Source organism: Trachemys scripta, chromosome 12 (genome assembly GCF_013100865.1).
Source record: "Trachemys scripta elegans isolate TJP31775 chromosome 12, CAS_Tse_1.0, whole genome shotgun sequence".
Taxonomy (NCBI): Eukaryota; Metazoa; Chordata; order Testudines; family Emydidae; genus Trachemys; species Trachemys scripta.
The window spans coordinates 1,312,442-1,451,110 of NC_048309.1; the positions used below are offsets into that span (position 1 = coordinate 1,312,442).

The 138,669-nt window shown below is 50.7% G+C and overlaps 3 protein-coding genes and 1 long non-coding RNA gene across 9 annotated transcripts; 3 read left to right on the top strand and 1 right to left on the bottom strand.

Moving 5' to 3' along the window:
• The first annotated feature begins 6,696 nt into the window (after nucleotides 1-6,696).
• VSTM2L (V-set and transmembrane domain containing 2 like) lies at nucleotides 6,697-49,352 on the top strand. Its single transcript, XM_034787688.1, has 4 exons — nucleotides 6,697-6,928; nucleotides 36,964-37,133; nucleotides 39,729-39,779; nucleotides 47,662-49,352. The coding sequence occupies exons 1-4, from the start codon at nucleotides 6,838-6,840 to the stop codon at nucleotides 47,998-48,000; spliced, it is 651 nt and encodes a 216-aa protein (XP_034643579.1). The 5' UTR covers nucleotides 6,697-6,837; the 3' UTR covers nucleotides 48,001-49,352.
• An 8,664-nt stretch (nucleotides 49,353-58,016) lies between these two features.
• TTI1 (TELO2 interacting protein 1) lies at nucleotides 58,017-78,131 on the bottom strand. 4 transcript variants are annotated; one of them, XM_034787683.1, is made up of 8 exons: nucleotides 78,000-78,129; nucleotides 72,712-75,056; nucleotides 70,688-70,876; nucleotides 69,402-69,550; nucleotides 68,794-68,934; nucleotides 67,057-67,261; nucleotides 66,221-66,308; nucleotides 58,017-60,429 (listed from the first exon to the last, which is right to left on the bottom strand). In XM_034787683.1, the coding sequence occupies exons 2-8, from the start codon at nucleotides 75,014-75,016 to the stop codon at nucleotides 60,213-60,215; spliced, it is 3,294 nt and encodes a 1,097-aa protein (XP_034643574.1). In that variant the 5' UTR covers nucleotides 75,017-75,056; nucleotides 78,000-78,129; the 3' UTR covers nucleotides 58,017-60,212. The 4 variants fall into 4 exon arrangements, with proteins under 4 accessions (XP_034643574.1, XP_034643572.1, XP_034643573.1 ...); XM_034787681.1 differs by having other exon boundaries at nucleotides 77,981-78,128; XM_034787682.1 differs by lacking the exon at nucleotides 78,000-78,129 and adding an exon at nucleotides 77,112-77,262.
• On the top strand, nucleotides 69,195-77,314 carry LOC117886053. 2 transcript variants are annotated; one of them, XR_004647880.1, is made up of 3 exons: nucleotides 69,195-69,323; nucleotides 70,827-71,020; nucleotides 77,235-77,314. It is a non-coding gene; the product is annotated as an uncharacterized LOC117886053 (long non-coding RNA). The 2 variants fall into 2 exon arrangements; XR_004647881.1 differs by lacking the exon at nucleotides 77,235-77,314 and adding an exon at nucleotides 72,426-72,732.
• A 78-nt stretch (nucleotides 78,132-78,209) lies between the features above and the next one.
• On the top strand, nucleotides 78,210-116,557 carry RPRD1B (regulation of nuclear pre-mRNA domain containing 1B). 2 transcript variants are annotated; one of them, XM_034787686.1, is made up of 8 exons: nucleotides 78,210-78,627; nucleotides 81,268-81,397; nucleotides 83,190-83,323; nucleotides 94,896-95,008; nucleotides 95,842-95,916; nucleotides 98,806-98,932; nucleotides 100,329-100,504; nucleotides 116,152-116,557. In XM_034787686.1, exons 1-8 carry the CDS (start codon nucleotides 78,477-78,479, stop codon nucleotides 116,299-116,301), a joined length of 1,056 nt encoding a protein of 351 aa, XP_034643577.1. In that variant the 5' UTR covers nucleotides 78,210-78,476; the 3' UTR covers nucleotides 116,302-116,557. The 2 variants fall into 2 exon arrangements, with proteins under 2 accessions (XP_034643577.1, XP_034643578.1); XM_034787687.1 differs by lacking the exon at nucleotides 95,842-95,916 and having other exon boundaries at nucleotides 78,214-78,627.
• Nucleotides 116,558-138,669: the final 22,112 nt, after the last annotated feature.

Here is a 138,669-nt window from a genome sequence, read left to right on the forward strand (position 1 = left end):
AGGATGCTGTCGTGTGTTGCACCAAACAGAATTTCTGTTTCTTGTCCAGTTATAGTTGAGTTCAGTTGCAGGTTAAATGATTCCAAATGTAAACGTTTTCTATTTTCTGTCCAAATATTTAGACTGTTTCAAATTCAGCATCCAATTTTGCATGCTCACTTTTGCAAACACAACTAAATGCGTATTCAGAAGCAGATGCACACCAGTTCTACACATGCAAAGCTTTCAATTTCATATGAAAATTGTGCAGCTGGGAGCTTGGATGTCTAATTTGCATATGCAAATGATTACCGGTATTCATCCATTTTGCAGATGAGCACTTTGCAAGCAGAATCCATTGCACATGCAAAATTGGAAAGCGGGCGGGAAATCTGTCACTGAATGAAATAAAAAATGCTTCAGCCTTGAGAGTAGGTTGCAGTGGGTGTTCCATTATCACTCAGAACAGCCCTGAAAGAGTGCCCAGGGGTTTGAAAAACAAAATACAGACTGCGCAGACAAAGGGACCCTATTTGCACTGTGAATGCCAGTCACCTGGGGTTAAGGGAGAAAATCCTGCTCTCGTTCACAGCTGGGTGACACCTCATTGGCTTCAGCAGGGCTGTACGGGTGCAACAGGGGGCAGGGCCTGGTCCCATTCACTGGTGAGTTACGATCAGGGTGGAAAGTGAAATTTTGCACATGGTGCAAAGATGTCTGGCATTTTCCCTTTCTCTTTCTGCAGGGCTGGTCACCCTGCTGCACCCACGGAAGACTTATTGTCCGTTCATCATCCTACTGTGGAGACAGAAAATCATCTGGAAATGGAACTTAATTCAGGCTCTACATCTGGAGAGGTTCCGAGCTTTAAGAGGAAATTTATGCTCTCATTGCTTCTTCGTGGCATCATTTAAATAGATTTGATTATGCAATGAAAGATCTTCGCAGATTCCAGCCGTTTAACTGTGATTATACAACATCGGTATCCAGATTCCTAAGATAGACCATCAGTACGTATGCTCCCTGCATGTCACTCAGCAGGTACGACCAGCCAGGTAAGAAAGCACACCTGGCAGGACTGGGGACAAGGATTCCTACCGGTATTCAAGAGGGGAACGTTCACCTACTGGGAGGCTTCATCCATTACCGTAATTATATTATAATCATCATATCTAGCTCATGCAAAGCATGTCTCATCTTTTGATCTCAAAGTGCTTTACAAAAGAGGTAAACATAATTATCCAGATTTTACAGATGGGGAAACTGAGGCACCGAGTGATGAAGTGGCTTTTCCAAGGGCACCCAGTAGGACCAGACCACATCTCCTGAGCCCCAGCCCATCGCTTTAGGCCCCACTGCCATGATTTAGTTAACTCTGCCATGTGCTTGTTACACACTGCTGGTTTCTTGTTCCAATTGTACTTGGCTAAAGGCATCCAATGCTCATGTCTCTGGCTGTAAAGGGCTTTTTGCCAGGCTTGGGGAGACGTTTTCCTCCATGTGCCACATTGCTCAGCTGGTTACTTGATTGTGGAGTATTCTCGCTGCCTCCTGAATCTTGGCCCCTGCAGGCCAGGCTTCCGCTTTCGCCAGACCCTGCCCTCCACCGCCGCATTTGGTGATCTGGCCAAGTGCAGCAAATGCTTCACTGAAGTGGGATTCTATTGAAATGATTTAAAAGTAGTGGGATTCCTGCACAAGGAGACTGATGCAAAGGAGATGCCCTCACTTTTCTACAGCCAAGGTCTCCCTTGAAGTGAGGAGGCAAGTGACTCCCAAGGTTTTGCCATAATCTGCTTAAAACTTTAAATCTCCCTAAACTTGCTCAGGCGGCTGCGAGGTTCCAAGAACCATCCACCGGGAACTCCTGCAGCTTTGCCTTTCATGCTGCTGCACTTTTGATGTTACAAAGCAAGAACCTTCTGAACTGCAGGCAGCTGTCTGAGCATCGTAAGAGACAAAACTACAAACTGGCCGGGATGATCAATTATTGCTCTTTATTCCTGCCCCCCACTCCCCAAATCCTAGAGGGAGTAATGAACCTGAGTAGAGATCAATGCCATCTGCTCTGTTCTTAGGGGAGATTTATTCTGACATGTGGAAAACATTGCAGAATGCAGAATTTTTTTAAACCTATTGATTTGTAATGTTGGTATTACGCTGTCAGTAGTTACACGGTCTATAGTCTAGCACTTTTTTTAGCCAGACCTCCAGGGACCCTGCCTTCCAGGGTGGTAATATGAAAAATACTCTTGCCACTTCTGTGGGAGAAATCCCGCTGAGTGAAGGGTGAAGAAATACTGTTGTATTTTCAAGTCCAATTTAAAGAATCTCTTTGAAGAGTGGGGGGAGGTGTCTGTCATCTCTCAGCAATACCTGACATAATCTGATTCTGACTGTTTATCTAGAGAGGAAATGTCATTTGGATTCCTGTGCAGTACACAGATACCATCAGAGGAGTGAAGACAGTAGGTGTGACTTAGAGAAGAAGCTTGGTATTTAGACGGGTGATCTGTGGCCTGCGGGTTCCTATTTGTGTTTTTGTTACCTTTTTAGAGCAGGTCGGCAGAAGTTATAGGGCATGCCCTCCGGGTGGGCCTGATTCTGATCTGTTCCACTGGTGGCATCTGGGAAAACTCCATTGATACCAGTGGAGTTATTCCTAGATGTACATGGATGTCACTGAGATCAGGATCAGGCCCATTGTGTTAAATCATTTCCTGAACATCTTTGAGAGCAAGAAGGTACCACGGTGGAAAGTGTCTCTTCTTACGCACATGGGCCTGGGATGGTACGTGAGCCAAGTCTGGCGGCCATGATTCAGACAGCACGCCCACTGCTACTGACAGGAGCCTTGCCTGAGTGAGGATTTCAGGATCGTGCCCTTGCTGTCCCCAGCACAATGACAATACGTTGCGATCATCGTTCTAAAACAGCCGGGCTGGAGCCAGTGCTGGCTGGGATCACGCGGGATCCCGGTGGCTAAAGAAACGGGTGGGTGAGCTATTGCCTAGTCTCTGTAAGAGTGTAATGCTGCCGACTTCGTTTATTTCACTATAAATAATGCATTTTCCAGTGTGGGGGAGGGAAAGTACATCCAAGGGCCTGTCTTCCTATAAAATACCATAATGAAATAATCAAAATAGGATTTACTTAGATTATGGCTGCTTGGTAATATACTGTAGATCGAGAATACTTCCAGCCTTGTATTCAAGCCTATTAAGCTTTTTGTTATGAAAAGGAACTTGCTGGAGTTGTGATTTGTGACACACTTTCAAACTTCCGTAAGAAATCCATTCTTACAAGACGCTGTGGGTGCTACCTGCAAACAGCTCCAGTAATGCAGTGTTTGAAATCGCACGTCCCCTCTCTCTGTGAGGGTATCGGTTTCTCTGTGTTACTGTATTAACTGTAATAGATTGAGCCATGTCACTTAACCAGAAAATCCGGGAGATAAAATAAGGTCGTCTAATTGGAAGAGTGTTCTCTCCCTCCCCTGCCACTGGAAAATAGAGGATGGGATTTATCTCAAACTTCCCAGAACGATTTCTCCTTCAGGCACAGCCCCACCATGGGAAACGTTAGACTCAGCGGAGGAAGGAGGTTAGCAGCGTGTGCACATGGGGTTTTGATGGAAATTTTGGTAACCTTAGCTCTGGTGGGTTAAGACTTGGTCCTGGCCCTTGCCTCGGTGTTGAGCATGCTGTGCGGGGAGTGGTGGACCATAAGGAGCCTTTTCCCCAGCAGAGTCAGATCTTGCTACAGTGCATTAGAAAGTGGAACGAGGTAGCAGGGCCCAGGTCCACCTGTTCAGGGTTCGAGACCGGAGCTCTTGTTCTCCTCGTGCATTAGTGGCTTGGTTCTCAACCTGTGGTCCGTGGGCTGCCAGAGGTCCGCAGACTACGTCTAAGGGGTCCATGACAGACTTAGTCTGCAAACTGACTGAACAGACTTCAACTATAGCTACAGACGATAGATTTCCAAAGGGAGACGCACCTCCCTGTGAGATTCCAAAGGGGTTTGCAAATGAAAAAAAGGTTGAGACCCAATGCACTAGTGCCTATATTTCCAGCAGCAGCAAATGCTGAGTTTGCAGACGGTGGCAGGGCCAGCAGAAGGCTCCCTAACAGTGGGGCGGGAGGGGCCACTGGTGCCTGAACATACGCCCTCCCCCCAGTCCCTGGCCCTGCCCTTGGACTGCCCCTTCCCCAGAAGCTGTGCTCCTGCACCACCTCTTCCCCCCCCAAGACCCTGCCCCCTGCTCCCCCCCCGGTCGCTCGCCCATATGGCTGGTAAAAAGTGGGAGGGCCATTGCCCCTTGGCCCTCCTGTTCCGGCACCGCTGGGTAGTGGTGCACGCGGAGCAACGTGCTCCCTGAATCCACGGAGTCCTGGCCGCAGGGTCTTGGGGAGAGAGGGACCGGAGCGACTTCTCTGCGTCTCCTGGCTGCAGCAAGCAGGGGAGGGTTTGGCTCCAACCCCCAGCGGCTGTTAGAAGGCCAAGGGAGAGAGTGGAGACAGGGTGAGTGCAGACCCCTGCCTGAGAGGGGACTAAACCCTCTGGCCAAGCTTCCATGGAATGGCTTCCTGAGGCCTATAATGCCGAGAGGGCCTTGGGTACCGTGATGCGAAGCAGCGTACAGAACGAGGCAGGTCTGATGCTCTTCATGGGATCAGCCAAAGCGTTCTCATTAGGACTGTCTGTGTGTTATACTGGGCAAAGACACATTTAACCTGAACACGCAGGGAACTTCCCCTCCCAAGGAGGTTTGTGTGACTCAAATTGGTTCATAGGAGAGCAGCACAAACCCCATTGCTTGGAACATGAAAATACATTAAAATATTCTAAACCCTTGAGTGTAAGTTAACAAGACCTGCTGATTTTAAAATGTAGTAACCGAGGGACGCATCGCACCCATGTACTTATTTGCTACACCAATACTGACTTGGACTCTTAATACAGGCCATGGGTGGCGTACCCGAGCCCACTTATCCACCGACGCTCTAAAAACTCCCGCCTCCCAATCTGGGTCTATGCTGGTTATGTGATATGTATGTATTTTGTGAGCCTTGTAACTGATACCTGTAATCCCTCATAACTCAAGCCTGACCCCAGATGTACCGCACCTTCCCTTTTAACTTGTGTATATTTAATTTTAAACATTAACTTTAATACATTTTTAAATCTGCTGTTTAAGATCCTCCGGAGATACTAGTAGAAGGGAAACAGTGGTGTTCTAGGACTACATCATCTGTTCCCTACACCCCCCAGTACTGAACAGAAATATTTATTGAACACATCTGCCTTTTCTCCATTATTATTGATCATTCTACCATTTGCATCTTGTAATGCACCAATATAATTGCTAGGATTCATTTTGTTCCTAAAATACTTTAATAATTCCTTATTTTCCTTAATGCTGTCCCCCTTTGCTTCCCATATCAATTTTCTACACTCCCTACCTTCTGATTTGTATTCATCTAGGCAAAACAATAAATAGAGGCCTCCAGTCCCTGCCTTGGTTTCTTCAACACTCTTGAGGTTTTTTGGGGATTTGGTCAGGGTCCCCTCAGGTTTCTAGCTCCCCTCTGCGAGACCTCACTCCTCCCGCTCAGGAGAAGCAAATCTCCTCTTTGCCCTGTACAGCCAGGTTCCTCCAGTTTGGACCCATACAGCAGTCAAAGGGTTCCCCCTCAGTCAGGGCTCATCTCTCTTCTTTCACTTCTCCAGTTCTGTTTTTACAGGCCTGCACTAACACCTCTTTCCATTCTTCCCTCTCCCCTAGAGAAGCTGCTACAGCCTCCCTTTGCTTGGGGAGGCCAGGGCCTAGGCGGTTGTTGCTGATCTTTACCACCTGGCCGGGAAGACGCAGACCCCCAGGCGCCAGACCCCGGGGGTGATGCAGGAGGGACACAGCGAAGGCAGCTACCCCATGAATATCACCCCGGCTCCAGAGCTGAACAGAGTTGGGTGACCAGATGTCCCGATTTCACAGGGACAGTCCCAGTATTTGGGGCTTTTTTCTTATATGGGCTCCTATTACCCCCCAACCCCACCCCCTGTCCCGATTGTTCACCCTTGCTGTCTGGTCACCCTGGACAAAGCCAGATTGTCCCAGTCCCTGGTCCTGCCCCGGCGCGATCGGGGCAGAGGCTGCGAGCTGCCCCTGGGCTGGGGTCCCGGGTACAGCCCGAGTGCCAGCGGGGTTAGCGCCCAGGATGTCACGCGTGGCCGGGGCCCTAGGGTGACCCCCGGTGGGGGCCCCGGGCTGTGCCAGGCTGTTGCGCCGCCGGTTCGCTCCCCCCCGGGCCGGCTCCGGGGCTGCCCGGCGCTGAAGTCGGGTCCCGAGAGGGGGCAGGCGGCGAGCCGGTGCCCGGCGCTGTCCATGGTGCTGAGCGCGGGGCAGGTCCGGGGGTGCCCGGGCCGCGCCCCAGGGAGACGCACAAGGGGCCCCATAGCGGGGGCAGCCCCGGGCCGGTGCACGGCGCAGCGCAGGGGCCCCGCACCCCCAGCGCCCCCCCAGGGCCAGCGCGGGGGGGCGATGCAGCCCCTGCCCGAGGGGGGGGTGTAAATCCGGACCCCCCCCCGGCCTTGGAGCCCCCCCCGCTGGGACCCGGCCCGGCCAATGAGACCCTGGGAAAAACTTTGATGCTAAATCAAGCGCTCGGATCCCTCCGCCGGCGGGGGGAGGCTCTGGGTGAGCCGCGGCACCGCCACCGAGCGCGGAGCCGTCCGCGGCAGGGAAGAGTCCCGCAGTCTCCGGCAGCAGCGCGGGAGCAGGCGGCACCGCGCCCCGGCGGCTCTGCGGAGGGGCCCGAGCCCATGTGAGCCGGGCGGGCGGGCGGAGCCCCGAGCACCATGGGGGCCCTGGGCCTGACCCTGGGGATTCTCCACTACCTGGGGCTCTACCTCCAGCTGGGCGCCCCGGCGCGGGCCCCCGCGGCCAACGGTGAGCCGGGGCAGGGACCGGGCAGGGACCGGGCAGGGGCAGGGACCGGGCAGATAATGGGCAGGGACCGGGCAGGGGGAGGGACCGGGCAGGGACCGGGCAGGGGCAGATACCGGGCAGATAATGGGCAGGGACCGGGCCGGGGCTGGGACCGGGCAGGGACCGGGCAGGGGCAGGGACCGGGCAGGGGCAGATACCGGGCAGATAATGGGCAGGGACCGGGCAGGGGGAGGGACCGGGTTCGGACCGGACAGGGGCAGATACCGGGCAGATAATGGGCAGGGACCGGGCAGGGCGGAGGCCAGGCGGGGGCAGCCTCCGGGGAGCAGCGCGGGGCTTTGGAAACTTCTCCCCCCGGGGCGGGGGGCGCTGAGTCCGGCCGGCTGGGCGAGCCGGGGCTCGCGGGGCTACGAAGCGAGCTCGGGGCGCAGCCAGCCGTGTGCGGGGGGCGGCCGGAGGTGCCGCTCCTCGCTGCGTGCCCAGCACCCGGCTCCTGCCGCCCGCCCCGGGCAGAGCCCCCCGCAGCCGGTCCGTGGCGGAGCGAGCGGAGCTGGTCCGCCTGTCCCGGGCTGAGCGCGGAGCTCGCTGGGCAGGGACCGGGGTCGCGGAGGGGGTTGCTGCCCGCGGGGGCAGGCTGAGCTCCTGGGCAGTAAGTTTGGGTGCGCGCCCCCAGCCCCGCTGCGTGGGTCGGGAGCAGCCGAGCGCACCCGGAGCCTGGAGAAACCCGGGTCCGGGGCCCGCGGGCGCAGGAGCTCGCGGGGACCCTGATCTGCCAGGAGTTAGCGAGGAAAAGTTAGTGACCCTTCTCCGGGGCTGGCTGCTGCCGAGGGGTTGGGGTGGGGCGGGGGCCAAAGAGGCCATTTCCGATTGCATCGTCTTATCAATGTAGCCTCGGCCACCCGGCACCGTGTGTGGACCATGGTCTGGAGACACTGCAATCCCCCTGCCCGCTCCCCTTCCTTCCTCGCCCCAGTCCAAAGCCTCGGCCACCCGGCACCGGGTGTGTACCAGGGTCTGGAGCCACTGCAATCCCCCTGCCCGCTCCCCTTCCTCCCTCGCCCCAGTCCAAAGCCGCCTGGGTTGCTTCATCTTGATTCCCGGAAATCCTACCTCCCCTGGCCTGGTGCCAGGCGCTGGATCTGGCTGGAACAGGGGAGAACCCTTCTTGTGACCAGCTTCACACATTTATTGTCTGGTTTCCATGAGAACTTCCCAAGCAGCTCCCCCAGGACCGCATCCCTCACTGGAGGAGGAGGAAAGGACACACTGGCTTCTGGTTTCTCCTGTCCCTGCTGGAGCCAGGGAGCTGGATGTATCTTACATCCCTCACCCCTCACTGGGGAAAGCCACAACTCCGGCCATGTCAGGTGATGGTAGCCTGGTCTATAGTTATGGGAGCCTCCGTCAGAACAGGGACCCCATTGTGCTGGGGGCTCAGCAAACCACAGAGCAAAGCTGGTCCCTGCCCTGAGGCGCTTCCAGTCGATTTAAGAGCCATGTACCGTGACTGCCTGGCGCTCAGAATGCGTCGTGCTGCGCGGTGTAACGTTGCCGTGCCCTGCAGTCTGTAACAGGGATGAACAGCAGGAGTAATCTCTCATTTGTGCTAGGGCCTGGGAAACCAGGAGCATTTCCTGACCTTCCTCGGGTGCTGTGGGAAAGGGGTGCTAGAGACAGAGATCTGCCTCCATTACCTCCCACAGCAATAGACAACTAAGCACTGAAATGGTTGCTGTAAAGAAAAAAGATCTGAGTGGGTGAGTGCTTTTAGGAGCCTCCTTCCAGGGCTTTGTACCATGGGCAGTTCCGCAGCAACTCACTTAATCACAACAGAAACCTTTATTAAGGACCCTGAAAGGCAGTGAATAAGTGGGTCATGTATAATAAGCCATTTGTGTTCAGCAGGTGAATACCAATTTGATAAAAGCTGTGTGTGCTGCAAGCCTGGATAAATTGCTGTTTAGCAGATTGGAGATTGATCATTTCATTAGTCACTGGTACACCTTTCCCCAAGCAGCGGGAGAGGAGGGGAGAACAGAGCCCTGGAAGCCTCCCTGGAGTGAACAAGTGATCCTGCAGGGCAGGGCTGGAACCAGGCATCAAGAAATTCAGGGGGCACGTCAAACTGGTTACTTCAGAAAACGACCCCCCCGGTGTGCTTCGTCCTAATTCCAGGCCCGGTCCTCCACGTGCCTGTTGACTTTGGTGGGTGCAAACCGGGGTCGTGTAACCTCTTGGATTGAGAGGAATGGCTTCCGAGAAGCGCACCCGCCTCTGACCTAAGTGGAAGCACAAGAGGCTTTTGGAGGCGGGACCAGCAGCCTGGGTGCCCCTGTCTGCAGCTGAGAGTTTGAACCAGAACATGTGCTCTAGGGGATGCGATATTTTAATCCTGTCCCCAAAGGCATCAGCTGGGCGTTGGAATGAAAATGCGCCATACGCTCACCAGGCTTCCGAGAGGTTTGTTCTGAATGGTTTGTGACTGCAGCTCCTAGGTGTTACGGTAATACACACAATACGTCTTCCTTTGCGGGGGTATGTGGGGACCTTAGACCCCCCCATCCCTCCTCCTCTGCGTTGCAAGCCTGAGCAATGTGATCCCAGCCCACCTGGCTGAAAGAGGCTGTTCTGACCGAACTCCCTCCCCGCGCGCTCACCACAAAGGGTTTGCGTTGAGCTAGTTGTGTCTGTTTTTGTGCGGAAGCCGCCCTGGCCCCCCCAGCAGGGAGCCGCTACTGCATTGTACGTCCCTGTCACTCCTCCACAAACAGCGCTGCCTCGCTCTTCCTCGGGCTACTTCCTTCAATTATTCATGCCCCCCATTGCAGACAGCGTGCGCACGCTGGGCTGGTGCCATTGGTTTTCAAATGTGGGTTATTCTCAGTCTGTCTGTGTGCACGGAGCCGGGAAGGAAAAGAGCCAGTTGTAAACAGCGTGCATTCCAGAGCAGGAGAATCCAGCCTTCTTCTTTGCATCAGTGTCTTACATCAATGAGCCAGTTAGTTTAATGGCTGAAGGATTAAGGGAGCTGTGCCCTGATTCCCCACGGTGCTGCCCTTCTCCTTTGTCGCACACACCAATGATTATTCTAGCAATTACTTTCAGAAACACTCTGCATTCTTCGGGATTTTTTTTCAAGCTTCCTGGTGGGAATTCTCCATCCGATGTGTTTTTCCTGCTGCTTCTCGTGCAGTCGTTCAAGACAATTACTTCTGACATCCCTTCCTCATCAAATGTCTGTGCTTACCTTTCCCTGGAAGAAGGCTGACATATGATGGGCAAGACAGTGGGAATTATCACTTTAGGACAATGACAGCTAATTGGCATTTAAAAATTCTCCATGAACCAGGCAGCAAATCAACTAGCGCAATGGGCCCCTTTCCCAAGAGTCTGGGAATCACGAGGCAGACAGGGCTGGGACCTTGATTTAACCAGGAGCTGGAAACTCCCTCCTTCCTTCTGCGTTGTCTCGGTCGTGCTCCTCTTTCAGGTTGGTGTGATTTGGGTGGTGACTGGGACAGGCGGCTCGGCTCCCTCGCTCTGGCCTAGTCCAGGTTCTCTCTGTTCACATCCCGGGGGCGGGGGGGGGGGACTTTTGCTGCTGCTGTTTGGTGCAGCCTCTCCCTGAGCCTGGATAATGTGCATCTTTCCAAACCCAGACCACAGCCACCTCCTCTGGCTTGAATTTGGCCTTAACCCGAGTTCTAGTTTTGATCTTCCCCTCCCATTCCCAGCAGCCCTTGGGTAATGCTCTGTGCTGGGCGGAGGTTGTGATAATGCTCCTTGGTCATTGGACTCGCTGGGGCAGAATAGACCAGGCCAGTGGTTTCTGGTCCTTCCGTTCACGCTGACTTAGTCCTGGTCCTTCCTGGACAGGCACATGCCCCCTCAGCCAGCTGGCGTAGGATGGCGCATGTTGTTTCCTTTCCCATCACCCGACTTCTTGGAGCGCCCTAGTGACACTGACCGTGGCCAGCTCCCAGGGGCAGAACCAGAGGAGCCAAGAGCAGCGCTCTCTGAAGTGGCTGTTGATATTTGGTGCCTTGTTTATTTTGGGTGCCCAGCTTGAGATGACGTGGCCCCGGCTTTCTTCCCCCGCCGCTCCCCTGGGAATAATGTGGAGCCGCAGGTGCCCAACCGCCATGAAAACCAGGCCATGGTGTCTCCAGCTGAGTTTCCAAATCAGAGGCAGCTGCTGGTGCTTTGGCTGAAGGAGTCTTGCCAGGGGCCCCTCGAGAGTCACTGGCAGAGTTTTTGGAACAGTCCCAGGAGTCCTGGTGCCCCGTTTTCTACTCTAACTGCTTCTCCTCTGTTCTCTCTGGAAGCGAACGGTGGGAGAGACGGGAGTGTGACCCCGAACTAGTTCACATTCAGGCTGCTGGGTGTCTCTTCCCTTGAAGTGTCACCTCTTGGGAGGGGCCTGAAACGGGGGATAGGGACGATTTCTGCCATGCATTCCTTCCCTTGCAACGGTGAAGCCTCCCATGGGGACAAGAGGCCTTTTCCTCTGTGTGGGTAGCAACCCAGCCAGCAGCCGTGAACTGTTAGAAATACACACCGGATCGGGGTAATTCCAGCTCCCTGGCAAGGTGAGCTCTGGCCCTGGTCAAAATCCCCACGTTCGTTGCATTTTTTTGGTTTTTGTTTTGTATGGTACATATCACAAGCTCCTCTCCTTGCTGTAGTCAGTGGGAGTTTTGCCATTGACTGTGATGGAGCAGGATTTGGCCCTATGTTAGTAAGGCATTTGGGGATCTTTCTGGGTGAAAGGTGTGCTCCACAGCTGAGCTTTTGTGTTTTTCTCTGGGGGCTTAGTGCTGATTTCCAGATTTGCAGTGTGTGTGTGTGTGTTTGTGTAGCCTTGCACATCATGCTATTAATGAAGCGAGTGACTTACAGATCACTGAGCAAGGACTTCTGCGCAGGGACAAAGGAGAAAGATACCTTCTGTTTAAGTGTCTGTATCTGGTTGCTTTCGGAGCTGAATCCCCTTTGCCACTCTCCCCGCTATCGGTGCCCCCTCTGTTCACGCTGTGACATAGGAAGTCATAGTGCTGTGTTCGTGCCTCAGGCTTTGGTGCTGGGATGCATTCTTGATGACCCAGCGTCAGCGTTCCCCGGGAGCAGGCTCATTAAAAACAGATTCATTCCGAGATTCTCAGGCCAGACAGCACCACTGTCATAATCTAGTCTGACCTGCACAAGGCAGGCCAGAGAACCTCGCCCAGACCATTTAGGAGAGAGCATGGCACGGCATGCTGAGTGTATGTGGAGAAACAGCCGTAGTTCAGATACCCTGGGTGCATTCTGGCATCAGAACGGCCCTCAGCCCCGACCCCACTTCCATCCCTTGCTCCATGGAGAGAGGCATGAAGCAGGAGCGAGCAGCGTCTGCCCAGGCTAGAGGGTTAATTGAAATTTACAGCAGAAATGTGCTATACCCGCCTCTGCACACGCACACGCCTGCCTAGGCACCCTGGCTCTTCCCTGTGCTCATTCCTGCCCCAGGTTTGATGACGCCCAGCCCGTGAGGTGTCTGCCCATAGGCAGCGGAGGCCATCTCTACCCAGAGCTAAGGGAGTCCAAGGACTGGTTACCATGGCAGAGCTATAGGACAGAAAGGCCTGTGGCGTGTGGCGCACTGTGTGCTGTATTTACTCCGGGGTTCACAAACACAGCGCTGGGCGTGTTGGCTGTGGAATCCGTCCTGCTCCTAAGGAAGTCAAGGGAGTTTTGCCATCAGCATTAATGGGAGTAGGAGCAGGGGCTGAGTGATGAGTGGCGTCCCCTGCTCCGACCACACTGGGGCTGCAGGTAAGCCCAGCCCGTCAGAGTCAGGGGAGTGGCAGCGACAAACTCACTCGTTGGATTCCCACTGTCAGAGTTTGGTATGTGCCCAGTAGCTCCAGGGGTACTTTGAAGAATATCCAGTGTGGGGGGGGGGGGGGGGGGGGGGGGGTGTGGGGGGGGGGTGCTGAACCTGAGCCGTGTAATAATGAATTTATCCTGCACCTTTGAGCACCTGGCCTCGGCTTGCTGATGCTCCCCCGAGCTGCCGGCTAATGGCTCCAGCCCAGGAGAAGCTGCAAATCACCAGTTTAAAAAAAAATAAATCCAGCTGCCAGACAGATGTTTCCTCCTCCCTCCAAACATGGCGATTCTCCCCCAGAATTACCCAGGTTATGGGGCAAGATACAGGCCTGGGCCCCTGGGCATGAGATTGTCCCAGCTTTAGATTGAGAAGCTCATGCATTATCGGGAGCGTAGGGCTGGGGGCTGGGATTGTGGTGCATCATGGGTAATGGGAGCTCCCTCTATCTCCTTCCGTCAGTGGAGACGCACTATACAGCTGGCCTCATGGCAAGGGAGGTGCCAGGTGGAGGGCTGTAAAAGAATCCCCGTGGGAGATGTTTGTGTAAGAGGCTTTCTGCAATGGAGGGTGCCGCCGCCGGGGGGGTGGGGGGTGGCTTTCTGGGCACTCATGCAGTGAGTGCAGAGCTCTCGGCTGTGCCACTGGCCAGTGATGCTGCCACCCCAAACTCGCTGCGAACCCTTTGTCCCAGCCCTCGCCGGCAGGCTGGCGGGGGGGGGGCGGGATTTGCATGTGTGTGATAGGTGAATATCTATAATACACAGAGTACACTCTTCTCTATCCCCAGGCATTTCAGTGTCTGTGTGTTTGGGGGGATAGGGGTTGCTTGAGGGGGATTTGGGGTGGTTCATTTACAATACAAGCGCTACAATGGGAGGCATGTCGAGAGCTGGTGCGTGACTGCCTGTAAATCACCATCTATGAAATATCCCATCAGGCTGTCAGGAGGTGAGTGGGAGAAGAAAGCTCCACTGGGTCTGCAGAACTAGCTGTTCGCTTGCGGTGGTTTAAACCCCAGCCCCCCCCTACGATGGCACAAACCTCACGAGCCGGGTGGGTGCCAGGCGTCGGCTCCAGGTCTCTGGTGAGAAGCGTGGCACGTCGTGAGTGACACAGCTGTGCGGCCCAGGCAGGAGTGCAGCTGCTGCGAGGTAGGGTTGTGTCTCGCGCGATGGAGTGTGCGGTGAATCAGGATTGGGTCAGGTGTTTCCAGCGCAGCAGCAGCTGATTGGGCCAGGCAGAGCTGACGGCCGAGGGGAAGAGCAATGAGTTTTCTACACGGGGTAAGGGCTTGTCTACGGACTGAGCAGTGTGGGGAGAAATCCCCCGTTGGGAGCTTGGGGATGGCCCTGGAGGGAGCTCATGGCTCCGTGCCAGGGAGAGCAGACCCCAGGAGCAGGTTCTCCGGTGAGACACCCACGGCTCTCCATGGCGCAGTCTGGCCCCAGCAACCTCCCTCCCCAACTCGCGTTCTGTCTCCTTCCCAGCACGCCGGGCTGAGAGCGGCAAAGGCTGGGGAGCTCAGTGGCACAGGTTGGAAGTGATCTGCACTGGGGTGGGGGAGAGGAGAAATGTGACCAGCCAGGACGTGGAACAGATGGTGAAGTCAGAGGAGCTAGTGGCTGTGGTTAGGTTTAATTAGACGGGCCTTGGCAGTTCCCGCAGGCTGCTCATGTGGTGGTACTGGGTGTTTGTGCGAGTAATGTGTAAACGCGCACACATGTGCGTGCACACACTGCTGCGGAAGCCAGAGGCAAAGCCCCTGACCCCTCTCTGCAGAGGAGCCACTAGAGGGAAGCTCTGGCGCTCCTGCGTGTGAGGGACGCGAGCTTCTCCCCAGGCCCGGGCATGGCCCAGAGGGGCGAAGGGGCTGAATTTCGAGGTGATGGCATCACGCCTTGGCTGGCCATGAGGCAGGGCCGGGGGGGGTTTCCCAGGACTAACGGGAAGGTGTAAATTAAACCAGGTGCCTTCCACGTGTAGATCCCAGGCAGACATTTCCCAAAGGGCTGAAGGGGCGGAGCAGCCTAAACCCCACTGATTTCCGGGAGACCCAGCCCCCCGAGTGCCCAAGTCACTTTCCAAACCGGGACGCAGGCTCCCGACTCTCTAGGCCGGGTGGGCGATTTTACCCTATGCGCTTGCTCAGCCACAGCCGCGTGAACTGCCTCCCGAGCACGCCCGGCGTGGGCTGGCTCTCACGGAGCATTGCGGTGGGACCTGGCCCTAACTCTGCCCTCGTTTACCCCTCTGCCACCCCAGCAGCCGCAGAGCATGGCCACTCTGGGACGCAGGCCCCAGGGAAGTTGGGGCCGGGTGGGAGCAGTGGTCACTGAGCTATTGATGGGCCAGCACCTGGTCAATGGTACCTCCAAGCCACGGCAGGCTTCCTGGGTCCGTGCGCATGGCCCTTGGCGGTGTTGGCTGGGAGGTATAATTAAATCGCGGCATCCCCGCTGTCGCTAAGGAGCTTTGCTTCCTAACCCCGGCCGGGAGGAGGGTCAGCCATTGTGGGACCGAGCTCTTTGCTCCTGGCTAGTGTGACATGGCCGCGGAGCCCGGGGGGGCGGGGGGGAATAGCTCAGTGTACGAGTGAGACTGAGCTGGCAATTAGTTCTATGAGCACCTTGACTCACTGAACCATAATAAACCATGAATTATGACAAGGAGTTCTGTGAAAGGAAAGAATAAGCCGCACTCAATCACAGCCCAGCACATAATGACAGAGATCAGCGGTACAGAATGTACCGAGAAATTAGAGAACTACTGATACAAAGTCCTGCTCCACCTTTCTTTGTGTCTCCCCGCTCTTCCTCTCCCTTCCTGGGATTAGCCTGCCTCCCTCGCTCCCTCCCCTTCCTTTTCAGATACCTTTCCTGCCTCTGCACCTCCAGCGCTGTCCACACGTGATTCCTTCCTGGTCCCTGCTAGTGAAACGCTCAAGGATGTCAGCCTTGAACCTTCTCTCTGAGTGGCCCAGGTCCCTGCCTGGTGCTTTTCCCTACAGACCCATCAGTGGCACGGCCTGTGCTGCTGGAGTCCAAGGCCTGTTCCTTTCATTCGAGCCCCCTGTTGTTAGGGCGGGTGGCAGGTGCTCTGGGCCGCATGTTGCCATCAGCCGCCGGAGCAGCTTTGATCATCCCAGCAATTCCCCAGCTCCGTGGCTGGTTGTAAGTTCTCAGTGCAAGTGGAAGCGGACGGCGCTCAGAGGGTTTAGTGTCAGACGCCGCGTTGTCGTTATTTAGCTTGCAAGGAGCCCGTCTCGGGAGTCTTTTTCTTCTCCAAATTCCCATTGACTCCAGGAGGGGCAGGATTTCACCCCGGATGTTCACAAGCGCTGAGCACCTGCAGCTCCATGTCCACCTGTACGACTTGCAGGGACTCAGCACCTCTGGGCAGTGACCCTGAGCCTGGCGGCTTGGGGCGTTTCAGAAAACAGCGCACTGAAAACCACCCGGATCTGTGTAAAAAACCCAGTTCCCTCTACAACCATCACGCTTCCTCGGGGTGGAGCCAAGTCACCATGATGCTGGTCTGTCCAGGAGACGGTTTCCATTGCAAACTGGATCAGCTCCAGAGGAGACGCTTTTGGCCCATGTAGATGTAGCAAGATGCCTGTGATTGACTGGAGTTAATAATGGTTCATCGGGGTAAATAATTCACAGGCAAGCTGGAGTTTTAACTAAGTCATTAATATGCCTTTTGCAAATGTCCAATACATCTTTAGCTGCCCTTCAATACGTGTGTCCACAAATATTAACCTGTGTCTGTGCCAGTTGGTCTGAGCTACAGCGTTCAGAACATATCTTCAGAGGAGACACTGCCGAGCATCAGCTGTGCATGCATCCCCAGCCGGGGCCCAGACTTGAGAGGGGGCCAGATCCACTGTTGTCTTTTCCCCTACCAAACAACATGATTTCGTTGAACCCAAAACAGGGTCGGGTTCGACGTCTCTCCCGACTCGAAACATTACTGGGGGGAAAACTTTGGAACTGTTGAATTGTTGTTTTTTGAGTCAAAACAGTTTTTGGTTTTGAAATTTTAGTAAATTTAGACAAATGTTAACAAAAGAGAAGGTCCAAATCAAAACTCATCACTTCAAATGGCCCAAAGGGAATTTCGATTCATTCATTTATTTATTGGAATTCTTGCTTTGTGAAAATGTTCAAGATTTTAACTTTTCATCCCAATTCGGACCAGGACAATGTTTCACTATCTTGAAAACGTTTGTGGAATGGGAAACCCGTTTTCCACCCGCGCTGTGGGTGGGGTGGACACAGAGCTGCTGCCAAGCAACTCCCAGGCACATTGGGGCCGGAGCTGACCCTGAGAACTGCGAAGCCTCTAGCAGCTTCCTGATGCCCTCACTCCCACGCTGAGCAAAGCTGGGCCCAGAGACAATCCAGCCTTTGTCTCCGGAGTCCGCTCAGTCCTGGGCTCTCTGGGAAGGCTGCTGCTAAGGACACCAGTTGTGTGGAAGGATTTTGTGCTGTAAAACCGGAGAAGCGCTCAGCTACCATCGGGATGGGCACAGGCTAAGCGATGGGCACACACTGGACTCATGGTGCGCAGGCCAGCATGCTGCTGTCTGATGTCGCAGGTTGAAGCCGAGCCCTGAGAATGGAAAGATCTCCAGCGGGAGGCCCCTGCTCTCCCATGGCAGGGTCTGAGGAGCTCAGGCTAATGTGGAGGGGATTCCAGTGAAGGGCACAGGTGGGGCAGGGCCGTGGGTGGCTTCTGAGGACAGTACCACTCCCCACAAAGCTTGTTCTCAGGACTACAGACAAAGCCAGTCGATTGCTCCGGGCACTAGTGAGCCTGTGTGTGTCGCTGAGCACTGGGTCCTCTGCTCTCCCCCCATTAGAAACAAACAGATTGCGCCGGCCGCGTGCTTCTCTGTCCGAGCCGCACTGGCCACCGGCTGCCTGGGGCTGGGAGTTGATCTCGGCAACAAGGATGGCTGCTCCTGCCCCAGGCTCCGGGGAGGGAAGGGGCAGAGGAGACAGTGAACTGGATTTGTTTTCAGCTCAGCACACTGAATCTCTGCCCCCAATTGATCTGTTGCAAATGCCCAGTGGACAGTAAGCAGAGGGGAACCTGTGGCTGCTCCGAGCCGGTTCCAGCCAGGCGGGAACACCTTGATCGAGAGAGTTTTTCTCTAGACCTGGGCCTGGCTGTGGGGTTTATTGTTAGGGTGAAAAGAGGCCAGAGCAGCAGAGCGGTGTCTGCACAGTGGTGAGGTTGGTGATTTCAGGCATTGCCGGGGCTCACCCGTCTCTTGGATCATCCCCTCTCCGCAGACGCTGGTGGACTCCAGTTATCGCTGGTTAAACCCACCTGTGTTGGATGAAATCAGTCGCCCGGATGCGCAGCAGCTCTGCCTGTCTGCTGCTGACGTCCTGCACAGTTCTACCTGAATTCCCTCCCGTGCCCCTCTCCTGCACGCGCCGCTCCCTCCGCCCTGCTGCTGTGCTTGGCTTTTCTTCGGCACCATCCTCCCTCTGCTCTGGAGTTGTGAGCCTCTCGCTTCCTGGGTTCACGCCCCGGCTTCCCTGCTCCCTTTGCTTGGAGTGCTGCAGACTTGGCCCCTGGATGGGTTAGTATTAGGGCCGGGTCGATAGATTCCCCCCCTCCCTGGGCCTGCTTGCAGGACCCCTGTGAGTAGGAGGTCCCCCAATAAGAATCTCCTCCCCCCTCCCCCCGAGCCTGTCCAGTTGTAGGGTATGAAATCCCACCGGGGAAGATGCTCAATGGGCACAATCCTGCAAGTGCCAGAGTGGTTCCCCCCCTTACGTCTCCCGAGGTTTGTAATTCGCCTGCTGTCTCCCTCGATATCCCTGCAGCAGCTGAGAATGCGTCCCAGACACTGCCTTGCCGCTCCTTGCACGAGGAAGGGGGGGGGGGGGGGGGCTGGGAGTCCCTGGCTCTTACCCACTCGCCCCCAGGCAGGGGGGTTTGTATCTTTCTGGTTGGGTCCATTAGCGATAAAAGTCCATCTGTGAGGCTTGTTTACAAGTCTGTGGAACAAACCTCCCACCCTTGCCCTCTCCAAGTATCGCTCCGTCCCCCTTTCGTCTCTGAGCTCGCTGACGCTGCTGTTCACTGGCGCTGTCTGGAGTTACCCTCCGGCCTGGTTTCCGCCCCTCGCACTGCACTGGGGCTGCTCTCCTCAGAGTCCTTTTTCTAGCCAAATGGCAGAGCCAGGGCTCGACCCGTAGCCCCGCCGGTCAGCTGCCTTCGATGCCGTTGGCCAGGCTCTTCTTGCAATCTGGTGTTCTTCTGGCTTCCCTGGCTCTGTCCTCTCTCTAATCACTCCTTCAGCAGATCCTCCTCTTCCCTCTCCAGCTGTCTGTGGGGCTCCACAGGGCTCGGTCTTCGGACCTCTCCTCGTCTCCCTCTGCACCTTCTCTCTGGGGATCTCATCCACAAACACAAATTCAGCGACCACCTCTCCGCGGATGCTCCATAGACCTACCTCTGTACTCCAGCCCTGTCACCTTCTGACCCTCTAAACCAGAGCTCCCAATCTTCCCCCGCAAAGCCCTGCCTGCTACCTCCTTTCTCCACTGTCCTGCCTGTCACTCAGACCTCTCGCTAGGGCGACAGGCTATGTCTAAGCCTTGCCAGCTCTTCCTGCGTACCGGCTCCATCCCGCCACACAGTTACATGCTCTCCTCATCTTGCGTCGCAATTACTGGGCTATGTTTCTCTCTGGCCTTGACACGTGGTCTTGCCCTGCTCGTCTCCTTTCAGAATACGGCTGCAAAGATCACATTCCTCAACCCTCACCCCTCTCTCTGCATCCCTCCACTGGTCCCCTCTCTACTGCATCAAACATAAGCTGCCTGACTTCGCTTTCAAGGCCCTTCACAGTCAGTCCCCCTTCTCCCTGTCATCTCTCACTTGCTCCCGTGGCATCAGTGCCCATTTGGGATTGGCCCGGGGCACCAGCCTCCATTGCTGGTTACATTTTGAAACAAGCAGGCTCCTGTTTTCTGCCTTGCTGCCCCTCCCGCCTGGGGAGAGCTCCCTAAACATCTGCAAAGCTAACGCTTTCGCCTCCCGAAAATTCTCCTTTGCCGTGATGCCACTGCTGGGCGGGGCCTGCTGCCTGTCACTCTGAGCCCTGTTGTCTCATGGCTGCAGCCAGGCCAAAGGAGGAGCCCGAGGAAGCAATCTGGTGTCTCCTGACAGACTGAGATTGGCATCTCTCTGGGGCAGGGACTGCCCTTTTGGGCTGTCTGTTCGGCACGTGGCACAGTCAGCTCCTGGTCCAGCAAACGAGTAACTAATAATACAGATGCTGTGTGATGGGCTACGCTCGCTGCTGACTTTACAGCATTTCCATTAGCCAGGTGTGTTGAAAGCACCTCGGGGCCTTTCACAGCCGATTTTCAGCTCTTTCGAGTGAATCTCTGTTGAAGGGAACGTGAACCCTAAAACTGAGCAATGGCCCACAACTCCCCCCCCCCCCACGCTCATTCTGAAAGCGTGAGACTTGCTTTCGTGTCCCAGCCAACAGAAGAGAATTCCACATCTACCCCACCAGACAACGGTGCTCCCCCTTTTCAATACTGTCCTCCTCCCGTCCAACGGGGATCCAGCCAGGGCCCCCCTCGCTGGTAGCAATGTGAGAAGGCAGCCGGCTCAGAACCCCTGCCATCATAGTCCTCACCCAGCAGGGTCTCTAGGAATCTGCTGGAGATGGAGGAACTGTATCTTCTGAGGTGCCACCTCTGCAAAATGGTATCCAGGGAAGGAGGCTACACCTTGCTGTATTTTTCTGAGTAGCTAGGGCGTCTAGGCACCAGATGGGAGGTTAATTTGTGAAATGTGAAGCTTCCAGGCGGGTTGTTAATGATGAGAAGGAATGTTATTTAATGCATGAAAAACTTCTAGGCCCAGATTGTTAGGAAAGGACACACGCGGCTGTGGCAAATGCAGGCACCGTGAGCTGCTGGGTGTTCATTTGCACAAGCACTTACTGCAGTTGCGACTAGAGCTGTACGACTTTTGTTCTGTGAATAGTAAATTCACTGAAAAATGTGCTTTCAGGGCACTGAAACTTGGTGCATTCAGGCAGAATTGGGTGAATACTTTTGGTTGAAAAAAACCTGAAGACCAGAGGTTGGAATTGTGGCTTTGATTTGCCGTTCCTGGCATTTTATTCCCCTGAGAATTTTTTTTTTCATGTTATGGTGGCGGGAAATTCAGCGTTGGTTTGAACCGAACAAATCTTTGGGTTTTCAGTTTGTCACCCAGCTGAAACCAACCTGGCTCCGCAATAATTGTACCAACCGCATCCACCCTGCCAGGGCTACGTGGCTGTTGGGGGAGGGGTTCCCGCTGGCCTCTTGTGGCTGATAATGGCCACTTGGAAAAGTCCTTTGCCGTCTAGGTAGCTCCCGTCGTAGCCTGGCTTCTGTTAGTTCCTCTGCCGCCCGCCCCGGAGCAGTTTGCGTTCTGTTTCAGTTTCTCCTGCCTTTCGCGTCGAGCATGGCTCCAGGGTGCAGGGGACTGACATGAATTCGAGCGTAGGCTGCACGCGACTTACAGGCTTGAACCTGCAAATTAGGGCCTCAAACTTGGTGGCAAGATCGTCCCTCGCCCAGCTGGGAGCTGCGTGTGAGCGCTGGTTTGGTCTGCGCGCGTGGGGCTGTCAATGGCGGCAGGCCAATGTCACACGCTTATTGCCTCCTGCAATGACCGAGAGGCTCCTTTGTAGAGCTTAGCATTGTCTTCACCGCCTGGACTAAAAACCGAGACCAACAAACTCCTCTCTGACCGACCGACCGGGCAGGGGAAGTGCCTGGAACAACAATTGGGTGACGGTACTTTCAGGAGAATTTCGCTCTGCCGTTTCTCCAGGGTATCCCACCGGTGGGAGGGGACAAGAGGTGAAATGCAGGTACGGCACTTCAGGAAGCTGCAAACCTGCCCTTTCCCCGGGCTGCAGTTATGCTGTGTGAGGAAAAGGAGTGAGCCGAAAACCAGTGCTGAGAGAGAATGTGCCGGAGAGCGGCCCTTGGCATTGCTGGCCTTAACGAGCTCTGCTAATGAACCTTGAGATATTTTAGCCTCTTGGGGTGATTAGAGCCCTTGGAATCTGTGTGTGTTGGCATATAGCGAGGAGCCGCTGCCACGGGCCGGAGTGCCAGGCCACGAGAGGCCCCGTTTGGTTCCTGCAGGAGAGACAATTACCGGGCACCAGCGCACGTTCGTGATTCACTTTCCGTCCGCTCCTGGCCGGGAGAGCAGCTATGTGACGATGGCAAAGCTCTTTCGTTATGAAACTGTCCTGCCCTGGGCTGCTTCACCCTGCGCTTTGTCAGCTTGGCACAGGCTGGGCGCAAGCGTCGCCCGAGCCATTGCGACAAGCCGGGGAGCCCGTGGCTGGTGCCCCAGCTGGTCCCGCGGGGATCTCATTATCTCCAGAGGATGCTCTGTTATGCTGCCTGCCGTGGGCGCGGGGCATAGCTGTCACATAGGAGGCGGCGTGGGCACTGGAAGCTGTCTGTGCTCCGGTAACCCCGTAATCAAAATATTGGGTCCCAGGTCTGCACACGTCTGGCAGCCCCAGGGGCTGCTTCTGCTGATTGTTTAGGTGGAATAGGGAGGAGAAGAGCTCTGCCCACTCCCACGTGTGCCCGGCGCGTCGCGGAGCACAGGGCAGGCTCTGAGCTGTCACCCGCCTGCATCCCGGGAGCAGCTCCATGTTTACTCCTGTGCAGCTAAGAGCAGAATGGGGCCCACTGCTGCTGTGAGCTGGGTCCCTGGCCCAGGTCTGGTCCCGTTAAGGAACATGGCAAATCTCCTGCTGATGTCAGAGGGAGCAAGAACCAGCCCTAAGGGAGAGGGACGGGGAGGAGCAGGCAGTGTCGCTGTCCAGCGAGGTCCCACTCCCCCCACACAATGGATTCAGGGCCGTTTCTGGAAGGCCGAGAGGCTGGCCTGGTCTCTGTGTCCCTCCCGCTCCCCCTTGAGCCCTCAACAAGGGAGAGCTGGTGTCAGGTCCTTGTGCTCACCTGGAGTCCCATCTAGCTGAGAGGCGAACCTGGCCTGGATTTCGGATCGCCCCAGGAGCAGACTGGGGGGCAACCCCAGCAGGGAGAAGTGTGGCTGAACACCTCCCAGGAAAGTGCTGGGCGGTCGGGCGCTCCTTCCCTGTCTCCCCGGGGTGTCTCATTCTGCGTTCGCTGCCAGGAGCGCCCGGCTGCGCTGAGCGACCCCGGTGGGTTGGTCTGTGCTGCCCTCCCCTGCCGGGACTTGGGCTCCGCGGCGGGGGGGGAGAGAGCGAGGCGACCGGTATATCTCAGGTTATGACAGCACCAGGCTGTCCCAGCAGGCGTTTTCAATTCCGTTTATCTGTGTTTCCCCATTGAGTTCATTTTATTTCCCCTGATTTTTGTTTCCTGGGAGATTTATCGATCCTGGTTTCCGCGGTTTATGACAGCCAGTGGCTATAAACCATCGGAGCACCGAGCCCGTTAAAGTCACTCTCTCCTTTGCCTGCTGGCTAAGAGAAGGCAGCACCAATGCCAGTGCGGGGGAGCAGAGCAAGGTGCAAAGGGGCTTCGGAGCCAACAGGGTGGGGCAGGTGCAGCGTGCTGGGCACTTCCAGGTGTTGTCAGGGAAGGGTGTACGGCTCAGCATTTCTGAAGTGCTTTGCAATGTCCGTGCGCCATCCTTCCCCAACTGGCCCTCTGAGCTCGCCAGGGAGAGCAGCCGTCCCCTCTCTGCCCCGTGGAGAGCAGGGATAAGGACCTGCTCCTGCCTGTGACCCGCCCTGTGAATGGGGCTACTCACCAGAGGAAGAGTGTTGCCCCAGGCTGCAGTGGGAGCTGGGCTTAGAGCACTGAGGTTCTGGCTCCCACCACAAGCCAAGCCTGCGGACGCACAACCCCACGTGTCGAACATACAAACCTTGGCCAGTAACACCATCGGCCGTAAGGAACGGCACAAGCACGGCCAGAGAGGGTCAGACCAAAGGTCCATCGAGCCCAGGATCCTCTGTTCCGACAGTGGCCAATGCCAGGTGCCCCAGAGGGAAGGAACCGAACAGGGAATCATCCAGTGATCCATCCTCTGTCGCCCACTCCCAGCTTCTCGCAGTCAGGGCACCCGGAGCGTAACAGCCGGTTCTGCTTGTTGGTGACCGGCCCCTAGCGGGAGACAGTCGCACAGACGAAGCCACACTCCACAGACTCATCCGGGAGGGGAGCATTGGCCTGCCTGGGTATCCCACTGAACGTTTCCTTTTCTGCTCTGCCCTGGGCACAGGAGCCGGAGTCTGAGAAGGCAGGACCCTGCCATGTCTGTCCTCGGAAACCCTGCTCAGGCCGCGGTGAGAGCTCTGAGCAGCCACGGAGAATACGTGGGAGGAAACCAGGGAACTGTCGGTCTCAAACTATCAGTAGTTTTTAGGCCGGGGTGTCCAGCCCTTGTCTCCGCCTCTGGCCTGTCACTAGTGGCAGCACGGTTTGGAGAGTACATCAGCACCTGCCATTTGTTACACTGCAGATGTTGTAGCTCCAGTTTCTTAATGAATTTGCTTTCCCCATGTTCTCTCTCTGGGAACACTTGTGTGATCAGTTTTCACCAGGCCAAATAATCCTGGAAAGTGAATTTCATGCACAGGCTTTTGTGGAAACTGACTTTTAGATTCACATGCACAAGTATTTGCACCAGGATTGCAGCACAAACAACAATGCCAAGTGCTTGAACATTTATCTAGCCAAGGACCTGCCTCCGAGCGTGACTAGCCAGCATGGCCTGAGCAGGGAATATCACAGGTACACAGGACCTGCCTGGGAAAGACCAAAGTTCCCAGCCAGTTTTAATTGATGAATTGGTGAATTTCTGACCTGAGCAGATCGAGAAGCGTCTTCCCCTTGCTGGACACCGCGATCTGCAGCTTTGAGAATGTGGCGGCTTCCCCCAGTCCTCCTGTAGGAATGGCACAGGGAGGTCCCTGCTGAGTAGCACTGGGGTGAGCTGTTGATCCCAGGGGCAGGAAGCAAAGGCCTCAGGGGCTTTTCTATGAAGTGCTCCCGCTTTTCTCTCTCCTGCACCTTGCACTGTGTTTTTGGAGTGCTGGTCGGCACAGCGGGTTCAGCGCAGCCTGAAAGGGTTGTCGGAGAAAGAGTCCGCGCTGCATTGCTGTAAAAGGCCCTCGTAGTCGTCTCCTCCTAAGGCTGCGCCACTATCAATCTTTCCTTGGATTTCCCCCCAGGGGGACCCCAAACTGTTTATCACCTTCCTGGACCATTCTCCAGCGCATTGCCAGGGGCCAACTTCGCTGAAACCGACACCGATAACATCATAACCCTCATTAAAGCAATTCTTTATTTTACCTCTGATAGCAGCTGCGTGATGTGATGTTCCTGCCCTTTGCTTCCTCATCTGCCACCTCGTGTAACTGGAACACTCCATGTGGTTCTTTTGGGTTAGTTTGTGTGTGTGTGTGTGTGTGTGTGTGTGTGTGTGTGTGTGTGTGTGTGTGTGTGTGTGTGTGTGTGTGTGTGAAGAGTGCTGCAAATCCATATTCACAAAGGTTTGACTTTAAGGCATTTGCGCTTGTGCCCTGTTCTGTTTCATGTTCCATGAACGTTGGAGCATCCAGCTTTTCATCTGGGGACCAGCTGGGCCGTTCAGTGCCGATCCCTCCGCTCCCATGCAAACTAGGGCCTTTGCACATGAATACAGGGAGTCACGAGCCTCACTTTGGGTTGGAAGTGCTTGCACAATCAGTAGCAATGCCATGTAATTTAAGTGACCAATCACCCTGCAGATATCAGTCAGTTTACGACAGTCCGTGGGCAGAAATACGTCTGAAGAAATTGCTGGAAGAATTCCGTGTAACAACTGAACTGGCCAGGAGACGCCTGCTCCCTAACCGGAGAGAGGCCTGAGTTCCTTCCTGGGAATAGTCAACCCTAATCCAGTGTCCTTGTGGTGTTCTGTATTTCCCACTGCGTTTCCGAGACACCCGTCCCCTCCATCCAATACCAGACCCACCGATACAGAGGCAAGACGTGTGTGTCCCAGCATCTCTCTGTGCGGTGACCTACGTGCTCCATCTCCATAGACCTGGGCCTGTGGGTGAAGCTCGTGTGCACTCTGAATTAGAAGAGCAGAATCCTCCCTTGCCTGCATTGGCTCGTATATCTGTGGGCGGCTCATCCACTGCTGGCAGGGTGATTTATTGGGGGGCAGCATGGGACCCTTGAATAGATGGAGCCTTTGGACCCAGTCTATTTTTATTTCTTTTGTTCCCCCCAAGAACTGCCCCCCAAATACCCAGCTAACCAAGGGGGGCTTTAACCTACTGAGAATGCGGGCAGGGGACTGGACTCGATGACCTCTCGAGGTCCCTTCCAGTCCTATAATCTATGAATCTATGAACCATCTCCATTTGATACCACCGTCAGGGCCGGCTCTGGCTTTTTGGCCGCCCCAATTAAAAAAAAAAAAAAAAACTGCGGCACGGGTGCAGAGGGACCGGCTGGAGGTGGGGAGGGGGAGGGAGCGGGCGGGAAGGGGGCGGCCAGGGCTACAGCAGGGTGCTGCCACGCGGCCCCTCCCGCTGCACTGCCGCCTGCCGCAAGGGCTCCGCTCCGGTCAGCGGGGAGGGAAGGAAGAGGACTGCCCTGCAGGGCGCTCTGGTTCTCCACGCCACCGCCCCATACAGGGCGGCTGGAGCGGAACAAGAGAAAAAAAAAAGGCGGCCATGCCGCCCTAGGATTGGGCGGAACGCCGTCTCCAACAATCTGCCGCCCAAGCACCAGCTCGCTCAGCTGGTACCTGGAGCCGGCCCTGACCACCGTCAGCAGAAGCCCTTACAGAACATGGTATCTGCATCCCAACTGCTTGCATTTGGTCTTGCAACACCACTGCAGTTTTTGACGTGCTACTCTCTGCTGTTGTACCTCCTGGGGATTGCAATGCCGCACGCTCTGCCCACACCGGTTCCCAGCGAGGGTGGCTAGATAAAATATCCCCTACAGCATCTCTCTGTTTCCTCTGTCACTGAGCCTTCGTCCCGAATTCCTCTCTCTGTCCATCACCTTATCACTCATCTAACATCCGCGCTATTGTGCAGCCTTTCTTTCACTCACAGACAGTGTCTCACTGTCCATCTATCAGCCAGGCTAGCGCGCTCCATCAATCTCAAACGGAAAAGTCTTGATGTGCTGGGCGCTGGGTGGAGCGTCACTCCCCAGCAGAGAAGCCCCGTGAGGAACGACTGCATCCAGCCCATGCCGTTGGTGCCCGTTTCTTTGCAGTGGGTTTGTGTCGTTGGGACGGGATACACGGTGCTCTGGATGGGTCTGCGTGAACGATGAATATCTCTAGCTGTTAGTAGCCTTTACGCTCAGACTTTGCTTTTAAATGTAATTTGACAAACGGCCTTTTTCAAATGGAAAGCATTAAAAATGTGAATATTTCATTTCTGGAGTCCCCTTTGTGCCGGGCCTGGGCTCCTGCTCTTCTGAACTAGCGCCAGTTCTAGCAAAAACCAATTCCAGAACGAAGGCAACATGATTTCCAACCCGGCCGGTCTCTTGCGGAGTTTGTAATGAAATGGGAGAATTCGTGCAGTTCGTCAAGGCTTATGAGCAGTTTGGATCCCTCTGGCTATGGAGCTGTTAGCCATTTCCCTGAGCCGTCTGAGCAACAACCCTGAGTTTAAAGGGCCCTACAGTTACTCTTGATTTGCGTCCTTTGTTTATGCACCAGTGACATCCCTGATGCCAGCAGAGGTCTGAGGCGGGCGTTCGGTGAATTACGCCGATGCGGGGAGGGCACGTTACTCGGCATGCCCAGGAAAGATGGCAGCTATTTGATATTTTTCTAAAAGGACGGCTAGTGAGCTAGTCCATGCTTTGCGAGTACTGCACGCGCAGACAACGCACGCACAGCTTTGCACACGCCGCGACTGCGACTGGGCACGTACACTTGATAATTGTGGGAGCAAATGGCTCAGTGCCGTTGTTCATGTATTTACTGTACTTACCACGTTAGCGGCCCCTGGAAAGGAGCTGGCAGTGGGAGATGCGCATTTGCATGCACACAAGTCAGAGTGTACCGTCAGCAACCGCACGGGGGTCTGGGTGTGAACAGCAGCTGCGAGCTGGCCAGGGTGCCCTCTGCTAGGAGGTGAGCCTCTGCCATCCACTGCGGGGACGCTGCCTGCTGCGCCGTTCGGCCCGGTGACCCGGGACACGGTGCGCTTTCCCCAGACATTAGGCCACATCCTGCTCGTGTGACAATCGTCATTTTCATGGCAATGGGTTATGATCTAATGAGCAGAGACACACGTCTGGGTTCTGGCTATGGAGACGTGCTGCCAGGTCGCTGGTTGCTGGCAGGGGGTGACTGGCCCCTGCCCGATGCGGGGGGGGGGGCGGCATTTAGGAGCTGGGGGGCTCTCAGGTGTATGGCGGAGAAGAGCAGCAGAGGCCAAACAGTTTGACACCCTCCCCCACCCCCCGCATAGGCATGGAACGCCCCATAGCCCCACTCCCTGTTCTCCGCTCTCCCCCTTCCTCCCTTTCTCACTCCTGCATCTCCTCTCTCTCTCTCTCTCTCACACACACACACACACACACACACACACACACACACACACACACACACACTCTCTCTCTCTCTCTCTCTCTCTCTCTCTCTTGTTCTGGGGCCTACAAGGAGCTGCCTCCCCTGCGCTGTTCTCCGGGGCTGCTGGCCGATGGCGCTTTGCAGCCCGGGAGCGTGCGGGGGAGGGGGGGGGACCGTGCCCAGGGCCGGATGGTGCCCGTGGAACCAGATCAACAGTGAACTGGACGGGCCAGCCCTGCAGCTGAGAGAGGAGACGGGGGCACAAGATAAAACCCCCCAGTGCGGGGTTGGGGATGTGGATGGAGGAGAGGAGCACGGAGGAGAGCCAGACGGGGCGGAAAGGTGGGAGGCTGAGAGACATGGGGGTGAGACAGGGAGACTGGACTAGCCAGGTGTGGGTGGGAGGAAGCCGGGGGGGGGGGAAGGAGCTGAGAATGAAGTGCTGGGGCAAGCAGGGCTGCAGTGGGGGCGGGGGAGGAACTCCCCTATTCTTTCCCTGTCAGCGATTATTTACTGCCCATTTCACTCTTCGGTGCCTTTTGATGGACGAGCTCTTAGGAGTTTCCAGCTGGCTGGTCACTCCCGTTTAGCCTCCCCTCCCTGGCCCTGTGGCTCGGGGCCCAGCTGCAGCCGGCAATGTGGGGGTGAGGTGGGGGAGATGGTAGCCCGCGGCCGGGATTCTCTCCTGGGGGGAGGTGCGTTCTGCTGCGGGCATCAGGGCCGACCAGCTGGGAAGGTTTCCAAGGAGCCTTCGCAGCTGTTCAGAGCAGCGGTGCTGCGAGCGTGTCCCGTAGCTGGGAGGGACGGTCGGGGAGCTGCTGGGCTGAGCGCAGAGGGCCAGTCCATACTGGACGTTGGACTAGCGAGGCTGGAGTGTGGGTAGTAGACGAGCGCACTCTTGGCTGCAGCCACATCGGGCGTCGCACGGCGTTCAGCAGCCCCGTGAGAACAGCCTGCGTGTCACAAACGCTCAGCTGGTGTCCGTCTGCTACCCGCCCCCAACAAGCAGGGGCCCCAGGCTCTGGCGGTGGGTGGGTGTCAAAGGGCTCACTCGCTCCTGCAGCGCCCCCTCATGGCTGTGTCTGGGGAATCAGCGCTACTCTGGCCCAGCGCCCCCTTCCATCGTTCGCTTGCCCCGGACCCTTTGTCTGCAACTCGGGCATATCTCAGCCCTCCCGCTACGTCACTGTATAGTGCCCCCTTCCGGGCTATCCCAGTCCCTCCGGACCAGCTGTCCAGTTGGCATCTCCCACAATCCTGTGCCACTTCTGAGTGGCTGGCAGGGGAACCCGGGCCTGCCTGCTACTCTAGTTTCAGCCCAGAGACCCTCATCAGCAGCCAGGTTCTGTGCAATCTCCACTCTCACTGCTGTTTCCCTGGGCTGCTTCCTACTCTGCCCCCCACAGGCTTTCTTCTCCCCCTTCTGGGTAAACCCTTGTGCCAGGGCCAGGATCCCAGCGCTTCTCTCGCTGCCGGGGTTCCTCCTTTTCCCGCTCTAAGCCCAGAGGGTGACTGCCGGCTTCCACGCTGCAGCCCCCTTCTGCTGCAGACTTCCTGGCTTTATCCTTTAGCCAGCTGGGCTTTATCAGCCACTAGTCATTGTCAGTCAAGCCAGATACTCCACCAGATCTGGTTAATTGGCCCTGCCTGCACCACCGTGACCCCTTCAGGGCTGGGATGGGGTGTAGGGCTCCCTGCTGAGCAGAACGTTCACGGCCTTGTTGCCCAGCTTGGAGGAGCCACTGCGGCCTGGTGAGGAAACTGAGCCATGTTGGATTTGGAAGCCGTCGAGGGGCCAGCGTGGCCCAGCCGCACCCTTCCTGCCCTCTGTGCACTGCAAGGCATCCATCGTCGGGGGCTGCGGGGGTGGGAGAGTGGTGTCTGTGCACGGCAAGGCATCCATCATCATTGGGAGAGTGGTGTCTCCACGGCCACCCTCCACCGGGGTTACGCCGGGTCATTTCACTGGTGCCTTCACACGGACCCAGAAGGTGCCGGGTGCTGAACCAGTGCATCCCTTGGCCGGTGCTGCCCACTCAGGTGGCGTCGGGCCTGGTCTCACTCTAACCCAACCCCCGCACCCCCGGCCCCAGCGGTGGGGGAGGGGCTGCATGGCTTTCAGCTGGTAGAAACTACCATAAAGGAGGGGTGGCTCTGCCTCAGTTTCTGCTTCTCTCTGCTCTGGGTCACGTTGACGAAGGGCGAGTACTGCGGTGCTGGCTGTCTCCCCAGTCCCTCAAGACGCCAAGAAGCTCCGGGGGGGGCGGGGGTGGGGGAAGGCGTGAGGGGGCGCGCGTGTGAGAAACCCTGGCGGTTTAGTGCTGGGTTTCAGGCAGCTTGTGGCCTTCGCTCGCGGGTAGCACCAAAAGCCAGAGCGGCGACGGGGCCGGTGGGGCTGAGAGTTCCAATCATCAAAGCAAATCACAGGACAAAGCGCAGGGATGAGGTGGCTGTTCTGGGGCAGCGTCCGATGAAACATCTCCATCACCATCACCCGGTGTGGGGACGGATTGGTGCCAAATCACTGGTTTTCCCGGGCACCAAACCCAACCCTCTGTGCTGCAGCGACCGGTGGTTGTATTGGCCTCAGCTTGCCTGGAAGCCGAGGAGGTCACAACCCTTGTTGAGCCTGGCCCAGGATGGGTTGGTAACAGCCTGTGTTGCCTCCTTCTGATGGCAGCCTGCTCGCTGCCGATTGAGAACCAGCTGCTGGACTTGGCAGGACCTCAAAGGGGAGCAGAAGGTCAGTTTTGCTGAGGGCGGCTCTCAGCCAGGCGGGGAGCATGTTGCTGGAGCAGATATAACTGTCGCCTTTCCTCTCCTTTCCTGGTACGTTTCGCGCACGCTGGCCGTGCCTGCCAGCACTCCGCCAGATGGCCGGGGCCCCTCGCAGCAAGATCCTCTTTGGTGTTTGCTTCCCCAGCCCGCTCTGCGTTGTCACAGAGGGACCCAGGATTAGAAGCAAATACAAATCCATTCTAAATGCCCGGGCTGCTTGGCAGCAGAGGCCCTGCACATGTTGTAGCCTGGGCAATCGCTACCCGCCGCGCTTCCAGCGCCTTTCTCGCAGGCTCATGTTAATAAGCTGCTTTACGGTCTTAAGCTTCTGAAACCACCGATTTTGTAACAGATGCAATAATGGGGGTCAGATTATTTCCTCTTCGTCCTTCTCCTCTCACCACTGCAGGCGCCATCAGCTCCCGAAGCCAAGACCAAGTCCTGTCTGCTCCGGGGAATCTCTGGGCTCCATTTTACATGGTGGGGTGGCTGCGGCAGGCAGGGCCTAGCCGGGAATCGGGCTGAAATGGTCCCCAAGTCCAGCCCAGTGTGCGTCTCCCCCACTGCCCTTCAGAGCTGTCGTCTAAGCGTAGCTGTAGGGAGCAGTCTGCCCCCAATGGCTAAAGCACCTGTCCGCACCTGGCAGAATCCAGCGTCTCCGCTCCACCTAGAGGAGTCATTTGCTCCTGCTAGTCCTGTCACCCCGAGAATGCCTCGCTTGTGCATTGGCTGGGGGTGTGTGGGGGGGGGTTTGGTTGTGATTCAGTTGGGCATCACGGGGTTAACTGCTTCCCGCTCCTTGCCCTACCCAGGGGTAATGCAGCCTCCTGGGCTTGTTGCCCCACATCCCTCCCCCTTAGTGTTACTCAGGCTGCTTAGCAAAAGACTTGCTCCCCCATTGAGCTTGTCTCCCTGTAGCTATTCACCAGGCCCTCCTGCAGGGCTGACTTGATGGGGATGGTGGTGCTGCAAGGATGACGAACTCTGGGAGATCTCACAGGGGAGAGATCCCGCTAGAGCAAATCCCTGATCTGCGGGACGCGCCGAGGCTGGCGGGATTGCTGGCAAACGGAGGGCATCTGCCTGCTGGTCAGCACCCGGACATGCTGCTGGCTTGATTGTAGAGGCTGCTCTGTCTAAGGCTCGGTCCGATCTCCTTAGTGTCTAATGATGGGGAGGGGGACGCGCTGATGTGTGGGGGGGGTGTTCCCAGCAGCCCAAGCCTCTGAGCCTTCAGCATGGTCTGGAACAGGCTCTCTCATGAGATCTCTAGTGGAGCCACCAAGCTCAGAGCCGGGCCTGGATCCAAATCTGAATTAACCCCCGTTTTGCAGATGGTCAGTGTCCGGGAGGGAGGATGGCCCAGTGGTTAGGGGACTTGGGAAACCCAGGTTCAATTCTCTGCTCCGGCCAGACTTCCCGGGGGATGTTGGGCCCGTTGCTTAGTGTCTCTGTGACTCAGAGGGAGACGGAGGGAAAACCGCGGCCCTGCCTCGCGGCTGCTCGGAGGAGAGACACGTAACAGACTGTGAGGCGTTCAGGTGCCGGTAGGGCCCCAGCTGCAGTATCTAAGGCAGGGAGCCCATTGCAGAGAGTGCTCTGAGCTGTGGGGTCGTGATGCAGCGCTAGATCCCAGCTACACCTGGATTCAGGAAGGGGAGGCACTGACGTTCTAGATCTCTGCTTTGTGGTACAGATGGAGGGAACCCGGAAGGGAATGAACATAGAGGCCAGATGAGGGTCTTGGTCACCCCACTGTAAATCTGCCGTGTAACCCTAGTAGAGGCAACAGAGAGTGACAGCAGTGTGGGGACCACGTTCCATCTCACTGCAGAAGGGCCTTGTCCCTTCGCGTCTTGGTGTCCTCTGCAGAACTGGTGAGGTTCCATGGGGTGTTGTGGGCCAGGGGCTTTCACGGCCACTTTCCTTCCTGCGACGCAGTCGCGACAGCGTCAGCCCTCCAAGAGATGGAGCAACGGCCCCTCGAAGCTTTCCTAAAGGCTGGTGTTGCCTCCAGCCAAGATATCTCCTCCTCCGGGTTCCAGGTAGAGCTGAACGAGGAGGCAGAGGGAGCCCAAGGGAGGGGCTTCGTGTTCCCCCCGGGGTGAGAAGTTGGTATCATGGGGGTGAACGTCCTATCGACTGCAGAGGAGGGGAACTGTTCAGCGCAGGCAGTGCTGGTTTCAGTTCGGATGCCCTTTGAGAAGGCCGAGCCCTGAGGTTAATTAATACGCACGCTTCCCAATTAAAACAGGAAAGAAAGAAGATGTTTGATTCAATCAAGCCTTTTCTCTGCTCATCTGCCAAATTCTAGTCTCTGGGAGCTGATTTTAATTGTGTCCCGAGTAATTTAGACATGGGCTTGAGACCTCAGGCTACCCAGCACAATCTACGCTCCTTAAACTCTATAATTAAAGCAGATTCCCGTGGAGGCCGTACATCGGATCACATTCCCCAGGGAGCTCAGGCAATACGTGTCCTGGGTGGGCAGGCGAAAAGCCGCTGGGAGAGGTGCGTTTGGTGATGAGAAGCGCAGCCCTGAGGTTTCTTGCCCAGATTCCACGGGGGCTCATTGTGTGTGCATGGGGAACGGGGGCTTGGCTAACGCTAGGGGAGGGTCAGACTCCACCTTAGAAAGCAGGGTGCGGATCAGCTGGGGGCAGGGCCAGCCGGAGCTACGACAGGCTCTCCTTGCCGTGCTGTGCAGTGTTTAGAACAAATAATGCAGATGCTAACAACAAGCTGCTGAGCATTAATAAGAACATATGTGGCATTGAAATCAGGAGTCCCGGTAGGATGTGCTCATTAAGGAAAGTGCTTCCCACTCACTTGATAGTCAGTTACTTTTACGTAGCTTTGTTTAGTGTTGGGGGAACTGCAGTTCCCCGCCAGAGAAGGGCATAAATCGCAGCTTCTCCCGGGTACAGCTGGGGCTCAGGGTGTGAGCGGGGGTCCGGCCCAGGGCTTTGTGCCCAGCAGCAATGCTGAGGCTGTAAAGAAGCTAGTGTCCTGTGCCCTTGGAGTGGGGGCTCCAGGGCCCTTGCACCCTGGCTGCCCCTGCCAGAGCTGGACGTGTGCAGCGGACGGGCAGAGGAAGGCCGAGCCGTCGGACTGCCACACACCAACACTGTGTTTTATGAAAGGGGAAATGAAGAACCACCAGTGGCTGCCTTGTTCCTTACAAAGACGCTGCTGGGCTCCCCTGCTGTCATGGAGCGATTCTCTCGTGAGCTGACGGAGGCAAACTGAGATGCTGGGCTGGGCATAGGAACCTGGGTCTGAACTCCAGCTCTGCTGCGTTCTTGCTCTGTAACCTTGGGCTGGTCACATAACCGCTCCGGGCCTCAGTTTCCATCTGTGAACTGCGGATAACAATATTTCAGCTTAAGGGACGGTGCTTTACCTTCCAACAATGAACCCATCTTCCCTCTGTGCACCATGCCAGGGCCTAACGCGCGAGCCGCTCACCTTCAGAGACCTGCTGTAGATTCAAACTCTGCCTCCCTCACAACAGAGGAGAACCTTGCTCAAGCCTCTGGTGAATCGTTTCCATCTCACCAAACCAGAGCACATTACCTTTGCTGTAGAGATTGAAGACTGGGATAGCAGGGCTTCTGCTCGCAGGACTGATGTGAGGGCAACAGAGCTTCGGGGAGGTCCTGGCCGGGCTGGGACAGCAGGGGCCGCGCAGGTCGGAGGAGAGGAGCATTGGCAAGGCCCTCTGCCGTGGCCAGGACTGGCAGGGCAGGAATGCTGCGGGCTGGGGTTTGGGGCATTGAGGGCCATATAGAAGCCCCTGAACTGGCACTCCAGGCAGGGCTGTGGGTGAGGATTAAAGCGCACTGGCAGAGCAGTGGGAGGCGTTTGCGCGGTACCCTGGCTGCTGGTGCCCCTTGGACCCCATGAGCAGCAAATTGCCACACAAGGCGCAGACAGAGAAATCCATTGGTTGTACTTTTTGCTGATGTTGGAACTGGAGGGTGAGATCCCGATTAGGCCATAATCCGAGAACATTAGCATCGTTCTTGTGTAATTGGTTCACGGGAATGGCCCCAGCACTGATGTTGCAGGAGCAAGAAGCGCAGCCCTTCGCTGTGTGTCGCGGTGTAGCTGGAACCAGGAGGCAGGGGGCTTTCATCCTTTTTATGTAGCCAGCTTGAATCAAGAGAGCACTTTTACGCAGGCCTGTAATTCACACTTATTTCCGGGACCTGGCTGTTGTGGAATCCCAGGGATATCTTCCTGCACTGACTGAAGCCTCTGTAATTCTTGGTGTCTGGGGTCCCTTGGTTGAATGGGTGGCATGGGAGGAGCGCCGCCTGGAATTCAGCAAGGAGACGGGGATGCCTGTTAAGCCCCTTATGCAATGTATTTTCCTGAGCTCCCCTGCTAAAATGGATTAAAGGAAAGCGATAAGTCTGTGGGATTTCCATGCGTCCAGAGGGACGGAGAGATATTAAAGGTATTAACTTTTCTGTCTGGGCTGATAATAATTCAGTTTTCAGCCTGGATCAGAACTCCGCCAGAAACCCACGGGGAAGCGGCACACGCAGTTCTGTAGAGGCAGGAAAAGCCATTGGGGCGGGAGCTGGAGGAAACCGGCTGGATTTGAAGGGCAGCTCCGGGGATCTTGGTGTCTGGAAAGTCAGCACTGAGCTGGGCGGGATGAACTGGTTCTGATAAAATAGCTGCCCACGTTTCACCCACACGAAACACTCCTGGGAGGGAAGTTGCCTGTTCAGCCTGGAAGAGTGGGGGCTTCCAAACTCCGGAAGGCTTTGCTAACCCCTCAGCCCCATGGAGGGTGGGGAGGGGGTGGTCTCTCCTGACAGGGTAGAAGCTGTCGGTGGGATGTCGTTGATCGTGACAATAGCATTTCCGGAATGACCCGCCCATTGCAAACACTCTTTACGGTGGAACAATACTCTCCAGAGACGATGAAAATAATTCTAATTACACCTCTGAACAATACTTGTTTTGAGAGAGAAAAGCAAACCATATGGCGTGTGGAAGACTGTTTGGGGCGGTATTAAATGAGGATTTGTTTTTCATTTAGGCAGCGCTGGGATCGTGTTTGATTTACTGGGCAGAGATCCTGTAACTTGGACATCTTGCGTGTCCTGGAACGGGAAGTGCCTGGGAACAGTCTGGCTTGGGAGAGCAGGATGGACTCACGGATCCGAAAGGCCCCCTTGGCCTTTGCATGCTGCTGGGTCTTTCTCAGGCCGGATATTTCTTCTTTTAAAAAGCCCGTGGGTGGGGTGCTGCTCTCACGGACACAGGCAAGAGTCTGGGGAAAGCGCAGGGGAGCTAGTGAAGGTTTTCGGGGGTAGAACTGGCGTATGTGAGAGGGGAACCAGGCCCAGCAGACAGCTTTGACTCGAATGACCCTGTTTGTACAGAAAGGACCGTTCCCAGGATGGGGTACGCTGGCGGCAGACTCTCCGCACAGAAGCTGGTCTTTGAGGGTCCCTGGGTTAGGGCTAAGCCGTGTAGCCCAGAGTGAAATGAACACGGGGGCTGCACAAGGCGGATGGTTTAGGGCCGGGCTGACGCCCACTAGTGCAGAAAAGTCTCAGTGTGTCTGAAGGTGGAGGCCAGTCTCCATCCCTCAGCCCCAGGGGATGGGATCTTTCCGGTGAATACCTCCCCATGATGGGCCCGGGTGCAGGCTGTGCCGTGGGCAGAGAGGCAGGCTGCTGTGGGCAGGGGGTCTGGCCAGCTGAGGATGCGTGCCCTGCAGTCTCTAACAGGGGGCTGGCTCTCCCTTCTCTCTCCCCTGCAGCCCTGTTCACAGAGACCCCGCATGACATGACGGCCCACGCCGGGGAGGACGTGGAGATGGCCTGCTCCTTCCGAGGCAGCGGCTCCCCCTCCTACTCGCTCGAGATCCAGTGGTGGTACGTTCGCAATCACCGGGACTGGACAGACAAACAGACGTGGGCTTCAAACCAGGTAACCCCCCTGCTGGCTTCTCTGCCTCAGAATTACTCCCTGAGATTTGCTGGCATTTGCCTTTGGCAAACCAGACCTGCCCTCCCCCAATGCCAGGGGCTGTGGTGGGGTCCTGCTCACAGGCACTCCCCTGCCACAAGACTGCTGCTCCTGCCACTGTTGCCGGCAGCCAGGCAGTGTTCCCGGTTGGTAGGCAGCTCTGGGATTGTTTGCCCAGGGTGTTTGTGTCTCCAGCAGGCTGAATACGGAGACTTTATCCCAGTTAACCTCCCCGCCCCTGGAGCCAAGGGAACTTCCTCCTCCTTGGAGGAGGTGCCAGAGCCCCGGGGAGGTGTAGGAGCCCAGCACCTTGTAGGATCGGGCCCTTTATACAGCTCCTCTTTCCCCGCTCTCCCGTCTCCTTCCCCAGAACCCACGTTTCGAGTCTGTTTCCCCGTCCCTCCCCAGACGGGGGAAGGATTCTGGCCGCGAGTCCCTGCCCCATCATCAGGGATCATACCAGGATGATACCAGCAGGGAAGGTTACTTCCCGGGGTCCTGCAGGCCAACGCTCTGCACCTTGGCTGGGCCGGAGCAGCCGGAGGGTGCGTGGCCTCCCCCTGGTGTGTCTCTTTCCCCAGCTGGCCGATCCTGCTGGGGTTTGATAATATCGCAAATGGATTTGTCTTCGTGCTCCTGTGTTTCCCTTGTGTCACCACTGTCCATCCCTTCCTCGCCCGCTCCCCCTTCGCTCCGGATATCAGTCCCGGCAAACAGCTGTCTCTTTATTTCTCTCTCTGTTCACACAGAGATAAGGGCCAAATAATGGAAAGGCAGCTTTAGGTATTTTAATGAGGCTGTATTCTTGTGTCTTTGGCAGTACACTGCTCCCGGTATTACCATAAATTGAGAGACGTGTCAGAGAAATGCTATCACTCGACAGCATTGCTATAGAACGGGGGTGGGGAGAGAGTGAGGCGGGCGGGGGGAGCTGAATGCCATGCCGCAGAGCTCGGACACCTGGGTCCCAGACACTAGGGGAGCAGGCGGAGAGGACTCACTGCACTTGAGGATGCTGCGGGACGGCTTATTAGGCCATTCAGAGGCATTGATTCTCCTCGGGGGAAGGGCTGAGCTGTGAAGCTGTGAGCTCAGAGTCCAGTAGGGAGGGGAATGGGGAAGCAAGAGGGTCGTCCCAGCACTGAAACCTAACGCAAACCCCAAATCTAAAACCGATCGATCTGGGCTTGTCTCTGCGTGCTCCAGCTGTCCGAGACTCTCCCTTCACACTGTCGCCCATAGCACCCAGGCCTTCCCGCATTGCCCCGCACAGCTGGGGGTATCACGGCCTGCCAGTTACAAGAGCACCGTGCTAAAGAAGTTACATGCAAATTGTGGCCGCGATATTTGAACTTAGGAGCAGAAGGTAAACCCAGAGCGTCTCCCGCACAGTGCTGGGCACTGCCCGCACCCACCGATGCTGCTTGGCGCCTGCGGGTCGCCGAGGGCTCCCAGTTCTGTATCTGGACACTCGGAGCAGAGCCTGGGCAGCTGAGCGGTCACTTAGGTACCCACCTAGGAAATTGCGCTCAGCACCTGGAACAGCTCCCCCTCATGGGAGGTTTGCGGCTCTCCACAGCAGCGTGAATGCCGCCTGGAAGGGGTGAGGAGAGAGAGGACAGAGAACAACCAGCGCAGTTAACAGCTGGTTTCTTCCCCTCCTGTCCCTTTCTCCATTTCCTTTACCCCAGGCCGCTCTGTGCTGCCCCAGACGGTGCCCATGCAAAGAAAGTCTGTTCACTCCTCGATGCTGTGTGTGGCAAGGCTCCTGGGCTGGGGCAGGGTCCTGCCTCGTGTGTTCTCCAGGGCTCTTCCCAGCCCACCCTTAAATCGCTGGGCCCACTGAGCCCCCTTCCCTCTGGGCGGATTATTCCCTGCTGGGAAGTCTGGGTTTCCAGACATCCAGCCTGCATTTTCCTCTGCCCAGACTGGTTCTGTTACTCCCGGCCCAGCCGTCCAGCCCCGTGATCCCTGCATTCCTTAGCCATCATTTAGCCCAGCAGCACGTTGCTAATCTCCCCTCATAAATCATTCGCCCAGCCCCTTCATTCGGCTTTTGCCTTCCTATTTGTCATCATCTGCCTGGTGCGGAGGGGCCCAGAATTGACTGCAGCATCCTCGGCGCGCTCCATCTCCCCAGTCTCTGGTCTGATGCCTCTGTGCCTGTTGCAGCCTGGTGTCATCATCTTCCATTGCAAACTCCTTTCTAATCTGCAGTCTGCCAGGTCTCGCTGGCCGGGAGCAGCCGGTGCGAGCAGGCAGGACTGGTGCCTTTTCCAGGCACAGCATTCAGTGCTGAAAGGCTGAAGCAGAATGAATTTTTCCTCTTTTCCTTTCACTGCTGGAACTTTCACTCAGTAGCAGGCTCGCTTCCCCTCCTCCACAGGGCCTCCGCCACCTACACACCGGCTCTCCGGCTGGCCCCCCTTCTGCCTTTGAAGCATCCATTAGGGGCTGAGGTGTGAATTAGTCTGATGGGTTTTTTCCCCTTCCAGCTGAACTAATGGGTTCTCTTCTCTCCTTCTCTCCCCACCCCCATTCCTCCCTCCCCGCCAGCTAAAAGCATCTCAGCAGGAAGAAACTGGGAAGGACGCGACGAAAATAAGCGTGAGTTTGGATAATGACTTCTGGCAAGGGCTTTAATCGAGGGTACAGCTGTAACTTTGGTCCCCGAGACGCTGGCAGCTTGAACAAAAATTGCCCCGTTCTGTGTTTTAAAGACCAAAGATTTTTTTCAACTCAGTTTGAAAAGCTGCCGGTAGGAGAACCGGTGCATGTTGTGATCAGGAGCTGGTGGCCACTCCGCAGTGAAGGCTTGCAACCCACGGCGCATGAGTGCCGTGTAGCCCTGTGTGGAGTGATTCCCTCCCGGGGGTTCTGCTTTGGACTCTAAGCCTGAATTCTGGAGAGCATTTAAGTGTGCAGGGCAGTACGTGCTTATGCGCTCTCCTGAATCGGGGCCATACATTAGAACAAAATGACTCATTTAGCCCGTGAAGCAATTATGTTTTCTGCAGAGTTTTAAAATTCTTTGGTCTTCTTAAGCGCCTGCTGCCGGTCCCTGTGGAGCGGTGCCCTTTCTCTGCCCAGTGACCACGGATAAATCACGTCCTAGGCCTTTGCCAGGGAAGGGCAGTGAGAGAGAGAAATGGTTTGGGCCCAAGACTCTGGCTTCCCTTCTGCTTCCATTGAGGCTGCGAGAGGGGGGGAGAATCCAGAGGGAAAATCTGACTGCACCAGCGCTTCCGAACTGGAGCATTGGGACCGTTCGGGCTGCTGGGCATACACCTGCTGCACATCTCCTGGGGGGTCGTCCCACGGCTCCAGGTAGCCCCACACAGCCAGGTTTGGGGTCCACCCAGCTTGGGAACTCAGTCACTGCAGAACGAGTCTATGTGAAGGGTCCGATCCTGAGGTACTGAGTGCCCTCCTTCCCCAGAGGAGTTCACGGGCGGCGCGGGACATTGGGTCCTTGCAGGAGCGCTCAGCCCTGTGGCTCCGGTAGGGCCCTTGCATGAGTGCAGGTTGCTGGTATGAGGAAGGCTGCAGCCTTGAAACTTCCCCCTGGTTTATTAGCATTGCCTGAGCACCTGGACACTCTGGTTGCGAGCGGGGCCCCAGCGTGCTGGGGGCGGCACAGACATGTCCCTGCCCCCGAGAGCTCGCGGGCTGACCAGACCAGATGGCCACACGCAAGGTTTCCAGCTCCAGGTTACAGACAGGAAACTGAGGCACAAGGACCCGAATTCTAAGTCCTACTAAGGCCCCTGTCCGCTGGTGTTGAGGAGAATCTGGCCCCAAGAGGGAGCGACTGGCCCCTGCGCACACAGGGTGTCTGTGTTAGCTGGAAATCGATCGCCTGAGTCCCAGGCCCCACCCTTCCCGTCACCTCCCCAGAGCACAGCCGCTTCAATCCGAGCTGGCCTGAGCTCTGGGAAAGCCCCGTTGTCGTACTCCCCGAACGGAGGGTGTAGACAGCCCAGGACAGATCTTTGAGTTCCCGAGGCAGCTAAGGGACAAGTTTAGACTTAGCGGATTAGAAGGCCAAAGACATTTCGGCTCACGTGAACAGAACGAGGAGACACCAGTTAGTTAAATAAAATGAATGGTCCTGGCCACCTGCTGTCACTGGTGTCTTCGCTCCCTCCATGTCGGTCTGGCTCCCACCTGCGCTCGCTCGCTGCTCTGGCTCTGATAACGCAGGCGCGTCACAGAGACTTGCTTCTCAATTATCTCGCCGCTCATGGTGGAGGCGGGTTTTGCCCAGGCCCGGGCTGACAGAAATAGCATCCTATTTGAAAAGTCCTGGTTCTAATTGCCTGGGATTTTCAGAGCCCTGCGCTAGCCCGAGGAAGGGCCGAGCAAGCCCAGCACATCACTCCCCTGTTCTGGGCTGAGTTCAACAGCTGAGCTCACCCCTCCAGCGCTGGCACTGCCCAAACTCCTGACGGTGCTCAGTACCTCACAGGATTGGGCCCTGAAAATACAGATACACTCTCAGGCGACTGGAACCCCCCGGGCTGATCTCACGACCTAGGGGCATCTACTCTCATTTTGATGTGTGGGGACAGTATTTGGTCCTGCCATGCGGGCAGGGGACTGGACTCGATGACCTCTCGAAGTCCCTTCCAGTCCTAGAATCTATGAATCTATGAACATGGGTAAATCCTATTGACAATAATAAACCCCCCCGCCCCCCCCCCCCATGAAGCCCAGCACGCAGAGCATATGCCCCTGGACCTAGTCAGCTGGGTCGTCTCCAAAATGTTGAGCCCACATTCATCACCCTTCACACGTTGTCCCGCCGGGAATTTATCTCACCGAGCGTGTGATGTGGGCATGTTTCGAACCCTGCTCTAGCTGCGATTTCTCTAGAGCACCCGTCGTGCTCCTGCCCCGGCGCTGAGATTAGAACAACTCACCCTCATCAGAGCGCGTCTGTTTAGAAAGTTCTCGGGCCTGGCGTCCAGGGGCTCTGCTACTTCAGTGGAGGTGCACAAGTCTGAATGTGGCTCGGGTGTGGGCCCTGTGTGGATTCTGTGTAACACCCTAGGGCCGTGCCCCCTTGGACTGTGGGCTCTGAAGCTAAGTAGCAGCGAACGTTGCTCATTGTTCGTTGGGGAGAGCTCCAGTGTTACTGGTGCAGACAGTGGTGCTTCCCCTGCTCACTCCGTGTCTCTGGGAAATAGGGTCTCACCGGGCCATTGAAGAGAGATTCAACGGAGAGCCAGCTCCTTGTGGGCATCAGAGCACACAGAACCTTTTCATAAGAATCAGGGACGTTAATCCACATGCCAGGGCCAGACTCCAGGGAGAGGGGCTCCATGTTCCCCCCAAACACCTTGTGTAATTGTGCCTGGGCTTCACTCTCCCCTGCAAACCCTGGGTGCGGTCACAGCTGCTGCATGCCACGCAAACTGGGGCTGTGTCAGCGGTGGGGAAGTGACTCCCGGACAGGCTGCTGTGGGGCTGGACAGGACCAAAGGCGACGTGTAAATGTAAATCACCGTCACTAGAGTCAGCGACGGAGAATTTGAGGCTAGGAGGGGGCTCACCAGATCAAGTCTGACCTCCTGTGTATCACAGGCCCCCAGCACCCACCCACTAACCCACCAAGGCCTTACAGCCCCCGGGGGGCCTAGACTGTTCTGTGCACGGGCGGAGAATAGGCGGGAGTGAGGGGTCCCACGTCGGAGGTCCCTGCTGTGGCGAGGAATTCAGTGAGCTAAACCCAGCTAATCCTGGCAAGTGACCCCCCCGCAGGTCCCTGCCAACTTGACCTGGGGGAAATTCCTTCCTGACCCCACATTACGGTGTGTGTAACAGCACCCCAACCGGCTACGCTGGAGAAATGCTAGAGTGGTGAAAGGCGTTGTCTCGATGTGGTGCACAGGCGGGAATGGCTCCAGCTAGTGTGGCTGCATCGGACTGGGTCGAACACAAAAATATCCCCATCTCAGCCCCCCGTGCTTTCCTTCCCTGGCACCCCAGCGCGCTAGCCTGGGGGCGAGGCCTGGGGATGCCAGCCCAGTCGGTTTGGTTCATGTCCCTGCCCGGGCAAGGGCAGCGGTGGGAAAGTTTCACAAAATGGCACTGGGTCCCGGTCCCCTCCACCAGCGCGGTCCCAGCCTGTCCCGGTACCGCTCGCTGGTGGGACCTTTGGAAACGATCAGCTCAGGTACAGGGCTCCCCAAGCGTGCGCCTGCTCTCGTGCCTTTGGAAATCCGGGCGCGCACGCGTCCTTCCTGCTCTGCCTGTGCAAGCTCAGTGCCATACGCTGTGTCGCTGGGGTGAGCTTCAAAGCAGCAGCATGGCCGGGCGACCAAGCCCTGTGAAACGCCCGGCCGCTCCTTTGCGACTTCTCTTTTCTGGGCTGGTTTCCAACGATTCCAGAGCTCTCTGGAAACTGCCAAGGTGTGGCTGGTTTCCACCTAAACGCAGCACCGGCTCTGACTTCCTAGCTCCACAGCCCAAGACGGGCTGGGTGAGCCTGCTCCGTTTGCGGGGGCCAGTGTTGCCTGGCGTGGGGTTTGCCATGAGCTCAGCTTCAGGGCCCGTCAGTCTGGCCCCAGCTGGGAGGTCAGAGACCTGCCTGTCCAACGTGTATGGAACCGGTCAGTGCTCGCCTGGGGCCATGCAGCAAATGCCTCTTGGAGGTGCTGAGTGCCTTGCTTCCCTTGGAGGGACTGTGGAGCCTGCATGATGTAGCCCCTGTTGGGGACCCGTGGGCAGTTGGGACAATCCGCTGCTGCTCACGGGACCCATGTCCAGGCCGCCAGGCACGCGGGCGCTCTGCTCTGAATGAATGCATAACATTCAAATGAAAGAGACGCTCCCCGGCCCTTCCTCAGACCCAGCCAGTTGGGACCCCCCTGCGGCGCCACTCCCAGCTAGCGAGAGGCGTGGGGGGAGCACAAAGGGAAGCAGATGGGAGGCCACGAGGGCAGAAGCTGTGGAACGATCCTGGGGTGGGGTCTTCTCTTTAACTGCGCAATTGCATTTTCCAGCATAATTAGGCAGTTAATTGCATGCCTGAATGTGTAACTATGATTGATTCCTAGGCAGGCTGGGGGTGACGCTTCCTCCAGCTCAGGCCACGGGGAGAGATTCGCTTTTGAAAACATTTATGTATTGATTGTTGTTTTAAATGTCCGTGATTATTAAACATTTAGAGCCTGGGAAAGAAATGCAGGGAGATGAGCCGTCCCTGCGAGTGACTGTGATAAAATGTGCGCAGCGTCCAAAGGGCAAGTAGAGCAAACACAACCGGCCCGAGAAAGCAAACCAGGGCTCTGCGAACGACGGGAGGAAAACGTCGCATGGAAAGCTCCCCTAGCCAGGTGTTCTCCACTCAGACTTAGTCAGATCATAAATAACGTTCTTGGCCCCAGAGATCTGATTGCATTACAGCCCAGGAAACAGGAACCACCTTTAATCTCCATTCACGACTTTTCAGCCAGAATGAAATTCAGCCCCGCGCAGTGGCCAGCTCCAGATCTGGGTGCCCGGGGGACTTCGGTCTTGCACTAGGCTGCTTTCCCCGGGGGTGAATTTCACCCCAGAGGCGGAAGAGAAGGTGCTTTAGCTGAGAGAGGCACAAAGGAAACTTGTCTCCTTATTGTAAACAAGAACTGCTTTCAAAGGAGCCTGTATGGAGTGCTGGGCGGCATGTCAAGGTGCTTTTCCAGCAGCTTGCGAGGCAACAGCAAGTGCACGTGCTCTGAGTTCGTTAGCAAGCTGCTGGCTTGGTGCATTTGGGCTGTTGCCGTAGGGCAGTTATGCCCATACAGCAACTGCATTTCCCTAGGAGGGCAGCGTTGGCCATGCCAGGAGAGACTGCTGGGCTACCAAGGCCATCAGTGTCCAGTTGCAGTCTGGCCAATATCCAGTGCGTCAGAGAGAGGCTACAAAAGAAACCCTCCAGCATCTAGTCCAGCACCAGGGGAGAATATTCCTTCCTGACCCCTGTGGCGGTCACTTCACACCCTGAAGCATGACATTTCATTACTTTTATCTCAGCCTGCATCACTGCAGATATGATTAGTGATCATAAAATTATCCAGCCCTTTTATAATCCAGCCACAGGATGGGACTCTAGGACCCACTAGAGCAGCAAATTCCACAGACTGACTGCAAGCTTTGCAAAGGAGGTTTCCTTTTATTAAGGCTAAATTTGCCAGCCATTAATTTCTTTAAGTGACTCCTTGTTCTTTTAATACAAAGTTAAAAGGAGGAACTGATCCTTTCCCATGACACCCTTCAGAATCTCCCACACTTCAGCAAAGGACCGGTAGCTCACCTCCCTTCAAGGCTGCAATACTTGGTGTTGTGCATAAATTCTAGCCAGACCTCTAGCCTTCCCCATCTCCATAGTATCTGTCTCAAGGGGAGGCAGCCGGGCTGGACACAATGCTGTACTTGGAGAAATGGCATTGTCCAGTGGAACAGGGCAGCAGACTGGGACTCATGACTCATTGCATGACCTTGGTCTAGACACTGGGCCTCAATTTCTCCATCTGTAAAATGGGAATAATGATCTTTTGCTCAACTTTCCAAAGTGCTCTGAAATCTGTGGATGAAAAGTGCTATATAAATGCAAACTGCTATTTAAATTCCTTCCTGACCTTGCTGCAATCAGGAGCATGAGATTTGCTGACCCTTTTCCTAGTCAGTGCAGCTACAGCTGTGAGTATTAGTCACAAAATTATCCATCGACAGTCTTTGACTCCCTGGCAGCTTCCTGCCCAGCTCACTCTCATGTTGCATTTTGAAAATGCAGGAAGAAAAAATCTTAGTGACAGCTTGGCACTGCTGTCCTGGTGTTCCTTGCTGCACCTTCAACCCCAGCAGAGGGCAGGGGGAGATTGCATGCCAATTCTCTGCTGGGTTTACAGCTGGAATGACCATTGGCAGCTCTCTGAGATTCTCATTAGCAGACGCTGCTAAGGGGATGAGGCAGAGCAGCTACAACGTGTTGCTACCGTGCCTGCAGGTCCCAGGAGAGCCCCACCCGTGGCTGCTGCCGAGCTGCCTAATGCCAGCTCCCCCAGACTGTGCATCCAGCCCGACCCCCTCACTCCCATCTTAAGGCATCAGCTCATTACTCTCTGGCTCCACGGCCTGCAACTGCAGAGCACATGCAGCCCTATAATGAATCCATTCATTAGGCGGTGACAGGTCTCTCCCGCTCCCTGAGCCTGCAGCTGGGTTTGGTTCTGCCCTGTTGCTTCTTCAGCCAGGGGTTCATGACTCCCAGGCTGCAGCCTCCAGGCCAGGCGCTAAACCCCGCAAAACCCTCAGCTCGCCAATGCAGTGGTAAGGAGAAAAATGGCCTTTCCCATCCAGTGTGATTAGAGGGAACAGAGCCAGGGGCCTCAGGGCGGGTTATAAATCTGATTTATTGACCTCACCCAACAGCAGCAGCAGCTTGGACTAGTGCGTAAGTCTTAAATTTCATTGGGTGATAAATACTGAGGGCGAATCAATTTGGTAGAAAAGCTAATTAGCCTGCGTGGTTCTGCATCGATCTTCAAACACAGCTCGGTGGAGAATGCTGGGGATTTCATCACCTCGGCCTGTGCCGCTGTGGGCTGAAGGATCCCATCGTGCACAGGGGCCTGGGAAGGCTGGGGGTGAGGGGTGTGCATTAGAGCAGATGAGGTTATGTCCCGGCCAGTGGCTGAATAGGATTATTTCTCCTAGGACCGGCCGAATGGCATGTACCACAAGCGTGAGCTGCTTCATCTCCATGCTTGGCCTGCACCAGTTTGCCTCACCTCTTGCCCCTTTCAGTGGGGTGGTTAATCACAGGGTCGCTGCTATCATCAAGGGGGCAGGGCCCGGCGTGAGCCGGGCACTGATGGTCACTCTCTCCAGCTCTCGTGCCCCCCGGGTTTCTTCTTTTCCCTCTAGCTACGGTGGCTCTTGAGGGTGCTGCACAGCCAGGGGGGAGATGGAGCTAGCGTGGGCCGGGGGCGCCGGACCTGGGGAAGGCTTTACAAGGGCTGCAGCAAAGAGCGGAGGCTGGAATCAGCTGTGACTCTGAAGCCTAAGGCCCCACCCAGCCCCGAGTTGTTGGCGCCCTCCTCGGGGGCAGAGGCAGATTAGGGTTTTGTGGGGCCCTGGGCCAGAGCAAGTGGGGGCCCCTCCCCCTTCCCACACTCCTGCCAGGGAAATGGGGCTGGGGTGCGGGCGGACAGAGCGGGGCAAGCCCCTGCACCCTGACCCCACTCCCTGACAGGAGCGCTGGACAGGCAGAGCAGGTCGGGACGTGGGGGTGCCCATTTTTCCAGGGTCCCCCGTTGGTCCAGTGGTTAATCCACCGCTGCGTGGGGCATTGCAGAGAAAGGTGTGATGGAGAGTGGGAGGGCTAGGGACGGGCTGCCCTGCCGAGGGGCTGTGCGGAAGCAGGCACGGAGTGGGTGTTAGGGGAGCTTGTTCTTGGAGCCCTTCTGAGCTCAGCGTTGTGCTCTCTCCCGCTCCCCGCCAGGTGGTGAAGGTGGTCGGCAGTAACATCTCCCACAAGCTGCGGCTCTCCAGGGTGAAGCCCACCGACGAGGGGACGTACGAGTGCCGAGTGATCGACTTCAGCGACAGCAAAGCCCGGCACCACAAGGTCAAGGCCTACCTGCGGGTGGAGCCGGAGGAGAGCTCGGAAGCGCCCCACCACGGCTCCTCCGCCAGGCACGTGCAAGACACCCAGCTGCTGGGCGGCCAGCTCTCTGACCACGCCAGACTGAGCGGCACCCCCTCCCACCACCAGCACCACCACCACAAAATGGGCAAAGAGCTGAGGAAGCGGGCGGCAGACACCTCCTGCCTGCTGTAGACTGAGCCGGCGTGGCACAGAACAGGCTGCTGGATCCCCCCCCACACACATGTCCCTCCCCACCCCAGACTGGGCAGAGGAGGAGTGCACGAGGACCGGCACCGGGTCGATGGAAATCTACTGCTCCGAATCAGAGACACACTCTGTGACTCTCGCATGTACCCCTCTCTCCCCACCCTGCCATGTAGCGATGGAGTTTTAATTTCTTTAAAAATACCCTGGAGCTGATGCAGTGCCGTTTCCAGGACTCGGATGCAGACACGGGACCTCTCTGTTCCCAAGTAGGGTGTGACCAGAGGTGGGGAACTTCCTCTGTGCCATCAGCTTGTAAGGGGGGGCTCTCCCTGCTGTCGGTGCCCAGGGGAGGGGGTGGGGCTGGGACTCATTTCCATGGAACACGGCCCCTAGTCGCACCGTTCCCCTGGTGTGCCGTGTGCAGACAGGGCTTCCAGCTTTGTGCCAGGTTTCGTGTATGCCAGCTGCTCACGCCCGTCTCGCATTGCTAGCTTTCTATGACTCTAGTGAACCCAGCTGGGTCTCTCTCTATGTGGGAATCGCAATCCCGCCCCTTTGCTTTGCCTGATGAGTCCTGTCCTCCCTCCCTCGAGAGACCCCGCGTAGTTACTCTGGTTGGATCCAGTTGTGTGGATACAGCGTATGTCGCTCATTCCTATAGACAGTAAATAAAGTTACCTCGTCCTCCTCCAGGCTGCCACACCCCGCCCCCGGCCGAGGAGGCCAGTCTCTGAGGGCCTGGGAGGAAGAGAGGGGCACTCTGAATGGGAAGCCCAGCTGGTTTTAAGGAGCCATCACATTGGCTGGAGGGAAGGGGCAGAAAACGCCAACCTGCCTAGAATTCATTGGATAAAAGGCGGGGCCCGGGTCGGCTTGGGAAAGCGCAGGGCTCTGCCAACCCTGGGGCGTAAGAGCTCTAGGGAGGTTTTGCACCCACTGCCCCCTCTTTCCTCATTGCATTTCATGGAGAAGTGGGGAGGGGCTCCTCCCCCACTGTCGAACCCATTCCTCGGCCCAGGGAGGGGGGTGGGCTCAAGCCACAGCCTGGTTCCGAGAATTCCTACCCTGGGTTGTTTGATACGACAGGCCGAGCCCAGCCCTGGTTCCCGGGGCACGCGTTAGTATTTCTATGTGCGCCGCTCATCCGCGGGGAGGGCGCGCTGCAGCCCGCCAGAGCAGCTCCTGGCGGGGGCGGGGGGCCGTGGGCCCCCGACCTGCAATCACACAGGAGGGGAAAGGGGATCTCAGCGGCTCTCTTGCTCTAACCTCCCCATGCACCACATGATCCAAGCTGTGACTTGCAGACCTGCTGAAGCGAATAAAGCTCTTTAAATGAACGCAGCCTCCGCCTCTCTGTTCATAGCAGCGTTTTACAGGGGCCAGGGGGCCCTTTAATAAACACTGGGCAGTATAATCGAGCAGGGTACCATTTGAGACAGCATCCTCCCCCCGCCCCTGACAGTGCCCCCTGGAGGTGCCCCGCAGCCATGACGCACCCTGGCCCGGTGCTGGTCCCAGCTGCAGGCCCTGCCAAGTGGCAGAGCAGACTTTAATCCCAGCTGAGGGTTTAGATCCCCCGCAGCTGTGGGATCAGCTGCAGCTGGCAGTCCTTAGGCTCAGAGCCTCACCAGGAGGCCGTGATCCTGTGCAAGGAGCTTGGGGAGAGAGGAGCTGCTCTCTCGGGGCTGGCTTGGGGCATTTGGCTGTAAGCTCTGCGCAGGGCCTGCAGCTGGAAGCAGGGTGAGTCTGGGGTTTGTTCTGTCACCAGAGCCCTCGGGGTGGGGGGGCGTTTGCTCAGCCTGGCCTGCTGGGAAATGTCTCCTGAGCTGTGCAGCCCCCAGCCCGGCCCCCATACTGCCTGCTGGGGGTGCAATGCGGAGCTTAGACTGAGACAGCAGCGCTTGGAGCTCCCCCAGCACGTGCGCACGGTGACATGGGCAGCTAGTGCCTCGTGTCCGAACTCCTGCCCTGCCCCCATGTCAGGGCTTGGCCCTATTGGTAACAGCCAACTCCTCTAGATCCCGCTCGGCCAAAACGCGCTCCCAGCCAGCGCGAACTGCCCCACCCACCCACCAGCGTGACGGGGTGGGTAATTGCCTACGGTCTTTGAGCACCTGAGCCCAGCGCGCCCCAGCCGTGGAGCTCTGCTTTCTCAAACCGGGGCTCTGGCCTGCCACCGCCTGCCATGTGCTGGGAGCACTTGCTTTAGAGCGAAGGGAGGGAGGTGAGGCCAGGACACGTCTAGCCGCGCACCATGGCTCTTCAGTCCCCAGTGCAGAGAGGCCCTGGCTTTCTGCTAAGGGCGGTGCTGTGCAGTGCTAGCCGTAGAGTGCCGGCGAACAGGAACACAGCAGAGGGCAGAATTTGGACCCTTTGTGGGGAGACCCGGCCACTACCCTGAAAACCTGACCAGGTCCTGGTACCAGCTGGCGTACAGAGCTGTGCAGCTACTTACAGGACAAAGTAAGAGGCTCAGATTAATTCTCTCCGCTTCATTTTCTGCTGCGCCTGGAGAGGTTTCCATTGGGTCCCTGCGTGCCCTGCTGATGGGAAGCCTCACCCTCACCATGCTGCGTCCTGCAGCCAGACCCTGGGCTTTGGGAGCTCCCTCCAGGCACAGTGCAAATGTCCTTACCTCAGAGTGGAGCAACTCTTCAAGGCCCCGTGGCTGAGGAGGGCGGGGAGCTCAGATCAGGTGTTGGCCTTGGTCTGTGCCAGGTGGCTACAGAAATCCAGTTGCATGAAACTTAGCTGCCTGGAGGGGCCGGCTTTCCTTTGGCACAGGGCAGGCTCCTGTAGGAGCCGTCTGGATCTGCGGATTTCACGGCATTCTCCAGGCTCAGCTTTTCGTAATGACTGAAGAGAACATCTGAGCCCCGCTGGGGCTGAAGCAGCCGCCTGAGAACAAGCCGTTGCAGCAGCGGGTGTTGGCGAACTTCAGAGCCTGATGGTGACCTCACAACACCCTGAAAGGCAAACGGCCGGGCCCCCGGTTTCCTGATGGCTCTGCGAACAGGGTCACATAACTGCACCTCTCCAGCGCTCTGGGGCCATGGCTTAGCAAAGTATAGAATACATTAAAACCTCCACTAGGGCAATGCCAGTCACTTAAAGCCAGACAGAGAGGCAGAGCACACGGCTCGCAGTCAAGGGCAGTAATAAAAGCTATCCCTTCCCGCCCCCTTCCTCCCACCACCCAGTCAAGTTTGACATTGTCCACAATAACACAGGAGGAAACTGTGCAGAACCCTACAAATGCACAGGATACTTTGCCAGGAAAGAAATACTACCCAGCTCCCGGGACTGGTAGTTTTAGCAGAAAATCCAGCTCTCCCACTAGCAATAAGAATCGCTAATCTGTCTCTCCCTAAGCGGCCCCTGGTGTGTTTGTGTTGCTCTGATACCTGGTCAGAGGCAGACGTCTCTCCTGTGAGAGAGAGGGAAAAAGCTCGCGCCTCCCCCCCAAAAAAAATAGTGAAACTAGTCGACAAAGGCTGGCAAAGAAAGCGAATCAGAGCAGCCTCCAGAGCGACCCAGGGCTGCGAATCCCCGCAGAACAAACGAGAGTCAATAAATGGTGGGGTCTGGAGTAATAGCCTGAGAACCTGGAGGTGAGTTAGTAAAACTCAACTGGTTGAGTTAGGAGAGATTCATTTCCCTGGGTTTAATTGAACCTGCAGGAGCAGGAGAGGCAGTTCCAGCTCCCGACACGCTGCCCCTGGTCGCTGAAGCAGGAGAGCCCGGGACAACCCCTAGAACACAGGACCAAACACCCGCTGGACAATGGCTGGGCAGCTCTACCACCAACTGGTAACCCTGGCACGCCCGCCACATGCATCGCAGAGGGCCCAGAGCAGAGACATGCCCCAGCTCGGCTGCCAGCTGCATGCCAGCCTTAAACCAGGGCCGTGTCTGAAACTCCCTGCACCTGCTGCTGGGCTCTGGCGAAGGGAGGATTTCCCCCTTGCCTGGTTTAGATTCTGCAGGAGTCTCTGCGGGACAAGCGGGTGTATCGCTCGCTTGGGGCACCGTCCGTAGGCCTTGGCACTGACTGGCGTTGTGGGGTTCCTGGCGCTAGCGTGGAGACGGGCTCAGGTGCAGGCCAGTCCGCATGCTGAGCACATCTAGCCCCTGCAGCTCCCGGCCTGAGGGCACTGCCCCGGCCACCCTGGATTGGGTGCAGAGCAGCTCCCTGGGATGGAGGGGAGCCGATGGGGAGGAAGAGCTCGCTGTGCGTTCCCCATTCTCCACAGGGTCAAAGGGCGCTCCTGACAAATAGAGTCCTGCAAGTCTGCGGATCTCCGCGTCATAGCCGTGGGCATCCACACCCGCCTGTTCGGGGGTCCAAATGGTGTATCCGCACGGGCTCCACCGACAAAGGCGGCTGGGGACGAGGTGCCCCGGGAGGTGGGAGAGGTCTCTGTCTGCGGCTGGACTTCCAGTGAAATCAGCCCCTCTGGAGCCGGTGCCGCCGCTCAGGCACTGGGGCAGGTGCTGTTTCCAGACATGGGACATCTGTGTGATGCGGCTTTCGGGTTCTGGAGCCCCTGATACCCCCCGGGCTTTAGTTCCTCCCTCCTGCTCTCCCTTGCTACTTATTCTCCTGGCCGGCCCATGGGCCAGCAAGCTCGGGAGTTGCACAGGTCAAAGGGCATGCTCAGGGAAGGGGCTCTAAAGCATGGCGCCCCCCCGAAGCCCCCTCTGCGCCTCAGATTCGCTTTCTCCCCCCCCCCCCCGAGAGCCGGCACTGCTGAGCCCCACCCGCTGGCACGTACAAAGCGCCTGCCCCCAGCGGGCCCCGTGCTAAGGTCACAACAGCCCTGGGCGCGAGGAGGCGTTAAATCCATTTCCCAGCTGGGGAGGCTGCAGCAGAGGGGTTAAGTAACTTGCACAGATCAGGAATGAAATCCCAGTCTCCTGAGTCCCCGTCCTGTGAGCCAGCCCCACTAGCCTCTCCCCTTCCCGCTGCTCTTTGCTAGTCTGCCTTGTGCATTAGCATCAAAACTACCAGCTGAGGTCTGGCTGCAGAGCTCTCATCACGGGTGCCGGCTGCTGCGGGGGTATGCAGCAGAAAGAGCTCATTTCAGGTACTAGAAAAAGGGCTGAGCTTAAGTGCCAGCAGTTAGATAACACCCCCCCTTCCTCCCCCCCCCCGCCCCGTTTGGTTTGTAAACTGAACAAACTTAATATGCAAGTCACTGGCGAGGAATAAATAGGCACCATGAAAATGTCATTTCCACAGAGTCACTTTTCTGACCATTATCCCGCTGCAAACAAAAGCAATTTACTCTGCCTGTAATAAAGCAGGGGTGATAACGAACCTGAGAGGAGCCGCACAGCTTGCTCCCGGGAAAGGCCAGCCTCCCTGCCCCGGCAGCCACTTCAAAAGAAACACAGGATGCTGGGCAGAGACCGCGGCCACTAAGAATTCCCAATAGATCCATAAAGCCCAGAGAAACCCCATTGCGTCACATACACCAACGACCTGGCTGGAGAAGCTGTCTATGAAAAATCAATCCCCTGTCAGGAGACAGTTCTGCAGCCCATAGATCCACAGAGGCATTGGAGAGTGTGTGTCAAAACAGCCCTGCTGCCATCAACCAAGGGCGCTGCCCCATTAGCCCAGGCACTCTGCGACGGGGGCCCAAACTGGCTGGAGCCAACCACCAATTCTGCACACACACCTTTGCGCATGCAGTGAATTTGGGTGCCCGGCACTGGCATCTGGGTGTGATGCTTTGGAAGTTGGGCACCTGTATGCAACTGCCGGGTTGCCTTTGGAATCCCCTGTGTGTGCAAACGTGTGTATGACTGTGTACATAGGTGATCAAATCAAGGCAGGGTGGACATTAACAGCCCTGTTCAGGTTTGGCAGGCACTGTTTGCTGTCAGCTTTTTAAAGACCATTTCCCCCATTGACTCCAACGCAGTTCTATGGTGTTCTTCTTTTCTGCCCCCATGGCTCTAGAGTGATTTTAAACCACAGCACCTTTTGCAGCCCTTTGGGAGCTCAGGCGCTGGGCTGTCCCCATCTCTCCACTAGCTGCGTCTACCCACAGTGGGCGGAGAGTAGGGATTATTCAAACCGCTTTTTGGTTTCTATTGAAAGTGTCAGAGCAGCATAAGGCCCGTGATCCAGAGAACCCCTCTGAGCCTGACACGGCTCATGCTGCTTCTCTTCCCCTGCGGGGGCCCGAGGAATTATCGTTAACGGCAATATAAAGTTAAACCTTTCGTAAGTGGCCACCTGAGGACCAGCAAGAACCACTTGCCTGGTATAGCTGGTCTTTAACTAAAGGTCAAAGAAAATTGTACTGGAAGCCTTGGGGAGACCTTAAAGTGGCCACGTAAGCTCAGGGTCTTGCCTAGCGGAGGTGGGACAGAGCCGGATCTAATGCCCTGAATTATTTATAACCTTTTTAAGTTGAACTGCTTGCCAGTCTAGGGCTTTAATGCAGTGAAAGGTGCAGGGGGCTTTGACAGGGCAATCAGTGGGGACAGCCAGCCTGCATGCCTCTCCGGACACGCGCTGTAGCTGGGGCGAGGGGCCAGGGCATGACGTGCAGTGGCTCGGTTCCATAGAGCGTGAAGGAGACAGCCCTTGTATTCTGCTAGCGAGAGGCTGTCAGGGCCTTAGAGCCGGGGGTCCTGCCCTCTGGTATTGGTGCTTACGCTGATATAGCAAGAGTTCAAACCCCCCCCCCCCCGCCCGCTATTTTACTCATGAGCCTCTGCCCTGGCCCCAACCCACCTGCTGCACCCCACCACGGAGCCTGGGGTTTGCAGCAGCCGCTCCTCAGGGGCGGGCGGGAGGGGGGGGGGTTAGTTGTAGTCAGTATTGCCAACGTAGGGCAATAGTCTAATTTCGTTGTTGTGGTTGCAGCTCTGTTTAAAGTCTCTTGACCTCTCGTGGCCCTGTACTGGCTGGGCCATTGCTGCTGGGTGTAGAGGCGACTACAGCCCATTTGCTGTCAGATGTGTCTGCCGAATTCTTCACAAGGTGAGTGGCTGGGGAGCGGTTCAGGGACAGGAGCAGAGAGCTGGCAAAACCAAATTCCCGCTCTTCCCCAACCAAGCCAGGCCTGGCCATGAACACTGTGCCCAACAAAGAGCCGGCTGCGGCGTGTCTCCGGTACTGACGTAACAGCCGGGTTTGGCTGCACTCGATGGGTCTGTGGGCTGCTTTGGACACAGTTATTTGTGGCAGAGCACTGGCCTTTAGCCACCCTGCCCATGAGCAGCACATGCGGGACCTGGCTCTGGCTTTGCTCCACACATGTAAGATACGTCACTGCTGAATTTGGCTCCTGGGGGAGAAATCCTTGTCGAGGAGCGCTGCTCTCCCGACGGCTAGGGATAGGCGCCGCGCCAAACCAGCAGCAGCTTTTCTGTGTCAAACGCGAGTCACGTAGTCTCTGTGCCTTCACGCAGCTCAGTGGGTTTCCAGTGGTAAATGGTCGTTTCACCTACAAACTGTTTCATTAGGTCACCAGGAAGCCCATGCTAAAATTACAGCCTCAGGCTTCCGGTCCTGCCTGGGGCAGCGGGTTTGGGTTTTAGCTGTTCCTCTGCCAGCAGCATTAGCATCTAGGGAAGGCAGATGGTAATTACGAGAACTTTTCCAGTTCCTTTTGTCTCACGTCAGCCCCAGTGCGACAATGCCGCACCTTACTCCCACCGCCCGGGAAGGGAAGATTTACTGCTGGGGCAGGCGTCCCCTGCAGCAGCCGGGTCTGCCCAGACCACTGACCCTGGTGCCTGGCTCCTGTTGTTCCTGACAATTAGCGAGTGGCTAAGGCCCGGAGGCGCTTTACCTCAGAAGAATTCTTTGCTTGCAGCACCATCTACAGGAGCCCTGGCTAGACTCTGCACTGCCTCGGCCCAGAGCCTGGCGTTTGGCACAGCGCTGGCCATGGGTACACGTAGGGCCAAGGGGCCCCATTCTCACTCACACCAGCAGGGCCGACCCACAACATTTTGGCACCTGAGGCGGGGAGCTCAAATGATGCCCCCATTCCCCCTTGTAGACACAATTTTCTACACTCTGGGTCCTAGTGGTGCCCCCCACAGTCTGGCACCCGAGGCGGCCGCCTCAGTTCGCCTCCTGGTAAGGCCAGCCCTGCACACCAGTGCCTGACTCTCCCCCTGCGAGGGGACACTTGGGCCTGGTGTGTTTAGTGCATGCCCTGGCTTTCCAACGTTCAAAGGCGAGGCTCTGCAGTCGGGCAAAGCACTGCAGGTTCTCTGGGACAGCCAGTGGCAGTAAGTGCTCACCCGCCAGCCATCTCCCACCACCCTGGCTTTGAGCTGACACATGATTCAAGGCGCCATCTGCCTGCGGCCATGGGGGAGAGGGCACCACAGTATGTGTGAGCTTGGCTCCTCTCCCCTTCCTGCAAGCTGAAACTCACTCCATTTCCGGCCTCTGGGCCTTGTCCCCTTCCTTTCACCCCACAGACAGAGCGGAGAGCCAGCTGATCAGGATGGTGCTGGGAGCTCGGCTCTGTAGGCAGAAGATCCCACCTGGTTGTGAGGTTCATGTTTCTTCTGTGCAAAACCAGCACAGCTGGGTGCGAACAAGTCTCATGGGCCATTCCACCCACACACACGCTCTCTCTCTCTCTCTCTGCTGGAACGAAGCCCCTAGCAGTGTGCAAGGGAATTATTTGAATTATCACAGCGCCTAGGAGACCGTCATGGGCCAGGACCCCATTGTGCTAGGAGCTGTACAAACACAGAACAAAAAGTCAGGCTGCAGCTGCCCAGCGTCCCCCACACTGTGCCTGGCCAGGCCTCAATCCCTCCTCTCCCGATTGCTGGTTTGTTGTTTCTGGTTTCCAAGTGAGCAGCTTGGGCGCTGTGTCCTGGGGAGAGCTGTGTACCCACTCAGCTGTGAGAGCTGTGAGCCACAGGGAGCGCTCAGATACCCCCCTCTTCACCCGACGCTCTGCCCTGGACAGCCTGGCACGCGACAGCTGAGTGGCACTGGGAAGATTCAAAGACATGCTGGGGATGCTTTGTGGCGGGTGCAGGGAATGGGGGTGGGTGGGCAGCAGATAGGTTGCTAATCAAGAGAACTGGCCACTGGAAAGGGAAACGATCACTACAAACGCAACGCCCGACCTTTGTTCTTGTAAAGTTCCCCTGGCAGGACCTGGAGCCAATGAACGCTCCCCTAAGGACCTTTCAGAACCCCGTCACCAAACGGGGAAGGGAAAAGAGTGTCATTTATAAAGTAATCAGCCTGCCGCTGGACTCCAACACCTCTCTGCATGATCGCCTGCAATGCAGCCTCTTTTCCGCATTCCTCAGGAATGGCGGTGCTGCCACCCTGCTTCCAAGCCAATCACATGGCCCAGAGGGCTTTAGAAAGGTACCGAATTGGAAAGCATGCCATGGATTGTCTGGAGTGCCGACAGGTCCCAGCAGGAGCGATACTAATCATTTGCAGGGCTACATACCTGCACTTTATCTGTACTGTATGTACAGTCACTTCTGCGCTTAAACTTGTCTTTTCTGTTTTAGACTGTGCACCAATCTGGCCTAGGGCCATGTCGGAGGAAACGAGTCCTTGCCCCTTGTGGTGCCGTTTATGTAGTGTAGCCACCACCAATGCTGCTGCTACCTCTAGAGTGAGTGAGTGTTGAATTCACGCGCGTTTCCAGCCACTTTGCACAGGCGGTAAGTTACTGCACAAGCTGCAAAGCACTGGAGAATCCGTCCTCACAGCCCCAGTCGAACACATGCAAAGGGATAGGGTCAACAGCGCCCAACACCTCAATATGGGATTTAGAATAAGCTCTGAGATGTCACTACCTGAATGTAACCTACAACACGGTCAAGTTGCATAGCTTCAGAATGTGACCTATTTAGAACAGAAACAGCTGGCAGGAATTCTAAACGGCTGGATATACAAAAAGGCAGTAGACTGTCCTTGAGACATTGAACAAAACCAAGGGCTGGGACGTGGATAAAAAAAGAAAAGAAATAAAAGGCATAAATATTGTATAGCATTTTATTTCCTAACGAATTAATGGTGCAGAAAAACCAGCTAATGCTGGGTGTAGTTTCTATGTTTGAAGCCAGACCCCAAGCAACATCATCAGCAAAAAAATGAGGTTCAAACTAGGCTGTGAGTGATATTCACCCATATCACTGGGTTAATTGCCACTCATTGGTCTAGCTGCCAAATTTAGGTTTAAGAAAAAATAGTGTACAAAACCCAACATGAGTCCAAAAGGTTTTGTTCTGTTTTTTATTACTGCAACAGGTCTTTCCTCTTGTTTTAATGTCTGCCTGCGATGCTGTGAACCTAAACACTGCATCACTGGGCTAGTGCAGTAGTGTAGGCCCAAGGGGAAACATAACAAGGCCTTAGCCACGTTCCTTTCCCTGCTTAAACTACACCTGTTTTTGCCTCTCTGAATCTTACGTCTCTCCTCCATCTCCTCCTCTCATGGTAACAGAATGTGGGATGTAGTACGGTGCTTGCAGGGAATCTGCATGCTGTTTCTGAATGCTCAGTGTCAGCTGTGATGCAGTTTGTATCGTCAGTAATGTTCAATTTTTTCCTTTGAAAAGCCTGAGTCTTTCTGATTAAGAATCATTTCTGCAGTCTAGCTGCTGCCTACAGGCAATACCCGTGCAAGCAAACAAAACAACACTTGGGGATGCGTTGCAGAAATGGTACAACCCTCGGTGCACAAACAGCACTTCCAGGTGCCATAAAATAGTGAGCACCACTGTGCTATACTTGAACTACAAAGAGCCTACCCAGGACCCATAGCTCAGGATGCTGAAATATTTAAAGGGATGCACAAAAGAATTACAAGAATGATTTGAGGTCTGAAAACAGGCCTTATGGTGAGCGCCTTAAGATGCTCACTTTAGTTTATCCAAGGGAAGGCGAAATAGTGACTTGATCACAGTCTACACGTAGCCTACTTGGGGAAGAGTCTGCGACGCGGCGATGGCTATTTAGCAGAAAAAGGCCTAACGACATTCAAGGGCTGGAAGCTGATGCTAGACAAATTCAGACTAGAAATATCCCCCCGTGTTTTAAAGGGCAGGGTGATTAACCGTCAGAACAACTCACCCAGGGCTGTAGGGATCCTTAAACACTTGCCATCTTTAAGTCGAGACTGGATATTTTTCTAACACATCTGCTGTAGCTCAACCACAAGTTATGGGCTTGATGCAGAAATGACTGGGTGATGTTCTCTGGCCTGCAATGCAGGTCAGATTAGATCAGTAGTTTTCAACCTTTTTACATTTGTGGACCCATAAAAAATTTCGACTGGAGACGTGAACCCCTTTGGAAATCTTAGACCTAGTCTGTGGACCCCCAGGGTTCCACAAACCACAGGACAAAATGATCAGAATGGTCCCTTCTGCCCTGAAAAATCTAGGAAGAGACCTGGGAAGTAAAACCTGCCAGTCTCGTTTTATTGCCCCAAGTGAGTGAACTGCAAAATATAAACTACCCCAATGCTGCTAAAAGGGACTTTAGGAAAATCTCTGCTGGTTTGATCATCTCAGCTCTTACCAGAAGCGCAGGTGAGGGATTTCCTTTGAAACATGATTTTATTTAAATTGTTTAATACGAAGCACTGCTAGAGACAGAGTTCTAACCCCAAAGAAGTATCTGCCATATTGGAGAAGTTCCGGTCAGCAAGGGGAGGAAATTTCAATTCAAGTTTTCAGGCTATCATTTATAATCAGTGAAGAAGGGGATGTGCGTGTACGGTGGGGGGAGGAAGGGGAGGGAAGCAGTTGGAAGCAGGGGAGAGATGCAATTGCATTCTCTGGCTTGGGGCAGCACTGGCAGGGGCATTCTGCCAGGGACTGCAGGCAGCAGCCCAGCGTTTTGATAATAGGGACGGGAGCGTCTTGACAATCTCCTTCTTTAGCCACAAAAGAGCCTGAGATGCACGTGCCCCTTTGGCCCCACGTGTGTGCAGGGGAGTGCAGGCCCGGCGTGTGCTATATCTAACTCGCCCTCAAATGCCTTTGTCAACTCTGCCCTCAGGGAGCCGGGTCTCAGTCCTGGAGCAGCTCTCATCTTCCTCCGCAGTGATTCAGTCTGAGGCGATGGGACATTCCTAGACAGCACTGCATTTACACCAGCCGTTTCTCGCTTCCCCCGGCCGCTATCCCAGTGCCTCGGTCAGCGAGGGGGGTTGTGGCTCAGGTGCCTCTCAGGGCCCGGCTTGAAACGCCGCTGTCTCCCGTCGCTGCAGCTCACCCAGCAGGCCCAGCACGTTGTCGGTGAATTCGGTCCGTTGCCTCCCCATCCCGCCTAGCTTCACCGGCTGGAGGCTGGGGTGGGGGGGCTCATACGGGAGAAGGCAGCAGATCTGGTTCAGCAGGAGCCAGGTGGCGTCAGGGTCCACACACATCAAATGGAGGAAAACGCTTCGGGGGGACGTGGGAAGAAAGGAAAGCAGAATCAGAGGAGGGGCTGTCTGATCTTCCCCCCACCAGGGCAGGTGACAGGCTCGGCAATAAGCAGGGCCATCAGATGGCTGCTGAGCCCGACAGAAACAGAGTTCAACCGTTTCACGGTTATTGGCAAGTGGCGGGAAACCTAGTCGCTATTCCCAGCAAAACGATATTAACGAACAAGCGTCGGTGACTAATGGGTCTCGGGGCCGGAGAGCTCCCAGCATGACAAGGGGAGGTGCTAACTCAGCTGCTGTGAACTGAAGTCAATGGCGCGATGGGAATTCACACCTGCTGAGCGCCTGGCCCAGTGGGCAGGCCAATCCCGGCCTGGTGTGAGCAGGCGCCAGTGGAGGGAGGTTGCTGGGAACACAGAGGACACATGGATTAAGCCAAACAGCACTTTGAGTTTCCAAGAGGAAATGTGCTAATTTCTTGCTGCTGCTAGAGGGAGACGTTAGAAATAAGCCCACCCAGATGGGGCACAGACGCTGCTGAGTTGACTCTAGAATCCTGGACATGGCTTATGTGTTTGGTACGTCCTGGACCTGGTCTCTACCAACAACTAAACATCAGTTTAAACAGAGCATGTGAGATAAGGTGCAAAGGTACTACCTGGCCCTTGGAGAGCAAGGGGTTAACCCCAGCTCAGCTGCCCCCTCCCCTTGCACAGGTGCTTAGGAGCAAGGTGACAAGATGGCTGCTGGGAAAGGGAGAGCTGCAGAGCCTGCCCTAGAGGCCAGGGCTGACGGCTGGGCTGGGCAGTGGTTCCAGGAGCTGAACACTTGTTGCTACAAACGTTCTCCCCCAAGGCAGAGACCTTGCTGGCTGCCTCTGAATTTTCCCAGCTACCTCCCACCTCTCATGGGGCAGAAAACGGTAACAAACTTCATGTTACAGAAAAGTGGCAATTTTTTGTATGGCTCCTGCTGCTGTGGGCCTGGCGTCCATCTTGAAGTTGAATCTGAAAGGGGAGGCGGGCAGGGGAGTTAAGGTTGGTGTGGGAACCTTGCATGAGAATTTCTTGTGGGTTCAATGTCAGAGCCTCTGACGTGGGAAGGAGATGCTGAGTGTGACCTGGGGGGAGAGCAGGAGCTGCTGGGGCATGAAGAGGCTAAGGGTTCATTTGCATGAGTCCTTGTATTTATTTATTTCTTCTGTTAATTCCCCGGCTGTCAATCACTTTGGGTTTGACATGGTTTGTCAGGATTTTGACGCATGGGAGGCAGATTGGGTTTAATTGGCACTAATCTCCATACCTGGGCCACAGGCGAGGCTAAAGGAAATGGGAATTGACATGCCACGTTGGCAGCACTGTCTAAGGCCCTCCTCCTGCGAGGGGCTAAGCATGATCTATTCCTCGGAGAGTCCATGGCAGTTGAGGGTGCCCAGCCTCTGGCAGGATTCAGGCCAAGGTTTTAGTGCTTAAAGAGGCAAAGAGACACCTAATGGGGATTTTCCAAAGAGCCTCTGTGCCCAATTCCCATTGAAACCAAAGGGAGTGAGACACTTCTGAAAATCACACTAGGCGACTACATGCTTCTTTAGGCCCCTCCAACACTTAAAAATCTGGCCTCAGCCCTTATGCCCTGATCGTGTAATGAGAGCTGCAGACGTGGACCCCTCCTCCCGTGAGGATCTGACTGCAGGATCAGGGCCTTTGATCATAAGCTCTTTAGGGACTCTGATCTTTGCTTTCTGTGAAACACCCTGTGCACACACTAGAGCAGAGGTGGGCAAACTACGGCCCGCGGGCCACGTCCGGCCCGTGGGACCATCCTGCCCAGCCCTTGATCTCCCGACCAGGGAGGCTAGCCCCTGGCCCCTCCCCCGCAGCCAGCGCTCTGGGTGGCACGGCAGTGTGTCTGGCTCCGGCCAGGGCAGTGTGGCTGCCAGACATGCTGCTCTGAGCGGCATGGTAAGAGGGCTGGGGGGTTGGATAAGGAGTGGGGGATCCCAGGGGGCAGTCAGGGGACAGGGAGCGGGGGGGGGGGGTCGAGGGGGGGGGGGGTCTGGGGGGAGGAGTTGGATAAGTGTGGGAGTCCCGGGGGGCCTGTCAGGGGATGGGGGTGTGGATAGGAGTCAGGGGATGCGAAAATGGGGGGGTTGGATAGGCATGGGAGTCCCGGGGGACCTTTCAGGGGCAGGGGTGTGGATAGGGGTCGGGGCAGTCAGGGGACTGGGAGCAGGGAGGTTGGATAGGGGATGGGGTCCCGGGGGGGGTGTGGTTAGGGGCGGGGGGGTCCCGTGAGGGGGCGGTCAGGTGACAAGGAGCAGGGGGGATTGGATGGGTCGGGGATTCTGAGGGGGGCAGTCAGGGGGCGGGAAGTGGGAGGGGGTGGATAGGGGACAGGGAACAGGCTGTTTGGGGAGGCACAGCCTTCCCTACCTGATCCTCCATACAGTTTTGCAACCCCAATGTGGCCCTCGGGCCAAAAAGTTTGCCCATCCCTGCACTAGATAAATATTAAATAAAAAATAAACACAGCTTAAAACCTTCCTAGCCTGGGCTGGATTTAACATAGTTGTTTTGCAGGGGGAGCATTGTCTATTTACAATATAGTCAAGGAAAAAAGACTGGCATGCCCAAATTCATCATTTCCACCTCGCTGTGGGAAGGTGCAAAGAAGCAGGGTTGTGTGGGAGGAGAGCAGTATCTGTGATAATTGGAATGGAGAATGAAATTGTGAGCAAGCACAGAGAGAGGTAAGTAGGTTTCTGTTTCATTGTGAAGCAGTAGACACTGTTCCTCTCATCTGAAATGCAAACCAAAGATCCTCTGCTAAGTGATTCACACAAACACGAGCCCCACGTCTATCAGAAACGTCCCTGCCTGGGCTTTTATGCCTGAAGTCAGCGCACTTCCTATGCAATTAATTTAGACAGAAGTGTTTGGGAAAAGCTCCATTTTCTGACACCTCCTGTGCTCTGAAGGTGTTGGGGTTTCCTGGGTACTTAGAACAAGTGTAGGAATAAGCTGGAGATGCTAGGAAGACTTCAAAGTAATCCTCCTGTTGCTGCGTAACCCCCCGCTACCCTACAAACAGCCAAAGAATCAATCTGCATCATTAACTTCTAACCCATCTGGGGCTCCAAAAGACGTAACATCTGTATTACCTACACCGAACACCCCTCACCGCTCCCAGCGTGGTACTTCCAGAATGCAACACGACCTTGACTTCCAAACCGTGGATGGTCTGGGACCGACTGCGTCGGCACCAGTGCATGGTGCTCTGGGAAAACACACTGGGGACAGCCAGATCCTGGCCACCTGGTGCTGATCTCAGTCACCCCAGCTTTAGTTTAAGCCAGTGGGGTTGCACCAAACTAAATTGCTCCTGATTTACACTAGGACCAGGGCAGAATCTGGCACTAGCCTTCGGGACGAATCACACAGCCAGAAGTTAGATTGTAAGGATGCAGCAGGTTTGCTAGGGCAGACACTTGAGCAGTCTCTGCTCTCTGCTGGGATTCAGTGCCGTCTCTCCTCTCTACACGCTGTCTTAGCCAGGCCCATCAGTGACTAGAGTCCACAAATCCCTGGGGTGCGCTGCGGGGTCCATTGGGCCTCGCCGTTAGCTTAACGATGGGCTGAAGCTGTATCTAAACAGTCCCATTATACATGGCCTGTGCTGACAGGACGGATCAGTAATACAGCAGGTAACAGGGACGAGCACAGAAGCCGCTGTCTGGAATATTATCCAGCCAGTGTCAGCTTTTCCGCCCCGCGCACACACGCGTCTTACCTCTTATGTTCACAACAAAGACGTCCCACTCTCCTCCCCACTTCCCAATCAGCAGCTCCAGAGAGAGCAACTCTCCAGACGGTTATCTGGTTCCCAGAGGACTGGAGGCACTCAGCTCCCTGTGTGCCCATAATGGCCCAAGGCCAGTGATTATCTCCTGATAACCTGGAGTGCTGTGCAGCTTAAATAACAACTTGACTTTTACATTTTAAAACTTACTCTTAGGTTGCTTAGAAACGGCCTCTGTTTCCATGGCAAAGAATCCTGGGGTTAATCCAGGGGGTTGGATTTTTTGTAAACTTAAATGTGATTTTATTGAATTGTGCTTGGCGCAGGTGGCTGTTTTAGTGCACTTCAGCCCAGCCTGCAACTGACAGCTGTCAATACGTGTCCAATAAACTACAGCCCTCAAACCCAGGCGAGGGAGGGGCTTTACTGCTCAGCAATCAACCTGGGGAGCTAAAAGGTCCAAAAATAGCTTCTGCTTGCTCCAGTGGCACTGAACAATTTATCAGGTTGGTGCAGAGCAGCGCTGGGCTAGTCCGCTGGCTTGCCTTTCCCCACTGATGAGCTTAGCCCTGCCAAGCACCAGGGCCAAGGTGATCAAGGCTGGCAAAGCGGAGGACGACTCTGGCTCCTAGCTTGGCTCTGTTAAATGTCCAATTAAAAAGAGCCCTGCCCTGCTGCCAGGGCCCTACCGGAGAAGGAACAGGGAAAGGCGGCCTTCCAGGAGTCTCCTGCCGCTTTACCCACCGTGGTAGCAGGCCAAGGTGGATCCAGAACCATGCAGCTTCCCCCCCCTTCCCCATGGCTATTACAGGGACAATAACCCCGGCCTGGGCATAGTCACCAGCTGACAGCCACCTTGTCACACTGTTGGCTGCCCCGTATCCCCCCCTCAGCCGTGCTGTGACTCACCTTTTGCCAGATGCCATTTCTGCCTGCTAGGCACTATGCAAAAACGCAGTCCCCAAACTCACTTTCTCTCACTAGTTCAACTCCCGGCTCCCACCTTTGGATCAAACAGCCTCCCTAGGGCAGGGTGATGTTCCAGATGGATCGTCCTGCACTTGCACTTGCTTTGTGCAGCTACCCTTCCCTCTCCCACCCCTGCGCTCTTCTCTTGGGTTGGTGTTCCCTTTTAGGAATATTCTACCCTATAAACTCACAATGCCGGCTGCTTTCTGCCTGTTGTGTGAGACCCAGGCTAACACTGGGGAGAGAGGGAGGGAGGGAGGGAGAGGCTAGTTCCACAGAGAGAGGGAAGCCTCTGTCCCTTTCCTCCAGCAGAAAAATGAACCCCTGTTCTTATTCACCCTGTGTATTCTGTAGCTGGGCAGATCTCATTGACTGAGATCTTTTGTCTGCTCTCCAGGTGGCACAATAGAGCAGCAGTGATTTTTCACTGCAGCAACAAGCTTGTGACTCAACGGAGGGCAGGATCTGGTCTAGCTTGAAGTATAATTTGTGTGAACACTTTGTAGATGTTAGTATATGTGCACCTGAGCCGCTAGGCAGCTCACAAGGGTGGCGGGGGGGGGGGGGGTTGCCAGGAGCCCCTGAAGATGGGGAGGGAGCTTGTGGGGGAATGGAGGGATTCAAGGAGCCCCTGGCGTGTGCAGATTGCTCGACAAAAGCAAGGAAAAGTGCAGCCCTCCAGTAAGAGAAGTCAGGTAAACAAGCAGCAACTCCACAAAGTACATTCTAATGTATAAATCCAGACCCCCCGCCTGCTAAGAGCTCTGTGCAGAGCTGGGGTAAAGCAAAGGAGGCACATTCTCCTCCCTGCAAGTGGAGAGAAACTTAGAAAATAAACTCCACACTGCAGATGGGCTGGCTCTTCCGCTTCCACCTTTGGGTGGTGACTCGTATTTCACCAGTGGTAGAAGGTACCTCTCATGGACCCCCTCCTCTGCAGGCTTCAGTGTGAATATGCTGGGCAGGGGGAGAAGAGAAGGGGACACCTAACTCCCTCCCCTCATTCAGAATACACCCTGCGTGTGTGTGTGTAGCGTTACCTCCGGGCGGCCTCTTGCAGTTTCACGGGTTGTTTGGCACTGAGGTAAATCAGACAGGCATCTGCTACTTTATTCAGGTCACTCTCGCCTGCAGAAATGGGACAGAAAGGAACAGCAGGACATAACTGACACTGGTTAATGGGATCTCGCAGGCTAAGCCAGAGCTCTTCCTACCCATCCCCTAGAGAGGCCTGCTCTATAGCGAGGAAAACATCAAGACAGGAAAGGAGCTCTCAGCCCTGCAAACTCACCTCTCCTCCCCCACAAGGCCGGGGACGCCCAGTGTACTGCAGCATGCTGCAGAAATCTACCAGAATAGACGGGTTATCCATGGAGTCGTCCCAAAACGAGACCGGCTTGTTGAGTTTGGGAAGGATGTCTGGATTCCAGCTCTGAATTTTGGTTAGTTCAGAGAGCAGCATGGCTTGGCCCCAGACCTGGCTGCCAGGGCTCTGGGGTTCTAATCCCCTTGTGACACCTTCTTGACAGGTCAGAGACAGACAGGCTGACAAGGGGGGAGAAGGACCAGCAGTCAGATCCTGAACCAGGTCCTAGGAGCCCTCCTCACCCCTTAGTCTCCCAGGGAGTCGAGGGCACCAGCCCCTCCGTGTTGAGCTCTGACGGGGAGAGGTGAATGCTGAGACATGGCTGGAATAGGCGGAGCTGAAGAATGGGCAGAAAATTAATCCCACATGACAGGGACAGAGCATGGGCTTTCCTAGCCGCTGTGAAGAGCGACGGATGAGGCCTGCTGAGCAGAGGGACAAAGATCAGAGACAGGAGGGCAAGGCTGGGCAGAGATCTGACAGCCGACCTCGTCCTTCCCTGGTACTCACCCAAGTCCAGTTTCTCACACAGCGAACCCAGCCCCTGCAGCACGGCCAGCTGTAACTTGAAGGCAAGAGTATGGCTGTACATGGGTCCGGCTCTGGCACTGACTGGAGCCTGGGTGACAAGGGAACCGGCCAGCTTGGGCAGGACGTCTTTGGAGAATCGTCGCCTCAGGAAATCGCCACACTTCTCGGCCAGGGTACATAGCACCTAGCAAAGAAACCCCACTGAGCCCGTGGTTACTGGGAGGGGAGCTCAGCGGTGCACAGGGGCAGAGTGGGAATGCACAACTCAGCAACACCCTCAGCGAGCAGGAGAACGGGGAGTTCATCCCTGGATCGCGGCCTGTCATTATTACAGCAACCTGCTGGCTGTATTCCCAGTGTAGAACCGAGCAGGGAGAAAGGAGGGATTTGTGCTTCAAACGTGGGGCTGGGAGAGCCGGGTCCCACCCCTGGAGTCCCTGTTACTTTGGGCAAGTCACGTAACCTTCTTCATCCCTCAGTTTCCTCATCTGCAGTTAGGTGATCGCTGCCTTAGCACACAAGTGGGTCGTGAGGCTTAATTCAAAACTGCCAGGATCTCGGAGATCAGATAAAAGACGCCAAACTGCCATCATCACAAAAACAGTCCGCACTGCCAGCAAGCAAAGGGGAGCTAAGGCCAACTGCACACAGGCAGTGAACGGACGAGTTTGAGAGTTACGAACAGGAAGATGACGTAACTTATGCTAACTCATCCCTAGAGAGTGGGGTGGAAAACGTATCCGTGCTGGGGTCCTCAGCCTGGGCTCAGCTTGTAGAACTGGGGTCCTGCATTGGGCATGGTCCAGTTATGCCTCACTGCAGCATTTTCTATCTTCTGTAATTTAAAAGGACACTTTCAAAGGATTTTTCGTATTTTTTTAAAAAACCCTCCCTGCTGCTTATAATCATCCCTTGAATAACTGAAAAGGAAATCTGTTCTGTACAGCGATTTGTCTCTTCCTTTACCCAGGCACCCGGGGAGTTTATCATAGGGCAGCTCTGAAATTCTAGGGTGCTGGCTGTTGGTATTGTGGAGGCTTTGTCACTGCAAAGGCTTCATACCCCTCCTCAGCCTGGATGGAAAAGAAGGTAAGTCAGCCTGGGGAGCTGGTGACCATGCAAGGTATCCTCATAAATGGATGTTTTATTGCCTGGCTTCCTGGGAGCAGGGTGCTGCTGGAACGCGGCAGAGTGCACTGCCAGACTGATGAGGGTAGGAACAGTTTTTAACTTTTTTATTAACCTGAGCATTTGCGTTAAGTGCAACTGCAAAACCACCTCCCAAATGCCTCAGCCACAAGGAAACCCCTCCCCTCCAGGAGTAGGGCCTCTTGTCTCTGGGGGTGATCCCCCAGGGGTGCCAGAACCCACAGCTCGCATGAGAGTATACCGTGCCTCTGACAGTCAGCCCCTTAGGCCGTAAAAGGATGGGTCTTCCTTCCGTTCCTGCCCAGCCCAACACACTGCACCCAATAAATAATCATTCATAATGCTCTTCCCCATTGGGAGGGCATCAGTATCTCATTCATGGGCATAGGGCACTAAGAGTACCTGCAGATACAGACCTACACTGTGCAGGGAAGCACCTTTGCTCTGCACCGGGTGTTTAAAATTCATTCTGTACAATGAGCATTCTGCACGTGGCAGGGTGCCAGCTCTGTGACTTGCTCTCTCTGCTCTGGCTTGAAGGCCGTTGGCCAGGATTCATCGTCGTACCTTGAAGGCTCTGAGCACCACCAGCGGGTCGTCGTTAATCAGCCGGGTGACGAGAGCCGGCCAGGCGCGATGAGCCATGGGAAGCAGATGGCTTTCATGAAGATGCAGCACAATCACGCAGAACTCCAGCACGTCCAGGACCTGCACAAGGAGAAGGCACAGCTCTGACAGGCTGCTACAGTGCCCCCTGCCTCTCCGGAGAGCAGAGGATGGAAGAGTCTAAAGCAATGGGATCCACCTCTGCCTCTCCCTGAACGGGGGGTGGGGAGCTGGGGAGGAAAGCCACGGGGGCAGGAATGGGTGGCCTCTACCTGTCACGGGACAAGCGATCAAGCTCTGATGCCTGACACTAAGCGGTTTGTGAGGCTGAATTCAGTCTCCTTGGCACAAGGCAGCCTCCTCTTTCCATCTAGGCTAAGGCTTGCCAGCACTTGGAGCCTCTGCCCTGGCAGCGGTGAGATGTCAAGGTGGGACTGGCCTCCTCCTAGCGGCACGTCTGGTACATCCTGTGATTCTCCCCCAAGCACAAGGTAACAGTCCCCATAATGGGCACCCTGGGCCCTTTGGTGCTCCCTGTCGGTATGGCGTAGTGCATGCACTGTGCTAACCTTCAGCCGCACCCGCAGACTCTTGTCAGACAGTAAGTGGATACATCTCTCCATCACATCCTTTGCTATCTGGGCATGGGCTGGCAATGGAGTCTCTCCCTCCGCACCGGAGTCGTCCATCTCAGGCTCAGGAGGGGGGGCCTGCACCTCTGGAAAACAGGGCACAGTTCGCAGCGGTGGCAATGAGCGGGGAGCCATAGGCACGTGCCTCATGGCATCTGGCTGACCCCCACTGCAAGGCTCTTCTCCAGCGTCCCAAAGGAGACCCGGGGCATTTGTGACTGCAAAGCCTGCGCTCTCTGGGGCGAAATGCCAGTTTGTGAAATTCAGCAGCAGGAGCAGTGTGCGTGTTATAGGAGAAAGGAAGATTTGGTTTCCTTTATTGGACTGACATTTGCAGTCTGTCCTTCCCCCCAGACCCCTTTATTTCCAATTGGTTTTGATTAAAAATGAAAGACCTGGGTGTTTAAAGGTCAGAATTGCAGCATGGCAGAGTAATGAGAAGGCAAATGTTCCCTCCTGGAAAGTTTCTAAAGGGCCTTGGCTGGAGTCAATGCTGGGGGGTGCGGGGCGAGAAGAGGTGCTGGGGTCCTGAGCCAGGGAAGAGACAGCACAGAATTCCACAAAAAGAACAGGAGGACTTGTGGCACCTTAGAGACTAACAAATTTATTAGAGCATAAGCTTTCGTGGACTACAGCCCACTTCTTCGGATGCATACCCCACGAAAGCTTATGCTCTAATAAATTTGTTAGTCTCTAAGGTGCCACAAGTACTCCTGTTCTTATTGCGGATACAGACTAACACGGCTGCTACTCTGAAACACAGAATTCCAGTAAGGGTGGGAGGAAAAAGCAGCAATTTTCCAGGATTTTGCTATTTTGTATGCTGAATACCATGCACCATGTGTCCTGCTACCAAAGCACTTGCTCTAGTTAGTATTAGCTAGGGCCAGACTTGCGGACTATGGTACGACTGGCTTGTGACTGTGATCACTGGAATCTGGGCCCTGGTTATCTGCTGCTGGATCAACATTGGGTCTACAATTACGTGGCTGGTTTTCCCTGGGCCTCACTGAGCACAGATCACCAGACAATGCACTATATGTTCCCAGCAGTGTCCGCTGTGGATTTAATTCCACTCAAAATGGAGCTGGGCCCACAGAACTCATGATTCCGAGTCCCAGCCTGGCTTTGAACCCCCACATTCCCCCAGAGATCAGTGGCTTTACCAAGCTCACAACACTCACTCCCCTCCCCGCCCCCCAAGTTACACAACCCGTACTGACCCTCTTCCTCCTCCTCCGTGGCTGGAAGGTTGCCCTCTGCAATCTGCTTCTGTTTGATGTAGTCCAGGAAGAACTGTTCCACTTCTTGCACCATGGGGGTAATTACAGACCCTTTCCCCTGCTTCCTCTGCTGCTCTAGATTCTGCTCTTGTGGGTGCTCCTTACCCTTCACCACCACGAACCACTGCACTGCAGAAGAGAGGCACGAAGAGTCCCTGAGAACCCAGGATTCTCTACCCATGTCAGCTATGTACCAAGCAGCCTGGACGTTGTGAACAGACAAGAGACTGTCTACAAAGTGTGAGGCAGAGAAGCAAAAGCTACCTGACAGAGGTGAGTCTGAGAACTAGGCCCTTGCAATCAGACAGCCGGACTACAGAGAGGAACTGGCTCAAATCCAGCCCTGGCATAATAGAGGGCAATCCCCATTAGCTTCAACAGAATGTTAATGCAAGAAGTAAATCTGACCCTCTATCCCTCCTCTTCCAAAAAGGGTGTCAGGTTCTGCCGCTGCAACCCCAAAGAGTCCATCTACACTAGGAAAATGTCCTCTTGATGGCAACAACTGGGTCCTTCCAATCCCTCAAGTGGGGCTGAAAACAGTTTTGTGGCTTATGTAGAGAGCGCCAAGCGTTTTTCAACACACATTACAGACAGTGAGCTTGGGACCGTCTGTTCCACACTCTTGCTGCAATGGGTGCTGAGAATGGTGTGGCCCCCTCTGCCCCAGCTGGGGGTGTGGGGAGGGCTCCTGTTTGGTTGAAATCCATAGTGCAGATAGAACAGGAGTACTTGTGGCACCTTAGAGACTAACAAATTTATTTGAGCATCAGCTTTCGTGGGCTACAGCCCACTTCATAGGATGCATAGAATGTCCATTCTTTGCATCCGATGAAGTGGGCTGTAGCCCACAAAAGCTGATGCTCAAATAAATTTGTTCGTCTAAGGTGCCACAAGTACTCCTGTTCTTTTTGCGGATACAGATTAACATGGCTGCTACTCTGAAACCTGTCAGAGTGCAGATGTGAACAGAAAGACAAGGAGAAGTGTAGTACAGTGAGAGAAGTTTGGCAGGAAGTGTGTAACTGAAACATACCCTCAAAAATCTGTTCTAAAACTGACCTTCAGAATATTCTCCAGTACCACAAGGGCCTCTCCAAATGGAGGATTAAATACTGAAACTCAGAGGAGTCATTTGAAAATATACTTCTTTAACCAGGCAAGAAAGCAAAAAGTTGGTACACAGGAACTGCCAGACTGGTTCAGACCCGAGGTCTGTCTAGCTTAGAGTCCTGTCTCTGTGCTTCAGCAGAAGCGGCAAGAACCCTGGGGGATAATTGCCCTGCCCCAAGAAGGTCTCAATGATCCCCCATAATTAGAGACTGGCCTAAACGTGACATGGGAGGTGTTTCTCTCCCAAATATTTTTTTTTGGCATTACGTGTTGTAACCCTGGATATTCTTGTTATCCACGTCTGAGATTCTAGACCCTCCTCTGACTGCCGGAATGGAAGGCCCCACACACGGTTTCACTGTGGACCTCCACAGCTCCCATTTTCTTTGCAGGAAGAGCAGGAAAAGTTTGGGTTTTTTTTTTTTTTTACAAAAACAAACTGCGGAATCTGATGGTTTAGTCCTCCTCTTCTTCCCCTCCCTCAAACCTGCCAGGAAAGGCTTCTACTTGCCACTGGTGACTGGACTTCTCATGCCTGGCTCCTGGATAACTTTATTTCCCACAGCTATCCTTCCCTGGGTCAGCTACTCTCAGCGATACTAAACCCGCTGGCACGTGGGACATGATTCTGCGTCTCCGTGCTGAATCTGTCTGGACCGTCTTCGGGCCGAGCACAGTTCCAGCACCACTGGCTTACCAGCCCAACGCTCAATGTGTGTGGTAATGGTTGTGCTTTCTGGAAACTGCTGCTGGGCTTTGGGAACATTCCAGCAGTGCTCAAGGGGTTAAAGAGGGAAATTCTTTAAGTGACAGTAAGACAATATTATTCAAAAGGCCGGTTATTTAGATACCTAAAGCTGCCACTAATGTGGACAGGACCCCAAGGAAGGAGGAAGCTCGGTCGTCATAAAACTGATCAAGGGCAGACAGGACATCTCGGATCACATCCTCCACCAGTGGGAGCAGGCTGGCATCCGAATGCCTGAGCATGGCCTCCAGGACCCGCGAGGCGTGAGGCTGATGTGCCACCCGACGCAGGTTTAGGGAAATCCCATTCACCAGATAGTCCGAGTTAGCATTAATCAGATTTTGCACGGAGTCATAGCCACAGGCATGGCAGACATCCACCATGGTTCCCGTTGCCGTCTGACTAATGACCAGAGTGCTGTCCCCGGCCTTTTCAAGCACAGGGTAGAGGACTGATGCTAGAAGCAAGCGGAACTCTTTCCCCAGCACATACGCAAAGCAGCCAACCCCCTCCAGCTGGATGCAGATCTGCCAGATATTGCTGTTCATGGAGCGGATGGTTGGGTTTGGGTCTGAAGAAGGGGAGGAGGATGAAATCAAAGAACTGCTGTGTGCACCTCTTGGGATAGTGCGTACTCTTGAATGTTTCACAGTTAACTCATCGCTGGTTCCCTCAGTGTCAATGCTGGTGGTCAAATACCAGTTTGCCTGGTCAGTATATTCTTCGAGGATGGATGTTATGGTCCCTTTAAGGTCTTCCGTGCTCACTGCAGTTTCCCTTTCATGAAGAACATCTACCCCCAGTCCAGCAGCTCCTGTGATCAACTCATTGAGGACCATGGCAGCTTGCTTCCGGTACACAACAGATTCGTTGTATAGCCCCATGAAATGATCCACTAGCAAGTAGAGGTTCCCATAGTAGCCAAGTACCCGGCAAACCTGCTGAATGAGCAAGAAAATCCGCTCATCAATGAAGAACCGGAAGTATTTCTTCTGACCTTTGCCATGCTGCAAGGAACCCAAGGGCTCACCTAGAGAGTCTTCAGGGCCCCAACGTCTTTCTTCAACAATCTTCACATCAGCTACATCCAGCTCCAGAACTTGCATCAGGGCTTTGGAGAGACGCTGGAGGTGGGCTGCAGAGTTGAGCACAATGCTCACCTTGGGGCCCAGCAACTTCAGGGAGCCGAGTAATAAGCTCAAGGTAGAGAACTTGCCTTGATCATCCTGGGAGTTCATCAGACGTGGAAGGGCTGTGGCAAGGGAATGCAGATTCTCTGACAGAACATCAGCAAGATCCCTGTTCTCAGCTACTGTTCTCAGCTCCGCAATGCTCCTGAGAATCTCATGACACTTGCTTTGGACCTCATTGCTTTCATCATTAACAAGCCCAACCGCGGCTTTTAACAGGTGACCAACTGATTCCACCAGTGACTGACTGCACTTCAACATAAGGAGATGGACCAGCTCCACCAATTCCATCCTGACCTTCCAGTGAGGGTGAAGAGAAGCAAATTCAACTATCTTGTGGATAAGGAGAGACAATTTGTCTGCAGTGCTTTTTACCCAGTCCGGTCCTCTATGGACCACAAGCTCAGACAGTCTGCTTTGTTCTACTGAAGGCTTCTCTTCATCCTGTGTGATTGTGGCTAGTTGTTCATCTGCCATTACCAAGCAGACAGTTTGATAAAAGAGCCTGATGGCAGAAACAGTGACCATATGACCTTGTTTGATGTCTCCGGTAATAACCCGGGACAGGGCAATAGAGATCCCAGGTAGAAAAGAAGCAAACAAATCCCCACATTGTCTTGTTTCAACCGTGTCTAGGGGTCTATGATGCTCCTGGCAGTCACACTGCAGGATTAGGACCTGTAAACACTTTAAGGCAGCCAGCTTAATTTGCTTTGCTTTCTCTTGTTCTGCCAAGGCCAAAAGCAAAGATACAGCAAATCCTAGGTGAGGAAGGGTAGAAGGCTGATACAAAGTCAGGATAATGTCCCCATAAGCTGAATGCAGCAGGACATGGAGTGCTTGGATTACAGTCAGTTTTAATTCCTCTGATAGCGGGGCTGGTGGCTGCAAACCAGATGGAGAAGATAGACACAGGCAGAGCTCAGAAAAAAGCTCCTGAAGGAGGTCCTGCTTCTTCACACATGTTGTTGAAAGGATAGACGTGATGCACTGCACCACACTCTGGACAAGACTCTCCCGTTTGGGTCCTGGGGTCTTCAGGGCGAACCTCAATGGGAAAAGGACGTACTCCTGCAGTTCCTGCAGGGCAGAGTCACTGACTGTCTGCAGCTGAGCTTGCAAGCGTTCCACATTCTCAGTAGTCTGCACCTTTGTTAGCTGTACACAAACTGGGCGCAAGATCCCGAACGCTTCTTGTGGGGTATCAAAAACTGCCATTGTCCAGCAATCCTCTTCTTATGTGTCTGTAGTTATCATCCTGCAGGAAGGAAAGAAAAGCAATACTTGCTTCAATGAAAGCAACCTTAAAACAATTGCAATCTGTTCCTTACTGATTAGCCAGACCTACTGTGCTCAGAAAAGTGTGACAGTGTCTATTGCAAAGCAACAGGTAATTCAATTCATTTCTCGCTAAGTGGTATAAAAAGCATTCAGATTATTACACAGGAGCTCTTTAGGCTTCCGCTCTAGAAGTGCTTTGAGACCTAGGGATGAAAAGCATTATATAAGAGCTTGGAGTTGTTATATACTCCCCCGCCATCCACCCTTACCTATAGAAACCTATAACTTAATGTGTTTACGTGAAAATGGTCTACTCTGTTAGTCACGTCTGACTCTAAGAAAAATAAATCATTACTGCTGATTGGTTTTTAACACAGCAGCTATAGACCCAGGGGAAGAGGGCAGTTTCTTAGCTCAAGTACAGTGAATGTTTGTTTTGTTCAACATCTCTCTTTAGTTTCTGGCAGCATGGGTTGAGCCCCGTTTCTCCAGTGTTTGGCTCCATCTCAACCAGATTTACAGCAGTGTTTAACTTTGGTTTTCAAAAACACTTTAAGCATGAGTGTAACCAAATAGGATTGTAATTGTGAAGACAGATTTTTAAAGGTACCTAGATACTTCCAGATGCAGACAGCAGCCTAGTGGGATTTTCAAGAGATCAAAGGGACCTAGGCACTTCTTAAAATCCTATTAGGTATTTATCTGCATCTGGAGGTGCTGAAGTATCTTTAAAAATCTGGTCTTTGGTCAGGGGCCATAGGGGCAAAGTCTTAGAACAAAAGCCACATTCTAGCGTAGGAGGGATATGGCAGAGCATATGCTTGTAGGCCGCGGCTTGAGTCTGCTGAGCTAAAGTGCAGAACAAAGGTGGGTTGATATGCTGGATGTGCACGTGACAGGGTAGTGGTAGGACTCTGCTGATTGATTAGTGTGCTCTGGTGTTTAATGAGCATTAGTATGTAGACTGTTCCATACAGGGCATCAGTTACAACCCATACGTCATGGGGATCACGTCCTGAAAGAAATCTTTTCTGAACCTTCTCTTCTAGCCTTCAAACAACAACCCCCAACCTCTCCAAGCTCATCATCACAAGCAAGCTCCCCATAGACCAAGACCCAGCAACACAAAGCAGAACCAGACCTTGCCAGAACAACTGATGTAAAACCTATAGACATATCTCCGCTGATCAATATGCCTCACGACCCCCCTTTCAAGACCTACACATGCCTGTCACAACATGTGGTCAAGCATCAGAGGGGTAGCCGTGTTAGTCTGAATCTGTAAAAAGCAATAGAGGGTCCTGTGGCACCTTTGAGACTAACAGAAGTATTGGGAGCATAAGCTTTCGTGGGTAAGAACCTCACTTCTTCACTTGCATCTGAAGAAGTGAGGTTCTTACCCACGGAAGCTTATGCTCCCAGTACTTCTGTTAGTCTCAAAGGTGCCCCAGGACCCTCTATTGCTTACAACATGTGGTGTACCTCATCCAGTGCACTAAATGCCCCAATAACAACTACTGTATGTGGGTGAAACCAGACAATCACTATGCATTCGAATGAAGTCACACAGGAAAATGGTGGTGGTGGTGTCTTTTACATCACCCAGGGGTGAATGCTCTTGGTAAAGCGATCACTCTGTATATGATCTCTTACTCCTCATTCCCAAAGAAAACCTGCACAACACCTTCAAAAGATGAGTCTGGGAGCTTAAATTCGTAACTTTGTTAGACTCTTAAAATCATGGGCTGAATAGAGATATGGGATTTATGGCTTATTACATCATTTTATAACCCACTAACCCCTCTCCAGCTTCCCCCCTATCTCCCTATGACTGAAGGGGTGTCAACCAGCCACTTCACCTTGAAGGAGCCCTTAAAATACGTGCTGACTACTTATGCAAAACAATCTGTTCCACCTTGTATTTCACTGTGAGGCCGTGTACCTTCCCCAGACTGGAAGAAGAGCTCTGTGTAAGCTTAACAGCTTGTCTCTTTCACCAACAGAAGTTGGTGCAATATATGACTGCACCCACCTTGTCTCCCTAATGAGAAGTTGACAGGTAAACCTCTGACCCTGACCCCTCCAAAAAGCCCGAGTGGGTGGGATCATTCAATGGCACTGACAGATGCTCCTGAGGAACCCATTCCATTCACAGGTGCACAGCCCAGGAGGTGAAGGCCATGCCTCCGGCTGTCTCTACACAAGTGGCCCGACCTGGTAACTACGGCCTTGGGCTGAATCTCTCTGCTTACACCATCTATCTGGTAAGCTTGTAGGGGTGGGTGAGGGAACACCCAACCAGGCGGGTCCAGGATGCTGAGAAGGGTAATAAACAAGACTCCCTCCACCCCATCTGCTCTTCCCCCTACCCCTGTGGCACTTGCAGCAGCCCTCAAGCCTCTCCGAACCCAGCAATTCAAGAGCCCCAGGCCTGTCCTGCCTTGGGGGAGCCCCTGCCCCCCATGTGAATCCTTGCCCCATGCACAGAGCTGGGGGGAGCAGGAGCCTCTGCCCCCCACGTGAATCCCTGTCCCCCCCCCCATGAATCATGCCCGGAGCTGGGGGAAGGAGGGCAGGAGCCCCTTGTAGGGGTGGGTGGGGGGCACCCAACCAGAAGCCCATGCCCCTCCCCAAGTGAGTCCCTGCCCCCCTGCACGGAGCTGGGAGGGGGGGCAGGAGCCCCTGCCCCCCCCCCACGTGAATCCCTACCCCCTGCCCGGAGCTGGGAGGGGGGGCAAGAGCCTCTATCCCCCCCCCCACGTGAGTCCCTGCCCCCTGCACGGAGCTGGGGAGGCCAGGAGCCCCCAGAGCCCCTGCCCACTGCCCGGAGCGGGGGGGGGGGCAGGAGCCCCAGCTTGGAGGCAGAGCCGCAGAGGACCCTCCAAGACCCCCATCTCCTACCTGCTCCAGTCACACTCACACATGCCGGAAGTAACGTGAACAACCCCCGACCTCCCGCTCCGGAGTCCCGTGAAAAAACTCCCCAGCTTGTCTAGGCAGGCAGGAGAGACAAGAAAAGTCTCAGGCGAGCGCACTGCGCATGCGGAGCTGCGCCGTGCCGGAGATTTGAAATCGGGCTCAGTTCCGCATCCAGCGCATGCGTCCTCGGCTGGCGCCGGGTAAAGGTTAGAGAAGGCGTCGCTGCGCATGCGCCGCTTTCCCGCGCCCGCCTCTGGCCCGGTGCGGTGTGTGAGCTATAACTGGACACCCGGGTGGTCGCTCTTCCCCGCTGGCGACCCGTAGCATGTGGCCCTTTGACCCGCCGAGGCGGGGTGAGAGGTCGGGTGGCCATCTTGTGACAGCGGTGGCGGTTTGTTGGTGGTGAGGCCCCGCCGCGCCCCCTCCCCCTCCCCCCGGGCGGAGCAGGCCCCGGGGCCGGGCCGGGCCGGGCGGCGCCATGTCCTCCTTCTCGGAGTCGGCCCTGGAGAAGAAGCTCTCGGAGCTGAGCAACTCTCAGCAGAGCGTCCAGACCCTGTCGCTGTGGCTCATCCACCACCGCAAGCACGCCGGGCCCATCGTCTCCGTGTGGCACCGGGAGCTCCGCAAAGGTACCGGGGGCCGCGAGGAGCCGGGCGGGGGGGCCTCGCCGGAGCGCCAGACACGGGCCCGGGCCCGGGCCAGCCTGGGTCGGTCCCCGGCCTCCGCCTGCTGCCCGCTCGGGCTCGGGCTCGGTCCTGCCCCGGAGCCGCATCGCGCTGGCGGCTGGCGGGGCTGGACTTTCCCCTCCGCCCTGCGGGCTGCCCCTGGGCTGGGCGCTCGTCTCGCCTTGCTCCGGCTCTCCCTGTCCTTCCCAGCGCGCCTCCCGCCTGGAAACCTCGTGTAGCAAATGGGGGCAAGTCCCTCGGACGGCTGTCGCCTCAGTGTAGGATCCGAGCCGGGTGCGGCTGTAAGGGAGAAGTCCTATTCTCCACCCCCCCCGCTCCTGCCGAGGTGGGGTGAAGTGTACCTAGATTTTAAAAGTTGGTATAGCTATTAGGGTGACCAGATGTCCCGATTTGGGGGTCTTTTTCGTATATAGGCTCCTATTACCCCCCCCCCCCCAGCCCCGTCCTGATTTTTCACACTTGCGGTCTGGTCACCCTAATAGATATCGTTGATGGGAACACTTAAAAACCAGTGTGACTGCCTCCGTACTAGAGGGCTGCACTGACTGACTTCACTTTGTGCAAAAACTTTATGTGGACAAGCCCTGAGAGTCAGCTGTGGTACAGTAAAACCTGCCAAGAGCAGTGGGAGTTAGCAAAAGTAGTCAGCATTTTGCAGAATCAGATACCCAGATCATCACACTTATGAATACATGTTCTTTAAAATCATAGAAATAACATTGTCAGAGTAGTCTATCCGCTGTTTTGTCTTGAATTCGTGGTATTTTTCCAATATACCAATTCTTTGCGGACTGCTACATGGTAGAAGTGTGTGGTGGCCTCACACAGACATTTTTTGGGCTTTCTTTTCCTGGGAATTCATCCAGTGTCTACCTTTCTAATGTCTACATTGTATTTTGCAATGAGCCTCCCTGAGGGTTAGCGAATAAGACGGAGAATATCTTATTGCCCATATATAAGGTACCCCCACATCTTGAATACTGCGTACAGAGGTGGTCTCCTCATCTCAAAAAAGATATACTGGCATTAGAAAAAGTTCAAAAAAGGGCAACTAAAATGATTAGGGGTTTGGAACGGGTCCCATATGAGGAGAGATTAAAGAGGCTAGGACTTTTCAGCTCGGAAAAGAGACGAGGGGGGGATATGATAGAGGTGTATAAAATCATGAGTGGTGTGGAGAAAGTGAATAAGGAAAAGTTGTTGTTTACTTGTTCCCATAATATAAGAACTAGGGACCACCAAACGAAATTAATGGGCAGCAGGTTTAAAACAAATAAAAGGAAGTTATTCACACAGCGCACAGTCAACCTGTGGAACTCCTTGCCTGAGGAGGTTGTGAAGGCTAGGACTATAACCGGGTTTAAAAGAGAACTAGTTACATTCATGGAGGTTAAGTCCATTAACAGCTGTTAGCCAGGATGGGAAAGGAATGGTGTCCCTAGCCTCTGTTTGTCAGAGGGTGGAGATGGATGGCAGGAGCGAGATCACCTGTTAGGTTCACTCCCTCTGGGGCACCTGGCATTGGCCACTGTCAGCAGACAGGATACTGGGCTAGATGGACCTTTGGTCTGACCAGGTCTGGCCATTCTTATGAATAGGTGTGAAACTGACCAGAGTTTTGTTAGTTTCATTTTGCTGCTTGTTGCAGATATGGTAGTTTTTTTGCCAGTTGAGGTAGATGGGGCTGGATGGAGTCACATTTGGAAGTTTTTAAATATGAAAGCTTAGACTCTGCAGAAATTGATAGTCTAGCTGCATGTCCTTTACTTGGCAAGATTTTGTTAGTCCTGCGCTTATATAAGGTATTAGGTGTCACCATATATGGTAATAGAAAAGACTATGTATTTGAAAGAGCTGAGTTAGGCTTGCTGTGGGAACCATAGCTGAATTTCCTGACTCTTGTGTATGTAAATTCTCAATTGTCGTCATGTATAATATAGCTTTGCATATATTCTAGAGAGTTTCTCCTGTAGATTCTGCTCTTCAGAATGTAGGGTCTGTTGGCATTGACTAATGGTGATAAATGGAAAAAGCTAACTTTCATGGGATTGAGAAAAAACACATTGCTAATAGCTATTTCCATGTAGCATGGATTAGAAAAATTGATTTTGAAAAATAAAAGGTCCTAGGTTCAAGCTCTTCCATCCAGGGATGTTCAGTAATTAAACAGTTTAAGTATAAGGCTAAAATAATACTGTTTCAATATATTTGATTAATAAAAAATAAGTCTATTGTCACATTAATTTGGTGTTAAATTTCAACAGTTCTTCTTTTCATTTTAACCTATACTTGTGGTGAGGCTTAATGTTTATGCAGCACTATGAGATCATCAGATGAAAGATGCACTGTAATATTAGGATTATTTCTCTTTTTGTTTTATAAATTAATTACAAACCAAATTCTAGCTAAAGCAAAGAGGGTCAAGAACTGGTTGATCTGGTAAAATTGAAATGCAGGAAACTCAGCCATATTTTAAGCTGAGAAACTGTGACCACTTTTGGAATGTATAACAAGTAGCCTCAGAATAAAACATGAAATGAGAAATAAAGAATGCAAGTTAAGTTGTCTTCTCTTCTTTCCCAGCAAAATCAAGTAGGAAGCTTACATTTCTATATTTGGCGAACGATGTCATCCAGAACAGTAAAAGGAAGGGTCCTGAATTCACAAGGGAGTTTGAATCTGTTCTTGTGGATGCTTTTTCTCATGTTGCCAGGTAAGTTTGAACATTCATCCATTCAGCTTTCCTTCTCCAATTTCTTTCTCCATAGCTTTTATGTTAAATATTCCACAAATTTTAAATTCAAGTGCTTTTCAGTTATAGGAATATGTTTTGCTCAGGAAGGTTAAATTGTCTTTACTAGAAGCTGAACTCTAACTCCTTTCCTTTAAGAAATTGTCAGTTTTGCCTTGCTCTTGAGAAACAGAAGTAAAGTTGTGGGAAGCTGGTTCTGATTTTGGTTCTGTGCAATGACAGTTGGTTTGTGGGTTTTTTGTGCGTAACTCTTTTGCAGGTTAAATACTTCAGACTAATCCATAAATCTCAAAGCTCTGTACAAAGTCATCTCTGGTCTAAAGATGGTGAAACTGAGCGGTTAAATGATTTGTCCAGTCACATAATTTGTCACTAGAAGAGTGTCACACAATGAGTAACTCTTTCCCTTAGTGGGAGAGTTTGAAACAGAACTCGGGTTTCCTGACTACTAGCTATTGGGTCACTCCACTAGACCAGTTTTTCCTATAATGAGCTTTGAAATTGTGTTATTTCAAAGTGCTTTTATTAATATGACCACATACACCACTTGGGGGGGCGGGGATAGCTCAGTGGTTTGAGCATTGGCCTGCTAAACCCAGGATTGTGAGTTCAATCCTTGAGGGGGCCACTTAGGGATCTGGGGCAAAAATCTGTCTGGGGATTGTTCCTGCTTTGAGCAGTGGGTTGGACTAGATGAGGTCCCTTCCAACCCTGATATTCTATGATTCTGCTTTTGTTTTCTGCTGCTGTGCTGCTAATTAGCTGCTATGTTTGATTTTTCCAAAAGATGTGCAGTTTAAAAATTATCTTCATATTTAAACTAATAAATCTATTTCTAGATCTCACTTACCTACCTAAAAAGTTATAGATAAGTCTGAAACATGTTACTAGCTAGACTATTCCCTATAGAAAACTTAATTTAAACTTCCTTCTTCTATACAGTCTCATCAGTGGGCTTTAGAGTACAGTTCTTTTATGTCTTGCTTTTGTGTAGACATCATTTTAATATGCTACTAGATGAGATCTGATTATAGAGTTAAATTATGTCCCAGAATCTATATATCTGGTAGTTCCAAATTGTGTGAGCTTTACTGGCTCATATCAACTGTTATCAAATGATAGGCCTCCTTCCTGTCATAAGATGGTCCATAGCTAGTTAGGATTGTTATACTATTTAGAGACCAGCTTAGTCCCTGAACCAAACAATTATAATGCACAGGGGAATTAAAGAGCATCTAATGACTGTGTGTTCTGGATAACTACATAACTCTTGGCACTATTTCTTATTCCTTAGAAGTCTTGCTAATTTGGTTGATGTTTAATAAGTAAATTCTCATTTGAATGCCTAATGACCCAAACAATTTCCTTTTTAATTAGGATGTCATTGACTGAAACAATCATTAGACGTGAACATTTTAAACTATAAACCTGGTAACTTTGCAGGATTTTCATAGTTCTTTCTACAACAGCAGAAAGATACTATTTTTCCCTCCCTGCAAAAGTTCTTCTGCAATGGGGAGGCGGGCAGAAAAGACTGCGGGTAGTTCTATACACTGGGTTCCAGCTTAAGGGAAAAATGTTACCTAAGTATTTTGCACCGTGTACTCCAGACGGTACAAGAAAGCCTGTCCCCAAGCTTGCATCTTCCTCTGATGGGTGCAACTCCTAATTTGCATGATGGCATTTTAAAAAAACATGCTCATGTTGTTTAACCAAAGTTTTAACTTTTTTTTTTTTTTAAATATTTGAACAGAGAGGCAGATGAGGGCTGCAAAAAGCCCTTGGAGCGATTGCTTAACATCTGGCAAGAAAGGAGCGTGTATGGCAGCGAGTTCATACAACAGCTGAAACTTTCTATGGAGGACACCAGTAGCCCTCCACCAAAAGGTAAAACCACAGCTTAAAAAAAAAAAAAGCAGTAACAAATACCACATTGAAAAGTTCATCTGTCACTAACTGACATTAGAACTCTGGTGGTAAACAGGCCAGTTCCTGGTATCGTGTACATCTAAGGTTAGGAGAATTGCTGTCAGAACTGACACTGGAGTCACAAAGGGTAAGTCTACACTGCATTTTAAAACACCTGGGTCTAAGGACTTGGCTGAGACTATGGTGCTAAAACAGCCGTGTACATGTCTGAGCTTGGCCTCTGAAGCCCACCCCTCTCCGTAGGCTTTCGAGCCAGAGACTGTAGAGCCGTGCTGTAAGATTTGCTGCTCTGGGTTTCTGCTTGCCATTTAGGCAAACCTCTAGACTAATTGTCTCGAAGAGATTTTGCATTAGTAGAGATGACGGATCTGGTTTGTTAGCCTGAGACCTCATGGCCCTGTTACCAGGGGCCTGCGCCAGGTCGTTTGACTCCACACTTCCAAGTGGATACACTCTGGATCTATCTTTCTAGATGTGTGTAGATTTTGGGGATATAAGGAACAATCCCGATGGTGACCATTGTCACCACCTCCAGGGTGAGATTAGGACTCTTCTGCTTGCCTGTAGAAACAGGCAACTGCAGTGATGGTCCAACCAAGAAGACAATGTAACTTGTTGGTTTCCAGGGCACTCTGATAGCTAAAATTGTCCTGCCTCCAGACACGAGAGTGGATGGTTAGGTGGGTCATTACAATGGTCTGTTCTCCACACTTTGGTCCTCGGATGCCCTTCCTCAGTCTGTATCATTCTTATAGATCACCATGATTTAACAGTGAGTTTTTGGCAAATGGAAGTGGAAGACTAGAAAATGACATTGCAGTTGGTTTGGCTGGTTTCTTTTTAACTCATGTTGGTAACTACTGAAACTGGCTTTTGTGTGATGGATTTTCAGTGGCTTTCTGACATAAATTGACTTCAGTCCAATTCCTGGTGGGCATCTATATCACAAAAGCCACCATTATAGCTGGTAGATCAAAGATTGAGTGTATCATAAAGTAAAAACACTGACCACCTTGCTTGTTTTCCTTGTGGCTTTTCAAACACAAGTAAGATTGCAGTATGTAACAAAAGCAGGTGTGATATTAGCCTTCAGAAAAAACTGACTTCAGTAGCTTCTGAATTTACAAACTACCATGGAAACGGTAGGTTGGAAATCCTGTAGTATAAATATCTTTAGGTTGGCAAAAGGTGGCTCCGTTAAACAAAATTCTTGGAACTCCTGAGGATATTTGATACTCTGATAAAAGAAAAGTATATTCATTTAGTCCTAAGACTGTGTGGTAACTCAAAGCAGAAAATTCTGCATGGTTATGTCTATATATAAACTGGCCATCAGGAAGTTTAGACTTGAAATTAGACAAAGGATTCAAACCATCACAGGAGTGAAGTTCTGGAACAGCCTTCCAAGGGGAGTAGTGGGGGCAAAAGACATATCTGGCTTCAAGACTAAGCTTGATAAGTTTATGGAGGGGATGGTATGGTGGGATAGCCTAATTTTGGCAATTAATTGATCTTTGACTATTAGTGTTAAATATGCCCAATGGCCTGTGATGGGATGTTAGATGAGTTGGGATCTGAGTTACTACACAGAAATCTTTCCTGGGTGCTGGCAGGTGAGTCTTGCCCACATGCTCATGGTTTAGCTGATCGCCATATTTGGGGTCGGGAAGGAATTTTCCTCCAGGGCAGATTGGCAGAGGCCCTGAGGGGTTTTCGCCTTCCTCTGCAGCATGGGGCACGGGTCACTTGCTGGAGGATTTTCTGCACCTTGAAGTCTTTAAACCATGATTTGAGGACTTCAATGGCTCAGACATAGGTTAGCGGTTTGTTGCAGGAGTAGGTGGGTGGGTGAGATTCTGTGGCCTGCATTGTGCAGGAGGTCAGACTAGTCGATCATATTGGTCCCTTCTGACCTTAAAGTCTGAGTCTATGTACGCTGTTGTACAAAGCCACCATGATTGATAAGATATGCTTGAATAGATGCTATTTGTTGAACAGGATGGCTCTGAATAAATTCCAGAGTTTTCAGTATGCTTAGGAACCTGTGACACTTGCCAAATGTGGTGACACCATAGAAGACTGAGTAGGGAAAGTATCAAAGCTGAACACTTTGTATTGCAGAAATATTAATATTGATTATTCACTGCTGCTTGCTTGATGTAGCCCCTCTCCACTTCCTCTCATTTAACTGAAATCATTGCAATTAATTTCTAATCAATTTGAAACATATACTGTATACATGTATCCTATGGGTGTATATCTTTATGATACAAAATGGATTGCATGAGTTAAGGAAGAAAACATAAAATCGTCACTGAAAGTTTGCAGATAACACACATTGGGGAGTGGTAAATAATGAAGAGGACAAGTCCCGCATAGAGTTATCTGGATCACTTGATAAGCTGAGTGCAAGAAAATATGCACTTTGATATGGTTAAATATATACATCTAGGAGCAAAGAATGTAGGTCATACTTACAGAATGGGGGGCTCTTATCTTGGGAAGCAGTGACTCTGAGAAAGATTTGGCGGTCATGGTGGATAATCAGCTGAACATGAGCTCCCAGTGTGATGCTGTGGCCACAAGGGCTAATGCAGTCCTTAGAGGCATAAATGGGAAGCTCGGGTAGGAGTAGAGAGGTTATATCACCTCTGTATTTGGCCCTGGTGCCACCAAGGCTGTAATATGGTGTCCGCAGTTTATCTTGGAAAGGGCTTAGAGAAGAGCCGTGAGAATCATTAAAGGATTAGAAAACCTGCTTATGGTGTTAACTTCGGGGATCAATCTATTTAGTTTAATAAAGGGAAGGTTAAGGGTTGACTTGATCATGGTCTGTAAAGTATCTACATAGGGAACAAATATTTAATGGGCTTTTCAGTCTAGCAGAAAAAGGTATAACGCAATCTAATGCTGAAAGTAGTTGACACTAGCCAAATTCAGACTGGAAACAAGGTGTACATTTTTAACAGCGAGGGTAATTAACCATTGGAACAGTTTACTAAGTGCCATGGTTGATTCTCCATCACTGGCAATTTTAAAATCAAGATTAGATTCTTTTTTTATATTTAACATCTGCTCTCGGAATTATTTTGGGAAGTTCTCTGGCCGATGTTACACAGGAGGTCCGACTGGATGATCATAATGGTACTTTCTGGCCTTGGAATCTATGAGGAGACAATCCCATGAGGGGAGGAAGAGAAATCTTGCAAGCAGATTTGTTATTTAGCTTTCACTTCCTATGAGTTATAAGCTATTTCCATACTGGAGGCCTTTCCGTTTCCTCAAGGAAATATGTGGCGTATTTCTCTCTCACATACATGCAAACATATGTGGATATCTATATTGCGTTTGTATGTCTTTCAAACCTAAATGTATCTAATAAGATATTCTTGTAGGTAGTTTCTAATTAATCTCCTGTTTGTTAGTAGAATTTGAATAGCCCATTCCTTTAGCAAGAATTTTATATATGCTACCTAGTTTCAGTTAACTTATATTTTAAGCACTTAAAAAGTCAGAAAAACTAGATCTGGGCGGACTTTAGTTGCAAAATCCTTTGACTAGCTATTAAACATACCAGCTTTATAGATTATTTCCATGTGACTGGTTTGCAAGTGAACTAGGGGAGAAGTGCTTGAGCTAACTCTATCACGATTACAGGCTGAGCAAAAAATTTTTGGAGAAGTTTTTGTGTGGGGAAAATGCAGTTTCAGGTCCATCATTGCTACTGTTACAACTCCTAGTCGTGATGTCAGTGGATAGTCATTGGGCTAAGGAAAGAGTGAGTGATTCTACAGCCTTGTAGTTAGAGCCTTCGCCTAGAATGCAGGCAACCCAAGTTCAACCCCTGCTCCAATGGTTATTTATAAAAGTGGAACCATTTCAAGAGGAGAGATTGAGAATGCCCGAGACACTGGGATATTCTGGTATGAGGCTCTCTCCTGCCATGTGGGAGACGAACCCTTTCTGCACACCAGAGAGAGAGGAGTTGAACCTCAGTCTCCCACATCTCGGGTGAAAACCATAACTCCATTGGGTTAGGGTTGAGGGAAGCTTCTCCTCCTCTGGCCACTTTGTAAATCCTTCCCTTTCAATTGGTGAAAATACTTGAAGATTAGGGCTGTCGTGCAATTAAAAAAAATGAATAGAATCCCATTTATTGAAAGATTTTTGGATGTTTTCTACATTTTCAAATCTATTGATTTCAATTACAACACAGAATACAAAGTGTACAGTACTCACTTTATATTTTTTTTATTACAGGTATTTGCACTGTAAAAAAACAAAAGAAATAGTATTTTACAATTCACCTAATACAAGTACTGTAGTGCAATCTCTTTATCATGAAAGTTGAACTTACAAATGTAGAATTATGTACAAAGAACTGCATTAAAAAATAAAACAAGGCAAAATTGTAGAGCCTGCAAGTCCACTCAGTCCTACTTCTTGTTCAGCTCAGACAGACAAGTTTGTTTATATTTGCAGGAGACAAAGCTGCCTGCTTCTTGTTTACAATGTCACCTGAAAGTGAGAACAGGCGTTTGCATGGCACTGTTGTAGCCGGCATCACAAGATATTTATGTGGCAGATATGCTAAAGATTCGTATGTCCATTCATGCTTCAGCCATCATTCCAGGGGACGTGTGTCCATGCTTATGATGGGTTCTGCTCGATAACAATCCAAAGCAGTGTGGACCGACTTAGAAACATAGAATATCAGGGTTGGAAGGGACTTCAGGAGATCATCTAGTCCAACCCCCTGCTCAAAGCAGGACAAATCCCCAGACAGGTGTTTTTTTACACCCCAGTTCCCTAAATGGCCCCCTCAAGGATTGAACTCACAACCCTGGGTTTAGCAGGCCAATGCTCAAACCACGGAGCTATCCCTCCCCCCTTCTTGATATTTTTTGTTGAAAAATGTCAAAAACTATCATTTTTGTTTGACCCCAAACAATTTATTTTAATTGCCAACAAACTGAAAAATCTGTTGTTCACCCACCAGCTGGGGGGTGGCACAACTGAACAAGGAACTGACCTGTTGAGCTCAGTAGCAGAGGCTGGCTCGAGTGTAGGATTGGAATGTGAGGGGCAAGGCCGGTGCTGAAGCCAAGGGAGCAGAGAAGAGCAGCACCAGCAGAGAGAGAGAAAAGCAGGGAGGGATGGCTCCAGCTGTAACTATCATGAGGCAGCCTGGTGACAGTAGAGAAGGAGGCAGTTTGGAGCAGAGCAGCATTGCTCATGTCCACCCTGGATAGGCTACCAGCTAATGTACGTGTAAACAGAAATGGATAGTCTTCTCCCATCGCAGAAACCAAAGAAAGGGGTTAGGTGTCAGAAGATGCACTGGAGCTCATGGCCATAATATGTAATAGTTTTTTTGGGGTTCTTGTATTTAGTCATGTCCCCAGCCTCTGACTTTTTTTCTGATGATCTCCTTCTGTCCAGTCCCAAAAGATGTATTTTAGTTGGGATTTGTAATTTGGTGGTAAAACAAACCGACCTTAATCTTTTTCCAGAAATGAATTTCTCAAACTGAGGTTCCTTGGCCATAGCTCAAGTTGCTAAATTGCTGCAATTAATAAGCTAAAGCCGACTGAACTTTCACTTGTCCCACACTGGTGGCGAGCTGTGTATTTCATATTTTTGTTTTCTTGTTCTCGGGGTTCTTTTATAAACGAGCAAGGTTTAAAACACCAGGTGGGTCTTTGAGCATTTGTCCACACAGATCCCACTGTAGGATGTGTGCTCCCGTGCATGCGAGCCCAGAGTCTTTTAGCCAGCAGTGTCCGTTGGGGCTGTGCATGTGCCCTGTACACCCTGGCACCCCAGAATAAGGGTATAAAGGGCAGAGCAGCCCCAACCATTTCCTGCCATCCATGGTAGCTAGTCAGCCTGTGTGTCGTCTTACTTTTGGATAGGATTAGGATCTTATAGTTGGTGAGTCTTGTTAAGTTTAATTAAAGTATATTGGCTTTTTAAAAAAAATACTTTTTCTTGTTTCTTCTGAGTCTCACCTTGGTACCAAAGAGTAGGTGTGGTGGCTGAGAATAGGTCTCCTGGCTTTTAAAATCTGCCTGCCTGCGAGACAGCTATGCCTATGAAATGCCTCTTTTGTTTTGGGCCATCTCCGGTCTTAAACAAGCGCTCTATTTGTAACTTTTGTTTGAAGTGCACTCAGAAGGCTCGTGATGCCTGCTTGAAGCTGATTCTGATGGTAAAGCGAATGAGAAGAGTCTCGGACTCCAAGGATCCTCCTCAAAAGCAGTCTGCTCCTGCCTCAAAGCTGGGTTCAGCTAATGCGCTGGCTACAAGAGACGCTACTTGGGGTGCTAAGAGGGCTTCTGGCTCTAAAAGATGTCATGCTTCCTTGAAACACTCTGAGCCTTTCCATCAGTCCTCTTCAGCTCAGTCAGTGTCTACTACTGCCCAAGGTAGGAAGGGGCAAAAAAAATCTCTGGATGGGCATTGGCACGAATAGCTGTCCCTGGTCCCAGCCAGCCAAGAGGAAGGCTCAAATTCATCATGCCTCTGACTTACCCAAGCATGCGCCTTTGAAGTTGCGTCTGTACTTCGTGTTTTCAAAGACTGGGGGATCCCATTTTTCAGCTGCTATACCACGTCCTCTGTCTTCAGTGACTGACAGTGCTTTCTTGCATCTGTATGCCACAGATTCATCACTACCGCATCCCGATGAGACCACCTCATTTACTGAGACTCTTGCTTTGATATGGTCCGTCACAATATTGTTGACATCAGTATTGCCCAGGCTGCCTTTAAGTCTCCTAAAACTGGAGTACTCTTTGCTAGATGTCTCTCCTTTATCTATAGCATCCAAGTCCCTGCTGATCCTGGAAACCAGAGTATTGATAGTGAAAATCTGTGGTCATCTTCTGTGGTATCATTGCTTACTTCTCATAGTATGATGTCTGAATCTGTTCCTGTTTCTACTCCTGAGGGGAGTGTCTCCTTATACTCATCTGCGCTGTAATTTTCATATAGCAGCAGGAACCCTTCTACTAGCACAGTGGTTCTCAAACTTTTGTACTGGTGACCCCTTTCACATAGCAAGCCTCTGAGTGTGGACCCCCCTGCCATATATATATTAAAAAAAATGTTTAAAATATATTTAACACAATTATAAATGCTGGAGGCAAAACAGGGTTTGAGGTGGAGGCTGACAGCTTGCAACCCCTCCTCCCCCCATGTAATAATCTGGTGACACCCCGAGGGGTCCCAACCCCCAGTTTGAGAACCCCTGTACTAGCAGATCTCCTCCTGTGCCTAGAATAGTACTTGAGAGAAGCCTTGAAAGGAATCTCTTTTGTCATAGATCTCCTCTTTAGAGAGGTTTCAGGTTCTGTACTACGCATTTCTGTGGCCCAATACAGGGTGAAGTTTTGGCCCTGTTGATCTGTATGAAACCCTCAGCTTTACCCCCTTTTTATTCAGCTACATTGATATTTAGAGTAAGGTCACTTGCTCCTAATGATTCATCTAAGGAGGCTCCGTTATCTCATCAAGAGTTCTTTCAGAGTTATGAACAAGACCCTCATAATGAGGAAGAACGCCTTGTGGAGGAGTATGAGGACCTATCTGTTTCCCCAGCCATATCGTCATTATCACCTGGTGAAGCTGTGACTCCATCTCCCATGTCCACAATAGACTATTTCAAGGCACTCAAAGACCTTCTTAAAAGAATGGTGGACACCTAGAGATTTTTCTAGAGGTCATCCTGGAGAGGTCTTGTGAATTATTTGATATTTTGCACCCAGTATTCCAGGTTTGCTTGGTCATGTCTATTAACCAAGGATCTGTGGCGTATCTTGGCATCTCTCTTTGATCCGTCTAAGAGGGCAGGTCGCAGGTACAAAGGGGTTCCCTCTAGGACATTTGAATATTTTATTTTAACCTCAACAAGTTTTTAGTTGTGGCAGCAACTCCTGACAAATCTAAGCTGTTTTGCACCTCTTAATCTATGTAGAGAGATGAGCACCAGCAGATGGATCTTCTTAGGGCAATAAGGTTTATTCCTCTGCTGGCTTGCAGATCTGTACCGCCAACTATCAGGCTTTGTTGGTGCAGTTCAATTTTCTGCAGTGGGAGAAAGTCTTACAGCTAAGAGACAAACTTCCTCAAGGCACCAGAGGTAAGTTGAAGGCTGTGACTGTGGAGGGCCAACTGGTGGGGAAGATAGAAGCATCCAGAGACCTGGCAAAGCTGACATTGCAGTGCCCACTCACCTCACAACAATCAATAAGCACTGAACATCATGGTCTTAGACATACTGAAGGAGGTTCAGACCGCAATTGAAGACCTTCCTTTCAAAATGACAAGGTACTTCACTCTTCAAAGGACTCTAGTGTGATGCTTCAGTATCTGGTACTATACATACCCTGGTAAAAGAGGAAGCAAAGCTGATATAAGCCCTTCTCAAGGTATCTGCTTCATATCTGTAGCAGCAAAGTGCTTCTCATCTTTCTAAGAAAACGCGTCACTTCAAAGGAATCCCCTCTACCTTCTACTGCTGATTATTATTATTATTATTTTTTTTTTCAAGAGAAAATTGAAAATCCAACATAGCCTTCCCTTCCTTCCTTCCTTCCTACAACTCCCTCCTCCTTCTCCCTGGTCAGAGATGCAGAAATTTCTGATTGGCTATCTTCCTCTAACCCCTCCACTTGCCCCAGTGACTCCATCCCCTGATCTGCCTCATGCCCACTTTCATCTCCTTCCTTACTCGTCTCTTTAACCTCTCGCTCTCCTTTGATGCCTTCCCTTCACAATACAAACATACGTTACTCTCCTATCATAAATCCCACCCTTCACCCCACTTGCCTTCTCAACTAGTGGCCCATCACCCATTTCAGCAAGGATGTTTTCACAGTTCTACAGTCGTTTTCCAGACTGGGCCTCAGGGTCAATTCAGACACTTCTCCTCTCACCCCTACTCATCCATAGAATTTATAGGGGCTGTGCTCCACTTCCACTTGGCAGGATTTTTCCTTCAAAGATTTTTCCATAAAGAATTGCCTCAGGTCATGCATTCAGTCTCATCCAGGAACCACATTGACCGTCTGACTCAATTTTCTGGGTTATATGGTAGTTTATACTTATGTGACTATCATGGTTGTCTCTGGCCTCCTTTGGGGTTGGCTAAGGATGTTTATCCTCCAGCCAAACATGGTACGAACTTCCCCCTAGAAGTTCCTCTGTAATGCTGTCATACCTACTTTGGTGGACAGACCCTCAAAACGTCCATGTGGCTACTCTGTTTCATTCACCATCTCCTTCAAAGACTCTGAAAAATGCAGCCAATCAAGGCTGGAGTGCACATTTGGACTCTCCCCAGATACATGGCACATGGTCATGTACAGTCTCAATTACACATAAATGCATTAGAGCACATGGCCTTTCAGCTGGCTTGCAAGGTGTTCCTGCTTCTCCTTCAAGGTACTGCTGCTCAAATTCAGATGGATTATATCCTGGCTATGAACTATATAAACAGACAAGGGGGAGAGTGAGATTATCCCCCTGATGTCAGGAAGCAACACATCCATGGGATTGGTGCATTCTGCATCCGATTAATCCGATGGCCCTGTGGAAGATCAGCTAAGCAGAAGAGTTCCTTCACTCATAAATGGGAGTTAAAAGACTCTGTTCTAGACAAAATATTCCTAAGGTGGGGAGTTGCTGAATTGGTTTGCTACCAATGTGAACACGAAATGTCCAGTGTTGTGCTGATGAGACATAAGACCAGCACCTATGGCAGATGTATTTCTGGTTGAGTGGGAAAATAACTTATGTCTTCTTCCCATTCTGCTAATTCTCAGTCCTCAGAAGGACATGTCAGTTCTAGTATTCTGACCTGATACATCTGCCAATCAGGCAACCTCTTCAACTTCCCAAAACTCCTCCATGTTGTTTATCAGAACCAAGGCCTGATGCTGCACCCATGCATTTGACAGACTACCTGGCCAAATTTCTGTGGACAGAAGCTGCTTAGCAGCTGTATGGGAGGTTTGGATCCATAGCAGAAGGGCCTCTATTAGAAGTACATGCCAAGTTAAGTGGAAACATTTCTCACTGCGGTCCCGTTCAGAGACCTCTTCAGCCTGTGGAATCTTCTACTCCATCTATCTTGGACTAATTGGGTTTGAAACACATGATTGCTTAGTTCTAATAGAGTTCATCTGGCTAATATATCCCTCTATCTGTTGAGGGTTAGTCCACCCCCCCACCCCGAGTGGTATCTGGATTGATTGGGTGTTTTTTTTTTAAGATGGCCCAATTCATACATTTCCATCAGTGAGGCATAGTTACCTGTCTGGGACTTGAATGTGGTGCTCCTATCTTTGATATACCCACGCTTTGAACCCAGGTTGTAATATTTACTATATCCCCTCTCTGTTAAAATGGCATCAGCTTGGCTTAGAGGGTGAGTGATATTTCAGACTTTGATGTCAAGTCCTCCATTAGTTCCTTTTCATAAAGACAGTGACTCAGGCCATATCCAACATTTTTTGGAAAGTGGTTTTGGATTTTCATATAAACCAATTTACACATTTTCCCTAAACCACATGATTCTTCTGCTGAGGCTAAACTCCACAAATTAGACCTTCTTAGGGTTATTCTCTTTATCTTTCCACTATAAAGCTATTTCATAAAGCATCCAGGCTCTTTGTGATAAGTCTCAAGGGCAGGGTGTTTCTCTTAAAGATCTCTAAATGGGTTACAGACTGCTGTAAGATTTCCTATTCTATTAAATAAACTACTTCTTCCTTCTCGACTTAGGGCACACTCTGCTAGGCTCAGTCAACATCAATAGCTTGTTTTAGGTGACCCTCCTATTTGAGACTTGTAGGGCAATTATGTGGTCTTCGGTACATATGTTTATCTATTACTACTCCATTGTGAAGCTTCTCGCTCAGATTCGCAGTTGGAAAGGCTTTCCTGCTGTCGTTATTTAGATACCCCTCAAGGTGGGCAGTAGAAGTGCTAACTGCTAGTCACTCATCTACAGCGGGATCTGCATAGACAAATGCTTGAAGAAAGAGGTTACTTAACTTTCAGTAACTGGAATTCTCTGAGATGCTTTTGTCCACACAGATCCTGTGATCTGCTTTGCTTGCCTGGATATTCTGTATTAGTGATTAAATTAAGTGATGGTTGGGGTGCTTTGCCCTTTGTAGGGAGCATAAGAGCATACAGGTGAATGCACAGCCCCAAGGGACACTGCTGTCCAGAATGTTCCCGGCTTGTGCTTACATCTGCTTTTGTTCACATAGATTGTTCTCCAAGAACTCCAGTTACTGTAAGTGATGGTTCTTTTGCCCTTATGCTGCTGATCATTCTGAAAGTGATACATAAATTAGCCTTCTGTAAAGAAAATTAAATTGTAGATTGACCCTCTATCTAGAGATCATGAAAGCATCTGGTACAACTTTTGAAAATGTAGGTAGTTAAGATTCTGTTGAAGAATGCACATATGGCATCAGGCTTGAATGACTTGTATTGAGACTGTGTGTGTCTGCAGTTACAGAGGAGAAAAAGTCCTTGAAGCGGACATTTCAGCAGATACAAGAGGAAGAAGATGAGGATTACCCTGGGAGCTACTCGCCCCAGGACCCCAGCACTGGGCCATTACTGGTATGTTTGGAGGGCTGAGGATCTGAGAAATTGTGAAAGGTGACCTCTTATAAAGACACAGCCACAAGGTGGAGCCATTAACAAGTAAAATGTAATTAATGGAGAAATACAATTTACGCTTGGAAGCCAATGTGTAACAACAGTTTTATTAAACCACTGCGTTGTCTGTTTGGTGGTGGGGAAGAGGAAGGGATCAGAGATGCATTCTGTTGTGAATGCTATTCCAAAAGTTCTCCTTAACCATAAAAACCTGGGTAGGTCTGATTTAATCTAGGCTGAACCAAGGCTCCTGCATTACTGCCAGTGTGTTGTGTTTTTAACTTTGAAACAAAACAAAAACAAAAGATAGATTATATATAATCAACTCATGAACTCTCAAATCCAGTGCATGAACATTGACTCAAGAAATTTCATTTGGGTTTCAGGTAGAATACAGCCTGACAAAAAAACCAACCGCAAGTTTTGTATACCCTGTAGCTGCAAAAGATCAGCATTAAATGGATTTGTACGGAGTTGGAGACTAAAGTCAGTTGAGAACATTTGAACCTTAGTTTGGGACTGGTTGGAGTGTGGTGTTAATGACCCGGAGATAACAGAAGTGAAATAGACAGTATAATCCAAACTCTCCTCTTTAAGGCTACAATTGGCCTTATGTTAAATCTGTGGCTGTTTGAAGGAAGGTGAAGAGTTAAACAGTCTGCCAGATGTGTGGTGTAAATACTACAAAATTACATGAGTCGAGGAAATGAGAGCTTTTACTGCAGATAGCTTACAGCTTTTGGCTTGTTTTTAACACGCGTTTAATTTGTCACTTATTGGAAATCATTATGTAGCTTACAAGGAAGTATGTATGTCAAGCAGACAGTGAACATCCTTTGGTTCTTCAAGCCAGCATAAACATTGAAAAGGTGTGTGTACTTAAGAAATTTCTGTATTTTTGTAATGAACGTTTTGAATGTGTACCTAAAAATTAATTACTGAAACTGGAGGATAAAATCAGCACTACAAATTTCACCTAGCTAATGCCAGCAAAATCATCAAATCCTTGAATGCTTTTTTAAAACAAAATAAAACTGAACATTTGTGGTTTTCCTGCTTAATGTCTCTCTCCCCTTCTCCCTTTCTTTGGGCTCCTATTAATGCTCCCATCACCCAGATTCTCCTTTTGACTAGGTTAGTAAAAGCAATGTGGGTTTGTTCAGTTGCACTGGTGGATCTTTCTCAGTGGCCATTCCATTTGCTGGTTGTTAACATCAGAATGGCCATACTGGGTCAGACCAAAGGTCTATCTAGCCCAGTATCCTGTCTGCCGACCGTGGCCAATGCTGGGTGCCCCAGAGGGAATGAACGGAACAGGTAATCACCAAGTGATCCATCCCCTGTCGCCCATTCCTAGTTTCTGGCAAACAGAGACTAGGGACACCATCCCTACCCATTCTGGCTAATAGCCATTGATGGACCTATCCTCCAGGAACTTATCTAGTTCTCTTTTGAACCCTGTTATCATCTTGGCCTTCACAACATCCTCTGGCAAAGAGTTCCACAGGTTGACTGTGTTGTGTGAAGAAATGCTTCCTTTTGTTTGTTTTAAACCTGCTGTCTATTAATTTCATTTGGTACCCCTAGTTCTTGTGTTATGAGGAGGAGTAAATAACACTTCCTTATTTACTTTCTCCACCTCAGTCATGATTTTATAGATCTCTATCATATTCCCCCGAGTTGTCTCTTTTCCAAGCTGAAAAGTCCCAGTCTTATTAATCTGTCCTCATACAGAAGCTGTTCCATATCCCTAATCATTTTTGTTGCCCTTCTCTGCACCTTTTCCAAGTCCAATATCTCTTTTTTTGAGATAGGGCGACCACATCTGCACGCAGTATTCAAGATGTGGGCGAACCATGGATTTATATAGAGGCAACATGATATTTTCTGTCCTATTATCTATCCCTTTCTTAATGATTGTCAACATTCTGTTTGCTTTTTTTGACTGCCGCTGCACATTGAGTGGATGATTTCAGAGAACTATCCACAATGACTCCAAGATCTTTCTTGAGTGGTAACAGCTAATTTAGACCATCATTTTATATGTATAGTTGGGATTATGTTTTCCAAAGTGCATTACTTTGCATTTATCAACATTGAATTTCATCTGCCATTTTGTTGCCCAGTCTCCCACTTTTATTGCAAAGAACTAAATAAAACTGGCAGAATGGGATTAATGGAGTACAATATCAGTCAATTACATTGCAGTTATATTCCCAAAGAATCAGTTGAGCTAGTGAAGGAATGGCAATGGCTTTAAAGTCTGCTTTAAAAAGGATGATTTTTAGCTGGTGCCAAGTGAATATGCGGTGCTTAGAATCCTAGAATATCAGGGTTGGAAGGAACCACGGGAGGTCATCTAGTCCAACCCCCTGCTCAAAGCAGGACCAACTCCAACTAAATCATCCCAGCCAGGGCTTTGTCAAGCCTGACCTTAAAAACCTCCAAGGATGGAGATTCCACCACCTCCCTAGGTAACCCATTCCAGTGCTTCACCACCCTCCTAGTGACATAGTGTTTCCTAATATCCAACCTAAACCTCCCCCACTGCAACTTGAGACCATTGCTCCTTGTTCTGTCTTCTGCCACCACTGAGAACAGCTGAGCTCCATCCTCTTTGGAACCCCTCTTCAGGTAGTTGAAAGCAGCTATCAAATCTCCCGTCATTCTTCTCTTCTGGCGACTAAACAATCCCAGTTCCCTCAGCCTCTCCTCATAAGTCATGTGCTCCAGACCCCTAATCATTTTTGTTGCCCTCCGCTGGACTCTCTCCAATTTTTCCACATCCTTCTTGTAGTGTGGGGTCCAAAACTGGACACAGTACTCCAAGTGAAGCCTCATCATAGAATAGAGGGGAATGATCGCATCCCTCGATCTGCTGGCAATGCTCCTACTTATACAGCCCAAAATGCTGTTAGCCTTCTTGGCAACAAGGGCACACTGTTGACTCATATTCAGCTTTTCGGTCCACCGTAACCCCTAGGTCCTCTTCTGCAGAACTGCTGCCTAGCCACTCGGTCCCCAGCCTGTAGCAGTACATGGGATTCTTCCGTCCTAAGTGCAGGACTCTGCACTTGTCCTTGTTGAGCCCCATCAGGTTTCTTTTGGCCCAATCCTCTAATTTGTCTAGGTCCTTCTGTATCCTATCGCTACCCTCCAGCGTATCTCCCACGCCTCCCAGCTTAACTAGGTGTTGTTCGGAAAGTCTGGTTTATTTAATCTTTTGGATTTATAAAATGTGCCCTCTCCACATTATCCTAAGGTACATGTATGCAGTTGAATAAATTTGCCTCTTGGTCAAGGCAAAATAAAAACAATCCTCAAAGGCAAAATATTGAGATGAAAAGAAATAGACCAAATGCAGAAGTGAAATGTCAGGAATATTTTTATTTCTCTAATCTGCATAGTGTTGTCCTTCATCTTTTCGGCCTTATTTTTAAATTTTCTCTTCTTTTAATTGGGATGAATGTCCACTGCAATGTCCCTGTTAAGTGTATTGTACTTATGCAAGAGTCCATAGTTTTGGGCTATTTTAGAGTTTAGTGGATACTATGTACAGGTACTTGCTGCAGTACTGAGTGTAAGGAGAAAGTAGGACACTAAAAAGCACTTTAAAAGGTAAGTGATCTCAGCCTGTGGTGCAATGACAATAGCTAGAGAAAATGGCTTAGCAGTAGTCCTGTTTAGAACTTGGCAGTGCTGCAGTTACCTGCTACTTCGTTTGAAAACTGTCTGTTTTTTGTCTTTCCATTCTGCAGACTGAGGACTTGATCAAAGCCCTGCAGGACCTGGAAAATGCAGCATCAGGAGATGCCACAGTGCGGCAGAAAATTGCCTCACTGCCACAGGAAGTTCAAGATGTGTCACTGCTGGAGAAAATTACAGGTAAGAAGCTAGAAGATGAATGAAAATGAGCGTAGAGGGATTTGACTTTCAAGTAACTATAATGAGTGGGATGGATGCACCTCATGCCCTTTATGCATGCCAGCTTTATAGCTCCCTAACAGTTAGCAGGTATAAATCTTCTGGCATGTGGTTGGAGGCAAGATTTACATCTCTCCTTACATTTCTTGGGCCAAAACCAAAATGTGTTTACAAGGATTTTTATACTTGGAGAGCCTGTATTCACTGTCCTTTCCTCAACCAATTTTTGACAGCTTCATTCTCTAGTTCTGAAAAGAAACTAGAGCCAGAATTTTCAGACTCAGGTGCTGAAAGTTATGCAGTAAATATATATTTATGTATATTAAGTGGCCTGATTTCTCCTCTCTTCTTCCCTCCCTTTCCCCCCCAGAGCTGAGTACCTGCAGTTCCCTTTGTCTGCAATAGGAAGTGGGTGCTCAGATGTGCTGACCAATTATATTTGGGTGCATATAAATTTATGCATCCATGTTTGAAAAATGTTTAAGAACCTGGGAGCAGATGCAATAAGAGTCAAAATCAATTCTGTTTTTTGCAAGTATTCCTAACTTTTTTAATTTTAGAATTCTATTAGGCCTACCACTTATTCAAGTCTTTGTAGTGTGTGCTCATCATGTCCAGTGGTGAGAAGGACAAGTGCGTATTTATGTGCAAGCTTGTGTTGTGTGTGTTGATAAATATTCTCAGGCATAAGATCCATCATGCAGTGCACATCTTGCATAAATGCTAGGGCCCCATGATGTGACAGAAGACATTCTGTTAATGTAAGCTAATATTCTGGTATAATTAACAGCTCGTAAAAGGTCCACAAAAACAACTTCTAAGGGAGTGTTAGCACAATTGCAACAGTGGCACAGCTCTGGTGCTGCAGCTGTACCAATATGTCTCTGTAGTGTAGACTCTTCCTTCAGCAACGGAAGGGGTTTTTCCCATCAGTGTAGTTAATCCCCCTCTCCAGGGGGCGGTAGTGTAGTTGACAGAAAAAAATCTTCTCTCAACCTAGCTGCATCTACACTGGGGGTTAGGTCAACCTAACTGTGGCATTCAGCGTATGAATTATTTCGCAACCCTGAGTGATGTAGCTAGGTTGAGCTAGTTTTTAAGTATAGATCAGACCTCCACTGTTAGATCTGTAAGACTAAAAATGACCAACTGGTTCTGTTTTTAAATCTTCCATTTTCAGGTTGTTAGTCCTAGCAATTTTTGGGTGTCCCTTAAATCTCTTGATTACAACTCATTTTCTTATAAACCCTGGATAACTCTTGTGAATAAAATGTTGTTGGATTAGAGCCTTTTTTTCAAAGAATAAAAGGTTTTTAACTAAGTCCATGTACATTTTTTTTACCACCTTTGCATGTAGACAAAGAGGCAGCAGAACGTCTTTCGAAAACGGTGGATGAAGCATGTTTGTTACTAGCAGAGTATAATGGGCGGCTGGCAGCAGAGTTGGAAGACCGACGCCAGCTGGCACGCATGTTGATTGAGTACACTCAGAACCAGAAGGATGTATTGACAGAGAAAGAGAAAAAGTTAGAAGTGAGTACTGCTCAGAACAATGCTGAAACCTTATCCTCCTACCAAACACACATACTTGCCTTCAAACGTAAACATTTTTTCTTTTAAATGAGAATGATGTGAGGTAATGTAGCAATTTAGTTCTCCCTGGAGCCCTTTGCTGTTGGAAGAAAACAGGCCTGAGGAATTTTTTTTTCTGTAAATAAATAAATTAAAAACTGAACTGCTGAACTCAGATGTCCAGCACAACAGTAGATGGAGAAGGAAGCTCTAGAACTTAAAACAATCTGTCTCAAAAAATAGATTTATCATCCAACATTTTTGACGTTCAGTCCTGGTTCATTTCAGGGTTTTTCTTGAATGAAATCCCTATCTCAAAAAGAAATCAAGTGTCCATGTTACCCCTTCCTGCAAGTAACTGATGCTTTTTGTAAATTTTGTATATAGTTGGTTGCTGCTTGTCTGGCTTGAAGGTCCTGTTTGCTGAGAACACTTGTCAAATGCATTTTTTAGTACTGCCAACCCTGCTTAACCAAAAACTGGTGGTGCTCTTAACTGCCTTTATGTGCAGTGCTTATATGAAGGAACAGATAGTGGTGATGTAGAAAGATGACAACTCAGACTTCATGCTGTAGCCAGCTTGAACTTGGAGGGCAAGAAACTGCTGTAAAACTAAAACTGTTCTGACTGGAACTCAATAATGACCAGAAGCCCTAGAGCGAGTACATGGGGAACAGCAGACGGTCATTTATCTGAAATGTTCTTCTTTCACTGAGGAAGTGTTTTAAGCACCATGTCGTGGGACTAATATGGCAGTTTAATTAATGATTCTGGTTGTATGTCACTCTGCCATCTGTTGAACTGCCCCTGGGCGACACATTATGGGCTTCCTCTACACTGTCAGATGCTGATTATTATGAGCAGCTGCTGTTGGGTGGGATGAGAGTTACAGAGGACATAGTCTTCTAGAAGGAGACTGGATTGCAGAGCAGTTCAACCCTTTGTGTGCCCTCTTTCCATCACAACTTGTCTTCTCTCCTGGAATGCTAGGCAGTACTATTTAACTTGTACTCCGTTTTGGCCATAGGTTTTCATCCTATGTCTATACATAGTAACTTGAGTATACTGTACATTATCCATCCAGAGTTAAAATCAGCCAGAAGATTTAGGACTGTTGCATTCAAAAATCTAAAGATTGTTAGGCTTTAACTATCTATCTAGCAAATTTATTTGATCTCCAGAAGCTGATTTGAGAATTGCGTTTATTGTGGTTTTCCCATAGTTGATTCATTATAAAGCACTTGAGTTATCAAGAGTACAAAAGAAGCCATAAAAACTGCTTTCTGGCATCAGTTACTTTATTTACTGAAAATGCCAATAGAAACCTTGAGTCAGATCCATCTTTCACTGAAGTCAGTGATAAAACTCCAGTTCATTTCTGCAGGAAGGGGATTGTGAGCCCCTCATACACTTCTTAACTGCTTTAATGGCACCTACGATAAAAAGCAGAATACTTCAGCATGCGTTTTAAAAATCCTAGATTTGAATCAGCTTGAGGTATCGTAAAACTAATTTGGAAACTTGTGCTATAGCAACTCTAATCTAAAGTTTATTATAAACCAAGTTATAAATGCTGTGGGTTTTGTTTTGTTTTGAAATGACACTTCTGGTAAGTTCTCTTATGTGAAAGTTAGCAAACTGCTATAGGCCAAAATAATGAAAATTCAGGCACTGATCCTTCAAACAGTTAAGCAGATACGTAATTTAATTCACATAAATAGTCCCGTTGACTTCAGTGAGACTAGTCATATGCTTGACTTTAGCATGTGCAAAAGTGTTTGACGCATTAAGGACTAAACCTGTATTTTATTAAAAATGTCTCTTAATGGCATGAAATCTTTGTCAGTTCAGAACACAGTTGCCTCATTAACAATGAAAAACTAGACGTCCAGCATACTCTCTCAGTATACCCTCAGGCCAAAACTTAAAAAAGCCTAGGAGTCTTAAATTAAAGTAGTTAAGTGACACAGAAGCACAAGTCATGTTGTGGTTGTACTGCAAACCCTTTGGGGTATAGTCGACAAGCATTTCAGCTTTCCTGACTTGTGGAAGTTTAATATGTCGGAGAATTTTGTTGGTTGCAAATGTGTAGCCCAGACTATTTGCTTATCGGTTTTGTGTTTGAGTTTCTGGTGTTCTCACAGTAACAATGTTAATGAGACTCTGAGTTTATCTCATTCAGCATATATGGGCGTTTTTAAGTGTGTAATCTCTTAACAGAAAATATTTGAAATTCTTACAGGATACTAAAGAAACAAGTACAAAACATCCACTCTAGCAATTTAAGTCTATAAAATAAGAAGAAAGTAAAGAATTAGCAACATGTAAATACTCAGATTTAAATTAAAAAACCCTGTTCCTAATACTTCTCCATGACATGTTGTGCTCCATCATGACCTTTTTCCAAACCTCTCAAATTGCTAGCTGTATGTGTTTACAAAAACAAACCTTGCTTTCAGCTGAGACGAGTTTTTAAAAGCAAAATTCTGTTTCAGGGTGGACTGTTTACTTCATCAGCTTTTCTGTTGAAAGTGACTGAGAGGAGAAAAAGTAGGCTCCTTGTTGGTAATATGAACCAGGATTTTATTCTGTCAAGTCATGAGAAGTGCCAGTATCTCTGTCTGATCAAAAATTGTAAATCCATTGTGGATCGTCAAGGTACTGGGGTTGCACACAAGTAACTTTTTTTCTTTGAGATAGTAATAAAAATAGCTAAGCCCTGTGACTGGGAAGGGAACTTTGGCTGTCTAAACACTGGAGTTCTTATTTAATTTAAATAGTCCAATACTATTGCCTTTCATCAACCATGGCAAATTCTACAAACAAACGTTATTTACATTGAATGGGAGTATTTACTCATCGTAGGCTATTACTCAAGAGATTTTGAAATAAGTCCAGGGTGCCAGAAGCTCATACTGTCCTCAGTCACATAAAATCCTTTCAAGACATGATATATTAGAAAAGATGAGGTTGGACAAGTGGGCTACAATTCATGAGTGAGCAGTGGCAAAGATTTGCATGAGTGAATTCAAAGGCTGCTATAGTACTAAGAAACCCACAAACTGATGGTTGGAGGGGGAAGCTAGTACTGGGTGTTGAGTCTGAGAGAAAAGACATCTAGGGGAAAAGAATGTAGGCCCCACATGCTGTGGAACTTTGTCTTAAACAGTAACTCTGAAAAGGAATTGGGGGTCATGGCTGGATAACCAGCTGCACAGTAGCTCCCAGTGCAGTGCTTCGGTGAAGAGAGTGAGTGAGGTGTAAATGGGAATATCAAATAGGAGTAGGGAGGTGGTGGTATTTCTGTCTTCAGCATTGGTGAGGCCATTAATAGAACACTGTGTCCAGTTCTGTTGTCAGTGCTTCCAAAAGGATGTTGAAAAATTGGAAATGGTTCATAGAGCTACAAAAAAGATTCATGGTCTGAAAAACCTGCCAACAGCAATTGGTCCAATAAAAGCTATTACCTCACCCACTTCGCCCTACAGTGAGTTTCTTAAATCTGTGTAGTTTACCAAAGACTAAAACATGACTTGATCAGTCTATATGTACGTGGGGAGAAGATTTCTGATAGTAGAAGACTCTTTAATTTAGGAAAGGTTTAACAAGATCCATTGGCTAGAAGCTGAAGCTATACCACTGCAGACTGGAAATTAAGCTCAAATATTTGAGGGTACCATTGGAACACTTGATCAAGGGATGGGGTGAGTTCGCCATCACCGGGAGTTCTGGATTCCTTTCTGAAAAGAGATGCTCTAGCACAACCAGAACTTGTGGGCTTGATGCAGGAATTACAGGGTGAAATTCTATCGTCTGTTTTATGCAGGAGGTCAGGTTACAGTATTGTAATGGGCCTTTCAGGCACTAAAATCTATTACATAAAGTAATGGACACAAGAATCAGTATTTCAATACCTTAGCATGTATAAACATTCTTATTGGAGGCGATGGCTTCCTATTGCTGATGAATAGGTGACTCAAATCTAAGTTTCTGATCTTTTGGTACGGATATTTTTTGGATCGCCTAAGATCCCACTGAAATGCTGATCAAATAAAAGCATATTGAGAGTAAAAACTGTGCCAGAACCTGCAAAGTTAAATGCCTGTGCTAGTTACTGTGAAGCCAAGTGCAGCTGTGCCTGTTGAAATAAATGACAATAGCTATCTAAGAAAAACCAGCACATCAGTTATACCGTATAAAACTGGAAACTGAGAACTAGAAGGAAGATATTTCTTTGGGAGAAACTGGTCTGCAAGGTCAAGTTTGTTGCTCTCTTGCTGCTGTGAAATGAGAAAGGGAAATTGGTTCCTTGGTTCTGTCTGCTCTCCCCAGGTTAGACTGTAGAGAATATCTATTCAGAGATGCTTGTTCTGTTCAGAAAACAGTGGGAAGTGAGAGAACCCACTTGAGACACAGCTTTGCTTCGTGAATTTTTTGGGGGGAGTGGTTGTTTTTTTTTTTTTTTAAATATATATAAATATTAAGACCAATTCTCCTGTTGCACTGAAGAGCACAGAATCTGACAGATGGTTCCCTCTCTGCTATATTAGCTACCTTTCTGCAGGGGGAAAATTGCACGGCCTTTTAAAGAAATCCTCAAAATAACCGATTCTCTATTCAAATGTTAACTTGGTGTCAGACCTCACCCACAACGTATCTGAGAGTGCGCTGCTCCTTACTTCTGCAAGCCCCCTCTGCTCCATGTGATTCTTGGAGCCTTGAGATGAGAAGTAGGACCCCGAGGTGGGGAAGGTTCACCTCTTAAACTCTTTGGTTTGTAGCCTCTCCAGAGGAGCTGCTTTTCAAGGGAGAAAACTTTTAGGGCTTGATTCAAAGCCCCCTGAAGTTAATGGGAGTCTTTCAAGTTATTCTGTTGGTCTCTGGATCAGGCCCTAAGTGTATCTAACTTCTCACCTGCTTCTCAGCTGAGTTTGGATGAAAATTAAATATAAATGATGCACACGAAACTAAATATTTATTGTTCTTTTCCGGCTTGATTTGTACACATGCGTGCGGGCCTCCTTTATTGGGACCAAGTAACTTTTTGATTACCGGGGTTGAGATGTTTCCTTATTAAGTTAACTTGTCCCTTTTGTATGCAGCCAGGCTCTCTCGCAGTCCGCTGTATAGTAAGCCGGGTGTTATAACTGATGTGGGGAACTCTTCCCCCTCCCTTGTTTAACTGTTTGTAATTTTATTTGGCATGCTGATATGCTCACACTTGAACAATGTGTGGGGAAAATGACTTGTTTATAAAACAATAGGGGTGCTGTACAGAATGGGAGTGAATACAATTTTAAAAACTACAGACAGAACAACTGAGAGGATGTGGGGGTAGGTGGGATTGGGGGCAGAGGAAAGGGAAGGCAGTTATAATCCCAAACACCAACATTGGAAAATCTCCAGCTGTTTTAAAATCAGGGAATAGTTAAATGGCTGGATTTCAAAGGGGAACGAATGCTGTATCCAAAGGGATGATCCTCAGCTGGTTAAGTGGCAGTGAAGTTATCCTGAAAGAGGTTGATGTTGAGCACAGAATAGCCAGGATTAAGCTCTAAGAGGGGTGCTTTGTAATACAAATAGTAATAAAAGAGTATATGTTGAGTCCAGCTAGTTACTCATCTAGCAGCTGTATCTATTAATAATCCACACTAATGAATAATAACAGGCTGCTAGCGGAAAATCTAATGGTCATATACTTCAATGTATTTTGTCTTTTTGAAAAGCTGTAGAAACATTAAGGGAGGGCTTAGCTAATAAACCTATGCTGTTGAAATAGCTATTGATCAGTTGCAGTCACTGTTTTTCAACAAAACTTCATATTGGCTTTTTTCTATAGGAACAATGTCTCCGCGACTGTCACATTGTGACTTACATTTTAATGAGTCCACTTTCTAAAAGCTTGTTAAACACAAACTTGGGTAGCAAGCTAAAATAGCCAAGGATTGATTGATTGGACTACTTTGAAAAGTCTGCACATTTTGGGGTATCCCTGCTGCATATTTACATAATTTTAATCAGCCTGTTAAAATGGAAACATAACAAGCTTATGCCAAACCATTTAAACTCTGACTATTCGGCTATTTATACAACTTTCACGGTTTTCAAATAATTACTCTTAAGCCAATGGTGCATGTTTTAAAAAATTCTGAGTGAGGCCTTCTATCTTCCTTTATACAGTAATAAAAATGACACTTTTAATGTAAATTTCCAAGGATCTGATTTAATTAACAAAATAGATGATATTCACAGCTCAGACTGCAACTGTCTTCAGCTCATTCTTGCACTGTAGCACACATAATGTAGATAAAAATTACCCACTGTTCTGATTTCCTACACACGAAAGCCTAGTAAAGTTACCCACAACAGGGCAACTTAAAAAGGGTCTTTCAAAGGTTTATTTTAAGAGAGAATTAATCCTGGTGTGGGTTAGTGGGAGCTGTGATGTTGCAGAACATTGAATTCTGGGCTGTCTGGTGTGACTTCGGAGGAGCTAAACAAACTGGTGGTGGGAGGGGGGAATGTTAGAACTTTTTTTTTTTATTATCCTCTTATTTCAGGCATTCAACACAAATTGAAGGGTCAGTGCCATTTAAACCTGCAGATCCCTTTTTAATGCTGAAATTTCCACCTTATCTTCTATCACTGTGCATAATATATGTCCTTTAATCAACAATGTCAACCAAAGGGTGTTTGTACCTGCTACAACAGAGGTGCTTGAAATGAGTATCTGGGGAGATTTAGCTCCTTCTCCAATTCACCTACTAAATTACATTAAAGCTAAAATAAACGCATGCTTTGTAGTGTAAGCATAAGAACGGCCAGACTGGGTCAGACCAAAGGTCCATCTAGCCCAGTATCCTGTCTTCTGACAGTGGCCAATGCCAGGTGCCCCAGAGGGAATGAACAGAACCGGTAATCATCAAGTGATCCATCCCCTGTCGCTCATTCCCAGCTTCTGGCAAACCGAGGCTAGGGGCACCATCCCTATCCATCCTTGCTAATAGCCATTGATGGACCTATCCTCCATGAATGTATCTAATTCTCTTTTGAACCTTGTTATCGTCTTGGCCTTCACAATGTCCTCTGGCAAAGAGTTCCACAGGTTGACTGTGTGTTGTGTGACCATATACTTCCTTTTGTTTGTTTTTAAATCTGCTGCCTATTAATTTCATTTGGTGGTCCTTAGTTCTTGTATTATGAGAAGGAGTAAATAACACTTCCTTATTTACTTTCTCCACATTAGTCATGATTTTATAGACCCCTATATTCCCCCCCCTTAGTCATCTCTTTTTTCCAAGCTGAAAATTCCCAGTCTTATTAATCTCTCATATGGCAGCCGTTCTATACCACTACCCTTTTCTGAACCTTTTCCAATTCCAATATTTCTTTTTTGAGATGGGGCGACCACATCTGCACGCCGTATTCAAGATGTGGGTGTACCATGGATTTATATAGAGGCAGTGATATTTTCTGTCTTACTATCTTTCCCTTTCTTAATGATTGTAAACATTCTGTTCGCTTTTTTGACTGTGGATGTTTTCGGAGAACTATCCACAATGACTTCAAGATCTTTCTTTAGTGGTAACAGCTAAGCAACTGTTGTAATTGCGTACAGGGATCCTGTAGAACTATAAATTGGGTCAGTTGCCAGTGTAATCTCTATACTAAAATGAAGTTCAAGCTATGAAGAAGTTGGCAATTTCCCATGCTATCGCACAATAGAGGGAGTTAAGCTCAGGAGTAGCCTTCACTCTATTTCCTGTCCTGTCACTTTAGCGGTCAAACATTTTCCTCGTCAGTGGGTATTTTCCTGTCGGATCACGCTGTTTAATGGTGTTAAATTTGGATTCTGGAGTTGGTTTTTGCCACAGAGGAGTTAGAATTTTAACTTCTATTCTGAAAGTGAACGTAGATTAGGAAAGGCACTCACGATGCACAGTGCCAGTTTTTTCCAACCTCATCCTCAAAGCCTAGCTACAGTAAATATTGAGTCAGTTCTCATTACTTTGACCATAAAAGGCAAATAACCTCCAAATGCCGTCGGTCTTAATGAATCCCTCCTATGCACCATGGCCGTCAGCTGTGTGCACAGAGTGCAGACCGGGACCACAGAAAGCAGCAGTTTTTTAGGCACATTTCAAGATTTGTGGGGGGTTTTGGGATAGAAGGACTTTAGGAAGGAACCTTCAGGCTGTATTTTCAAAGCATGCCTCAGCAGGGGGGCTAATTTGAGACTATCCTATTCTTCATAAAAGCTTTTCCCAGAGTTCTCCACAGCGGGTTGCCTGTGCGGTTGAATTTGGAATAGCTAACACCGCTATTCTTAGGAAGGTTTGTGTGCCGCTACTTATGCCCATCTCTGAATGGAGAAAACAGTCTCTCTTCTGCACCTTGAGGTCTCTGAATCTCTGATGTCTCTCCAAATGGAACATTCTCCTTTTTGTTTATCTAACTTTTTTCAAGCACAGTTTGGACATTTATTTGAAGTTAAAAACAGTGACTAATAGATTTTATTTTTAAGGCTTGTCAATGACCCAGTATTGCCAAGGACCGGGTTCAGAGGTCTGTCAATATACACACAGTGTGCCCGGCAGTCCACGCCTAATGTGACTTGGGGTGACGTTCTCCTACGTGATGTCCGGTTTGAAGTCCAGCCACCGAGTGAAACAGGCAATGTAGGCTCCTGAAGCTGGCCACAGAGCACCTTAAAAGGACAGGAGATCTTAACTGTACTATTGCGCTTAGGGGTAGACATTAAGGGTATGTTTACACTGCAGCTGGGAGCATGTCTCCCATCCTGAGTAAACAGACTCATGTTAGCTCTTCTCAAGGCAGTGTGCTAAAAACAGCAGGGGGGTGTTGCAGAGCAAGCCTGTGCGACTCCCTCTGTCTGAACTTGGGCGGCTAGCCAGAGCCGCTGCCCTTGCTGCAACGTTCACCCTGCTATTTGTAGTGTACCAGCTCAAGCAGAGCTAGCATCTCTCTGTGCTCGGAGGCATGTTCCCACCTGCAGTGTAGACCTGTGCTAAGGGCTCTTATAACTAGGGTTAAAGGGTTCACCCTGCCCTGACTGAGCACCATCCTTGCCTTGACGGATTAATCAGTGAAGTATTTACATACTCTCTTGAGACCATAGCGTCTGGGCTGGTATGGGTTGTTCTTTTGTTGTGCCTGTCAGTTGCTTCAACTTCGACTCTGCCAGCTGTTCCTGCTCCAACAGTGGTTTCCAATCTTTCTTCTCCCTTGTTGCCATTTTCTGCATCAGCACACTGTCTCCTTGGCACCAGTGCAGACCGTGGCTGTTAAGTAGAAAGTAGGTAATACAGTGTCTGTAGTGCAATCAGCAACCAAATTGCGTGGTAGCTCTTTAACTGGAGGGATTTGATCCACGGCACAATGTTCTGCCTGGCATCCTGAAGCACCTTCTTTTGCTTCCAATCCTCTAACAAAGCTTTCGGATACCTGGGTCTCTTTCTCAACCTGCTGTGGTACAGCGTCTTTCTCATGGCTGTGATCTGTTTCTGAGCCCTCTTTGTAAGCTCTCTAGGGTAGGACCAGTTGTTTTATGTCTGTCCAGTGCCCCACACAGTGGGGTTCTGCTCCATGGCTAGGGCTCCGAGATGCAATAATATTGGTTTGGGGTAGATCACACTCCCTTTAGCCCCAGACAAAGCATGTTCTAAGGATTGCACAGATGTGGTGGTTGGGGTGACCTGAATTATTTTGCCATTGATACGTGTTCAAAATCCAGTTACTTTTCAGATAGGAACCCTTGCCCCAGGGACTGGGTGTTGGAGGGATATCTCAAAATAGTGCACACCTACAAATAAGGATAAACTGAAGAATAATGTTCCCCATCATGTAGTTAAATGTTTGAAGCTGTGCATCATATATTGGGGAACAAATAGCCATGTCAGCCCTTAGAAGAAACTCTATCTCAATGTGCAGCACCAACATTTGGGACAGATGCACATACTTCCACATTAATAGCATTTTGCAAACATTTTTGTGGGTATGTTCTCATAAGACTTGACTGAGTGAGGCATTCCAAAGATTTACAGGCCTGAGATGGGAGGAATGAGATTGTTTTGGTTTTCAGTTAATTGGAATAAAAGCTTTTTTATTTCTTTCATTAATATTAAGGCATGCTCTTCCTGTTCCCTCCCACTTAGTCCTGCGTCTGAAAGATCGGGGAGGGGCTCTGCTCTTCCCAACTGGGCAGAAACCGTTTGCAAGCTTGGATTTAGTTCTATCTTGCATGCACACCTCTTCGTTTCTTAAGAGTAGTTAACTTCATCCCTTGGTCCTCACATGGAATTTGCCACCCCTTTGGATAATCATACCGTTTGGTTTTGCTAGTCTCTTGCCCTTTTTTATTTCTCTCCTGCCTGTTGAGAGTGTGGCAAGCTTTCTTGTTGCCCTCCCCTGTCTGTGTTGGTGGACGTCAGCATTCTTGAGAGAGCACAGCCTTTTCCTCCGTCTTTCTAGCTTGGAGTCTATCATTGTCTGGCGGATTCATGGGCAACAACTTTCAGATGGCAGCTTCTTTGCAGAAAGCTATCTGTAAATGCAGCAGGATCCACCTCCTATCTGTGAGCAGATACAGTTCAATGAGCCCCTTTGCTGTCTGTATTCTAGGTACATGAGCTCTCATGCTGTTCCCTCTTCTTACTGCATGTTAACGATTAACTTGTCATGCTTCAGCAGAGCAGTCAATTTGCCATAACGCTGGGTGGATGGTCCAACACATACTCCTGGGGGAATTCTGCGGCCACTGCACAATGCAGAATTTTGCAGAAATTAATGTTGTGCACACAGAATTTCCTTTCCCCCTTCTGGGGAGCCCCCTACAGAAATGGGCTGCAGAGATGTTGGCTGACACAAGGGGCCATTGGACCCAGTAGAGCCCAGCTCACAAATAAAAGACAAGGCTGGGGGAGGAGGGAGGGAGGGAATTGGAGGGTTCCCAGCAGCTGCGTTTCCCAGCATGCCCTGAAGGAAGGAGGTGGAGGTGTGTAAGAAACTCTGTGCAAGCCTGGCCCCCAGCATCAGGCTGTCTCTCCCTCTGTATCCCTGGCCTCTGCGGGGTAGGGGATGAGTGTCGGGGCCGTGGCTGGACTCTAAGGGGAAGAGGGTGAGAGGGTGCAGCTGGCCTCTGGGGGATAGCAGGTAAGAGTGTCTGACCCCCCCCCCCCCCCCAGCAGAGCTCTGGGGGACGGGGCATAGAAACAGGAACTGGGTTGTCATACACTCTACTCCTGGGGGAAATTTTGTGTCTCTATATTATTACAGACATACTTGCTGACATTTATTTTGAAATAAATTCCCAAAATAATTGAAACTGGCATGATTATATAGTGTTGTTTTTGACAAAATTTGCAGAATTTAAAAATATTGTGTGCAGAATTTTTCATTTTTTGGCGCAGAATTCCCCCAGGAGTAAACATGCAGTAAGCCTTGGCATTTCTTTTGGGATTGTAATTGCTGAGACTTAATGGGGAGAGGGGAGGAGCACTGCTTTGGTTGTCCTACAATTTCCCTTTCTTCTGTGTTGGTTCCCATATTCTACCAGAGAACTGCAATAACCTCTAGAACCATGATTATATTGATAAATCTATCCTTCGAGAGCTTTATTGCCTCAATTTCAATTTTTGTTCCCATCTCTTGTTTTTTTTCATGCCTTTAACTTCATACCGTGTTCTCATTTTTCTCTTCCACTGTTGTTACACATTGTGTCCATCCGTCCCCCCGCTCTCTTGCCTCATTTTCCCCATATGAAGTCTCTTCCCCACATTGTCCACCCCCCCCCTTTCCTTCCGTCCCAATCTCTCTGCTCTTTCTAACAGCCTTGGCATGCAGTAGCTGCTCACATACTGGCCTAGCTCAGGGCACTAGTTCAGTACAGGGTCTTCAGTGGATCAATTTCTCAGCTTCCTTGGCTGCTTATGATCCCATGTGGACTCCTTGGCCATGGTTCTAAAGTCCTTCAGCACCCTTCCCACTTGGCACTCTTGCAGGGTCTCTTGTCTTCCCTGTGAACTGCTCTTGTTTTCACATTCACGTGCACCTAGACTATGCGCACAGCCAGCGCCAGTGAGCCTCCCAGCCCAAATCGATAGCCCTTAGTGTGAGTCTCGCTAATCAGAGATGTCTGTGTAGACAGGACTTTGAAGTTGCAGCTTGGGCTCTGAAGCCTAGGGAGAAGGGTGGGCTTCAGAGCCTGAGCCACAACTCCAAAGCGCTGTCTTCAAACCAGTGTTTAGAGTTCTAGCGTGAGCCCCGCTAGCCCGAATCTGTTGACCTGGGCTGGAAGGTTCACTTCTGTGGGCTGTTTAGACATACCCTTAGAGAGAGAGAGAGAGAAGTAGCTCAGGAGGTAACTGAAAGGTCATTGGTATTCACCAGTACATCTGGATGGCCTAATGAGTCCTGGGATTGCAGAAGCATTTCTCAAAAACTCACAGTTGGGGATGTTGGACGCATTCTTATTTCTGTCCTTTGCCTCCCACCAACCCTTCCGCCGCCCGTAAATTGAAGAGTGCATTGCTTCCTGAGCCTCTGCAGTTCCTTAGCGGCTTAAGCCGCACACGAACGGTTTCTGAAGCCACCAGAGCCTCATTGGAATTCCATCCTTCCAATCCGTTATCCTGGGTGTACAGGTAGATGTTTATGATGTAATGATCTGTTACTGCCTTAGCCTGGTGAATCTGCATAGATATGAAATAGGATGTTAAAGGAAATCCATATTTGTGTGTCTACTGGAAATTTACAGTATACTTTCCTACACCCACTTCAAGTGTAGGGAGATTTTGCATTATTGCAATCACTTCTGTGCTCACTATTCCAGTACAAAGCAATAAACCGATAAGAATGTAAGCCCATCACTCATGATCAAAGCAAAATATTTCCCACATGCTTTGAGATTTGGGGAAGGTGGGGAGAATTTCCATCATTGTAAGGACTAAATGGGGAATTGGATTCAAATTAAAGTTGTAAACTCTTCAGAAGGCTGATTCACTATTAAATGCCCAGTTTTTCTTGTTCTTCAAAGAGAGGATTCCATACACTGTTCTTCTCTTACTACTAATTAAACAAGAAATCAGAAGTAAATTAGTATTGCAATTGACTATATGGAAACCTGTTGAGCACTCTGAGGTTTTTTAACTGTCACATTGTTTCTCACAATGTGAGATTTCTATCACATTTCAGAGATGACTTGAAAAAATAGGATAAGCAATTGGGTAGAGAGACACTTGAATACAGTTTAAAATTATGACATCATATGGGGATGGAGCTCAATGTAATAGTTTAATATTTATTATTCTGGACTACTAGATATCTTAATCCTATTGACCTATTGTATGTAGGCAAAGTGCTCTGATGGGACTAGTGTTACAAAGTTAATGTGTTAAATCTTAACTGAGCTTTTGAATTGGATAGTTTACTTGTATTTGGTGTGAATGTGTTAGTCTGCTTTTGACAATCTCTAAAAGTCCTTACTAGACAGGATAATGTGATGCATGATGTTAGGTGTTTTCCTGGGCTTTTGGGCTTCTGATCGACCCTTTCTCCTCTCCTCCTCCTCCTCCTCCCCTCAGCTTCCCGCAATGAAGAGTCGGCCTTATTTCAGGTCATCTTCAGGCTGTGGAATGCAGGGATGACTTCCCTGGAGCTCTAAAATATTCACTTACTGGACTTCTGAATGAATGGTCCTGGCTGCCTAGCTCTTGGAAGGAAGCCTTTCAGATTCGTTCTGCAGTATCTGTTCCTTCCACAGACTGCCTTTCTCCTGCTGCTGTTGCACATTTCTGAAGTTAGCAGAGACTATGTTGGTCGTTTCAGTCTCTGACCCTCTGATTTTTTCACTCACATTTGGTGATTATGTGCATAATTCTGAGTCACTGCTAATGCGCCAATATAATGCTACAGCTGTTATGGTTAATAATCAGTTGGCGAATATGTTATGGATAAGTGCTAATAACACAAATGGACTGGCTAATAGTAATGATTTCTCTTTATCCTTGACTACTTTTATAGTTCCACAAGGGAGAATCTACATAGATTGTTCATAATGTCATTCTTTAAATGTAAGGGGAGTAAAGACTATTGTAGTACTGTGCGCTGGGAAGTGACAGGCTTGCCTCTCACATACATATATGCTTTGTAGGGATTGATCTCATTTTTCTCTAGGAGGACACTCTATTGACCTTCAGCAAATTAACTAGTTGTTAATTTCAATCCCTTCAGTTGTACCTGAGGAGGGACATGCTTTCTGTAAACCTACCATCATACTACAGCATAGTAAAAAGGTAACTGGACCAGACTTAAACATAAAAATCATGCAGTAGATGGTAAAATTTCAGAGCCATAATTTCTATTTGGGAACTTATTACCCCTCTTACCAGTAATAGCAGTCACAGGCCTAGGGGGTCTGTGACTTCATGATGGCACTCCGTGTGTGACCAAACCCTTGTGTTGCCTGTGTCTTCCAGAAAGATGGCAAACACACATACGAGGCTAGATGGAGCAGAAACTCCTATGTCAGTACAGGAGGCAAATGTAGGAAATGCTCATAAGGCCTTGAGCCCCGTGGAAGCCAGAAAACCAACATAAGTCTGTCTGTTGTGTGTGTTTGACCAAATGGGGGGGAAGGATAACAATCTGAAGGGAAATCCAGATTCTCAGTTTGAATTTTTAGATGAAGTTTGAAGAAAGTGTCTTCTGTAGTGACATCTGTAGCAACTGATGAGAGCCCTACTAGTTGTCAGTGAGAAATAATTTCCCTGCCATTGCAGGGGCCTCGAGCACTGGTGCACCTCCGTTCCTCCCGTTCTCTGTCTGTGACACGCAATAGTCTAGTCTTCTGTGGGTCTCATTTCGGTTGTTGGGTTTAGGGTGCTGTGTGGTGGGGATGGCCTCTGATATGCAAGAGGTCAGACTAGAAGATGTAATGGTCTCATCTGGCCTTACGCTCTAACTCTGTGACATAATTGACAGAGGCACTAGGGGACTCTACCCCACCTCAACAGGAGGAGGAGAATTAATGGCTCTGGAATACTAAAGCTTGTGGCATTCCTGTCAGTCACATGCTGTGAACATGGACCCAGATGATAGGGAGCTACTAGACTGTCTGTCATTGTTGTTGAGACCAGGTGGGTGAGGCAATATCCGTTATTGGACTAACATCTGTTGGTGAGAGAGACCAGCTTTTGAGCCACACACAGCTCTTTGGGTCTGGGAAAAGGACTCTGAGCATCACAGCTAAATACAAGCTGGAACAGATTGTTTAGCGTAAGTAGCTAACACGTATTCTAAGGGACTGTTCAAGGAGAGTGGCCTGTTAACACCTCTGCAGTTATAGGACAAAAAGGGGGTTAATCAGTTACAGATTTTTGTAATAACCCATAAATCTAGTGATTACCTCACCAACCTTGTGTCTCTAATATTCTGGGACTGACCATGGTTACAACAACACTGTAATTATTATTCTCAGAGGTGGTAATCAATCTATCTCCAGGAAACCAGTCCTAGAAAACTCTCTCAGTAGGCACTGATCACATGTAAAAATCTGTTTCTAATCTTATTCCCTTGTTTCTTCCCCTCAGGAGTATAAACAGAAACTTGCTCGGGTAACCCAAGTCCGCAAGGAGCTGAAATCTCACATCCAGAGCCTTCCAGATCTGTCGCTGCTGCCCAACGTTACAGGAGGCCTGGCACCTTTGCCATCTGCTGGTGATTTGTTTTCAACTGACTAGGACTAATGGTGCCCGCATTTACTAATTCCCCTTAGTACCAGCAGAAGTAAGAAAACTCTCATGTTGACTGGAAATCCAGTCTTCCAATGATCTACCATAGGAATGAACGTACAGACCCTACTTTCAACCTACCAGCTGCACATGCGTGCTCTCTGTGTACAGTGTCTCATGTTGAGGGGAAGATGGAGAGTGTGTGTGTCCATGTTCTGAAGGGAGTGGGTATAGAGTCCATATATATTTTGAAAAGAAACTTTTCTCACCTTTTCTGTACTCAGATTAGTTTCCGTTTGCTCTTAGCACTTGTTACTCCCACAGAAGTCATAAGAATCATGTACATATACCTTGAAAGTTTTCAAAGAAATGTTTTGTGTTTTTTCTCTCTAAAAGTGTCTGATTTCTGAATCTGTTTTGTGTGTGTGTGTTGGGTTTCTGACGTTCAAATCTATAAGCAGTAGAGTGGCTAATGTGCTTCATGGGGGCGTGTGCATGTGTGTACTGTACCATCCTGGGATCGGGGGGCATGTCCACAGAGCAACAGTACAGGTAACCTGTTGTTAAATCGATAGTTGCTGTTACTGTTGTAGGAATGACCTCAAGGTGGCTCCTATTTGGTATGGTGCATATGTACATACACTGAGACTCGCACTATGGGCAGTAGAAATGAACAGCTTGTTTTTGTGAATTAGAGATAACTTCATAACTTGCACTGTGCTGAGCAATGCAGAACTGGTTACTAGGCATGAGTAGAAGTGAATTTTATTCCAACTCCCTTGTATTATATTTATACCACATTTTCCCTCTGTATTATATAAATGTAAATGCTACAGAAGTTTTAACTAGCCAAGAGGTTGGAGTGGTGGAATAAAACTAGTGATATCTCAAATAGGTACTGTAACTTTCTTTGTGAACTTGAGAATGGCTATATTGAAAATCTTGTTCTATGAATTTTGTCTCCTTAGGTTAAATAAGTGAATTTATTTGATGGACTGAAGTTAAATGTGGTATAAATATTTTATTTATATAGCGTATCAACATATACAGATCTGTATGTATATGTATATACACACATCCTGTATACCATACATCAATATACATGAGCATGTATATATTGGGAGGATGTATGTATTTTCGTATCACACATTAATGTGAGTTGATTTTTTTTCCCCAGTAAAAATTGAAAAACAAATTAAAAAAAAAAACCTAATTCTAATTCCATGATCATGCGAGCTAATGGTATAACTACCATGGATGTAGTTAGGTTTAAATTTTTGTGTATTAGTTTTAGCAAGCAGGCCTGCCTGCTCATTGCAAACCATTCCAATCTGGCAATTTTGTTTTAATTTAAACACTTCTTGCTAAGGGCGTGTCTTCACTAGCAATGTGGCAGTGCTTTAACGTGGCTGTGTAGTCGCGTCATCAGTGCTGGTGCACTGTCTCTCCAAGCGCTATAAAAAACCCACCTCCACAAGTGGAGTAACTCCCAGCGCTGGGGCACTGTCTACACTTCCACTTCAAAGCGCTGAAACTTGCAGCGCTCGGGGGTGTTTTTCACACCCTGAGCGAGAACGTTGCAGCCCTGTAAAGTGCCAGTGTAGACAAGGCCTAAGACTTCACAAGCTGCTGGAAACACTTGATTGGATAATACTGGTTTCAGCCTCTGTATTACAGAACCTATAAGGCAGAGTGATGTGCTTTGTTTGAGCCTCACTGTGGTCTTAAGCTGCTCTTTTCAAAGACATGAGAGGAAACCTATAGAAATATGAAGCTTGTTCTTTGTGCTCGTTAACTTATTTTACAGGGAATATAATGGCTAATTCAGCATTCAGAGAAACGGAATAAACTAGCATTTCTGGTCATTTAGTTTGTAAAAGTTCATGCACTTCATTTTGGCCCTTTATTCTTGCCTCCTTACTGCCCATCTGTGGAATCTGTTTTCCGCTTGTTGTAGAGGAGAATTCCTGGGGGCAGAACTACATTCTTCCATGAATTGATGTGACTGGAGAGCCCTTTATCTGAATGTTTGGACCATAGAGTGTTCTACACTCTGCTTTTGCCAAAAAAACAAAACAAAAGAAAACCCCAAACTCTCAAACACAAACCAAAAGATGCATTTCTATCCTGTCCCAGCTCAGTGGAGTTAACCCCAGACTGTATTTTATTTAAATAACTATTCTTGACCTGTAATTTGACTGCATAACCATTACAGGACAAAAATGAAGCAAAACTGTCATAGAAATTATGTAGACAAATGAGTGTTGGCATCTCAAACTGCTATTTTGGGCGGATTTTCTGTGAGAAAGTTGTATGTTTGTTTTTTAAATTGAAATGCTTTGATTTTTTTTCCAAAAAAATGTGTGTGTTTTACTTTATTTTGCTTAATTTAAATAGTCTTGTGGTTTTTATTGGCGGGGGGGGGGGAGGGGGAAGAGGGCAAAGGATGCCTGGTGAACTGGGTACAACTTCCTCAAACAGTTTCCCCAAAGTGTCTCTTAAAAAAAAGAAAAGAAAAAGAAAAAAAAAAAAAGCTTAAATCTGTATATGAATTGATCTAGGAATTAATTTAGAAGCATAGGCTGCCATTTTGGCAGCAGTATATTCTGAAATGTCTCATAGATCTCTATTTTTGAATAAAGAGGGTGTTGTTGAATGGTACTGGGTTTATTTTATTCAGAGGTTGCATTTTGCACCGGCACACCCCAGGCTTCGCTTTGTTTAAAGCAGTGAGATCCATGTGCAGTAGCTACTAGAGAATTCCCACTTTGAGGAGTTCTGCAGCTGTGAAGTATCATTTGAACATGGCAAATTGACAGTCACCCTTTAACTGCTTACCGGCCACACTTGTGTATGATTGTCTTAGAGCATCACCACACCAAAGACCCTCTACTCAATGGACTAACTTCTGCTTAGAGGGGCAGAAGGTTTGGGAGACCAATTCAATCAACAAGTAATCCCAGTTGCACCGGGAAACGTGTAACTAACTAACTACGCTGTAACTAGAATGCTATATCCAGAACTGTGGTTATAAGAGTTTGTGATACTGGGTAGTTGAGGCACTTTAGCTTTAGAGAGGGTGGTATGAAAGAGAAAACATAGAAGTTGTGATATTAGTTCTTGCGTAATGTTGACCAGAGTGTGTGTGAGATGCTTATGGCAAGGTTCTTCAGCCTAGTTGACTTCTGAGTTTAAGGATGCCTTCAGACAAATTTAATTAGCAAGGGGTGCATCTATATTGCAGATAAGGCTTAGAGGTTGGAGAGTAGCCATAAATATTCTCCTGCCTCTCAGATTTTTATACCAGCTTGAGAAGTCCTGTAGTCTGTGGCATATTTAAAATTCAATGCTACTTTCTTTACCATGAAAAGCATTCAAGGTGGACATCCTTCCTGTGAATAAGAGGAGACCTGTTTCATTTCCCTGCTCACTTGAAAATTCTTCATCTTCTGGTAATCTTGGGAACTAGAAGGAAGATTTCCCCCCCCCCCCCCCCCCAAGGGGCACAGATTGCAGGTAGGGGCCACCTGCCAGACACACCTCTGGAGATTTTCATTTTACAGTTCTCCAAAAAAGACTTGGCTTGTTCACGGCTTCTTTCATACTGTTCTCTACTTCAACATATTCTGTACCCTTCGCCAAAAACATAACCATCAGATAATGCTAGTTAAAAGGCTAATACCAATATTTCACACCTTCTCTGGAACGGTGGAGGGGAAAAAGAAACTTGGGTGTTGACAGCTCAAGGATTTATGTAATTTATGTGATCATGGTGTCAATAAAATTAAAACAACTTTTAGCTTCCACACAGGAGTTAGAGGAAGTAGACTCTGGAGGCTTTGTGTTTGCCCTTTGTGCTACATGAGAGCATTAATATGTTTAAAAAGTATTCTGATGCTAGGAGAAATGAATAACCTAAGTACTTTACTCAGTCTACTGTCCAGGAGTCCATATATGGTGTCCTTGGGCCCTATGAGCAGGTCCTCATACATCTATTCTCTACTCCTTCATTGTACATAAGAACATTGTAGCATGGTATATACAGTTCAGCTTGCATCTTGCAATCATCTGCTTAAGATGCTCCATTAAATCTGACTTTTCTGCGAGAGCCAGATACATTTATAAGTGCACTAGGCTACTGCCACACAAGCTCTGAAATCTTGCTATTATTTTGAAGATCACACCGATTCTGTTTGTGTACAATTGAATGAAAGCCTAGCTATTTAGCATGTTAAAATGATCACCAACTACTGTCCTCGCTATTCCTGCCAATAGCAAACCTTGGAAGTGCAGCATTGGAGGGAAGGAGCCTCCATGTGGTTTTGAAGTCAAGAATAAGACTTCAGAATTTAGGAGCCAATCTCCTTTCAAGCTGGGGAAAAAATACATATTGTAACCTTTTTAAAAACATAGTCCCAGTATGCCAGACGTCTCAAGTGATTTTGAAAGGAGATAGTTAAGACTTTTGTGTAGTCCTAAAATCTTTCTTGGGTTTTTAATCCACCTTAAAAGCCTAAATATGTTTTATCAGTTTTGACAAATATGTGACCTCTCTTCTGTATGGGAGCTGAAATGTATTTCCCTAATTTGTGTGCCAGTATCGCGGCAGCTTCACGAGGAACTGTGTAGCCTATTATCAGGGGGTAGCCGTGTTAGTCTGTTGCTTACGTTGCATGTCCAGGCCTTGGTTTCCTCCTTTGATCAGTATAAAATACTTTCCTGCCTTGGCCAGATGGTGGGAGGATGATGTTTGCCAGGGTCTTGGAGAGGGTGCAAGGGAAAAATCCTACAGAGATGCAAAGCATTGTGTTTGTACTACTGCCAGTCTCCACTCTCTTGATCAAGGCAAATCAAGGTCCTTAAGACTAGAATGAGCAGACAGTCATTCCCTGGGTACCAGTGTCTGACACCTCAGTTGGCTAAAATGTATTTATGTGTTTTCCACGTACATGGATGTCTCAAGTTACTGACTTCCCCTGTCATCACAGCCCAACAGCTGTACCAGAGCATTCTGTGACCTAGAGATGTAGCCAGACTTTGGCTGCCCCACTCCAGCCTCTGAGTGAACATCTCTGCTCTCCTGTGACAGACTCCTCTGCCTCCATCTCACTCCTCAAGCCAGCAGCCTTTGGGAGCGTGCTAAAGAGAGGGCTATTCTGCCCCGGGGGTTGAGTGAAGTGCTCTGCATTGTAACATCAACTCCTGGAAATGGTAGGGGCCAGGAGGCAATAGCGGTGGTGTCAGGGATGGGGAAATCTGACCTAACGAGAACCCAGCTGTGAGCCAGGAATTCAACAACCAGTTTCCTAAGTGCAGTTTCTGCTAACCCAGCACTGCTGCCAAGTGTGGTTAAGGCAGATGTGACTGACCTTCAGAAATAGCTGGGCTACTATTTTATTTTATCAGGACCCCGCTTTGAACCAGAGGAGCTGCAGGTTATTTTTAAACCAGGCATTGAGCAGCTTGAAGCCCGGCTCAGCAGAGCTGTGTGTGACAAATGCTCTTTAAAGTGCGGTTGTGCATTGTTTCCTGCTCTGAAGAATGTTTCCGACAAAAGAGGAAAGTGTGCAGTTGTTAACCCCTCCGGGACCTCTCCCTCAATGGCTCTTGCGTAATGTCTGTGTTTGTGTTTGCACAGTGCAGTCTCTGGCCTCGCCAGGCAGTCCTGGAGGAGATCTTGATGGTCCCCACTCTTCTTCCTTCAAAAAGAGAATCAGGGTGGCCAGCAGCAGGAATCTTTCTGTGAGTTCCCAAGCTGTAGTGGAGGAAGCCTGTCTCTGCCCCTGTCTTCTCTTTGCCCAGCCTGGGAGCTGGGTTCACATCATGGGCACTAGCGCCTCCCCCCTCTTCCTGCTCCTTTCAAAGAGCCACAACCCGTTCCTTATTCCATGGCTTCAGGTCCCTCTGTCCTACGCCTTTGGAGAGCCGCTGCAGACCCCAGGCATGGCTTTCCTAGGCTAGCTGCTGCAGCGACGCCAGAACACTTCCAAAGGCGCAGGCACAAGGCACTACCCCTTCGGGGGGAAGAAGCATGTCCACCCCTCTAAAGGGCTGTTTCGTAGCCTGATACTAAACTGTCCCATGGCTTCCCAAGGCCAGCCCTTTAGTTCTGCAGAAACACCCCCTGAGGCGGTTGTCCGTCCCAGGCATGGTTTGCATAATCACCCGGAGAACCCCTGCAGCCTAAGAAGCAGTGAAGAGGCTAAAAGTTAAATGTCTGCTGCACAGCAGCTAAAAGGCCGGGACTGGAACTACGCGTTCCATCATATCCCCGGTGCAGCAGCAGGTGTCCTAGCAAGCAGGCCCAGGGCGATGGCTGCCCCTGCCCTCCCCTCCAGCCCAGTGTGTTTAATCCTGCTGTTTTGAGGGTGGTATGAGCACGTGAGAACAATCCATGTTCACCAAAGCATAGCAGTTTGAAGGCAAGTTGATCTCTGCTCAGCTGAGAGGAGTTCACAGCCTGAGGGGGAGAGATGCAGGGTGGCCACTTGCATGTGTCTTTAGAGGCTGGGGTTTGGAGCACCCTGAACCGACCTGTAGAACAAAAATCCCTTTGGGTAAATGTGAATTGTCTGCTTGTGTTCAGGGATGAGCCCAAACCAAACCCCCAGAAATTAGTATCTGGATCAGAACTTCCCAGCTGCTCCCTACCTCTCTCATGGACAGAACCAAAGCCCTGGGTTGGATTCCCCTGAGACTTGGGGGAACCATCTCTATTTGCTCTGTCCTGTGCAGTGCTGGAAAGCGAGAAGCCAGCTAATCCCCTGATCGGGGCGAATGAGACATCAGCACAAATTGGGATGTGGCACCATTTAGCTTTCCCGCTGGGGAGCTGTTCAGCAAGGAAGGAAAACGGCTCCCCTTGCCAGCCTGTAGCCTTTGGTGTTCCTGTCCACTAACAGCCTTGAGCAATAACGTTACATAGGCCGAGAGGAGACTGAAAAAGGGCTGTTTATGCGGCTAATTTTTGTTGCGGGGCAAGGCGTTACAGCAGGGGTCGGCAACCTTTCAGAAGTGCTGTGCCGCGTCTTCATTTATTCACTCTGATTTAAGGTTTCTTGGGCCAGTAATACATTTTAACGTTTTTAGAAGGTCTCTTTCTATGTCTATAATATATAACTAAACTATTATATGTAAAGTAAATAACATTTTTAAAATGTTTAAGAAGCTTCCTTTAAAATTAAATTAAAATGCAGAGCCCCCCCGACCGGTGGCCAGGACCTGGGCAGTGTGAGTGCCACTGAAAATCAACTCGCGTGCCGCCTTCGGCACATGTGCCATAGGTTGCCTACCCCTGCATTACAGGAAGCAGATCTGTATTACTGAACCAGTACTCATGATATTAATGCCCCTCTACCTGTTTTAAGGAGAGTTGACAGCTACAGTATTGTAGCCAGAGGACTAGGCGAGGGGTGGGTGCAGTTGTATCGAACGCTGGCTGAAATAGGATCTGCATTTTTTTCCCCTTCTTCTAGGACATCTAAGCCCTTTGCGCTGACGCTAATGAACGGGCCTGAGAGATTAAACATGGACATCGTTTGGGTGAGACTGAGAAATCTGCGCAGCAAAGGACAGGGGGGCCAAGCTCTTGCCTTAAACTGTCCTGCTGAGCAGTGACCAGGGTTTCGGCTCCTATGGGTCCCAGAACAGCACGGCTTCAATTTAACGCTCGGCAGTAAGTCCGGCTGATGTAGATTCCTCACCTCAGGGCAAGGGTGGCGATAAAGGTACAACTATCCAGCGGGCTCCCCACCCTTTAAGTGCTGCATCTCCCCCTGCGAGGGCCTGAGTTGTGCTCCCAGGGCAGGTGACCGGTTTTGTCCTCTCCAGTGGGAACAGGGTACAGCCTAGGTTAACAATCTTAGTCGAATCTCCAGTGGGGTGTTGTATCACTTGCAGGGGGGCAGGGAACCTGTGCGTGGGGGAGGGGTGGGCACCCTCCCTTTTAATGTAACTTAACCCAAAAAATCCCTGAAACCCTCAAAGCTGAACTCAGCAGAAACTATCAAGTTCCAGGTGTTACCATCAGTTCTCCCCAAGACTTGACCATCTCCTACCCACAATGGAAACCTCTGTTTTTCTCTGTAGCATGACAATGGGATGCTGAGAAGTTGGGGTACAGATACTGGTGCGTGTCACTCATGCGCCTCTCTTCAGGGCTAGCACAGGAAGCACTGCCTGTCTGATATGGCCCAGGTTTCTGCACTGGGAAAAGCATCTTTCTCGAAGTAGCTGAGGGTTCATTTAAAGCGTGTCTTTAAACCCTCAGGCCAAGTTTGCCTGGTGCAGGCCTGACTCATTCAGTTGTATCTGGACTCTCTCCAGAGCCAGCTGCCCATGTTCCCAGCAGTGCCCATGGTTCAGGTGATGTGGGTACACGGCCAGCTGGAACTGGGTACCTTCCCCTCTTCCCGTAGAGTGGAAGAGACGCCTCCTCGGCGCTCAGATATACGTGAGCTCCGCCTGCTGCGTGTGAACTGGCCAAGCGCCGCTCTCCACTCACGGTGCAGTAACTCCATCCCACCTGAGTGCCCCCCAGCACCCGCAGGCTTAGCCCAGAACAAGTGTCTTAAAATGTGTTGGATAAGCCTCTCCCCTCCCGCACAAGCTCATTACTGTTTGGCTTTAGCTGGCTGCCCAGGGAGCCTTTTCATTTATCCCTTAGTAACCAGGAACAAACAGGAAGACAGATTGACTTGGGCAAGGAATAGCTGTTTTCCTGCCTGCGGAGACATAAACCAGATGACTATGGAGCAGCCAAAGTTCTCAGAGCGTCAGGGTACGTGCACTGAGCTGCCGCAGGACAAGATTTCAGCGCCGCCAGTGCGGATGATATACCCATGTCTGAGGGAAGCGTTAAAACCCAGTTCTGTTCAGGGACACTTCTGCTGAATTATACAGCGAACTAAGACCCCTTTGATACTGCAAGTAACTCAGGAATGTGCCCCAGAACAGATTGCCTTTTCTAGGAAGGACAGAGCATGCCATACCCTGGGATTTATCCCGCAACGTTACTAGGGAGACAGAGGCACGGACATCCTCTGGCTACCCAGCCATTGCGCCCCCTTGAGGGACTGGCTCACAGGGGTGAGCTAGGTCAGGGAGGAAACTGGCTAAACTATTCCCATGTAAATGATTGATGATACCTTCCCTTTTTCCAGGGGAACGAGTGCCTCCTGCTTTTTCAAACCAACAGCCATACTGTGCTCTGCGAGGTTCCATGGAGCAGCCAGACTTGGCAACACTGATATGTGATGCCGGGGCGTTCCTAGGTCTATTAGAGAACGTGTCCTTGTGGATACAAGACGCTGGAAGGTTTGACATGTCACTTCAGCAAATATAAACTGAATGCTGAAAGCCTGCCCCCTACAGCCTAGTCTCACACTGCCATTGGTCCTGGAGGGCTGGCATAGGATCCTCATAGCAATAGGTCTTTTCCATCACCAACTTAGATTCATAGAATATCAGGGTTGGAAGGGACTTCAAGAGGTCACCTAGTCCAATCCCCTGCTCAAAGCAGGACCAATCCCCAGACAGATTTTTGCCCCAGATCCCTAAATGGCTCCCTCAAGGATTGAACTCACAACCCTGGGTTTAGCAGGCTAATGCTCAAACCACTGAGCTATCCCTTGTAGGCTTCTATGAAAATAAGAGATTTATGGCTGGGGGCATGTGGGGAAATCTAAACGCTTTATGGAGCTTTTTTCTGTAGTCAGATCCCTATATGCAAATGGAACTAAGATTTCCAAGCAGCACTCAATTTGTCTGTTAATCTTAGGCTCCTAGTTTTCCTTTTGTCATAACACTCAGTGTTTCCTTCTTTATCAGCATTTAAATAACTCAGACTAGCAAGTAATGCCCAGGGAGGGAGACATTTAAATAAGACCTCCCATGTGCTAATCCCCCCTGCTGCTGTTGTGCACTACGCAACCAGCCTGCAGCTGGAGAATTCCCCACGGGCTCTTGACAGTTCTTTACTCCTCTTAAAAGACTGAAATAAGATGAGTTCCTGTTGTCCAGTTCTGCTCTTAGCGGCTTTCAGGCTGAGCTGCTGGGTAACACAAGGAGGGAGTCTTCAGAGCTCTGAAGGACTGCAATTTGTTTTGAAAAAATAAATCCAATCTTCCCATTTCCACCACGTCCTACAGCTTCTATTAAATCTGCCAAAACCCAAACTTTCCTGCCCTGCAGCCAGTCTGTGCTTACGTGACCAATTGTAGAAGATGTGAGCCTGGCAGTTTTCAGGAGGGGATCAAATGGTCCCTCAGGGGAACAGTGAAAGCTGCTGTGTCATGTTGAGAGTATTTCAGAAGATCTAATGGGTCTTGGATGTTGTGTATTCACTGCATAAAGCAAATCTGAATTGTTCTCGGGAGAGTTCATTATCCTTCCTCCACATGAACACACAGTGGAAATGCACAAAAATGGGTAAAACTGGAATTTGTGTCTTGCTTCATAACCCCATCCCAGCTGGAAACCACTCCTGACCCTGCTGATGCCAGCTGGGCCTTCTAATGATATTGTGTGTGCTGAACCAGTTCTCCTGTTTGTCTTTCCTGACGTTTAAAGACACAGACACCTTCCCCTGCTCCCCAGGCCTCGGGACCGTTCGCAGATACAGTGTCAGCTCTGCAAGAAGAGAGTTACTTGATCTGACAGCTCAGCCCCACTGTTGTTTTGTGCAGCTGAAGCGATGTCTCCTAACCAGCTGAGCTTCTCCATGAGACACAATGTTCTGACAGGTAGCACAGTGAGGGACATGCCTACGTGCTGCAGGGAAAGGCACGTTAGCCATGTCCAACATTGTCCTTGTGGTACGTGATACATGTGTGCTGTGAAACTGCCTGGGAAGTCATCTGTAACTAGGGACAGAACATTTGTCATTGCAAATGTGACCAGCTATCCTTCAGCTATCTGTCACTGGCCCACGCATGATATTTCAGAAGATGGTGAAAGCCTACTTTGCCCCCCATCTGTTCTAATGCACTCATCAGTTAAGCTGTGCCGAACCCCAGTGGTTTCCGGGAGTGGAGGAGAGGGGAGGGTGGAGGCAGGTAACTCCTTGGACTGTAAGAACAGAATCTGCCCGGGGAAGAGGAGATACAATTTTTGAGAATTAACCCTATCCCTCTATTTGATGGCCAAGGCTCATGTTAGACGCACACCCAGACTGATACAGACTAACATGGCTACCCTTGATACTTGACACCACGCTGCCTTTGTATCCATCTTTTTTAAAAATATCAAAGACCTTTTTCCCTTGTAACACAAGTCTATCTTCTGAACCGCCAACCCGGCACACTCAGCCTGGGATCTGAGAGTGAGCTGGGCTCTTTCCTTCCTGTGCATCATTGCTACTTACAAAAGTTTCATTATGGTTTCTGGACAACCACGCTGTTGTGATTTATGTCTTTAACACCCATGCAATCCAGTTGCCTTCAGTGGATTTGAACGTATGTAACTGGCCCTAGAATTGGACCTTCATAAACAATTCTCACGAGTCATGAACTCTTATCTGCTGACTTCAGTGTCAAACATGAGACTTGGACCGTACCTGGAAAGTGAATCTTCTGAGCAAGAAGGTGCCGTTCTCACATCAGAGAAGAGCCTTCCTCACGTTAAACAAGGTCAGGACTGGAGGCCGAACGCCCAGCAGAGCCTGGACTCCCAGTCAGGCACTAGGGGGCTGGTCTTTTAATAAACTAAAAATGTTTTCAATATCTAGTGGCTTTTCCCCTGCTGCTCCTGGCTCCTAATTCCAGTGCCCGAACTGGGCAGCACGTTGCTGCTGTCTCCTTGTGTCCTTCAAGGACCTCAACTGCAGCCTGCAGAGCTGTGATAAACGAGGCCTTCGCGACCAACCCTGTTGGTCAATGACCGCAAAGGCCTGACAGAGACTTTGTCGCAGGGTTTAGGTGAGAAATGCATGCTCAGAACTCCCCCTCCCATTCACCACCTCTTAGCCTACCCAGCCTCCTGGCTTTGCAAAAAGCGTCACGCTTCAAGGCCCGGCTGGTTTCTTCCTGTGATTGAAGGTGATGTTAGACTCGGATTTATCGCTCCAGGAATGAGTCTGTCCCTCTGTGGGATTTCTTCTCTGCTCCCCCCCCCCCCCCCCCCCGAGTCCGGTCCTGGGGTTTGAGGGCTGGAAGTGACACAGCTGCAGCCTGATGCAAACCGCAGCGGCTGAGCTCTGGAGCCACCTTCTGTCTCAGCTTGTAGCCAACGGCTTGTGGTACTGAAGGAGGCAAATCTGTGCAGGGGCCTCCTGCAAGGGGGAGTGAGCAACTGGACTCGGGCCTCGTCCTGAGAGGGGAGCGATGCTCAGCCTGTCCTGGCTCAGGGACATATCAGCCCGCGCTTTTCGGCCTGGAGTGAGGAGTATGCAATCCGGGCCCTGCGCTGCTGGCTGGACATCCCCTGCCCTGGGTAGCCAGAGCTGCATTGGGAATTGCACTGGTGTAGCTTGCCTGGGTTCAGTCGTGCCAGTGGAGGATGGAAGATCCCATATGCCTACACTCGTTGTACACTGTGCATACACGTGCCATGCCCTGCAAGCTGTGAATTGTCACAGCTACCCCGCAGTGCTGGCAGAGTCCCTGGAGCTGGGGCAGACTGGCTAACTGGGCCCTTGGTCACATTTTTGGTTGGTTCAATGACAGACTTAGCCCCAAATCCATCAAACAAACAGAGCAGCCAGGAAGGGAGATCAGACCTTCAGGCTTCTGCAATAATTTTCTTTGGTTTGTGAACTAGGCCGTTTTCTCCTTGGGCTTATTTTGGTCTCAGTGCCTGGTGCTAAGTGTCACTGTTGACCAGCCCTCTGGATTGTCAGAAATAGTCAGAGATTCCTGCTCTCAAGCTGTGTGCCTAAAATGAAACCCCTGCCTTGGTAACTCCTCCATTCACTGGCGCTTGATGCTCCCCAGGATAAGTAATGATCCCTGTAGGGGGCTTGGAGCCAGTGTCATGGGTCAATGGAAACGCTCTTGGTTCCTTGGCTGAAGGTTTGCTGGGGTCCTAGGTCACTGGCAATTGCTGTGCAAATGTTTGCGAAGAGCAGGACAGAGTGGTGACTGTTACAGACCTTCTGTTGAATTGGCTGGTTGGGGGAGCGCTCAGAGCTATTTCAAAGGCCTTCATGTGACTGATTTACTGGAGCACCACGGGATTGCACCACGCTCTCGCTCTTCCTTGTGTACGGTTGGGTCTTAAATTCCATCTCTCACTCCTCCCTTGGTCCCTTTAGCTGGTTTCGGTTTCTTTAAAAAGTGGTTTTCCTGGGACCAGAATAAAAGACCAAAGCTCTGCATGAAATGCTAATCTTCACCTGGCGCTTTGTATTTCTCTCTATTTTGTAGGCCTAGCATGCGTAGCGCTGTACCAGCTAGCCCCAGAAAGAATCCTCAGCGTGTCTGGGGCGCCTCTCGTCAAAGAGCTCCAGCACCCTCACGGGTTCCCCTAGTGTCTGCTGCGCTAAAGGGGCTCAGTCCCCACCGCACAGGGCCGGTTGAGAGCTTGTCTCTCAGCGACGAGCTCAACAGCTGCCACGGGCGTGGCTCTTTAGGAACCCAACGGGCAAAGACGTTTTGCAGCTGCCCGTGCCAGATGGAAACGTTAGACGTAGAAGAGGAGCTACATGACGACTGACTGTCCCAGGGGACTGGTGGAGGGACGTGGTCTTTCACCTTTAGGCCGCTAGTTCAAATCTGGCTCTGGTTTGTAGTAACTACAAATGTGACCGTTATTGGCCAGCGTAATGAGCTGCTGCTCTAATTCCCGAGTGCTAGAAAAACCCACCATCTTAATTCTCCCCTTTGGTGACCAAACCTGAACGGGTCGTGGACGCTGAGCTCTGCTGTCTCTGCTCGAGCCCTCCAGTGCAGGGTGGGGGAAGGAAAGCTTGCCCTGCGTCTGCCCTTGCTGTCCTCTTGTGTGTGAACAGAGCAGTCCTGGCACCAGCTGCTCCTTGGCACGAATGCTGCATCTGCCGTAGAAGGATCCAGGCGGGAGTAACATCACCGTGGAGAAGGCCCGAGGCCCCTGCTGGTTGGTGCAGTTCAGCCGAGAGGAGACTGGTGGCGATTAGGATTTGCCCCGTTCCCTGAGGATTCTAGGAAACCTTTAACGTCTTGTGCCAACCCAACAAAGCTGGCAAGTTTTTACACCAATCCATCTGTGCTGGCCTGGAGAACTCCTTCTGAGCCAAAGGCCTTTGTTCTGCAGTGTGTCGTCTTCTCTAAACTACAGTCGGGGAAGCGATTTGGGGGGTATATGTGCTGCTGTTGTTGTGCTTTTCAGAAACTCCTCTGCTGTTAATGGCAGGGGGAGTGGTGTAGAAACGCTTCCTTCTGGGTTATGGGGAGAGCGGCTGAAGACTCAGAATTCCCATTTCACAGGGACAGTTTCGACATTTTCAAAATTTGTTTTCGTTCCAAATCAGAATCAAAACAATTGTCTTAAAATTTTGGAAAAAAATTCATATAGAGCAATTTGTTGCAGAAAATGTTTTGAAGTTTTGTTTCCAAATGAAGTTTTGGTTGTGAAATGTCTGGTTTTCATGTCTGTATTTTACATTACTGCAGAACACGTCAGTAGTAGCAGTGCATAGCTGTGTCCTGATGACACACTAGACTATTTCAGTGATTGTTTGATTTTTAATGTTGTTTTTAACAAACATTAAGGGCAGCTGTTACTTGAGACGTTTCAGTCAGTACTGTTTTTAGATGAAGGGTACTCCTGTTGTGTTGTAAAGAAATAGTTTGACACTGACACATTCAACGTGAAAATATGATGATCTTTCAGTATGCTAATTAGAAGAGCAGCTGTATTTAATATCCTAGCAAAATGATTCCAGGATCACAGAAGTAGACTGGAAACAGCTGCTCCTCTAATTAGTACTCCCAGCACTTATCTCGTATTGGTGTTGAAAGTGTCAGTGTCAAACTGGTTCATTACAACACACACAGGAGACATTTTCAGCAAGAAAACAGTGTTTCAATCTACTGCGCAGCCTTTAATCATGTCAAAACTAAAATAAGTAGATATTTCAATTATTATTTAGTTGTCATAATAGGACACGACTTGACATGCCATGTCATAATGTAGTACTGCTCACATGTCCTGAAAGAATGTAAAAAACCCCAAATATAAATTACAATAAAATAAATTGGTACATTTTATTTTGAAACTAAATTTCAAAGTTTTTTTTCAAACCAGAAATCGTTTCAAGAAACGTGGGACATTGTTAGTCTCAATTTCACGTTAATCAAAACAGCATTTTCTACCAGAACAGCGTTTTGATGAAAACTTTCTGCTAGCTCTCAGTACAGGTCTATAACTTTGGAGAAAAGGTAATGATTTTTCTTCAGTGTACTCGCTGTGTCTCTTGGAATCGTTGGCACAGGTACCTATTGTCATTCTTAGCCCGCCCATGTGGAAACAGAGCTGGCCTGAGACACTGTCAAGGAGGGTGAACTAGAAGAATGGGTTGGTTTTACCCTAGACCAGGGCCAGAGACCTCCAGAGCAGCAGTGACCAACATGCAGCTCAGACTAAACGTCCTCCTGAGTTTTACAGCCTGGTCTGGGACTCCAGGCTCTGAATTGTCCCTGGCATCTGTTTGCCAGAAGCTGGGAATGGGCGACAGGAGATGGATCACTTGATGATTACCTGCTCTGTTCATTCCCTCTGGGGCACTGGCCACTGTCAGAAGACAGGATACTGGGCTAGATCAGGAGCCCTCAAACTGGGGGTCGGGACAGCTGAGGGGCTCGTGAGGTTATTACAGGGGGGGGTCATGAGCGGTCAGCCTCCACCCCAACCCCCGCTTTGCCTCCAGCATTTAGAATGGGGTTAAATGTATTAAAAAGTGTTTTGAATTTATAAGGGGGGGCCACACTCAGAGGCTCGCTATGTGAAAGGGGTCGCCAGTACAAAAGTTTGAGAACCAGGGGGCTAGATGGACCTTTGGTCTGACCCAGTCTGGCTGTTCTTATGGACTCGTCTTGACAAATTCATGGATGCTGAGGCCAAAAGGGACTACTGTGATCCTCTAGTCTGACTTCCTGCATAAAAAGCCCTGCCCCAAACAAGTGCTAGAGCAGAGCTCTGCAGAGAGGAGGCAGGATCAGCGGCCAGGGAAGGTGAAGGCATTGCCTCACTGTGGGACAGAAGCCCTGTCTACACTGAGGATGTTGAGATCAAACCAGCCTTACTCTAGCATCAGTTCTGCCCTTAGGGTTGCAACGGGAAGAAAGCTACAACCCCAGCAAGGTGCTGGCATTTCACCACTGTGCATCTGGCTCTGCTCAGAGCAGCGTTGGATGGCACAGCTGAAACGGGCAGCAGGGGGTCTAGGCCAGTCCTCTCCCGTCATTGCTGGCAGCAGTAGAACTGCCCTGGTGCTGGAGCACCAGGGGGAGAATCTGAAAAAAGTCTGAGCCTAGAGCCGGAGTCTGTGGTTCTCTCTGGCTTCTGCCCTGGACCTGTGCAAGCGGGTCTCTCTCACCAACAGAAGTTGGTCCAATAAAAGATATTCCTCACCCCCACTCTGTCTCAGATTTTTCTCAGCAGTCGGAGGAATGTTTGCTCATGGCACAAACATCCTTGACTGCCAGGAACTGACATGGTGGAATTCAGGGGCCCTTGTGTTCCAGAGGCCAGGCTGGAAGATTTAGGAGCAGGAGAGTCTTGGGTTGGAGGTTTGTGAAGGGGGGGATGAAACAACACTAATCCCAGTAGGGTGACCAGATGTCCCGATTTTATAAGGACAGTCTCGATTTTTGGGTCTTTTTCTTATATAGGCTCCTATTACCCCCCACAATTCCCGAATCATCACAAACACGTAGGAGTTACTGCAATTCACATGGACAGAGGCTACTTTTCAAAGCCCAGCTGGCCTCATATCATGACTGGTCTTAGAATCCAGGTCCTAATTCTCAATGCTGTGCTCAGGTCATCTCTGGGTATGAACATCTGGGCTATAACGTGCATATAAAATAGGGCTGCATCTATCCGAGGATGTCTGGCTTGTTATCCATGACTGGTGCAGCTCCCTCAGTGCAGCGGTGGCAGAGGCTGTAGCATGGACAGGACTCTGGTGTTTTTCTCACTTGTGTGGAAGTAGAACAACCAAAGAGTGAGAACTGTGTTTTTCTCTGACAATTTGTTGTCTAACACTACCTAGAGCCGACTTAGAGGGCGCAGGGTCAAAAATGCCTGAGTCCTGCCTACATTACAGCTGCCTACATTGCTACCCCTGGAGCGGCAGCACTGGTGAGAATTACAGGTCGCCAGTTTCTTAGTGTAGCGTCAAGGTGTAGAAGTGGTGTGTGAAATACAGAAACATTAACAACAGTCAGAACTTATTTCTTTAGAGCTGCCATGAAAATACATTTCCCCTGAGACTGCACCCGAAGATCTCTGAGGCACTCCCATGTAATATCTGAGCACCTCACAATTACTGTATTTAGCCTCCCAACGGGCCCTGAGGCAGGGCAGCACCAGGATCCCCCTTGCATAGAGAGGCCAAACTTGTCCAGGGACACAGCTGGTGGCTGGCAGAACAGGGCATCGAACCCGGGTCTCCCCAGTGCAAGGTGAGCACCTTACGCTGTGGGCTACCCTGCCACTCAGCAGCAACTGCTGCCTTTGGCCACCAGTGACATGGGCCCGGCTTTGTGTGGTGCTTTCCGGAGCTGGAGCTGGGCTACCTGGGTTCTGGCACCAGGGCATTTGCACCAGGTCCCTGACTGGCTGAGCCGCCCCCATCATGGGCTCAGCAGAGGAAGCCATTTTGAGTAACTTCCTCAGGCAGGAGAGAAGGGTCCAGAGGAAGGAACGGGCCTGGTTCCCACCACCAGCGTTGAGTGGGCTGGTCCTGTCCCCACAGAAGACACCACCAGGTAGGGGACCAGGTGTTTTCTATCTAGCCTGGCTGTTGTGTAAGGGTTTGCAAGGCTCTGTCAGCGTAGCTGCTCCGGGCAGGACTGCGTGGGCTTGCGGTGGGGAAGGGGATTGTGACGGGCTTTGGGTGTTGCCACGGGGCTGACGCTTGCTCAGAGATGCTCACGCTTGGCTCATGGGGCAGGTCCCACGTGGCTATTCCTGAGGGGAGGCTGTTCCCTTGTGTAGCTGAGAGAGCAGGGGCAGTGGCTTGGCCTAGCCTCCAGGTTACTCCCCCAGGGGCCCAGGCGGGTGTGTGGCGTGTTTTTAGCGAGCCAGCTAGAGCACAGCTAGCGTGGGGACGGCACCTCGGCTCAAACGCGGATGTACTGTTACCCCGGGATAACTGCCAGCTCAACCTCCATTTTCCTTGCACCGTCAGTCAAGCATTAGGATCCTCTTCCCTTCCCGCTCACTGCTGCCAAGAGCCTTTGTCATAAAAGCCCTGTGCCCTGCTACTGCCCTGCCCTGGGCAATTCTGCCCAGAAACGCTGCCCCCGAAGGGACACGGGCACCTCTTCCCTTTCCTCACACACGACCAGCTGCAAAGCAAAGATCTCCCCACACCTCTGTCACACCCACAAAGGGCTCCACAGATCTGCAGATACACCTCTACCACGCAGCCCAACTCCTGCCATCACCGTCCAGTTCCGCTACGCCTGACACCGCCCACACTCGCTGTACTGGGAGTGCATGCAGATAAACGCTCAGCTCGCGACTGACAACCCCTGTGCCCTGCTCCGTGTCGAACACAATTCAACACTGACATGATGCATGCTGGATCCAGAAGATACATTTGCTGCTCTACCGGGGTGGCTCCAGGCACCAGTGCAGCAAGCGCATGCCTGGGGCGGCAAGCCGCAGGGGGGCGGCCTGCCAGTCGTCGTGAGGGCGGCAGTCAGGCTGCCTTCAGCGGCATGTCTGTGGGAGGTCCGCCGGTCCCGTGGCTTCGGCGGCAATTTGGCGGCGGGTATGCTGAAGGCACGGGACTGGCGGACCTCCCACAGGCATGCCGCCGAATCTGCGTGACCAACTCACTGCCCACAGGCGTGCCGCCGAAAGCCGCCTGACAACCGTGCTTGGGGCAGCAAAAAACATAGAGCCGCCCCTGTGCTCTGCCCTTTGCTTTCACACATTGCAAAACGTGGATTTCCTCATATCACAATCACAGCTCTGTCCCGCTCCACAAAGTAACCCACACATCTCCTCCTCTGCAGACACCTCTACCAAGCAGGTCCAGCTCTTGCCTCCGCTGTTTAGTGTCGGCACACCTAACCCCCTGACTGCACCTGGCGTGTACACCAGCAATCCTCATTGGCTGCTGCCAGCTCCCGAGGAAGGGAGGGAAACTGGTGTGAGCAACCTTCCCAACCCCCCACCCCTTTGTCCTTCAATAATGTTTGATGGAATCCTGGGGAGGGCTGAATGTGGTGTAGAAGGAGGTGAGGAGCTTGTATATTTCAGCACCTGTGGGGTGGGCAGAATACCAGTATGTGTGTTACTGGGACGTGTTGGGGCATAGCTGAAGGGGGGCAGAGTTAAGGTTGCATGGGCAACCTTAACTCTGCACTTCCTGGTTTTCCAAAGTTTGAGATTTGCTCAATTCAGCGTTCTGCAAGGGGATGACTGACTACCAAGCAACTGAGACTCTCTGTCAGTGTAGTCTTTTGCCATTGAATGTATTGGCTTTGCGGCTATAGAAACAGGGAGAGAGCTATTTAGAGGGGAATCAGAGAGTGGCTTGTTTGGATTCCTGCATGAATTGACATAGAAAAAAAATCCATTGACCCAGCATTTTACTGGGGGCATTAATTCCCCTAGGGAGGCCAGAAAACGCAATTTCATATTAATTTAGTGGAAAAACCCCCCTGCTCCCAGCCGGCTGTAAGACAGACAGAGAGATTACTGGGAGCCCCCCGAGGCGCAGGAGGCTGAGAACGAGCAAGTCGGATTTTGAAAGTGAAAAATAAACTCTTTATTCTGTGCTTACAGAGTGAATTCATGTCAGTGTCATGTCCAGTCCTCGGCATGCAGGGTTTGCCGTGACATTAGTAGAAACGGTTAGAAAAGCGCATACACTACCCTCTCTGTACAGGAGAGGTTACATAGAATAGGCATTGAAAACAAACACACTGTTGCTCACATTATACAATCCTTTTTCCACCTCGCTGGTTTCAAAAGCACTTTCCCGGCACTGAGAACTGGTACAAAATAATGCTGACCCCGTGCAATCCTGTTATAAAAGTGTCTGTCTTCCTGCGGGTTAGTTTATCAATTCTGCTCAGCTTCCCAGTCGAGTATGTAAAGCTGGGGGAAAGGAGAGGTTTCTACTTGGTGTCTAGTTCTAGAAGAAGTGGTGGTTTTGAAACTGCAAACTTTCCAGACCTGTTAAAATGCCTCCTGATTTGCATAGATGCCAGGTAGGGCTGCTAGGAATGCCCCAGGACTGGGAAGGGTTAACGCTTCCCACACCCCATTACAAATGTAAGCGGCCACAGCGAGAATCATCAGCTCATGTTCCCCACATCTGGAGGCGAAGCCAATTTTTATTAACCGCTTCCCTGCTGAATGATGTAGTGGACATGTCCCATGGCGGTACGCCACCAGGACCGTGAGATGTGCCAGGTGCCCCCCAGCCATTCCCGTGGGGACTGCTGCCAAGGCCCAGGTGCCTGCCACAGCAAGGAGATGCTCCTTTCACAATAACCCCCTGCCCTCCAAGGTGCCTTTTCTTCTGCAGGGATGGAGGGATTCATTGGGGGTTCGGGAGAAGGGATTCATTGGGGGGTGGAGGGAAGGGATCTGTTGGGGGTTGGGGGGATTTATTGGAGGTTTGGGGGAAGGAATCTATTTGGGGTTGGGGGGATTCATTGCAGGTTCGGGTGAAGGGATTCATTGGGGGGTTGGGGGAGGGAAGTGACTGTTTAGCACGTTGGGCTAGGTGGCGTGGAGAGGTTCACGTATACAGGGCCTGATCCTGCATGATGCTGAACCCTTCCGTGAGCCTCGGTGGGAACTCCGGACCGGGCCTCTGGAAGGTGCCGTGACCCGTCGGTTAAGTCACCCATCTGCCCCCTCGTGCTTTACGGCAGCAGGAGTTCAGATGAGTCTGACTGCCCTGCCAAGCCAAAATCGCCCGGCTGCTTTGTTCATTTCCTCGCTCTTTTCGCCAGAGGTTTCCACTCTGTTCTCCAAGTGCCCCTGCACCGATCAGAATACAGTGCACCCCAGACAGCTGAGACATGCACAGAGAGAGTCTAGGGGGATTGCCGATTGTCTAAAGCCGTTTCCTTTGGCCCCGCCTGGGCTGCTGGGAGGCAGGGGCAGACGGCCAAGGCTTTGCTAAAACAGCTGGGAACTGAGCAGAGGTGGAAGGTGACTTGAGGTCACAAAGGCTCTGAGGGCCACGTTTTCAAAGCAAGTCGCTGAAGCTGTGCTTGGGAGCCTAGGACGTGCGTTGGCTGTGTGAACAAAACCCACAAGCACATCTGGCAGGTGGACACGCCACATCTGTGTGTATGTCGCATAAACACAAACAACACATGGAGGTGGAGGTTCAGAGAGAGCTTCTAGGCCACCCTAACACCCAGCCCTAAAAATACAGGCGTCACTAAGGGCGTGACACCTGCCTGTGGGACATGGGGGGTAACCTGCAAGGAAGAGGAGCCCTGCGTTCTCTGCAGTATGGCCTCTGCACTCTAGATGGGCCTGGTGCATTGAGAGGATCCCAGCCTATCCGTAAATGCCGCCTCCAAGGAGAGGCAGATCCTGCAGGTGGGCATGGCAGAGGACAGGGAGTGGAGTCCTGCTTTGGTGTAGATTGATCATATCCTCTCCAGGGCAGGGCAGGGCAACAAAAATGATTAGGGGTCTGGAGCACATGACTTATGAGGAGAGGCTGAGGGAACTGGGGTTGTTTAGTCTGCAGAAGAGAAGAGTGAGGGGGGATTTGATAGCTGCTTTCAACTACCTGAAGGGGGGTTCCAAAGAGGATGGATCTAGACTGTTCTCAGTGGTGGCGGATGACAGAACAAGGAGCAATGGTCTCAAGTTGCAGTGGGGGACTGCATCTAGGTTGGATATAAGGAAACACTATGTCACTAGGAGGGTGGTGAAGCACTGGAATGGGTTACCTAGGGAGGTGGTGGAATCTCCTTCTTTGGAGGTTTTTAAGGCCCGGCTTGACAAAGCCCTGGCTGGGATGATTTAGTTGGGGATTGGCCCTGCTTTGAGCAGGGGGTTGGACTAGATACCTCCTGAGGTCCCTCCCAACCCCGAGATTCCATGATTCTATGATTCAATCTGGACTCATCCCGCTCAGCTGAGGGGGCCATTGGTAATGCTGCTGAGAGGTCCATCAAATGTGTGTGAGGAGGCCTGGGACTAGGGTGACCAGCTGTCCTGATTTTATAGGGACAGGCCCGATTTTTG

Coding starts and splice junctions, on each gene's coding strand:
- VSTM2L (XM_034787688.1), top strand. CDS start 6,838: ATGGGGGCCCTGGGCCTGACCCTGGGGATTCTCCACTACCTGGGGCTC. Junction 6,929..36,963: donor GCGGGCCCCCGCGGCCAACG/GTGAGCCGGGGC, acceptor TCTCCCCTGCAG/CCCTGTTCACAGAGACCCCG. Junction 39,780..47,661: donor AGGACGCGACGAAAATAAGC/GTGAGTTTGGAT, acceptor GCTCCCCGCCAG/GTGGTGAAGGTGGTCGGCAG.
- TTI1 (XM_034787683.1), bottom strand. CDS start 75,016: ATGGCAGTTTTTGATACCCCACAAGAAGCGTTCGGGATCTTGCGCCCA. Junction 69,551..70,687: donor CACGGAGGAGGAGGAAGAGG/GTCAGTACGGGT, acceptor CCTGTTTTCCAG/AGGTGCAGGCCCCCCCTCCT. Junction 68,935..69,401: donor GTCTGCGGGTGCGGCTGAAG/GTTAGCACAGTG, acceptor CTCCTTGTGCAG/GTCCTGGACGTGCTGGAGTT.
- RPRD1B (XM_034787686.1), top strand. CDS start 78,477: ATGTCCTCCTTCTCGGAGTCGGCCCTGGAGAAGAAGCTCTCGGAGCTG. Junction 95,009..95,841: donor CCAGCACTGGGCCATTACTG/GTATGTTTGGAG, acceptor ATCATTATGTAG/CTTACAAGGAAGTATGTATG. Junction 95,917..98,805: donor CCAGCATAAACATTGAAAAG/GTGTGTGTACTT, acceptor TCCATTCTGCAG/ACTGAGGACTTGATCAAAGC.